This window comes from Diabrotica virgifera, chromosome 5 (genome assembly GCF_917563875.1).
Source record: "Diabrotica virgifera virgifera chromosome 5, PGI_DIABVI_V3a".
Classification (NCBI taxonomy): Eukaryota; Metazoa; Arthropoda; class Insecta; order Coleoptera; family Chrysomelidae; genus Diabrotica; species Diabrotica virgifera.
Genome location: NC_065447.1, coordinates 4516631 through 4660809, shown reverse-complemented (window position 1 = coordinate 4660809; position 144179 = coordinate 4516631). Strand labels below are relative to the sequence as shown.

Below are 144179 nucleotides of genomic sequence, written 5' to 3'. Positions count from 1 at the left end.
TTCTGAAGATTCCGTTTTCCCTCGCAGTTAACAGGTCCTAGTATCAGAGAAATGTAAACGATAGACTTGGCTAGGGATATGCCACTCAATGCATCGAGGTGTACCTAACGCCGACATAGGATTGAGTGGTCTAGTCATCTTTGTCAGTCACATGCGCGGGATCGTTTGAAAGAGATAGATAGACCACCGATCGACTGTTTCCATGCTGTTTCCGCGTTACGCTTTTTTGGTGAGTATGCCGAGTCTACGCTTAATATGTCAATGGCTAGTATTCTCCTCAGTACTTTCCTTTGGAATGTGTCTAGTTTGTTTTTGGACGTTTCTTTCAGGACCCATGCTTCACTGCCATAGCATGATATTGGTCGAATTAAGGTTTTATACATTCTCATATTTGTATTTCGGTGGATACTTTTAGACCGAAAAATAATATATATTATAACATATTATGGGAGAGGGCAAAATAAGTTCCGTATTTCTCCATTTTCTGATCCGTCTGCATATATTATTTTTCTACTCCCAGGTATGTAAACTTTCCAACCGGTTCAATGCCATCTTCATGTATAATGTTTTGTGAGACTATATTTCTTCTCGTCTGTATCATTATTTTTGTTTTTTCTATATTAATTTCTTATTCCTTTTCGTTTGCGTTTTTAACTCTGCGTATATTTCCTGTGCTCCTGTTGATGTTCTAGGTATTTAAATAATGAAAATGATTGGGATTTTTTAATTTTCTAGTATGTAAGTATTTTACCTTTCATTATAAGACTTTTCTATGCTGGAGTCACACAAAATAATAAGGTAAATACTTTTGAATGTCAGTGGCGGCTCGTGATTTTTACAATAGGGGAGGCTATACCTAACTGTAAAATATCTAGACAAATTTGCACTAGCAAAAAAATGCGCCAAAAAATGTAATTTAAGGCCCCATCTTTTGACCATTTTTATTTACATTTCATAATATCATCCTAGTTCATAATTTCATGATATCATCATTTTAAAAATAGTTAGTCTAATAGTAAAAGTTTAATACCAAAGTTTGTGTCGTTTATTTGTTAACAATTCCATCTATTTGTAAATAGATACCTATGCATATCAAAATAAATACAGATTTGAAGTTTTGCAGTCCATACATAATGAAGCTTCAAATTTTTTAAGATACTCAACTGAATTTTTTTAATTCTAAACGCGGCCTACTGCGAATTCAAAAACACGATAAATTACCGATATTTTGCTTCGAGTTAGAGATATCGGAAAAAGTTATTTGAGCAAGTTGTTCCAAATATTATTATAATCCCACATACCAAATTTCATAACAAAATTCGCACTTTTAGATTTTTCATTATTTTTAGTCAGGACCCTAAAATTCGTTGTCCCGAGACGCACCCAACCACCCAACGGAGCTGAGAAGGTACTCTGCCTCCCTTGGTATATCTCCGGGCAGCGTGTGATGGCGCCGTAGATGCCACTGTTAGGAGACCGGGTCTCCTTAAACGCCTGCTGCGCTGCACGGAGCATTAGCAACGGAGAATGCTGGGCTTCTCAGCTCCGTGCTCCGTTCGTGCATCTCGGGATAACCCAGGGTCCTGCCTACAATAATATGTAATAAAACTGAGACGCGATCATGCGTTCTAATGCTAATGCTCCGTACGTATGGATAATTAGTGATAATATGGAATTTACACGTTGTATAATAGTGAGAGTAATTGTTGTTTTCGCGATTCATGATAAACAAAACAGTATAGAGTGTGTAAAAAATTTATGGGGAGGCTGAGCCTCCCTTGCATCCTCTGACGAGCCGCCACTGTTGAATGTTCTATATAATTTCTTTATACAAAAACAATCAATGTCATCTTGTTCTTATGGTATTCACTATATATTACTATTTGGTAATAAAATTGGTTTTTTGGTAATAAATTAAAACACTTGTATTTATATTTAAGGTGTATTTATTTTACATTTTCATGTATTAAAATTATTATCATTAATTATCTACATATAATTACACTTACATCTTCTGAATTTGAATTAATTTTTAGTACACTATAAATCATCCAATTAACCTACAAAGATCAATAAAAGTACAGAATACTACAAAACAAAATAAAAATGGATAAAAATAACAAAATAAAAGAGGTAAACACACATTTAAAAACAAATGTGTCAGTTTTTTTATTGTGATAAATGTAAATAAATGGATCTATTTTCGAAAGTTGACAATCGAACTGTCAAGTGTCAAAAAATCGAAGATCTGTGACTCGTGATTGGTCCAAATTCTCCCATAACACAAGTCTGGAGAAACTGAAATCTCGCAGTTGGCTGTGCCACAGAATAAAGAACAAGCAGAAGGCCCACTCTCTTTGGCGGGAGAAGTACGCGCAACTCGTTTGCGTCTGAGGAATCGGCCATTTGTTGAGAGGAAGCAGTGCTGTTCAGTGGAATTTCACCTCGTGTGCATTAGAAAGTTCAGTGGTAGCGTGTATTGTGTATTCACTGTCATTAATTTGTGTTGTTATTGTGGAGTTGGAGTTATCGTGTGCTATACATAAATAAATATATTATATACATATATTATTAATAATATAATATAATTATTATTAATAATATTTATATTTTTAATAATAATTATAAATTGTTTATCTAATTTTAGGCAAAATGGGCAAGTCACATCTAGTATGTGCAGCAATAAATTACGACAGCAAAGCATATAATTGCAATTTGTCTTTTTTCGGTTTTCCGAAAGACAAGGAATACTGAATATAATGCACATGGCAATTTAAGTTGAATTATCAAATAATTATTATTAGATTGAAGTTTACTGCTGTAATTCTTAAATTTGTTTTAAATATATATTTCAACTTCGAAGATCTGAATACATAAATACTATACTAAAATCACAATAAAGATCCACTAGAAATAAACCAACCAAAATACATTGAATGTTACAAGGAGCACTCCCAAAACATGATTTACAATGTACATACATTGTAAATCCCAAATAATGATTCGGGAGTGCTCCTCGTAACATTCAACGTGTCTTGGTTTGTTTATTTCTAGTTCATTTTTATTGTGATTTTATTATAATTGTTAATTTTCTCGCCTTTCTGGATCCATAGGAAAAGTAAAAAACTTTCATTACATTTCAAACGGGTCTTTTTACAATTTTTAACAGCACATAATATGCGTCCACCGCTTTTTTCCACTTATATTCACTTTACTTCTAAAATAGTAAAAAACCTTGCAATATGGCTTTTCAACGATTCTCATTTGATTCGAGCTTCTGTCAAGTGTCGTATGCCCAATAAATGACCGTTTGGGAGTGCAATTTCCAGGGGCAACTCCGAATTGCATGAAAATTTGGATTTAGGTTCTACTTACCCTCCACTTCAAAGTTGAATTTGTACCGTTGGTTGCTATTACTTAGGGGGTGACATTTACCCCTTCTCGGGGAGTGAAAAACGCGTGTTTAAAATAAGTCCGGAAATGGATAAATTGACTTATTTTAAGCACATTTTGTTCTATAAAGTTTTTTTACGTAAGTCAATACTTTTCGAGTTATTCGTGATTTAAAATGTTGATTTTTCGACAAAAAAACTACGTTTTCAAACCGTTTTTCCCAAATAACTCAAAAAGTAAATATTATATCGAAAAAAATATTTTTAGCAAAAGTGTAGCCTATAAAAAAAAACGAAAAAAATGGTGTACCAGTAAAGTCTACAAATTGAGTAGAAGCAAAGTTATAGCTCATGAAAAATACGTTCTTATTCGTCTAATTCCAAATCGAATAATTCAACGCGAAATCACCGAAGAAAGAAGCGTTTTTCGGGAAAACCTTATTAACATTTTTTAAGTATCGAAAAAAGCTTATTATTTGTTTTTTATAAAAGTTTACAGCATCAAAAATAAACGAGTTACACTAAAAAAAAAAAGTTGGCCCCTTTTTTTTGTAAAAAAATCGTGAAAACCTCCCTCTATTTAGCACCCTAAATGAAATTAATCGTTTGGCTTTACCATATATTTTAACTGTGTGTATTGTTTATATGATCTGTAAGTTTGATTGGTTTGAAGTGCTTATTTTCGAAAACATTTGGTTTTATATTAAAAAAAATTCCTAAAAATTTTTGAAAAATTTCATTTTTTCAAAATAACTTAAAAAGTATTAGTGATAAGAAAAATCTTAAAGAGTAAAAAACTGTAGGTTTTGCTATTATAAATATGATAGTTTCATTTTGTTTCTCCGTAAGACAAAAATTGGTTAAGATATGGCTGTTCAAAATTTGCATACACTCGTGATTAGTGACCCATTCCAGCTTTCTCAATTATAACCCTTTCAAAAATAAACACTTTAAACCGGTGAGACGGACAGATCATATAAAAAATAGATAGGTAAGTAAATTGTTTGTAAAGCGGTAGCGAATAATTTCATTTGGGGAGCTAAACACGGCGAGATTTTTATGATTTTTTACAAAAAAAAAGAGGACCAACTTTATTTTGAGCGTAACTCGCTTATTTTTAATGCTAAAACTTTTGTTAACAATTAAAACAAAGCTTTTTATAAACATTTTTAAACAAGTTTAAATGGGGTTTTCCCGAAAAGTGCTAAATTTTTAGGTGATTTCACCTAGAAATATTCGATTTGGAATTAGACGAATAAGAACGTACTTTTCATGGGTTACAACTTTGTTTTTATTTTATTGATAGACTTTACTGATAAACCATTTTTTGGGTTTTTTATAAGCTACACTTTTGCTAAGGATATTTTTTTGATAAAATATTTACTTTTTGAGTTATTTGCGAAAAACCGTCTGAAAACGTAGATTTTTTTGTCGAAAAATCAACATTTTCAATGGCAAATAACTCGAAAAGTATTGACTTACGTAAAAAACTCTATAGAACAAAAGTTGCTTAAGATCAGTCAATGTATCCATTTCCTGTCTTGTCTTGAACATGTTTTTTTACCCCCTAGAAGGGGTGACTGTCACCCCCCAAGTTAAAGCAACCAACGGCACAATTTCAACTTTGAAGTAGAGAGAACCTAAATCCAAATTTTCATGCAATTCGGAGTTGCCCCTGAAAATTACACGGTATCGCCGAATTTCCCGTTCATTTAATGGGCTATTTGTATTTATTTATTACCTAATTATGTGAAAATTTAAAATTAAAATTAAAATAAACAATTTATGATGTCATTTGCCATTTTTATTTATACTAATTTTCCACTCAATAAATTCAATTATCAGTTGTTTATTAACGGGATAACAAAATGTTTTATTGTATTATTTATTATATTTTAATTCAGTACATTTCAATTATATGTTTATCCAGGAATAGAAAAATTAACCAAAATTGATTCAAATTAAATTTGTTTACGGCAACCATAGACATAATAATATACAATATTTCATGTCCTACTTTTACTTGAAGAATACACATGAAATTATTTCAAATTTACTAAATTAAGGTCTGAATATTTAAATTACGGTTCTGTCGTAGCTTGTCACAAATTTCTCAATCCGAACCTGTGCTTTTTCCTCAATACAAATGGCGGGCGCGTACTCGCAAACATCAAAGGCGGCATCCGAGAGTGGGCCTTCTGCTTGTTTTCTATTCTGTGGCTGTGCCTTCTGTCATGCGGTGCGCTTGCGCATCCGCCATTTTCAATTTGTGTCTTCTTGTGCATTCTTGTGTCTGTGTCTTGTAGTCTTCAGTCTTGTCGTCTTGTTTTTGTTCGAGGCTTTTCTGCCTTTGACTTGAGACCATGAGACACTTTGTTTTGGCTTTGGCTAAGATTGTTAAATTTTAAATTATTATTAGAATACATAAAATCAAGTGCAATCAAATGGAAGCAAATCAGGAAATGAACGAGGAAACTTGTAAAATAGAAATAGAGTATAATCACTTGGATGATGCTGTTTTGGATGGCTTTAAAAGTGAAATTCAAGAAGAGTCCAATGAGGAAAGTACTCGTGACGCATCTAATTCTTTAGATTTGAAGAAATGCCCCATAAATACTGAAATAGAACAACATGGAAATAAACTTGATCAATTTGAAGAAACCCAAAAAACTGAAAAAGGTTAGTAGCAAAATATTTAAGTCTTCTCATATTTAGAAGTAGTATAAAGAGAAATAACTTTTTTACTAGCTAATAATTTTCATGCCGAATTAAATTTAAGGGCATATAAGGAACAATTATAAATTAATTACTTATTAGTTAACACGTTACCCGCGGGACAAGGTCTATTTGGCCCCGTCAAAGTTCTTCTTTTCATCAATGGCGTTACAGCTCTTTATGAGCCAAAGCCTTCTTCAGAATCGCCCCATTATCTCTGGCAAGTCTTCTCCATGCTCTAATTCCAATAGATTTTAAATCATTTTCTAGGTTGTCTTGGTACCTAAGTCTCGATCTTGCTCGTTGTCGTATCGACCCTCCTCGGTCAAAAACTTTTTTGACTATGGCAACTTCCTCTCGTCTGGTTACATGACCTATCCATCTAAAGCGTGCTATCTTATTGAATTTTCCAACATCAGGTTCTCCAAAACATCTATGCAACTCAAAGTTGTAATGCCTGCAGCACAAACCTTGTGCTTTTATGCCTCCATATATTCGTCTTAAATTTTTCGCTCAAAACATTTGAGTAGGCCTTTCTTCAAGTTCTTCGTATATGGCAGAATTAATTGTGTAAAACTTCAAATATGGCAGTACGAGGTCTAACAGACCTCGTCAGAAACTTTCTCATCAGGCAAGTGAGCATAGTGAAAACAATAGTGGCAAAACACGAAAATCAACGTTTTTGAGTTAGGTCCATCAACCGACATCTAAATATGCCCTCTTTTATGTGCAATATCGGCGAACAATTATTTAATTTCCTTATTACAATAGGGCGCCTACATGTCTTTAGCAGTTTCACCAAAACTTCAAATAAGATTATCTCTAAATGTTCATTTTGGAGTTTCGCCACTATTGTTCTCACCAGGCGATATGACCCTGAAGAGGTTGTAATGTATTTTTGAAAATTGTTTTGTTATAATAAATGAAAACTGAATATTTTTTATAGAAATTCCTTGTAAAACTGTCAAACAATATTTCTTTTTGACAGTTCCTGCATAGTAATAAAGCAGACTTTTAATTGTTTTTGTATTAAGATTATTCAAATAAACCCGTAATATTTCATCACACAAAGAATCGGGTTCATTCCAAATTTGATTTTGTAAGCTGTATATTTCATTTTTGAATTTCAGTTTGTTTTTTTTTAGAATAGAATAATTTTTATTTGCATAAAATTTTTACATATTTGAGCAAATAATGTCAAGTAAAAGTAAAAAGAAAAGAGTTTGTATAAATCTAAAGTACATATTATCATAATTAAAATTAAAAATTATACATTACATGTTACAAAAACAACATATACTCCAGGTATTCCACCACAGTATATGGTTCTACAATGACCAGGTATTTAAATAACTCTCTTTTAAATCTTCCAAATTGAATCTCTTGTTTTAACGGTGATGGTAACTTGTTGTGGAATTTGATACAGGCATATAATGGACTCTGTTCTGTTAGAGTAAGTCTGCATCTAGGGATAGTTAGGTTTAGAGCTCTTGTGTGATGGTTATGATTGGAGATGTAATAGTTAAATAATGAAGGGTTGTTAAAAAGAAACTTTAAACATTCATAAATGTAGATGGGTGGAAAAGTAAGAATATTTAGTAGTTTAAATTTCCCCCTGCATGAGTCCTTGATTTTCATCCCAATAATAATCTGTATTACTTTTTTCTGAATGATAAGAAGCTCTGATGTTGCCACTGCATTTCCCCAGAACATGATTGCATAACGTAGTCAAGAATAAAAGTTAGCATAGTAAACAGTAAGAAGAGTATCCTGCTGTACAGAGTTCAGTTTTTTTACATAACTGCAATAGGTGTATATCTCACTGCAGATATTGGTCAATGTAGATACCCAGGAATTTGACATAGTTGGATGTTTATATGTGGTCGGATTGAATATTTACCATATTCGTGATCGGACCTCGAGACTGAATGATTCTAAAATAGATGAAGACAGTCTTATCACAGTTCAACAATAATTTATTCCCAGCAGACCATCTCTCAGCCCTCTCCAGATTTTCACCTGTTTTTAAGAGCAACTCTTCAACAGTTTTGGCCCAAATCATATAATTTGAGTCATCTGCGAAATTAATAAGGCTAGATGATTCATCTATTAGAGATTCAGCAAGATCATTGGTGTATACAAGAAATAAAAAAGGTCCAAGAACACTTCGCTGGGGTACCCCCAACTCGTGATTCAGTGCTTCTGAGAGTGTTCTCTCACCATTAGTTTCCAGACAAACTCTCTGTGACCTTCCTGTGATAAATGACTATCCAACGTAAAGCTGGGCCTCGTATTCCATACTTGTCAAGTTTGATCAGCAGTATTTGATGATCCAAACTGTCAAATGCTTTTGACATATCTAGAAAAGCTCCTAGTGTTTTGTTTTTTAGTTCCAAGTTTTCAAGTATTTTAGTATTAAGTTGCTACTGTATAATACTTGTCAGTGGTTATAAGCAGAGCACAAAATATCCATGATATTTATATAAATATCAAATTATCGGATATATATAATATACAGAGAGAGTCTGTAAAGTGGAATAAATTCAATATCTCAAATACTAATTGTTTTTTTGGAAAATGCTCAGACCCGTCGATTAGTATTTCAAATTGTCCTTTTTGACATTCAATAAAAATGTATACAGGGTGTCCCAATTTAGAGATATGACGTCATCGTCGATTTTCTTAAATGGCAACACTGTCATTTTGATAGCTAATTTGATAGGGTTTGTAAAGTTATACATAACTGCAAAATATCAAATTTTTATTCTCTACCATTTACAAGATAAGAGAAAATAACAAAGTTATATCTGTAATTTGGAATATATTCAATAATTAAAATACTAACTGTTTTTTTGAAAAATGCTCAGACCCGTCGATTAGTATATCAAATTGTCATTTTTGACATATAATAATAATGTATACAGGGTGTCCCAATTTAGAGATATGACGCCATCGTTGATTTTCTTAAATGGCAACACTATTATTTTGATAGCTATTTTGATAGCGTGTGTAAAGTTATACACATCTGAAAAATTTCAAATTTTTATTCCCTACCATTTACAAGATAATAAAAAATAACAAAGTTATGAAGAACAAAAAGTAATCAAATGATAATTGAATTTATTTATTTCAATTAAGCAAATGCTCATAACGTTGCCCATTGACAATTTGACAATAATTGAGGGCAACATTATGAGTTTTTGCTTAATTTATTGAAATAATTAAATTCAATTATTAGTTGATTACTTCTTTTTCATAACTTTGTTATTTTTTATTATCATCTAAATGGTAGAGAATACAAATTTGAAATTTTGCAGTTGTGTATAACTTTACACACCCTATCAAAATAGCTATCAAAATGACAGTGTTGCCATTTAAGAAAATCAACGATGATGTCATATCTCTAAATTGGGACACCCTGTATACATTATTATTATATGTCAAAAAGGACAATTTGATATACTAATCGACGGGTCTGAGCATTTTTCAAAAAAACAGTTAGTATTTTAATTATTGAATATATTCCAAATTACAGATATAACTTTGTTATTTTCTATTATCTTGTAAATGGTAGAGAATAAAAATTTGATATTTTGCAGTTATGTATAACTTTACAAACCCTATCAAATTAGCTATCAAAATGACAGTGTTGCCATTTAAGAAAATCGACGATGACGTCATATCTCTAAATTGGGACACCCTGTATACATTATTATTGAATGTCAAAAAGGACAATTTGAAATACTAATCGACGGGTCTGAGCATTTTCCAAAAAAACAATTAGTATTTGAGATATTGAATTTATTCCACTTTACAGACTCTCTCTGTATATCCGATATACAGGGTGTCCCGAAAAGATTGGTCATAAATCATACCACAGATACTGGGGTCAAAAATAGGTTGATTTAACCTAACTTACCTTAGTACAAATGTGCACATAAAAAAAGTTACAGCCCTTTGAAGTTACAAAATGAAAATCAATTTTTTCCCATATATCGAAAACTATTAGAGATTTTTTATTGAAAAGGGACATGTGGCATTATTATAGCAAGAAAATCTTAAAAAAAAATTATAGTGAAATTTGTGCACCCCATAAAAATTTTATGGGGGTTTTGTTCCCTTAAACCTCCCAAACTTTTGTGTACGTTCCAGTTAAATTATTATTGTGCTACCATTAGTTAAACATAATGTTTTAACTTTTTTGCCTCTTAGTACTTTCTCGAAAAGCCAGTGTTTATCGACATATTTTGAATATTTTTTGTCGAATCCACCACATATTTGTATATGGTTAAGCACGATTATAGAGACCTGTTAATAATCTGAAAAAGTATTTATAATTTACATTTTTTGGTATATTTTGAAAAAGAAGCTACGATAATCTCGATAATAGGTGACTTATGAAAAAAAGATTAAGAGGCAAAAGTTTTGAAAAAAACTGTGCTTAACTACTGTACCACAATAATATTTTAATTGGAACGTACACAAACATTTGGGGGGTTTAAAGGAACAAAACCCCCATAAATTTTTTACGTAAATATATTGAAAAAGAAGCTGCATCTCTATAAAAACTGGCTTATCGAAAAAATACTAGGAGGCAAAACAGTTTTAAAAACGTAGTGTTTAACTAATGGTACCACAATAATTAATTAATTGGAACGTACACAAAAGTTTGGGGGGTTTAAGGGAACAAAATCCCCATAAATTTTTTATGGGGTGGACAAATTTCACTATAATTTTGTTTTAAGATGTTCCTGCCATAAGAATGATACATGTCCATTTTCAATAAAAAATCTCTAATAGTTTTCGATATATTGAAAAAAATCGATTTTCATTTTGTAACTTCAAAGGGCTGTAACGTTTTTTATGAGCACATTTGTACTAAGGTAAGTTAGGTTCAATCGAACTATTTTTGACCCCAGAATGTGTGGTATAATTTATGACCAATCTTTTCGGGACACCCTGTATATCCAAAATGTGATATTTATATGATATTTATGATATTTTGGAAAAATTTCAATAGAGAAACTGACCAAAATAAGACTCTAAATGTAGAATGTAACAGTATAAAAGATATATTTTTACTTAAATAAAAAATACAAAAATATAAATGTATGTATGGTAGTATGTTACATAAACGGAAAACAAAATGATATGAGTATCCAAGTAACAACTAAATTAAGTAAAAATATTGAAAACATTAATTTAAACATATAGGTATTTCTATTTTTCCAAAATAACTTAAAATTCTGAACATTTAAAAAATAAAACCAAAATTTAGAAAATTAATTAAAATGATGGCTTAACATCAGAAGTGTCTGAATCAAAACCAGTAAACCACCCAAGACTTAATTCTGCCTCTTCATTTTCCCTTCTTTCAGTTTCTTGTTCAGGCCAAATCCATTCCAAATTGTCATATTTTTGGTATGAAGAACTGTCTAAATATTTAAACATGAATACAAGTTTAGCAGCCTTTTCGGTTCCTAAATTATTTCGTAATTTGGAATGCACAAGTCCAAAGCTTGAAAAGCACCTTTCAATGGCTGCCGTTGAGGCTACTGCTGTAAGTAATTGGTTAATTCATTCGATAAATATGTTTTTATTAGGCCAAGCAGATTCAGCGATTGTAACAGACTTCCGCCATAATAATGGAGATGTTTTTTTGAAATTTGGACCATACATGAAAGACGGAACAGGTTTAGATTTCGAAGTTAGAGCCATTACAAACGGAACAAAATCTGTGTTGGTTGAATTAAAATATTCATAAGCCTGTTCTTTTTGTTCGGCAGTAAGTCTTTCTCCCAAAAAGCGATGGTCCAGTAAGTTTGCCAAAAAATAAGGCAAACCTAGAGCCATATTCGTCCGTTTATAATAAAAGTTCTTAATTTGAATTGGTTGATCACTCAGATCTTTTTCCAAATTTCTACGGCGACAGTAATTGTCGTTGGTTTTAACCTTAAAAATTAGTACGAAATAAAGTAGATATATATATATATATATATATATATATATATATATATATATATTGTTATATTTCTATTTGATATGAAAATTAAAATTTGATAATTATAAACAAAATTCAATTTAATATAAAATATTTTCAATTTTTGGAATAAACAAAGTGAATGGCGCATACCATTATGGTTGTTCGCGGAAGGTTCGATCATTAGCCTATGCTAAATATGACTCAGTTGAAGTAGATAATAGGTCATTAAATTTTGTAAATAGTAGAAAGTAATTTTAGAATGGGAATTAACTATTTTTTTTTGAAATCCATTAAGCATATTTAGAAAGATTAAAAATTGGTTTTGAGGAATACTGCGAATGATAGTTGGTGGTGGAAGGTTGATTTGTGAATCTGGAAGGGATATTTAGAAAGTAGGGGAATGAATGAAAAATAGAGGGCGGAATGTTTTGAGCTGTCGAGAAGTGAAGTCCAGTAGTAGACGGTAGTGTACGGAGAGTGAGAAAGCCGGTGTAGTTCCGTGAGTGTGGAGTATCTATCGTGGAACGAGAGGTAGGCCAGGTTGAGAGTAAAAGAACCTCCTTGAGCAAAGAGTGTCCCGGTAGCTGACTGCAGTTTCGAAAAAGGTAGAATACAGCATCACGACAGAAGCAGGAACGATAGCTATAAGAGCTAGTTTTCAAAGGAGAACATTACTGAAAGCCAGGACGAGGTTTTGATCGCAGCCAAGGATAGCAGGAAACGGGTTTTGTGTGAAGACATTCTCAGTTCACCAGAAAAAGGTCAGTCTCATTTGTTTGGACATAAATGTATGGGTTTTTTCGTATTAAATACCACATTTAAAATTGAAGAACATAATCAATAATATCAGAAAAGCTTCATCAAACTTAAATAGAATTGTTGCTAATAAATCATAATAGTTAAATGTTAATAAAAACTTTCAATTGGAAACCAAAAGGAAATAAGATTCCCATGTGTAAATGTTATGTTTAAGAATAATAAGATATAGCAAATATTAAGCAGTGATTGCCATTTAAATAAAATAAACAATATTTTGATTATAATTGTAACCCATATGTGTGTATTATTTTACTCTTTTCTTTCCTATCCCGATTAGGAACCATTGAGAAATACTTAGAAGCCACGTAAGTAAGTAATTAATTTTATAAAAAGCCCTGAGATTGAAAACATATTGATATGTGATCTGGTAAATTAATTAGATTATTATTAATGCATTGATTAAATTAAATGACATATAAGAATATTATCTCATATCAATAATCAAGATCACATCAATATATATATATATATATATATATATATATATATATATATATATATATATATATATATATATATATATTAATTAAACGAAAAGATTTCTCTGGTATACAGAAGAAATCTTGTAAATGTAAATTTCAAAGTCTTCATAAAAGACGATGAACGACAAAAGACACCTCTTTGTGTCACAGATTTGTCTACAAAGCCACGTTATTCGCTACACATTCGTCAATAACGGAGAAGAACCGTGATATGAAAGGAAACGGCAATTGCATTTTATTTCACTTCGACCACCACCGATATTCTACACGACGTGTTTCGAGCTCATGTCAAGCTCTCGTCAGGAACGAACATCTAGGTGGATGGTCGAGGTGTAAGAAAATGCTTTTGGCCTTTCTGGTAATAATAAAATAACCAGACTTCAGTACACTTGGTACGACATCTATATTAATTAAACGAAAAGATTTCTCTGGTATACAGAAGAAATCTTTTCCGTAGCGGACGCGAAAATGTAAATTTCAAAGTCTTCATAAAAGACGATGAACGACAAAAGACACCTCTTTGTGTCACAGATTTGTCTACAAAGCCACGTTATTCGCTACACATTCGTCAATAACGGAGAAGAACCGTGATATGAAAGGAAACGGCAATTGCATTTTATTTCACTTCGACCACCACCGATATTCTACACGACGTGTTTCGAGCTCATGTCAAGCTCTCGTCAGGAACATCTAGGTGGATGGTCGAGGTGTAAGAAAATGCTTTTGGCCTTTCTGGTAATAATAAAATAACCAGACTTCAGTACACTTGGTACGACATCTATATTAATTAAACGAAAATGAGCTTGACATGAGCTCGAAACACGTCGTGTAGAATATCGGTGGTGGTCGAAGTGAAATAAAATGCAATTGCCGTTTCCTTTCATATCACGGTTCTTCTCCGTTATTGACGAATGTGTAGCGAATAACGTGGCTTTGTAGACAAATCTGTGACACAAAGAGGTGTCTTTTGTCGTTCATCGTCTTTTATGAAGACTTTGAAATTTACATTTTCGCGTCCGCTACGGAAAAGATTTCTTCTGTATACCAGAGAAATCTTTTCGTTTAATTAATATAGATGTCGTACCAAGTGTACTGAAGTCTGGTTATTTTATTATTACCAGAAAGGCCAAAAGCATTTTCTTACACCTCGACCATCCACCTAGATGTTCGTTCCTGACGAGAGCTTGACATGAGCTCGAAACACGTCGTGTAGAATATCGGTGGTGGTCGAAGTAAAATAAAATGCAATTGCCGTTTCCTTTCATATCACGGTTCTTCTCCGTTATTGACGAATGTGTAGCGAATAACGTGGCTTTGTAGACAAATCTGTGACACAAAGAGGTGTCTTTTGTCGTTCATCGTCTTTTATGAAGACTTTGAAATTTACATTTTCGCGTCCGCTACGGAAAAGATTTCTTCTGTATACCAGAGAAATCTTTTCGTTTAATTAATATAGATGTCGTACCAAGTGTACTGGAGTCTGGTTATTTTATTATTACCAGAAAGGCCAAAAGCATTTTCTTACACCTCGACCATCCACCTAGATGTTCGTTCCTGACGAGAGCTTGACATGAGCTCGAAACACGTCGTGTAGAATATCGGTGGTGGTCGAAGTGAAATAAAATGCAATTGCCGTTTCCTTTCATATCATGGTTCTTCTCCGTTATTGACGAATGTGTAGCGAATAACGTGGCTTTGTAGACAAATCTGTGACACAAATAGGTGTCTTTTGTCGTTCATCGTCTTTTATGAAGACTTTGAAATTTACATTTTCGCGTCCGCTACGGAAAAGATTTCTTCTGTATACCAGAGAAATCTTTTCGTTTAATTAATATAGATGTCGTACCAAGTGTACTGAAGTCTGGTTATTTTATTTTATTATTACCAGAAAGGCCAAAAGCATTTTCTTACACCTCGACCATCCACCTAGATGTTCCTGACGAGAGCTTGACATGAGCTCGAAACACGTCGTGTAGAATATCGGTGGTGGTCGAAGTGAAATAAAATGCAATTGCCTTTTCCTTTCATATATATATATATATATATATATATATATATATATATATATATATATATATATATATATATATATATATATATATATATATACAGGGTGTTTCATTGGGAAAGTAACATACGTTAACTGTAGAAAGAGGATACTTGGGCGGTCTCAAAAATACGACACTTAATGGGTTTTACTCCATTAATAACAAAGATACTGGGTGTTTTATCTATTTTGCCATTTTCTTAATTGGTTCATAACTTTTTGACCACACTGTATATTTATTTTATATTTGGCACGCAAATATCATTTAAGGCGGACAATAAATTAATTTATTTACAATTGTAAAAAATCCAGGTCCGGCTTAAAAAATATTGGAAAAATATTCCGACCCCAAAACAACACCCTGTACATTAAATTTTTTTAAAATGGATTTTTCAGTTGAAAAGAAAATAAAAGACTAAATTCAGTGGTATACTTTGAATTTTTGGCAAAATGATTTTTCTGGTGAAATTTGGAATTTGAATTCTGAAATTAAGTGAATTGCGAGAGCTCTAAGTAGAAAAAAATTGAAATACAGCTTACAACTTGTCAACCACTGTATATTGATTTTATATTTAACACGCGAATATTCTTTTAGGTGTCCAGTCATTTAATTTAATTACAATTATAAAAAATCCAGGTCCGGATTAAAAAATATTGTATAAATGTTCCAACCCAAAAAACACCTTGTATATTAAATTTTTTTAAAATGGATTTTGCATTTGAAAAGAAAACGGTAAAATATTGCAAAACCTCTAAATTTTAAAGAACCGCTGGGATTAACATGAAATTTGGCATACACATAGCTAATAAGTCAAAGAAAAAAAGTGATATTGTGCCGATGTGTGCTTTTGCCCTGGGGGTGACTTTCACCCCCTCTTGGGGGTGAAAAAATACATGTCCAAAACAACTCCGGAAATGGGTAAACTGACTAATTTTAAGTAACTTTTGTTCTATAGAGCTTTTTCGCCAAGTCAACACTTTTCGAGTTATTTGCGAGTGAATAAGTTCATTTTTCAACAAAATAACCACATTTTTAGACGATTTTTCGCAAATAACTCAAAAAGTAAGTATTTTGTCGAAAAAAACGTTCTTAGCAAAAATATTGAATATAAAAAAGTAAAAAAAATGGTGTACGCGTTAGGTCTCTGGATCTCGTAGAACCAGAGTTATGGCCAATGAAAAATAGATTCATATTCACCAAATTTTAAATAGAATATTTCGACGTGAAATATCCAAAAAATTAAGCACTTTTTGGGGAAAACCCAATATAACTTTTTTAAAGTGTTTATTTCTGTTTTTACAAAAAGTTTCTAGCATTAAATTTAAGCAAGTTACGCTCAAAATAAAGTTGGTCCCTTTTGTTTTTGCAAAAAAAAATCGGGAAGACCACCCCCTAATTAGCAATTTAAATGAAATTAATCGTTACCGCTCCACAAATTATTTTACTTATGTTGTCTTTATATGATCTGTAAGTTTCATCGATTCAAAGTGCTTATTTTTGAAAAAATTTGGTTTCAAAGTAAAATTTTTAAAAATTTAAATTTTGAAAAATATGCTTTTTTTTCAAAATAACTTAAAAATTGTTGGAGATACCAAAAATCTCGACAAAACAAAAAAAGTCAGATTTGCTTTTCTGAATATCATGTATTTTTTTGTTTTTCTGTTAGACAAAAATTGATTAAGATTTGCTGTTTCTAAATGTGCATACATTCGTTCTCAGTGACTCGTTCAACCCCTTTTAACTACAGCCCTTTCAATAATAAGGACTTTGAGCCGATGAGACTTACAGATCGTATAAACAATATATACACGAGTCAAGAAACTTGTGAAGTCGTAACGATTAAGTTCATTTAAGATACTAATTAGGGGGTGATTTTCTCGATTTTTTTACCAAAACCAAAAGGGACTAACTTTATTTTTAGCGTAACTTGTTTAATTTTGATGTTAGAAATTTTTTTTATAAAACAAAAATGAAGCTTTTTTAAACACTTTAAATAAGTTGTAATGAATTTTCCCCGAAATGTGCTTAATTTTTGGCTATTTCACGTTAAAGTATTCCATTTGGAATTTGACGAATATGAACCTATTTTTCATTAGCTATAACTCTGCTTCTACTAGGTGTAGAGACGTGATATATACACCATTTTTTTAAATTATTTACAGGCTATTTTTTCGCTACTAATGTTTTTTCGACAAAATACTTACTATTTGAGTTATTTGCGAAAAACCGTCTAAAAGCGTGGTTATTTTGTTGAAAAATGAACATATTCACTGCCAAATAACTCGAAAAGTATTGACTTAGTGAAAAAACTCTATAGAAGAAAAGTTACTTAAAATTAGCCAGTTTATCCATTTCCTGACTTTCTTTGGACGAATATTTTTTCACCCCCAAGAGGGGGTGAAAACCACCCCCAGGGCAAAGGCACAATATCACTTTTCTCTTTGACTTGTTAGCTATGTGTATGCCAAATTTCATGTCAATCCAAGCGGTTCTTTAAAATTTAGAGGTTTTGCAATATTTTACCGTTAAAGAATGGACTAATATTGATGTTTGTGGATTTTAGTATTAAAATGCCAAAATTGAAAAAAAATGGAGCTAGTGGATTTTCCCAGTACGCCTACGGTGTGTAGGTAGGCTCACTGTATTTAGATATAAATACAAAAAATAAGAAAAGTGGTGGGAGCAAGAAGATTAGACAAAAGAAGAAACGAAGATATAAGACATGAACTACAGGTAAAATCGCTCAACGAAAAAGTTAAAATGGACTGGACATATGATAAGAATGAGTGGTGGCAGACAAGTGAAAATGACATGGGAGGCCAAAGCAGTGGGTAAAAGCATGAGCGGCAGGCCAAGGAAAAGCTGGAACACTAGTGTAAACGAAATACTTAAGAAAAGAGGAACATTGTGGCAAGAAGCTTAAGTTTTAGCTTTAAATAGGAAGAAGTGGCGTAAATTTGCAGAGAGTATCAGAAAAGGAGGAATCCTCGACACCTAATGGTAAAAGAGGCAATCGATTACAGTCGGAAAAATGAAAGAATACCCATGAACGAACATATAAAACACGCTGTATTTTCCTGTCACCGTGTCACAAAATTGCCCAGCGCAAGTACATGTAATAATAATTATTACATGTACTTGTGCTGGCCAATTTTTTATGTGAAACGGTGACAGGAAAATACAGCGTGTTTTATATGTTCGTTCATGGGTATTCTTTCATTTTTCCTACTTAATGTACGTTTGTATGTACAAAAAATTACCAAGTTTTGTTTGCACTTTATTTTATAATCACTTTCTAAAATTGCGAAAATTCATATACAGTGAACTCTCCCTTGAACGGACAGTAGTCGTTCCGCATAAAGTGTCCGTTTAAAGGAGGTGTCCGTTGAAGAGAAAAAAATATGTTAACTTATTTTTTTTTTATATAAGTGCATGTATGTATCTATAAAAAGAGATACTAGTTTAATATTACATAACACAAGTTGTGGATGACCAAGCAGCATTGTATATGAACATTGATTATTGAACTTTTCGATTTTCTCTCTGCATTCTTCTGTCAAAATATCATATTGGTACAAAATAGAATTGTGATCCTATCTTTAGAAGCTTTGCCTCCAATGTACCTTTCTCCTTTTAGGGTATAATTTTCTTGGGTAATGCTCTAAACCAGAGGTCGGCAACGCGGCGCCCGCGGGCGCCACTGCGCCCTTCAATAAATTTTAATGCGCCCTACTATTGTTAATTTAAACAAGAAATTCAAAACCTCTTTACGTTAAGAACGTTGCCGACCTCTGCTCTAAACTATAAAAAATAATCCCGTCTCATCTGCGTTAATAATGTATCGCGGAGAGTGCCTACCTATACTGTCATTAAAATGAGCAGTTTTTCCTTCCAGTTAACTATTACTAATAAATCTACAGCAGCTGCTTCGCCACATACAGATTTGAAGGAAATATTGTGTCGCTTACAAAATTTCTTGAGCCATCCTCCAGAAGCTTTCATATCAACGCTTAGTCCCTTGCAACTTCTAATGCCTTTTCTTGAATAATTTTACCAGAAACAGGAATATTTTTAGACCGCACTTTACAAAAATTTTACATCGGTTTTCAAAAAATTTCTTGTCGCTTCCAGGTTTCCGTTCTCAGAAAACTGATTGATTAAATCACTTTTATGTTTCAAAATTTCACTGGCTTAAATTTTTAAATTGTAAGATTTTTAAATTCCAAATTTTTCAGCTAACTGTCTCACACTTTTCTCTCCATACTGAACCACGTACCACGTCGACTTTTCTTTCAAACTTAAAAAAATCTTAGACACAAAATTTATTGTGAAATTTAATCCGAAAGTATTTTTTTAAGAAAACACTCATAAAAATGCAACGACGTCTATTGCATATTATGCTTAATCAGACATTCCGGCTAAAAGGTCGGGAGTTCGAATCCTACCAGGGGCAGAAATTTTTCATTTATTATAATTTAATAGATGGAAAATAGTTTCTGTCCTTGTGGGATCGGTACTCACCGGAGGAACCGCAGACGTTCGGAAACAATTAGCGTCTCTTTTCAAAGACAATGACATCGACTTTGCAAAGTAACAAGACACTTACTCAACACACACACTACACATTACTCCCCTGACTTAGTGATAAGTTATACAATTACGTGGCTAAAGGTTCTAGTTCTAAACCAAAGCCAGAATCAGAGAAAAAAAAACATTCCGGCTAAAATTCTTAAATCCTTGTTCCAGTCAAAACACAATTAACAATTTCCTGGTGTCGCATTTCTTTCACCGACCAACAAAAACATTAAATTTTTATTACTTATGTAGTGTTGATAACGTGAACAGTATCAAATATCAGGTCGTAGACATCTGTATTGATTTGAAATAATAAATGTATTATATTGTAAAATATTTGGAAAAAAATGGTTAATTATTTTCATTTACTGTCCGCATTTCTTCTTTCTTCTTATGGTGCCTATCCGTTACGGATGTTGGACACTAACATGGCTATTCTGACTTTGTTGACTGCTGCCCTGAAAAGTCCGGTAGTGGTTAAGTTAAACCATTTTCGCTGGTTATGCAGCCAGGATATTCTTCTTCGTCCTGGACCTCTTTTCCCATGCACTTTACCTTGAAGTATGGTCCGAAGTAGGTCATATCGTTGTTCATTGCGCATTATATGGCCCAGGTATTCAAGTTTGCGACGTTTTATGGTTACGATTAGTTCGCGCTCTTTACCCATTCTATGTAGAACTTCTTCGTTGGTAACTCTGTCTATCCAGGAAATCCTTAACATGCGTCTATAGCACCACATCTCAAATGCTTCGAGTCTCTTCAGTGATGCTTCAGTTAAGGTCCATGACTCCACGCCATATAAAAGAACGGAGAATACGTAGCATTTTAGTAAACGAACTTTTATTTCCAATTTTATATCGTGGCTGTTAAAGATTTTTTTCATTTTGACGAAAGCTGATCTTGCCTTCTCGATCCTTATCTTAATTTCCGTATACAGAGTAGGCAATGGTTACATTTTCAAGAGGACAAACTTTTAACCCTGTTTTACAAAGCTGGAGCTAGCATAAAAGAGTTTAGTGAGCTATATCTATGAGACCCACTCGGGCTGCCAAAAACTCTGCCCTTCTACCAGATCTCTTGCCATAGGGCAGTCAATGAGGGTATGTGGCTCCGAATTTTATCCTACTATATCGATTTACGTGATATTTTCACAGTAAGTAGGGAATAGCCCAAGAAACAAAGTCTATTCTATGCCGATGTGTGCTTTTGTCTTTGGGGCGGTTCCCACCCCTTCTCGGGGGTGGAAATTTTTTTGCTTAAATAACTACGGAAGTTGCTAGAGAACTAGAAAACTGTTCTATATTTTTTTTTCGAAAACTCGATACTTTTTGGGTTATTCCTGGTTGAAAATTGGCCATTTTCATTGAAACAACACCTTTTCAAACGGTTTTTTGCGAATACCTTAAAAACTGTGCATCTAACTAAAACAACTATATAAAACGTTTTTGTAGCTTATAAAATAACAAAAAGATTCTTTCCTTTATGAATCTTGTAGTTATAACACAAAAAGAGATATGGTAAGTGAAAAAAACTTGTTTTCTTGGTGCATGCTCAAATCAGTGTATTTAACTTGAAATAACAGAGAAACGGTCGATTTTAGGTGTATCAAGGCCCCGTCTCACCATCAAATAATTGACAGTTATTTGATCAAACTTGACAGTTAGTGACACAAAGTGACAGTATGTATAGTTTGTGTCACTAGTCAAGTTTGATCAAATAACTGTCAATTATTTGATGGTGAGACGGGGCCTTAATGCTACCAATAACTTTTGTTGTGCTTGAAAAGACCTTTAAAATAAGCAATATTAAATGTCGATTGCATTCAAACTATGCGAGATAAACTGTAAAAAATTTGATGACTAACGTATTTTAAGAAAAAAATGAGAAGTATATTTAACCCCTCATCCACAAGAATTTAAATGCATCGTTTTCCTTCTACAATACATTTTACTATAGTGTTCTTTTTATGTTCAAAAAGTTGGGCGGGTTTAAAATGAATGGTTTTTGAAAAAAATAAGATCAAATCATTGAGCGCATTTTTAAATTTTCTTAAAACTCTTCCTTTTTCTCCATGTAACTCGAAAATAATAAGAGATGCCAAAAAAAGATGCCATACAAAAATGTAGGTTTCTTGTAGATTAACATTTTGATTTTATTTTTTATAACAGTATCTCTTATCATTTTCAAGTTACATGGAGAAAAAGAAGATTTTTAAGACAAGAATGTGTGTGTACTTTGTACGCACGTAAGAAGTTATACTTCTACTACATATTATGTGATTTTTAAGACTATACCAAAAATTTAAAAAAATAAAAGAATAAAACGCACACAAACACATTGAAAAATGCCACAAAGAAAAAATGATTTCTGGACGATAATAATTGGCAAAAATTTTAAATACGCATTTGCTGAAAAAAAAATTATATAACAAATATACTTACAATCATAATATACATAAAAAAATAAAAAAAAAAACTTGCATCGGGAATTGAACCCTTGAATTTCGTGCCGCTTTGACTCATAATCGAAGCGTAGACTCACTCGTCCAATCGCACATTATTTATCATGTGGAAAAATACGGTAACTGAACGTTTTACTGTTTGACAATTGTTTTGAAAATTATGTAGTTTAAATTTTGTGGAAGAAAATATACAAATATAACAAAACAGTAAGAAAACAATATATTAGATGAAGATTGGTAGAACTTTTGTTGGTAATCAAAGTAAGTATGTAAATCAAAGCATTACATACCTACTAGATAAATAAATCTACGCCAAAAAATCATAATTTAAAAATAAAAATCAAACCTAATTTGGGATTTCTCTCTAAAATCCGCATTCTTGAGAAAATAAATGTATGTATTTCAACCTAATCCAAATGTATAATTACAATATGATTATAATAAAAACTAGGTACTTACCAAATTAGAATGAGTTTTCCTTGTCCAAAATAGTCCAAAAGTCCAAAAATATAGGTATATGAAAACTATTTAAAATGGCAGTATAACTATTAACTAACTTTTATTTGTTGTTTCTTTTCACACAAATTTTAAAACGCAACAACCATAAATAATCTAACTACAGCTGTGCCACAGCCACCATATTGAATAATTTTTGACATGTCATTTGAACATCCAATCAGAACAAAGTTATAATGCGCATGCGCCCGGTCGCTAGGTTTTCCCATATAAAAATTTACCCTCTATCGCCGGTAAAGAAGTATAACTTCAAAAATTTAAATATGCGCTCTATAATTTGATCTTATTTTTTTCAAAAACCATTCATTTTAAACCCGCTCAACTTTTTTAACATAAAAATGACACTGTAGTAGGAAAACGATGCATTTAAATTCTTGTGGGTGAAGGGTTAAATATACCTACTTCTCAATTTTTTTCCTAAAATTCGTTAGTCATCAATTTTTTGCAGCATATCTCGCTTAGTTTGAAGTTAATCGACATTTAATATTGCTTATTTGAAAGGACTTCAAGCACAATAAAAGGTATTGGTAACATTATATACATAAAATCGACCGTTTCTCTGTTATTTCAAGTTGATTACACTGCTTTGAGCATGCACCAGTGGCGGCTCGTGATTTTTACAGTAGGGGAGGCTATACCTAACTGTAAAATATCTAGACAAATTTGCACTACCAAAAATTTGCGCCAAAAAATGTAATTTAATGCCCCATCTTTTGACCATTTTTTATTTACATTTCATAATATCATCCTAATTCATAATTTCATGATATCATCATTTTAAAAATAGTTAGTCTAATAGTAAAAGTTTAATACCAAAGTTTGTGTCGTTTATTTGTTAACAATTCCATCTATTTGTACCTAAATAGATACCTCGCATATCAAAATAAATACAGATTTGAAGTTTTGCAGTCCATACATAATGAAGCTTCAAATTTTTTAAGATACTCGACTGAATTTTTTTAATTCTAAACGCGGCCTACTGCGAATTCAAAAACACGATAAATTACCGATATTTTGCTTTGAGTTAGAGATATCGGAAAAAGTTATTTGAGCAAGTTGTTCCAAATATTATTATAACCCCACATACCAAATTTCATAACAAAATTCGCACTTTTAGATTTTTCATTATTTTTAGTCAGGACCCTTAAATTCGTTGTTCCGAGACGCACCCAACCACCCAACGGAGCTGAGAAGCTACACTGCCTCCCTTGGTATATCTCCGGGCAGCGTGTGATGGCGCCGTAGATGCCACTAGGAGACCGGGTCTCCTTAAACGCCTGCTGCGCTGCACGGAGCATTAGCAACGGATAATGCTGGGCTTCTCGGCTCCGTTCGTGCATCTCGGGATAACCCAGGGTCCTGCCTAAAATAATGTAATAAAACTGAGACGCGATCATGCGTTCTAATGCTAATGCTCCGTACGTATGGATAATTAGTGATAATATGGAATTTACACGTTGTATAATAGTGAGAGTAATTGTTGTTTTCGCGATTCATGATAAACAAAACAGTATAGAGTGTGTAAAAAATTTATGGGGAGGCTGAGCCTCCCTTGCCTCCTCTGACGAGCCGCCACTGGCATGCACCAAAAAAAAACTCTTACCTACCATATCTCTTTTTGTGTTATAACTAGAAGATTGAAGAAGGAACGAATCTCTTTATTTTTTTATGAGCTACAAAAATGTTTTATATAATTTTTTTAGTTAGTTGCATGGTTTTAAGGTATTCGCAAAAAACCGTTTGAAAAGGTGTTATTTTTCAATGAAAATGGCCAATTTTCAACCACGAATAACTCAAAAAGTATTGAGTTTTCGAAAAAAAATTATAGAACAATTTTTGCTTAGAATTGGGTTTTCTAGCAACTTCCGTAGTTATTTAACCAACAAATTTTCCACCCCCAAGAAGGGGTGGGAACCTCCTCCAAGACAAAAGCACACATCGGCATAGGGTAGACTTTGAATAAGGAGATATTTTCAGGCTATTCCTAAAATTTGATTAAAATCCATGCAGTAGGATAGAATTCGGGGGTAATAACCTGTTCCTGCTTTCATTGACTGCCCTACCAGTACAGATTGACCTTTTGTAAATTCACAAAAGGTCAATCTTCAACAGTTAGTCAACTATGTACCTCCAATTTACCATAAGTAGCAAATGATGATTTGGACCACCATTACGACACTGATGTCGATGAATCGGAAGTCACATTATGTATTAGTGTTATGGTGAAGAATAAATTTGTACAAAAACGTTATGTTCTTTTTACATATTTTACCTTTGTGTTGAATTTCTTAAAAGTAAAAGGATACAAGTGCTACTTAGCAACCTAAAAATAGCTCCAAAATGAGTAAAGTCAATAAAATTATGATTTTTTGTAACTAGTAATAATAATAATGCCTACAGTTACTAAATCGCAGAAGAACAACTAGCATTAAAAAATCATGGCAATTTCAGTGAAGGCTCAACTTTGAACGGCATTTACTTTTTGTCACTTATACCCCTTTACTTCTATAGTACGTCCCACCTTGACTTTACAGTATAGGGAACATAGGCAATGCAGTCCTTATGAGAGTTTTTAGCGCGGTGATACCGATTTTATCAAAAAGAATTTGTAATCGAACATTAGAGAGATTCAATTAAAACTGTTTTAGAAAGACAATCTACAATTTTAGGATTCGTATGCGTTTAAGTTTATTTGATATACTATAGTGATTACGCATATGAATCCTAAAATTGTAGATTGCCTTTCTAAAACAGTTTTAATTTAATCTCTCTAATGGTCGATTACAAATGCTTTTTGATAAAATCGGCATCACCATGCTAAAAACTCTCATAAGGACTGCATTGCCTATTCGCGGTGTGCAAGTACTTGGAAAACGGAAACGACCCTGCGCGAGTCGCGGAGAAATATTGCAACTATCTTAAATAATTCATATTGTCAATTGAAATTGTCAAATTGACGTATATTTCATACCTTCTGTCAATGAAGCAGAAAAATTATATATTGCTCCACAATATTGATATGATATGCAATTATTATATAAAGGTAAATTTAATTAATTGTATTTTGCTTGCAGTACTGCATTTTAATAACTAATTTTATTTACTACATACAATTGTTGATGTTTTCATAACATAACCTGAATCTTATTTTTTCTTCTTATTATTTTTTTGGACTATGGCCTTGACAATTATCCAGTAACCAGGACTAATATAATTGGCCAATATAATTAAAAGTGCGAATAATAGTACAGAGCGTAGAAATAGGGGTCGCTTTGCCGAACTTGCACGGTCCCAATAGGGTCCTCAATTGTAGGCTGTGCTTAATTTGATTATTGCATTCATTTTCCGTTTTACTCAAATGATGACAATATACTTGGTTTGTATTTTAGGATATCTCCAAGATGAAATCAGAATTGAAATTACGGAGAAGCTCACTGAAGATTCATCTTACGAAGGAAATGATATGAGTCAAGACACTGAAGGAACAACATTAAATAAAAATATGGAAGTTTTAACGGGAAAAAGACGTTATAAATGTGAAATTTGTTTTAAGCCATTTCGTCAAGCAAATAATTTGAAATCTCATTTGAAAGCGCACACTGGGGAAAAACCTCACAAGTGTGAAATTTGTTTTAAGCAATTTAGTCGATCGGGGAGGTTAAAAAATCATTTTAGAGTGCACACTGGAGAAAAACCTTACAAGTGTGAGATTTGTTTTAAGCAATTTAGTGAAGCATATAATTTGAAAAGACATTTGCAAGTGCACACTGGGGAAAAACCTCACAAGTGTGAGATTTGTTTTAAGCAATTTAGCATGTCAAGTAGTTTGAAAGTACATTTGAGAGTGCACACTGGGGAAAAACCTCACAAGTGTGATATTTGCTTTAAGCAGTTTATTACAGCAGGTGATTTGACAAAACATATTAAAGTGCATACTGGGGAAAAACCTCACAAGTGTGAAATATGTGATAAGCAGTTTAGTGAAGCACATATTTTAAGAAAACATTTGAGAGTGCATACTGGAGAAAAACCTCACAAGTGTGAGATTTGTTTTAAGCAATTTAGTGATGCCTATAATTTGAAATCACATTTGAAAGTGCACACTGGGGAAAAACCTTACAAGTGTGAGATTTGCTTTAAGCAATTTAGCATGTCAAGTAGTTTGAAAGTACATTTGAGAGTGCACACTGGGGAAAAACCTTACAAGTGTGAAATTTGTTTAGATCGGTTTGCTCATAAATTTCAATTAACTTTTCACATGACAGTTCACACTGAAGAAGGACCTCATAAGTGTGAAATTTGTTTTAAGCAATTTGGTAGAACAGATATTTTAGAAAGACATTTGGTAGGGCACACTGGGGAAAAACCTTACAAGTGTGAGATTTGTTTTAAGCAATTTAGTCATAAAAAATCCTTGAAAACACATTCGCAAGAGCATACTGGGGAAAAAGCTCACAAGTGTGAAATTTGTTTTACTCAGTTTAGACGCAAAGGTAGTTTAAAAGAACATTTGAGAGTGCACACTGGTGAAAAACCTTATCAGTGTGAGATTTGTTTAAATCGGTTTGCTCGAAAAGAACATTTAACTTGTCACATGACAGTTCACACCGGAAAAAAACCTTACAAGTGTGAGATTTGTTTTAAACAGTTTAGTGATACAAGTAATTTGAAAAAGCATTTGAGAGTGCACACCGGGGAAAAACCTTACAAGTGTGAGATTTGTTTTAAGCAATTTAGCCTGTCAAGTAGTTTGAAAGTACATTTGAGAGTGCACACTGGGGAAAAACCTCACAAGTGTGAGATTTGTTTTAAGCAGTTTATTACAGCAAGTAATTTGCAAACACATTTAAGACTGCACACTGGAGAAGTACCTCATAAGTGTGAAATTTGTTTTAAGCTATTTAGTGAAGCATATAATTTGAAAACACATTTGAAAGTGCACACTGGGGAAAAACCTTACAAGTGTGAGATTTGTTTTAAGCAATTTAGTCAAGCAGGTAATTTGAAAACACATTTAAGACTGCACATTGGGGAAAAACCTCACACTTGTGAGATTTGTTTTAAGCAGTTTATTACAGCAGGTAATTTGAAAACACATTTGAGACTGCACACTGGGGAAAAACCACACAAGTGTGAGATTTGTTTTAAGCAGTTTAGTCAAGCAGGTAATTTGAAAACACATTTAAGATTGCACACTGGGGAAAAACCTCACAAGTGTGAGATTTGTTTTAAGCAGTTTATTACAGCAGATAATTTGAAAACACATTTAAGACGGCACACTGGGGAAAAACCTTACAAGTGTGAGATTTGTTTTAAGCGATTCAGTGAAACAAGTACTTTGAAATATCATTTGAGAGTGCACACTGGAGAAACACGTTATAAGTGTGAAATTTGTTTTAAGCGTTTTTTTACAGTAAGTAAGTTGAAAGTACATCTAAGAGTGCATACTGGAGAAAAACCTCACAAGTGTGACATTTGTTTTAAACAGTTTAGTAAAGCATATAATTTGAAAACACATTTGAAAGTGCACACTGGAGAAAAACCTCACAAGTGTGAAATTTGTGATAAGCAGTTTAGTGAATCAGGTAATTTGAAAACACATTTAAGACTGCACACTGGGGAAAAACCTCACAAGTGTGAGATTTGTTTTAAGCAATTTAGTCAAGCAGGTAATTTGAAAACACATTTAAGACGGCACACTGGGGAAAAACCTCACAAGTGTGAAATTTGTTTTAAGCAGTTTTCTCAGAAAATTAATTTGAAAACACATTTGAGATTACACACATGAAAAATTTCTTTAACTTATTTGATGCAGTCTGTGATTTGAAACAAAATAAAAAAGACAAAAATTGGACTGTAAAGGAAACAGATTTTAACCCTTCGCTGCGTAAGGCGCACATGCGCGCTGATTTCCGTATGTATTTAAAGATGACAGTTTCAGGAGATCAAGAAAACTTTGTACGCATTTTCTTAAATGTAGCTTGTACTCATAGATGAAATTCATAAAATGTTGTGGAATATATTTCTTTAAAACATTTTTATTTTGTACAATAAATAATTTTCTCGTTTTGCCGCTTGTCAAGAACGTAGGCTTAAGTCAAAAAAGACGATTTTAGAGGAGAAGCATTTTAAAATGTTATAGATGTGATCATGGGCATAACTCCGAATAAGTTGTTACTTACCTATACAATTTTGTTAGAAATACATCTAAATACAAACTGTGATAACTAGATAAATTTATAAGGTGTTAAAATTATTAAATATTATCATTTTGTTACCCCAATTAGACTTGAGCCTTTTTTCCTGAGAAACATTTACTTCAAAAAGGGACCTAACTACAAAAAGGGTCCTTATTTTAGAGAGAATTTTCACAAAAACTAATTGCAAGTATATCAATCGTTCTTCACGAGAAGTAAACACAAATTGCTTGATATTCTTCGGCGTAACTAACTTGGGTCTGTATTCATACGAAAATGTTAAGTATTTAACTACTTTTGCCCCTAACAAATATAGACACTTGGTGCCATCTCTTAGCAACTATTAACATCAACATCATAGGTCTTTATTCACGCGATAGATATTTTTCTTTTTAGTAGATCTGCATTAATAAGTCAATTTCGTCAAATTTTGACTTAAGCCTACGTTCTTGCGAAGCGGCGATTTGTTACCAATACATTATAATGGTGTAAATAAATAATTATTGATTGGCGTAAGGTTTATGTTATTTATGTCTGTTTACTATTAATAATATTGGCTATGAGCAGATGTTAGTTGTGTAGTAATTTCTAGTCACGTCTAGCAACCTAACTTCCTAAAAAAATTATTAACATCACTAATTGTGTCTCAGATTGTCTAAAATTGTAACATTTTATAACAGAAAATTTAACAATTACTGTACTACGTCGGTATAAAATCGGAAGGTAAAAGGTATCAGAAAATGTATGTAACCCATTATCCCGCCTTTGGGAATAGGGTAGTCGAAAACATTTTCCATTTCTGGTTGTTTATGTCGTGTCATATTGACATCTGCTTAGGTATTTCTAATCCAAGTTTCCTTTGGCCGTCCTTGTTTTCTTCTTGTGGGTTCCAATGTAAGACTTTCTTTAAAATTTCGTTTTCGCTTTTTCTTAAAATATGTCGCAACATTTTGTTTTCAAATTTCTTCCTTTTCTACTCGGGCGCATAGCTCTCGGTTGCATATAACTTCGGGCCACCATATCTTAGGTATTCTTCTTAGACATCTATTTATAAAAACCTGGAGTTTATTTTCTATTGTTTTAGTAATTGTCCACGATTCTGCGCCATAGAGTAAGACTGGTTTATCCATTGATTTAAACACTTTTATTTTTGTATGGGTTGTCAGGGTGCTTGTACGCCATATCTTGTTTAGTCTTGCGAAAGTGCTCCTGGCCTGATTTTTTTTGTCGACGTCTCTGAGTACTCCATTTTTTTTTTCGACATAGTTCTTCCTAGATAGTTAAACTCGTCTATTTCTTCTATAATTCCTTCTCTTATTCTTAGTTGTATATTTTGTGTCGTATTCAAGTTCATCGATTTGGTCTTTCCTTTATTTATTTTTAAACCGACTTTGTTCGCCTCTGTTTCTAACTTCTATCTGTTCAAGATCTACATGAGCTATCAGTTTTAGACCTCACTCATAGGTACTGGAGAACTAAAAAATCTATACCTTTGGTAGAAAGTTATCTAAGTACGGTAAAGTACAGTGAAGTTATCTATAAAAGCCAAATTCCGCCTTACTACAGTGCAATGACAAAAACATTATTTTCTAACAAGGTTAAAACATGTTATTTAAACTCACATTTACCGCCAAATATGTTTGATATACTTATTAGAGAAAAATGGTTAAATTTTCAGTACATATTTACCGATGGGTCAAAAGACGCAAATGGAACGGGCTGTGCAGTATTCCACGAAAATAAAAATTACCATCATCAATATAGCCTACCTATTGAATGCTCAATATACACAGCAGAAATGATAGCAGTAATGTTTGCTGTTCAGTATGTACTACTGAATCCAACTAGCAATTATGTTATATTTACTGACAGTAAAAGCGTGGTGGACAGATTGAGTAACATTCAAACAGTCAAACACATAAACAACATTGAATTGAATATTCTTAAAACTCTGTTTGAAATTATACAATTAGGAGTAAATGTAACAATGGATTAAGGGTCATTCGGGAATAAAAGGCAATGAAATAGTTGACAATTTTGCTAAATCAGCTTATGTCATCGGAGAAAAAATAAACAAAAATTTAATTCCAGCTTCAGATATTGATACTTTTAGCAGACAAAAACTTAAAAATAATTGGCAATTGCATTACAGAGAATGTAATACTGGCTCAAATTTTGCTCATTGTAACCCTAGGATATTCTCAAAAAGATGGTTTTACACAGAATATAACCGACATTTTATAAAGACCATTAATCGGTTGTGAGCCAATCATGCTCTTACGCCATCTTACATGCATAGAATCGGCTTGGCAGATACTCCCAATTGTATTTGTGGCAAAATCGGAGATCTAACACATGTCATATTAGAATGTCATTTAAACATAAATAACATAAACGACCTTTATAAGGAATTAAAAGATTTAAAATGTTTTTTCCCAATAAACCTAAATACTTTAATATTTACAAATGATATGGAAATTCTTCATCTCATTTATAAACATGTTAAATTATGTATATACAAGTTGTAAACGTAATATGTAATAAATAGGCATAATTTGTTAATGTGGTTTGAAAAAATTTAAAAAAAATTATATTAAAAAAAACACAAAATAAAATAATAACAAAAAAAAAGAAAAAAATTAACAGAAATAAAAAAAGAAGTAAAAAAAAGTGTTTCGCACAAATAAAATATATATTAAAAAAAGTAAAATAATTAAAAAAAAAAGAAAATAAAAAAAAGCTACACAATGTATCTATAAAAATAAAATTGTAGAATGTACTTGTTATAAGTTATGACTTATGTAGAATGTTATAAGAAATTTATGACTATGAATCTGCAATCAATCAGAAACAAGTCTGGCTAATTGGCTCTGCCAAAGCCATTTTCAAAAAAAAAACTTCTATCTGTGCCTGTATATGTTGCCTGTTCTGCGACAGTAAGCATTATATCATCTGCAAAATCTAGATCTTCAAGATTTTCCGGTAATCCCCATTGTATTCCTCTCTTCTTCTTCTATCAGAAAATACAAAATACGTTGGATGTACACGGTATGTTTAAGGAATGCTACATAGTGTACTGTACTTTCATTTAACATGTCAGCTATTTCTTTGTCCGTCAAAATCTGGTATCCAGGATCGTTGCTATCAACAGCCAACTATTCCATGGTGTCATATTTTTGCATTGTTCAAATACCGGAAGTGTGCTACATATTTCTCCTATTTCATTCACAGCACCATCAATATCTCTTTCTTCCTCTTCATCATTTTTCCTTCTTCGTAAGGTCATAACTTTCTCCAGGCTCTTTGTAAATTCGTTTCTGTGAGACTTTCCCATGCATCGGCAAGCATGTAAATACAGTCTTTAAGGTTGACCTTCTTTATAAACTCCATGGCACTCTCCTCGTCCTTTTCGGTCAATAAAAGCCGACGGAGGAGTTGTTTTCTGTAACTTCGTTTCATCTTCTCGATCACTCCTTGGTCCATTGGCTGTAGAGTTGCAGTGACGTTTGGAGGGAGAAATTACACTTTAAAATTCTTGTCGATTTCATTTAATATCTCAACAGGTGGATGTGTAGGAGCATTGTCAAGGATCAACAGAAATTTACCAGCTTTATTTTACTCCTTTGGGAATGTTTTCAGACTAGGGATAAATTCTTCTTTAAACCAGATCAGCAAAATGGTTGAATCCATTCAACTTCATCCACTGTTTTGATTTTTGTAGGACAGAGGAAGGGTTTTCACATTATTGAAGGCACGTGGAATTTTTGCTCTTTCCAACACACAACAATCTTAGCTTGTGATTTCCACTAGCATTAGCATACCATAGCCGTTATTCTCTCACTTTAAAACCAGCTTCTACTCACTTCAAAACCAGGAGCAGATTTTTCATGTTTTGATGCCAGAGACTTTCGTGGAAGGGCTCTCCAGTTATCCATTTACCATCAGTGGGATCAGCGTTGTTAGTCCAAGTAATGAAGCTTAAAATAGGACAAAACCTCGCAATTTTTACAGAATGGATCGATTTGCTTGAAAATTTGAGAATAAGTAGTGGATAGTCCAAGGATCAAAATCTATATAAGGCCGAAAGGCGCTTTAACCGTGGGGGTGGTTGCCACCCCGTCTCGTGGGTGGAATATATTTTGACCAAAAAAGTTGTTAAAAACGTTTATTCTAAGCAAAAAACGTTCTATATATTTTTGTGATAAAATTAATAGTTTTCGATTTATTCGTTATCGAAAGTGTTAGTTTTATATCGAAAAAATCAATGTTTTTAATAAGTTTTCTGCTAATAACTCCAAAAGTTTTCGTTTTATCAAAACAACTTTACTTAACAAAACCGTTTTTTTTTATTTTCTTTAAGACCAATAATAATTGAGCTATACTTTATTATATGTTAGCTCTTCTTCGTCAAATGCTAAATATTGTAGTTTCAAAGTCAAAAGACGGGAAAACTGTGCATTTTCGAGGATAACTTGTTAAAACTAATTTAAAGTATTTTAAAATATCTATCTCCAGAAATAAGAAAAAAAGTTTTTAGCTAAAAAATTGTGTAACTTATAATGAAAAGAAGGTTAGTCTTTATTTTTTTCAGCGAAAAAGTGATTGGAAGCAACCGCCCTAATCACCACCCTAATTAAAATTGGTCATTGACCTTATTTGGTCTTCTTTATTTATGTATTATTAATAGGTTATAGAAGTTTAACCGGCCTAGAATGATTGGTTTTTAAAAAATGAAGTCAAAAGCGAATAACAAATTTTTGTAGTTTGGAAAAAATGGCTTTTTATTCAGAATAGAAAGATTAGCTTCAGAGATACGAAAAAATGTTTAATATTGGAATTGTAGCTTATTTAATTCTCAACAGTCTGGTTTGCAAAAATTTTTCTACGGCAAAAATTCAGTGAACTATTGACAATTAAAACTTGTATTAACATGTAAAAACCATCTTTACCAACTTTTTCAAAGTCACCGCTTTTTGCGACTGAGGATTTTTAAAATATTTAATAATAATATGCTTATAGATCTTATAAAAACCTACAAAATTCTTTTTTACCATACTTTCTAAGATAAAAAATAAAAAAGTTATTGTTAAAAATCGATATTTTTCTGAAAAAAAAAGGAGGAATCCAATTGAAAGCATATTAATATAAGTTAGCTGTGTTTTTAGTCATTGGCCTTATTCATTCTTCTTTATTTATGTATTATCAATAGATTTTAGAAGTTTGAGCGGCTTAAAATCAGTTTTTAAAAAACTAGAGTTAAAAGCGAATAGCGAATTTGAGTGAATCGTAAATGGGTACAATTGACAAAACATTGATTTTTTCGATATAAAACTAAAGGCCGCGTCTCACCATCAAATAACTTGATCAAACAGTTTGAGCAAACTTGACGTACTTGAGGAAGTAAAATTAGCCAGTTTATCCATTTCCTGACTTTCTTTGGACGAATATTTTTTCACCCCCAGGGCAAAAGCACATATCGGCACTATATCACTTTTTTTCTTTGACTTGTTAGCTATGTGTATGCCAAATTTCATGTCAATCCAAGCGGTTGTTTAAAATTTAGAGGTTTTGAAATATTTTACCGTTAAAAAACGGACTAGTTTGTAAACGCTTGTTTTTTGATAAAATAATACAAATTGTATGTAGGTAGGTAGAGTAGCAAAGCGTTGAGTAGTTATAGCAAAAGTAGCTACGCCATCTGAGACACGATAAGGATGAAATTAGTTTTATATTTTCTTTTCTCATGGAGCGTTTTTTTTAAATACGTAACAAAGCATGTTGTTTTGTTATCTCTATGTTGCAAATATGTTTTTTTTTAATTACAAAATATGTTGTTTTCAATACAAGTACCTAATTGTTGTTATTATTTACTGAGCATTTAGAATTTTGACTAACGCTCGATTTCATAATAAAGTTAAAGTGTGTGTACCTTAGAAAAATGCAATTGTTACAGTACTCAAATTTTCAAACACCTCACCTGACACAGTGTCTCAAGTACGATTGCGCGAAGTCGTGCAATTTACGAGACGCGCCCGGTCTGTAGATCTAAGTCAACAAAAACGGAAAATCGGAAAATGCCGAAGCCGGAAATGGATGATTGGAGGAGGATGCGCAGTGTGACCAACTGAAATTTGAAATGTCAAATGCATATTTTTAAAGACGGTTTTACATTAGGCCGGGTACACACATGCCTGCAAATGAGGAAAGTAGCCACTGGCGGATCTAAGGGGGCGATCGCCCCCTTGAGAAGTAAGTTATATATACATAAAGTTTATAAAAACATTCATTTATTCTTCATAGAAATTTAGCCAATAGGCCACCGCCTCTTGACGATGCTGGATCCGCCAGTGAAAGTAGCTGGCCTACGCCAGTAACTGGCGTGCACAAAACACATTTCCGAGTAATGGGCATGCCAGTAGCTTTTATGCCTTTACTTGTAAGAGGAAAAAGCAGGGTAGATTTTTACACATGCCAGTGCTGAAGTCGACTTTACACTACATGATTTATCATATGACGAGCCGCATGACAATGCTTAGGGGGCATTCAAGTATCACGTAACGCAATTTTTAAAGATTTTTGACCCCCTACCCCCAACCTGCGTTACGTAATACTTGAACGGCCCCTTAAGACCGCGTCTCACCATCAAATAATGTGATCAAACAGTTTGAGCCAACTGCGGAAGTACGTCAAAGTGACGTCACAATTGCAGTTTTTTTTGAAATTCTAAAAATCTGTGCTCTCACTATCAGTCTAGTTTGATCAAATTTTTTGTATTGAGTTGTCTAACTTGTTTGTACTTTATTTAAAATTAAAATTTTTCATTATTATCCACAATGAACACTCAGGATGTGACGTCACTAACTGTCACTTTCAGTTTGCTCAAACCAGTTTGATCAAATTATTTGATGGTGGGACGCGGTCTTAACACTTTCGATAGCGAATAAGTCGAAAACTATCAATTTTATCAAAATAATGTATAGGACATTTTTTGCTTAGAATGAACGTTTTTATCAACTTTTGCGACCTAAATATAATAAAAAATTTCCACCCACGAGACGGGGTGGCAACCACCCCCATGGTAAGAGCGCCTTTCGGCATCATATACATTTTGATCCTTGGACTATCTACTACTTATTCTCAAATTTTCAAGCAAACCGATTCATTCTGCAAAAATTGCGAGGTGAAAAGCTTCGGTTCCTGGACTATGTATATAGTCCAGAAAGCCACTGCGCATCCGCTAGGAAAAATATTCTAATTCGGATTTTTTGCACAATCTTACTCAAAAAGGACTCCTTTTAACAAATTTGCATGTTGCCAGGACCAAAAGGTGGTCAAAAATTTTTTAAACGTTTTTTTATTGTTTTTTTCCTAAAATTATTTTTTTTTGCATGGAACAAAGTTTTTTTTAGCTTTTTTGAATCATTCCAAACGGAAAAGGTCTTTAGTGGTTTTTCTCTAAAAATGATAGTTTTTGACATATAAGCGATTAAAAATTGAAAAATTGCGAAATCGGCCATTTTTAACCCCCAAAAACTATGTGAAAAACTGAAAATTTGAATGTTGCCAAGGTAGGTAGATATTCTTTAAACATCGATTGATGAAATCCCGAAGAGTTTTTGCAATATAATATTCAAAACTCCTTTGTTTTTAATTTCTAATCACGCGTGCGCGACACTATTTTCCACCGTTGCATGTGTATACAGTATGGTGCAAATGAAAGGAATAAATTCGTTACTTCGTAAACCGCCTACTTTAAGAAAAAAACCCGAAACAGGTCGATTTTTATTTTTAAGTTATGATATTGTGGCATGTATGGTATACTAGTTACGTCATCCGTCTGGGCATGATGACGTAATCGATTATTTTTTTTAAATCAGAATAGGGGTCGTGTGGTAGCTTATTTGAAAGGTTCTTCAATTCTCTATTTAGTAATGTAAACATTTACTTAATTGTTTATACAGGGTGTCCAAAAATTTTTATTAAATTAAATTATTTGACAAAAAAAGAAGTAGAAGGACACCCTGTATAAATAATTATATAAATGTTTATATTACTAAATAGAGAATTGCAGAACCTTTCAAATGAGCTAGCACACGACCCCTATTCTTATTAAAAAAATCATCGATTACGTCATCACGCCCAGATGGATGACGTCACTAATATACCATATATGCCATAATATCGTAATTTAAAAATACAAATCGATCTGTTTCGGGATTTTTCCTTAAAGTCGCCGGTTTACGAAATACCGAATTTATTCCTTTCATTTGCACCATACTGTCGGTGGAAAATAGTGTCGCGCACGCTAAATCAATTAAAAAACAAAGGAGTTTTGAATATTGTATATATTCGATAGAGGAGCAAATTCTAAGCAAAATTTATTACATAAAGTTATTAAAATAAATCAAAACTTTTTGAGTTATTAAGGATCAAAAACTCCTTACTAAAAAGACCTTTTAATGTTAACTAAAAGTGAGTTATAGGTAATTGAATGTATATTTTTTTTCGGCGACTACCCAAATCTAAGTATTCAAACGGGAAAATGATGCATTTTATAACATAACCTTATTAAACATTAATTTGTCAAAGTACTTAGAAATATCTATAAATGAGCCCCCGACCAAGTTGACCAAAAAAATTAAAATTATGCACCAAATATTTTTCAAAATTTATCTTTAAAGAATTTTTCCAAAAAAGTTTTTGTTTTTTTTTAAATAACTTCGTTAATTTTTACGATATCAGGTTTGCCTTAACACCATTTGAAAGTTAATTTTATTGGCTATTAAAACACGTTGAATTTAATCTTTTAAACTCCTTATTTTTTTTAAATAAAAGGTTAAATGGCCCCGGTTACATGGTTCTGGCAGCAAAATTTAAGCTTTAAACGTTTCTATCTCGGTTATTTTTTACCCTATAGTTATATACCCTATAGTTTTATATATTTATATAAAGTTAAAATATTTGATACAGAGAAAAATAAAATTTGGTTATACATATATCACTTGGTACGTATATTGAGTATTTTTGGAGTTATGTATTAACAAAAGAAAATGAAAATTACGATAACTTTAAAAATTCTGAATTTTTTAAATTAAATTTTTTTAATATGCATTCTAAACCCGTCAAAATTGTTGAAATCATTATGTATGCTAATATAAAGAAATTCTTCTAAGGATTACTATAAATTTTAATTTTTGTGGAAATGGCGTATGTTTTATTTTTCACTTTTTCCTGAAAAGTTCTAAAAGGTTCTCTTATTTTCATCATAACTTGCTTAATTGTGATAATATTGACTTCTACTGGAGCTCACTTGATAGGTACTCGGAAGTAGTTTGACAAGTGTTTAGTAGGTATATTTTATAAAATGCATCTTTTTCCCGTTATTTAAGCTTGAATAGATTTGAGTACCTACTCGTCGAAAAAAAAATATACATTCAATTAACCATAACTCACTTTGAATTAACATTAATTTTGTTCTATAAGCAAGGAGTGTATTCAGGTTTTTATTATCTTCAATTTTAATAATCTTTTTTGTAAAAGCTTATATATATTGATTTCTACGTGAAAACAGCTTTAAAATATGCATTTTTTTACGAAAAAAAAATAAAATAAAATCTTTGATCTTTAATAACTCAAAAAGTATTGATTTATATTAATAACTTTATATATCAAATTTTGCTTAGAATTTGTCTCTATCGATTTATGGAATTATTTAAAAAAATAATTTTCATCCTTGAGAAGAGGTGGCATTCACCACCACGGTAAAAGCGCAAGTTGGCATCATGTCACCTTTGTTCCTTGAGGTACTCTCTAACTACTCACCAATTTTCATGAAAATTATTTTCATGAAAATTGATGGAGGTTCAACGATATCGGAGGTGAAAACCTTCAGTGACTGCACTAAGTGGATTGAAAGATATTTCCCTATTTTGACATTGCTTTGCACATTTACTTGTGCATCCCAGGTGCCAACGTGTCCGCTGAAAGGTCATTTTCGAAAATGTCAAGAATTAAAAATAATTTCTCATCAAGTATGACGCAAAAACGTGCAATTTGTCGATTTTGTAAAGAAAAATTTTTTTTTGAAAAGAAGTATCTGATGTGATCGAACTGGAATGACAATTTTTTCTGTTATAGGTCGTACACATCGTAGTTTAAATCCATTTTTAGTGTTTTTGCAAATTTCTGCAATTTTTTTTGGCAAAAATGGTAAATTGTTGAAGAGCGGCTACTAGAGAATTGCCTAGGGCGTCAATTGACCTAAACGCGGCTCTGAATCAATGGGCCTGAAATTGGCTCTCTTAAGCTTCTCTTTTGAGTGAGCCAGATATACATTGCATCTTAAAAGGTTTTGTTGTTTGCTGGACGTGCAGTTTTTCTTTTAAGTGCACCCTCTTCAGAATCCAGTTTTGCTGCAAATTGTTCCAATTGAACTCTTTTTGTTTTAATATCACTTATAGTGTATGTTCCTACATTATAAATCTGAGCAAGAGTGACACCAGTGGCGGCTCGTGGCTTCAGGAACAAGGTCGGCAAGGCTTTGTCTCCTCAGATAGGTATGCCATCTAATTAAAAGGCTTCAATTTCATAGAAAATTTTTGGTTTTTGTTTTTTTTTATTTTTTTTTGTAAACCTGTTTATAAATTAACTCTAGTCTATGTTGTTTCGAAGTAGCAAAATGGGTTATAACATCATTGTAAAATTTGTTATTGTTTTGGAGAGGTTTTAAAAGTTTTTTTCTATTGACATTTGAGACAAGTTTGACATTCTCTCTTGTTTCATGGTGTTTCGACAATACGTTTTGACTCTGTTGAGACAAGAGAAATCCCGTTCATTTGAGGCAGAATTTATCCACATTTGAGCACAATAATTTATTAAATTCGGGAACAGTTTGTTATACCTAATGAATTGCAGTATATAAAATTAAACATATTTTGTAACTTATCCCACCTTCCAAAAATATTTATATCAGCATATAAAACTGTTAAGTAATCCATTTTCTTATTTTATTTGATTAAAGAATGATGAAAGAATTCTTTGGAAATAATAATTGAGTTATCCTTCCACTCAAAAAGGTCCGGAACATTGTTTAAATAATCAAAATGTCAAAAAATGAAGAAAAACTTCGATTTTTTTCTTCGTTTTTTGATTTTAACTTTCAAAGTATTCACTTCTGAGAAAAGTTACACTGACATAAAAGTTGGGTAATTAAATTTCCTACAATATATGATTGGTTAAAAATTTTAAAAAGTGTCATCCTTGTTGCAAAGCAGCAATAATTGCGAAAAAACAAAAAATAAGTATTCGCATTTTACGTTTTTCAACCATTTATGCTACATTTACGACCTTCATATTTTAACCAGAAAACCTTTATGATATAATAAAACAATACTGTAAATTTCATTAAGATCGATTCAATACATTTTGCAAAATAAATTTTGCAATCCAGCTTTTGCAAAAAACATTAATTTTTTCAAAATGTTGCAGTACTGACAATAAAGCAGATAGCAAGTTGAATTTTTTTACATATAGAAGAAAGGTACAGTATTCTTCTATACGTAAAAATAAATTCAACTTGCTGTCTGCTTTATTTTCAGTTCTGCAACATTTTGAAAAAATGAATTTTTTTGCGAAAGCTGGATTGCAAAATCTATTGAACCAATCTTAATGAAATTCACAGTATTGTTTTATTATATGATATAGTTTTTCTGGGTAAAATTATGAAGGTTCTAAGTGTAGCATAAACAGTTGAAAAACGTAAAATGCGAATACTTGTTTTGTATGATTTTTTCGCATTTATTGCTATTTTGCAACAAGGGTGACAATTTTTAAAATTTTTAGCTAATCCTATATTGTAGGAAATTTAATTACGCATCTTTTTGTAAGTGCAACTTTTCTCGAAAATGAATACTTTTAAAGTTATAATCAAAAAATGAAGAAAAAAATCGAATTTTTCCTTCATTTTTTGTCATTTTGGTTATTTAAACAATGTTCCGGACCTTTTTGAGTGGGAGGATAACTCAAATATTATTATATGAGTTATTTTCAAGCAATTTCTGCAAACAAATATGAGTCACCTCTCAACGTCCAAATTAATGTTACTAATATTTTTACAGATGCGCCCTGGTCATAAGTACGTGTCTTGTTGCCGTTTGCAGATCACCGCTGCTCTCGGCAGATTGTTTTTCTGCCGTACTTGTCATTCAAATAAATACGGGGAATGTATAATTGGTTGCCTATAAGCTAATATTCCATAGCGTCTTATTACAAGCAAATTGTCAATCTGGGTACGGCTTGCCGAAGCGAGCCTTGAATTCACACAATCGCAGTCGAGTGTATGGCTAACTAGGATCATTAATTTGAAAAGTCTCTTACGCACAGCGCACAGGGATCACTTAACGAATCGAATCGATCGAATTCTCTTAAAACCAATAAATAAAATTTAGTCTGTATTATCACAGATATTTTTTTTATTTCACAGAAACGAATATCATCAACTCTGATTAACTTAGGTATATATTTAAAACAAGCTGAAAATGCGAGCATTGTCATAACGAAAACTTTGTATATTTACGTATTGTAATTCATAATATGGAAAATTTCTATTATGAAAAGTAGTTTAGAATTAATAATTATGTTTTAATGTGCAATTATATCATTCTAATTTAAATGTTATGGTAGATTACTCTTGATCGAAATTCATATTTTTTATATACCTCGTATAAAATTAATAAAATTTTATACAAGGTGTCCCAAAAGTAGTGGAACGGTCGAATATTTCGCGAACTGAACATCGGATCGAAAAACTGAAAAATACGTGTTCAATCATTTTCAAAAATCTATCCAATGACACCAAACACCAACCTCCACTACACCCCCTGGAGGTATGGTGGGAGGTAACTTTAAAATCTCAAATGGAAACCCCTAGATTTTCTTGCAGATTTGGATTCGTTACGTAAAAGTAAGCAACTTTTATTCAAGACATTTTTTCGAACTGTGGATAGATGGCGCTATAATTGGGAAAAACGATTTATCCTGATACCATGGGTAAATTATAGAAACGGTCTAATATCTCGAGAAATACACTTCCAAATGAGAAACCAAACAAATTTTTTTAATACTTTTCGAAAACCTATCGAATAACACTAAACATGACCCTCCAACCCACCCCCTGGAGGTGGGGTGGGGGGTAACTTTAAAATATTAAATAGCAACCCCCACTTTTTATTACAGATTCGGATTTGTCATGAAAAACTAAGCAACATTTATTCGAAACATTTTTTAGAATTCTTGATATGTGGCACTTTAATTGGAAAAATACGATTTATTAGCGCCATCTATCAGCATTTTTAAAAAATGTTTCGAATAAATGTTGCTTAATTTTTCATGACGAATTCGAATCTGCAATAAAAAGTGGGGGTTGCTATTTAAGATTTTAAAGTTACCCCCCACTCCACCTCCAGGGGGTGGGTTGGAGGGTCATGTTTAGTGTTTATCGATAGGTTTTCGAAAAATATTAAAAACCTGTTTTTTGGTTTCTTATTTGGAAGTGTATTTCTCGAGATATTAGACCGTTTCTATAATTTACCTATGATATCAGGATAAATCGTTTTTCCCAATTATAGCGCCATCTATCCACAGTTCAAAAAAATGTCTTGCATAAAAGTTGCTTACTTTTACGTAACGAATGCAAATCTGCAAGAAAAACTAGGGGTTTTCATTTAAGATTTTAAAGTTACCCCCCACCCCACCTCCAGGGGGTGTAGTGGGAGTTGGTGTTTGGTGTCATTGGATAGATTTTTGAAAATGATTGAACAGGGCCCGGATTACGTACACTCGATACGCATCGTATCCGCCATGTTTTACTGTAGCGCCTTATGGGAAAACATGGCGGATACGATGCGTATCGAGTGTACGTAATCCGGGCCCTGGTATTTTTCAGTTTTTCCATCCGATATTTAGTTCGCGAAATATTCGACCGTTCCCCTACTTTTGGAACACGGTTGCATCATAAATCTTAGAACAAGAAGAGCTTTTTATGAAGAATAACTTTTATTTGTCAAATTAAAAATAAAAGAGTTATAAATGAAAATGTTCTTGGTATCCATAATTTGAGAAAAATCTTCAAATATTTTTTTCCATTAGAAGGATGTACACAGACACAATACTGGCTAGTGATTTTAGTCAATAATTTTGCCAATTCGACAAAAAAATAATTTCTAAATAGTTAATAATTATTACTAAATAATTAGTAATTTTGCCAATTTCGGCAAAATTCTCAAAAAACAAAAAAATTACCTTCTACAATCACTAGCCAGTTGTGTCGAGTTTAGGGAACGACTAGGTCATAGATGCTGTGAGCTCGTACGTAGAAGGGATATTTACAAATTCTCGAGCGCCAGTAGTGACAAGTCTGTAAACGATTACTGGAAATTTGACATAAATGTCAAAATGATTAATTTAAAATTAAAATTAAAAACATTAATTATAAAAAGTATTAGTTTGTCAAAGCTGTGTTATATATTTTTACCTTAAATATACAATACGTTTTAAATACTGAATTTAAGTTTTTTTAATGTTCCGTAATATCTAATTATAAATTAATATATTAATCTTACCGCCATCTATACGATAATTGTGAAAGTATCCGAAGTAAGAAATTCATATTTTATCAATAGAACGTCAAAATGATTAGCAAAATCTTAAAAAAATCGATTATAATTTAATTACTTTTTTGCGTTGTAAATATTAAGCGATAACAATTAAATAATAAATTTAAAAATTACCAGTGAAAGTTGATTAGTAATCCGCCAGGAGCGACACCATCGAAGCTCACAGCGTATTGGCTGTGAGTTTCGACGGTAGCGCTATCTCGCGGTTTGATACTTATACTTTTCTGATAAAATTTATGTATGTGAAATATACAAAACGAGAAAAATAGATACTTATCTAGAAAGACACAAATTATGAACTGAAATATTATTGTAACCTGATTACTAAACGAATACACAGAATTAATAGTAAAATTAATTATGTTTTTTTATTTTATTCATTATAATTTTAATATTTAATATATAAGTTCGTGAGACTGGATGACTGCTTACGCAAGAGACCATTGAGAAAAAGAATAAGTTTTATATGAATTATTTAACATTTTAAAGTTTACCTCCGTTTATTTTTGTGTGCTTACTGCTTTGCTTATGAAAAATAATGTATATTTTCGTATTTTCCAAAAAATTTCTCTCATAGCGGATGACTACTAACGGCCACGGCACCAAAATTTGTAATTTGTATGAATTGTAATTTGTTTGAATTCTATCAAAATGGATATTAAACATTATACTGGATTCAGTCTTATTTCCCATGATATCCAATTTCAATCAGCAACACCAAAAAAGGAAAGGATTTAGTTGATACAGGACATGTCCGCAATGTTTCCGAATATAATAACTGCATCCAGTACTGTTATATTCAATAGTTTTACATGAATCAATACAACAGCTGCAATATCTTGATTTCTTTTTTGAAAAATCCATATTACCCGCCATTTCAGTTTGTGAAGTTTATCAAATGCACAAAACAAAACTGCCACTAACACAGCGTTGCCACATTTTATTTAGAAAATCTACTGTAAAAGTTTAGCTTACTAAAATCTACTTATCAAAAACTAAAATATACTATAAAACTTTATTAATATATTTGTATATAATTTATGACTTTTTATAATAAAAATAACAGCTGACTAACTAGAATTTTTTTTTATTTAGTTAATGCCTCGACAACTAATGGGCATTGGCATGGTGATGGTACAGTGGATTTTACCAATTAGGTAACTAGTGTTAAGTCGACTTTACATGACATGATTTATCATGTGATTTGTTATATGATTTGGTTATGGAGTAAAATTTACATGTTTACACTGTGTGATTCGTCATATGATTTTGCCATAAGCATTGTGTTTTATCATAAGCATTGTCATGCGGCTCGTCATGGGCAAAATCATATGATAAATCACGTGATAAATCATGTAGTGTAAAGTCGACTTTATGTGTAGTGTGTGTGTTGAGTAAGTGTCTTGTTACTTTGCAAAGTCGATGTCATTGTCTTTGCAGAGACGCTAATTGTATCCGAACGTCTGCGGTCCCTCCGGTGGGTATCGATCCCACAAGGATAGAAATTATTTTCATTTATTAATTTATAATAAACGAAAAATTCTCTACCCTGGTGAGATTCAAACTCACGACCATTCGGACCTTTCGATATTTCGATCCAAAGGTAGGCGCTCTTACCACTGAGCCACAGAGGGAGTTTAACTAGAAATTAATATGACTGTTTGTAAACAAAAACCAAACTTTTTTATATTTTAACTGGGGAACAAAATGACCAACTATAATTAATTTTTATCAGTTTCATATTTAATATTTGTATATAATATTTTGTCATCCACTGATTTTAACATCTGCATATCTGGATCACATTCTTCAAACAATTATTTCGCATTTTACATTAGAAACACGCAAACACAACATTTGTTGTTTTGCAAAGTTACATATTTAGATATTTTAGTTTTCCATCGTTAGCTTCTAACAGGCTCACCGAATACCAGAACTCTCTAACACCTGAAATAGGTACTAATTGCACTGCTACTTGAAATCTGCAAGTTTGTTACACTAGAATCCAGTTTCATTTCTGTTTGATATTCATCATCTACGTCCTGGGGCTAGATTCCGTGCACTGTAGATATCTACACTTCGCTTTCTATCTATGTCAATTGTCGTGAAAATATTTGAATTTTTAGCTTTAATTGAATTATTTTCTAGTTTTGCTAGTTGATGCTGAAGTGACACTTGTAAAACAAGAAAATATTTGAATTAAAACTAAAAATTCAAATATATTGACATTGATAGAAAGCGGTCGGCGGTGTTAGCGATTGTACACAGAATCCCACCCCTGAATCTTATTTTCGGTAATGACATTGGGAAATTGTAACAAAATGTCTAAAAATTAATTTAGAAATGGGGCAAATACTATTAAAAAGTAAATTTTATTTTAGTCATAAGAAAATGTTGAAATATACCAAAAATCTACTAAAAAAATATTGCCTACTAGAATTTTTTAAAAAAATATCAAAAATCTACCAAAAAAGTAGAAATCTACTAAATGTGGCAACGCTGCACTAACAGCTGTGGCGAAAACCGTCAAATCCCCTCTCCTCTACCCATGGCGCGCCATTTAAATTTATCAGATAAATGCACAAAACTGCCACTAACAGCGCTGGCGAAAGCTGTCAAATCCCCTCTGCCCATCGGCTCATGGCCAATACATAATATTTAAATTTTATAGCAAATGGAACAGTCCATTTATCATAAAGGGGAGGCCGTATTTATACTGGTATAAACCTTTTTAAAACTGTTAATAAATTATTGCTTTTAAAATATTTATACTCATATTGTATTTTTGAACATTTTATTTATTTTATATAATAATTAAATTCACTATCAAATGTCATTGATGTTTTATTAATACTTAATTTAAAATTTAGTTTGACATTTACGAAGTGTCAAACTCAAATGTAAATAGCCTATGCTTGGCAAATCGGTGATTTTTAGTTTTTTGACCTGGCAACCTTGGACTTGAGTGAGACGTGAGACGAGACACTTGACACTTGGTCATAGAACATACTATATTATTAATCTATGGTCACAGGAGGAACAGTAAGCTCACTCGTCAAAAAATTTGTTCCATGCGCGAAGTTGACCAAAATTCGTTTCACCGTGCGCATCCGATAAAGCCGATCGGATACGTTTGCTACGATTGGTCGGGAGTCGGGATCGTGTCATTCGTCATCTGATTTTCTTTTGTGAATTTTTTGAGGTTGTGTTTGGGAATTGGATTGTTTTGGTTAATTTACTACTGCTAATATATAACTCTATGTATTAATAATATATATTACAATAATAATTATATTATTATAATTATTATAATAATTATATTATTATATGTACGTGTAAAATATTATGTGCTGTGAATGTGATATTATTTTCTTAAATCAATAAAATGGAAATAAAGCAAGCAGATAATAATTTTTACAAAGAAGAATGTAAAATTAAAATCGAAAATTCTGGACAACCTGTGTGATGCTGTAATAGTTCCTATTCTGTTAAAACTTTAAAACTGAGATAGAGTGGAGACTGTAGAGTCTTTAAAACTGATAAAAGTAGTTATTTCTATGGTGGAAATTTTTTGGACCAAATAAATAGTGAAGACATCAAATAAAAGGAGGATAGATAATTCATGTCGAAAATGGTAAGTTTTTCTGATTATGTTTCCATAGGTATCTGTAGTAAAATTAAATTAATTAAACATTAACACATTAATTAACTCATGCAAAGGCCAATTATTGTAGTGAACTACGATCAGAGTTTCCATTATTAACATGGAGTTTACACATGTAGTATGTACTCCTTCACTCCTTGTATGTACTTACATATTTCAAAAGCTAGGTACACACTTTCCAAAAAGATCAAGATCCAATTCACTGTAGAAAATACCTCATATATTTGTTGTTTTAAGATATTCAATTTTAATCAACATTATGATAGTTCACACAAAAAAATTCGTGTAAAATATTAATATATTTGGAAATAACCATATACCTAGTCGGTTTGCTAAACTCTGACACAACTGGCTAGTGATATTAGTCAGTATTTCTTTTGTTTTTGGCCAATTTTGAGAAAATTGGCAAAATTACTAACTATTTAGTAATTATTTTTTTTGCCAATTTTACTAAATTGGCAAAATTACTTACTAAAATCAGTAGCCAGTTGTGTCTGAGTTTAGCGAACCAACTATATCAATTAAACTAACAGGATTTCTTAAAATGCAGTATGTTAAAGATGTCAGTTTTTTCTAAATAACAACAATAAATACAGAGCATCTATATTCATTGATAATAACTTAATTTATTATTTACAACTATTCTTATTTTGACCTGATCTATGAATGATGTATAAGCAGACCTTATGATTCTAATGCCTGCATTACACGAGACTAGATTTTCAAGCTAGCGCTTTTAAACTAGCAGGTTAGTATTACTAGCTCCATGTATACAGAACTAGCTTCGCATGTAGGCTAGTATGCTAATGAGAAAGACAGTAAGTCAGTGTCTTAAGCTAGGATCGGCTAATAGCATGGAGTTCTATTTTGTTAAGCTCCCTCTCTATTGGTTTTATTATCTTGGCATGTGTACCACCCTCGTCTGGCCCGCAAAGCCAGTGTTTTTAAACGGCAAGTGCATAATGTCGACCTGTTTTATTTTTTTAAACAGATAACCACATACTTCTAAAACTCTTGCCTTGCTGGTAAAGCGTTTTTGTGTATTGGCACTGGTTTTCACAACCAACTGGCCAGTCAATTTCATAATGATTTTTTAGACTATAACTTATCACTAACTCAGGGGAGTAATATGTAGTGTGTATGTTGAGTAAGTGTCTTGTTACTTTGCAAAGTAGACGTCATTGTCTTTCTAAAGAGACGCTAATTGTATCCAAACATCTGCAGTCTCTCCGGTGAGTACCGATCCCACAAGGATAGAAACTACTTTCATTTATTAATTTAAAATAAATGAAAAACCCTGGTGAGTTTCGAACTCACCACAATTCGACCTTTCGATCCAAAGGTACGCACCCTGACCACTGAGCCACAGAGGGGGTTAGTATGCTGTCGTTGACAGTTGTTGATCTCGCAATAGTACAGTGACTGGCTGAAAATTTTCCAGCCACATGTAAACCGTTCGAGCATGCGCCAAGCCAGGACAGTAACTCAAGCTAGGATACCAGGATATCTAGCTTGCTATCCTAACTTGAATAACTAGCCTCATGTGATCCTGGCTTAAGGGTTCAAAGATAGAGGGAAGTTACTAGGAATTGACAACTTCTCTGGTAGCAGGCCCAGGTTGACACAGAATTGTCAAGCTAATTATGATAATGATGTTATTTATGAAGTTCATAAAAAATTATTAAAATATAATAAGTGATAATATGGTTTTTTTTCAAAAATAATGAAGGTGGATCAAAATCAGTATGGTGGACTATTATTTGGTTATGATTATGATTTTGTAGTTTGTTCACATAAGTGAAAATAAATAATTAGATTCTTTAAACTTAATTTTTGTTTTAGATTTTCTTCATAATAAATGAAGAACTGAAGTTATTGTAAAACCAGTGGCTGGACATTCTCCTGTCAAGAAGAACAACCCATTAGCAAGTGTGCAAAAGAAACAATGAAATTGTGAAATTTGTTTTAGGTTATTTACCTGTGTAGATTATTTGAAAAAACATTTAAAGGCCCCGTCTCACCATCAAATAATTGACAGTTATTTGATCAAACTTGACAGTTAGTGACACAAAGTGACAGTTAGTATGTATAGTTTGTGTCACTAACTGTCAAGTTTGATCAAATAACTGTCAATTATTTGATGGTGAGATGGGGCCTTAAGAGCACACACTGGAGAAAAACCTTATCAATGTGAAATCTGCGTTAAGCAATTTTCTCTAAATTCTCGTCTAAATCGACATAAATATATGATAGTTCATACTCGGGAAAAATCTCACAAATGTGAAATCGTTTACCACTGCGTGTCATATGAAAGCACATTTTAGAACCCACAGTGGTAAAAAACCTTATGTTTGTCTTCTTTGTTTTTATACCCTCAATCAGATTGTAAATAGTATTCTTTTAAATGTACTTTAGTTCATCCTCATTTTTTCATATTTTCATTTTTAATTTGTCACATGTACCGCATGTGATATTTTTCTTTATGTTTCTTCATACTGATAATCAGGCTGTAAAACATGTTTTCATATATTTTACAATTAATAAAATTATCTGGATACATCTTCTAAGCTTCATAAATATGTAACAGTGAGAGTGTAGAGTGAAGGTAAATATTTCCTTGATGACTGCCTTCTTTTCATATTTATTCATTTCAAAATTTGTTTTTTTACACATTCTTCAATTTTCAGTTATTATAATAAAATAATGTTATTAGTTAATTCAAACACACACTTTTATTTTGCAATAATAATCACAACGATGACACAACACTGTAGACTAATTTATAGGTTGTGTATGTTAAGTTGGTTGCTTATTACATTAAAATCTAACCATTAATAAGAGTACAAATCAAGTTGTCTCATTATTCACTAATAGATAAACTGATATAGGCTGTACCAAAAGGAATATGTTGACATATCCCTTTGTACACTAAACTTTCTATACTATTTTGTAAGTACCTCTTTTGGAACAATCAACCTAACATACAATTTTTAGCTACAATGGCTTGTCCCCTTTTACCAACTTGGAATGGCGGCTCATTTTCTTCTTCTGCCATAAGTTCGCTATAGTACTCATGCCATCTTCGTGTTTGCTCTTCTGTTGTTGTAAGCAGTTGTCCTTGTTTTTCTTTTAGTGGTGTGTCACTGTTGACATTCTTATTTGCAAGATGTTTAGTGGTTTTATATAGCTCTCTCTGATTATTTGTTTCGGCTACCTCTTCTGCTAAGCGTGCCATCTCTGTCCATTCTCTTTTGTAATTCCCAGCACTCTTTTACTTGTCGTAATTCTCCTAATTACTTTTACTTGTCCTAATTCTCATAATTCCTTTTATTTGTTTATTTATATCTGCATACTCTTGGGTTATTCTGATTTTATCTTCTAATTTTTGTATTCTATTTAGTTCGGCCTTTAAATCCTTTCTCTTTTTTATCAGTTGCCATGTGTTCCTAGCCACTCTGTTTTCTTTTCTCAGTTGTAGCCCAACACTTCTTGTGCGGTTTGGTGTACAGCCTCTTTGATCATCTCCCATTTGTTTGATATATTTGTCTGTATGTTGTTTACAGTTTCTGTGTTCAACTTTATTTTGTTACTCCACATTTTTTGGGTTTCACTGTCTTTCAGTTGTTGTATATTATCTTCGTTTGTTATATTGTTTACTCCCTCTTTTGGCCTTGATTTTTACTTTTATTTCCGCTATTAGTAGGTAATGATGACTTCCTACATCTGCTGATCTTTTATTTCGTACACCTAGAAGGATACTTCTCCATTTTTTATTAATTAAGATGTGGTCTATGTGATTTTGCGTTTTATTATTTGGTGAGATCCAGGTTATTTTGTGGCAGTCTTTGTGTGAGAAAAACGTTCCTCCAATGACAACATTGTTTTTAGGCTAAGTTCTATAAATTTCTCTCCATTGTTGTTTCTTTTCGCTAGTCCATATGTTCCCATGCATTTTGCCACTCCCTTATTGTCTTTGCCAACTTTCGTGTTCAGATCTCCCATGACTATGAGTATATCTCCTTTGGTCAGCTTTCCGATAGTATCTGTTAATTGTTGGTAGAAATTGTCTTTCTCATCTTCTGTAGGTGCGTAACATTGAATAATGGTTTAATAACAATAATAAATTTAATAATAATAAATAAATTGAGGAGAAATCTGTAAATTTATTAAGATTAGATAACAACAGAAGCTAAATATTTCATTACTTACAACTAATTAATATAAATTTTCTAAAAATATCTTGAACATTGACTTACTACATACCAATTGGATTTATTTTGACATATTTGGGAATTATAGTAACTGGAATAATTTTTATTTCAATAGAATTAACTATTTCAAATGGGAAATAAGCCACAATTTAACTAAAAAATGGTTTTAATAACGTTTTGACGTCCACATCGGATTTCGATGTCAAAAACAAAATATTAATGTTTAATTAATATTTTGTAATACCATTTAATATTTTGTATTTTGATAACGACGTCCGATGCGGATGTTGTAACGATAATAAAATCATTTTTTTATTAAAATTGGGGCTTATTTCCAATTTAGAATAGTTAATTACAAAAATGCCACAAGGAAATGGCGTGAGAACAACATTTTAATAAAACGTTATCTAACATTGATTTTTTTAGTGAACAGGTCAAAGTAAACAAGAGAAAGTATTTACAATTTTTTTTAAGGTGTAAAGGTACTATTAATACTAGAAAATAATAAAACAGATTTCTCCTGAAGAAGTTTCTCCAGATGTTGGTATTTTGGAGGTTACTCATCTCGTCAAAAGTAGTAGATATTCGTTGCTGCTTTTGAGAATAGGGCAGTTCTCACATCCTCACATGAAAATTCTTAGTGGGGAAAAACCTCACAAATGTGATTTTTTCTAAGCAGTATACTACTGCAACTCATTTGAAATTACTTTGAAAAAATAATGTGAATTTGATTTAATATTCTTACTAGTATGGTTTGAAGTGGTCTTAAAACCGTTTAAGAACACACTGAAGGAAAACCATATGAATGTGCGTGGAAGAAATGTGCTGTAAAATTTAAAGATAGTGACATGAAAGTTCTTGCTTAGATTTCCCAGATTTTTAATAAAGAATAAAAAAATTATAAACAGCTATTAATTTAGTGTTTTATTTAGTTTGCAATAGTTAGTTCCAGTAAAATTTTGCTTAATTTTGTTCAGACATTTTCCATAGCAGCCAATTAAAATATGTTTTTATTGTACATTTATGGTAAAATCTAACAAAATTTAGTATAAGGTTCTAGAAATAAAAATGGATAAAAGTCGTTTTGGATATATGCATGGCAGGTCCACAACAGCAATTTTTATTTTAAGACAGCTAATGGAAAACTTGAGTGAAAGAGAAAGACTTGCACATAGTTTTTATTAATCTTGAGAAGGCATGTGGCAAAGCTACCAGAGACGTACTGGTACTAAGTAGGAAAGGAGTGCCAGCTGAATATGTGGTGCAAGATATATAATATGAGATGGTAACAATTAGCATTACAGCAAATGCATGTGAAATTGGTAAATTTTGAGTGAAATTAAGGTTCCCTGCTAAATTTATTCTCATTCATCCTGGATCAGATAATAGCTGAACTTTAATGGGAGATCCTTGGTTGTTAATGTAAGAAGATATTTTGTTGGTAGAAAAATTAGAGAGAACTGTAGGAAAAGTAAAGCAGTTAAGATAGGATCTTGAAGAAAAAGGATTAAAATTAAGTAGGACAAAACAGTATATTTTTTTATAGTATTCCAAATCTGCATAGATTAGTTAGCTTAAATAGACAAGAAATCACACAAGATAATAGTTTTATGTATCTGGGATCGACATTACTGGACATATGGAAGTACATGGACATGAAGTTAATAGAAGTAGAGAATTAGATGAAGTGGAAAGTGGTACGCGGCGTAGTGTGTGATAGAAAGCTACCAAAAAAACTAAAAGGTAAGTTCTATAAGACTGGCTTAAGACCCACTATGTGAACTATGATGTATGGTACTGAATGTTGGGCAGAATACACTTCCGAATTTTATGTCTTGTTTTGATGTTTTTTCCTGTTAAAAAGTTGTGACCGGAAGTTTGACAAAAATGACTCAAAATTAGTGATATCCTATATCAGGGGTCACCAAATAGTTTCCCTGAGGGTCCGTTTTGACAACCTATGACACTTCTGAGGTCCGGATTTATGCTGCCTGTGTCTGACTGTTCTGATTCGGTTTCTTTGTGGATTATTGTTAAAAAATATCCCCTATAAACAAATCAGAAGTGCGACGGGCGAAATTTTTGGGCAGAAATTAACAAATTCAAAGCATCACTTTTTTTGCCGTGAAAATATGTTTTTAGCATTTTTGGGTCATCTTAAATAAAAAAGATCTGTCATTTTATTAAAACTTACGAGTTTTCAAACATTTAGTTTTCAGATTTTAAATCGCTTATAACTCGAAAACTATCAACTTTTCAGAAATATGACAAGATACCTTTATTGTTTATAATTACCCTAAAAATACATTTTTCGAGGCAAAAAAGTAATTTTGAATTTGTTTAAAAAATTGAGACTTTTCTGATTGGTTTAAAGGGGACATTTTTAAACAGGAATCCGCAAAGAAATTGAGTCAGAAACATTTTTCATACGAAAGTGGCCTCACACATTACATGGACTAATATGAAAAGGAAAACTAATAATATCTGATTGTTTTTGGTTACTGTATACTTTTCTGTAAGTTTTCCTGGTACAATAAATAAAATATAAATTCATTGTGTATTGTTTTGATGCTATTATCAGTATATTTTGAAAACAGCAGTATTGTAAATTGTTACCGAGAATATTTTAAAAATTAGGAATTTATATTTTGAATGCTAATGAAGTTTTTAGACATCTTCAATTTTGTAGAAAGGAAACTGAGGAATTTAAAATAAATAATCATAGTACAAAATGTTAATTAACATGTTATCTTTTCTACATTAGTTTCAATGCAAGGTGTTTGTTGCAAACTTATTAAGTCTGAAAATTATTTTAATTAAATGCACTTCTGAAAAGTACTCCTACTTTTTAACATATAGTAGAGAAAAAATTAATATAAAAAATGCACATGACAATTTTATATCACAGCTTACTTAATTTCAAAAATCAGAGAGAGAAATGACTTTTTTTATGTACAACCCGTCTGAAGCTTGGGAGTGAGTTTAGTGCAACTGAGTCTCATTGGAGAGTTGAGATATTCATCTGTTAAGTGAGATCTCTACCGATTTTTAACAAAGTTCATTCTTGATAAAGCGGCTTCGCACACATAAGTTGAGCCAAACTCAATTCGAATGTAGTAAAATAATAATACATTCGAATTATAAATTATATTTTGATTTGAGGATTTCAACTTTACAATACCAATTATAATAAAAACAGTATTTCAAAAGAATACAACTTAACAATATTTTTACAATCACAACTTACATAAATAAAATTATGAAATTAAAAAATGTAACATTTAATTTAAAATGGCCAGTGGCGGAACAGGAACAATCCGAAAGGAAACCTATAGAAAGAATGAAGAACTATCTGATAGTGGCGACGAATAATCTAAGAAGAAAAAATATAAAGAAGATAAATTATATTTTGAAAAGAGTAACCTGACGAGACGAACACCGAATAAAAGCAACGACACAAATGAAGAGATGATAAAAATGATGCGGGAAGTTATGTGGAAAAATGATGAAATGATGGCAGAAATAAGAACCATACGGAAAGACCAAAAAGAAACGATGGAATATATTAAGGAGCTGAAAGAAAAAAACGAAAAATTGGAAGAAGGTTTAAAAATGGCAAACAATAGAATAGAACAATTGGAAAAAGATAGACGGAGAAATAATATAGTATTAAAAGGCCTAACACTAGATGCTACCGACGGAAAGCCTGTAAAGGAGTCAGTAGAACACTTCATAGGAAGAAATCTGAAATTAGAGGTCAGACTGAGAGGAGCGGTGAAGATCGGCGACCAAATCTTTGTAGCAGAAATGGAAAACCTAACGGATAAGATGAGTGTACTAAAAAACAAAGGAAAACTGAAAAATCTACAGGGACAAAAGGTGTATATAGAATCAGATTTAACAAGAAAGGAAAGGGAAATACAAGCAAAAATTAGGAAAATGGCAAAAGAAGAAAAAGACAAAGGTAATACTACGAAGATAGGATATATGAAACTGGAGATTAATGGAAAGGAGTGGAAATGGGACCATAATAAAGAGAAACTTATACTAACTCACAGAAATATCGGGGAAGGGACTTCAAAAAACTAAAAGAAAATAATGAGACCGGACCCACAACAATGACAACCAAGGCAATGAATGGGAAAAGCGATAGGGAAAAAGATGATGCAAAGGTAAACAAGGATGAAAATAGGAAAAAGGGGAAAGCTAGATTGCAGAAAAAAGGAGAGATAAAAATGGGAACATGGAATGTGAGAAGCATCAATGGAAAAGAGGAAGAACTGGTAGAAGATATGATAAGACAAAAAATAGAAATACTAGGAATAACAGAAACGAAGATGAAAGGAAAAGGTCTTAAGAAAATACACAAAGGATATTGGTTACTTTGGGTAGGAGCGGATACAAAAGAGAGAGCAAAAGAAGGAGTCGGGATAATAATTGCACCGAATAGACTACAACACGTTATAGAAGAAACATATGTTAACCAGAGAATATTATCGGTGAAAATTAAACTGATGGACGAAGAAATATGGACAATAATAACAGCCTACGGAGTAAATGAAGATGCAAGAAAGGAAGAGAAAGATAAATTTTTCGAGGAGCTCCAAATGCAAATTGATAATGGGGAAGAAAACATAATTGTAATGGGAGATCTAAACGGTAGAGTCGGAAACAACAACAGCGGAATAGAGGAGTGCATGGGAAAAGAAGGAGAAGAAATGCTAAACAGAAATGGTGAAAGAATAATAGAAATATGTATGGAGAATAAACTAGTTATAACAAATACAAAATTTAAACATAAAGAAGTACACAAATACACGAGAGTACAAGACAGCAGAAACGAAAAATCAATCATAGATTACTTTTTGGTAAGCAGCAACAAATGGAAAAGAGTACAGGATACGAAAGTGAAAAGAGGCTCGGAGATTGGCAGTGACCACCATCTAGTAATAATGAGAATGAGAACAACAGAGGAAAAAGAAGAAAAGAGAAGAAAGGTAGTAAATGAAAAAATAAAAAGTTACAAATTAAAAGAGGAAATATATAAGAAGAAATTCCAAGAAAAATTAGATAATACTTTGAAAGGTAGGGCAAAAAATACAAATATAGAAAAAAAATGGGAATATCTAAAAACCAGCATAATCAAAGCAGCTGAGGAAACTTGCGGGAAAGCAAAAATAGCAAACACTAACATGAGGAGAACAGAATGGTGGACGGAAGAAATACGAGAGAAAATAAAGAACAAAAAAGACAAATGGAAAAGATACCTAAGCACAAAACACCCGGAAGATTACGAAGCATATAAAGAAAAAAGGAAAGAGGTTAAAATAGCGGTGAAAGCAGGAAAGGAAAGGTCATGGGAGATATTTGGACAAAAAATGACAAAAAATTATAGGGAAAACCAAAAACTCTTCTACGGCGCATTAAAACAACTCAGACAAAAGAAAGAGCACACGATGCCGAATATAAAAGACAAGAATGGAAACGTACTAACAGAAGAAAAACAAATAATGGAAAGATGGAGAGAACATTTCAAAGAGCTAACTCATGTAGACAAGGACAACATAGGGGAGATACAAGAAAGGAATGAAGAACAACAAGTGGAATCCATAACAAGAGAGGAATTAGGGAAAGCAATAGAAAGAGTAAAACTGGGCAAAGCACCAGGCAAGGATAATATCACCCCGGAAATGATAAAATTCATGGGGACAGAGGGAATGGATAGCATGAAAGAACTAATGAATGATATCATAAATAGAGCAGAATTACCAAAGGACTGGAAGAAAGACATTATATTACCAATACACAAAAAGGGAGACAAGAGAAACTGTAATAATTACCGAGGTATCACCATATCAAGTATCCCTGGGAAGGTATTAGCAAGAATACTAGAGACAAGAATAAAAACACAAATAGAAACAACTATGGAAGACACACAGTGTGGATTCAGGAAGGACAGAAGCACGCAAGACCTAATATTCACATTAAGACAAGTAAGTGAGAAGGTAATCAAGAAAAATAGAGAGATACATATGTGCTTCATTGACCTGGAAAAGGCGTTTGACAGAATCCGAAGAAAGGACGTTTGGAAGACACTAACAGAAAGGGGAGTCGACAGACACATAATAGAAGTAATAAAGGATATGTACAAAAATAATACAAATACAGTAAGAACCAATAACGAGGAATCCAGAGAATTTTCTACAAGTCAAGGCGTCAAACAGGGATGCGTGCTGAGTCCACTGCTATTCTCAGTGGTACTGGATGAAGCGATAAAGAAAGCCAAGAGAAGAATGAGAAAACTAACATTAGGATACTGGCAAATGAAACAGACTCAACTATCGGAGCTACTATTTGCAGACGACATGGTATTGATAGCAGAAAACAGAGAAGACTTACAGAACAATCTTGAAATCCTAGAAGAAGAACTATCAAACATAAATATGAAAATTAATACAGAGAAAACAAAAACAATGATAATTTCAAATACGAGGAAGACACACGCAATAGAATTAGACGGGAAACAACTAGAGCAAGTGGAATATTTTAAATACCTAGGAGTAATAATCGAATCAAATGGTAAACAAGACATGGAAATAAACGAGAGAATGGGACGAACAGGAAGCTTATTTAACACTATGAAAACAACATTTTTTGGGAAAAAAGGGATACCGGAAAAAGTAAAAACGGCAGTCGTTAAATCAGTAGTTAGACCAACAATCATGTATAGCAGCGAGACATGGACATTGACGGGGAGACAAAAATCCAGAGTCAATGCTATGGAAATGAGGTTCCTGAGGAAAATAGCAAACAGAAAAAGGACAGACAAAATACGAAACGAAACAATTAGACAAAACCTAAAACTAGAACCAATCAATGAAAAAATAGTAGAAGGACAACTTAGATGGTTCGGGCACGTGTGTAGAATGTCGAACGAGAGGCTAACAAAACGAGTGTTCGAAACGAGAGTGCAGGGGAAAAACAAAAGAGGGAGACCAAGAGTTATGTGGGTAGATGAAATCAGGAAAGAAGTCGAGAAGAAGGGATTGACATTGGAAAGTGCAAGAAACCTAGCGCAAGATCGGAAAGCATGGAGACTACAATGCCAAACTCAACTCCACCAGCCTTACACCTAAAGGTAGAAAGGCTTAGGACTAAGTAAGTAAGTAAGTAAATGCACTTCTGAAAAGTACTCCTACTTTTTAACATATAGTAGAGAAAAAATTAATATAAAAAATGCACATGACAATTTTATATCACAGCTTACTTAATTTCAAAAATCAGAGAGAGAAATGACTTTTTTTATGTACAACCCGTCTGAAGCACAAGAATCTACAGGTCGAGCAAGTCTCGTAAATTTCACGATTGCGAGCCACGCTTCACGCAACCGTGTTTGCGTACTTGTGTTTCAAGTTGCGTGGTCGTACGGAGTTATATTTACCAAATTTAAATATAATCGTTTTCAAAATTAAATCAATATGTCAATATGGCTACTGGGTGTAAAAGATAAATCTTATTCTATCTGTTCTTAATGAGTTTTAGATAATTTTAGTTGTATTTCTTTGTAATTTTGTGTTGTACAAAGATTAATTTAACATTTTCTCTGGAAGTATTAATTTAGAAAGATAATATGCTTCATTGGTGTTGTGTTTTGAAGTGTGAAATGTGATAAAGTCAAGATAAAGTTCACTTTTAAACTGAACTAAATAAGGTATCTGAGAGACAACAATGGTTAAATGCAATACAATGTACAGGTTTTACTAGCGAAATGAAAATTTTCCTGTCCTGTCTGCTGTAATCATTTTATATCTGGTAAGTTACAATTACAACAGTAACGATTTTTGAAGATGTTAACATTTTAATCTTGTAGGAAAACCAGCCGACTTAATAGATAATAACAATCTCCAGATTGGGTTCCTTCAATAAATATGGTCTATAAACACAATGAAATAAGTTCCCCAAAATCTAAAATGGAGTGGTATCAAAGGAGAATTAAAGGGAAAAATATTCATATTGAAATTATTTATAAGGCACTGGACTGTCTTAAATTCTACAATAATACTAGGTGGGTAAATGATTTTAGACATTTTTCATTAAGATTAAGTAGATTTTCATTCAGTAGATTTAAGACTTGTTTACACGGGTAGAGTAATGATGCAAGTACTTGATAGAGTAGAGTAACTCTACCTGTAAAAATGCTCAGCACAGTAGAATAGCTGGTAGAGTGTATAGTTGGAGTTAAAGTAGAGTGACTAGCAACCTATGGCAAAGTAACTATTCTATGACCACCACTACTGCCAAAATGTCTACTCGGCTGCACACTCTACCCATGGAACACGCTCAATTATGCAGAATAGAGTAGGTAGGAGAGTACATGGGGGCGCTGTCATTCTGGCTGGAATTGTGTTTTGTGTAAATAGTGAAAATGAAGTTCACCGAAGATGAAACTTTAAAACTTGTAGAGCTATAATACGGCGAATACCAGTGTTTATGGAATTTAGGTAGTGTATACTACAGAAATAAAAGTTTGCAGCAAGCTGCGGAGGATGAAATCGTCGAAAGAATGGCAAAGGGGGCTTTGGAGTAAACAAGCTTAAGCAAAAAATTAAGAATTTAAGGCGCACTTATAATCAAGAGTGTTTAAAAATACAAAAATCGGTTTCACTATACTAGCATCAGTACTATACTTGTACTCTCCTCACGTGAATGGTATCAAGCCATTTTTGGTAGAGTACTACCACTACTCTACTCTCCTCAAAACTCTACCCATGTAAACAAGTCTTTAGAAACAGTGGAAAATGAGGTAGCTAGTAGAGTAGTAGTAGAGTAAAATATACTGGTTTAGCAAATTGCAATGTTTTAAGGTAATACAGTAGCGATAAACAGGTAGCCAAAACGTGTTCCAAGATTGTCACTGTAATTTTGAATATTTTTTCGAGGCATTTGGCACACGTATTCGTAAAATAATAAAGAATGGCGGTACAGAGCCCAATTTGAAAAATATATTAATATGTGGAAATTACTCTGTAATTATACAATATTTAAAAAATGAGCCTGTACCGCCATTAAGAAGAACAAAAAAATACACTTTCTTCAAATAAACTTTTTTATCCGATGCCTAGATTTTGTGTAATTTTGGAACTACTAATGAAATAAAAAATTTTAGTAGTTCCAAAATAACACAAAATCGGATAAAAAAGTTGTATTTGAAAAAAGTGTATTTTTTTGTTCTTCTTAATGGCGGTACAAGCTCGTTTTTTTTATATTGTATTTAATTACAGAGTAATTTCCACATATTAATATATTTTTCAAATTGGGCTCTGTACCGCCATTCTTTATTATATTACGAATATGTGTGCCAAATATCTTGAAAAAATATTCAGAATTACAGCCGCAATCTTGGAACACATTTTCGCTACCTGTTGATCTATACTGTTTCCTCTTAAGATAGTTTTAATAGTTATTTATGATATAAGTATTAAATTTTAAGACGCGCATGTGAAAGTTAACTTGAAAAAATAATTTTATTAATGTTTTGACTTCCACATCAGATGTCATTGTCAAAATACAAAATATTCATTATTATTAGGTTTGTTCTAGCAAACGGTCAAACTAGTCAAAAACCATCAGCAAACAGTTGGTCAGTAAAAGAACATAATACAGTCACCAGTGCGATCCCCTCTACTCGCGCTGGTCCACTATTCGCTGATGGTTTCAAACTGATGCTAGAACAAACCTATTATTATTATACATATCATTATCTGTAAATAATATTTCTTCTGATTGTTAATTGTAAAGGATAGAAAAATTACCATTTATTTTATTTTTTTTAGAATCAGCTGAGAGAAGTGGTCTACAAAAAAACCAGGAAGGAAACGGAATATGTGGCTACGAAAGGCAAAAGAAAGGTTTACAAAGCAAATGTGACACATTTTTTTGAAATATTTAGGAATATCAGTAAATTGCATTAAAAAAATGTATGAAAAGATTTTGTTCAATAAAAATGTTTATATTTATCAAGGATGTATTATTTGGTATGGCCACATATCGTCAGTGATGTAATAATACATCCTATCTGTTTTTTCATGAGTTTTGTAAGAGAGACTAAAAACTTGTCTTAGGGTCACTTCCTGTTTTCATATGATATTTTTTGACTTGTTTTGTAGTAAATTAAACTATCTATGAACTACAAAACAAGTCAAAACTTACATATGAACACAGGAGGTGACCTTAAAACATGTTTTTCCATCTCTCATACAAAACTCATGAAAAAACAGATAGGAGGTATTGTCACATCAGCAAGGATGTACAGTGATGAGTGCCCTAATAACCGGCAAAATATTTAGTTGTGAGATAAAAAGAAATGAAACTAGTCGAGCTGGGAAATTTAGCGAAATTAACCTTTAAATTTACGTTATATTGATCCCACCTTTACACATATCGGAGGAGTATGTCAACTAAAACTGTCACTGTGACAGTGGTAGTTTCCAAACTCGTCTGATACGTCTGAAGGTGGTACACAATCAATACAATCTAAATGTATAAGTTAATATCGCTAAATTTCCCAGCTCGACTAGTTTCATGTCTTTTTATCTCACTACTTAATACATCTTTTGTGCTATTTTGCCGGTTATTAGAGCGCTCATCACTGTATTTCTGGTATATCCAGGGAATGTCTACAAAATATATTTTGAATGTCCAGAGAACATTCGTGGACATTCATGGAATGTTCCAATAAGACATTCAGGTAATGTTTAAAATGCTGACACAGGATTTTCCTGGGATGTTCTCAGGGAACATGTTTTCGGGGATATTCCAGGAATTTTTCAATGTCTGTGTACCTTCTATGGACCTATATGGAATATTTTGGTGTTATTACCGCCGCACTCCACTTGCGATTTGTAATCAGGAAGATTGAACACATTGTTTCAAATACAAGTCAATCCATTTGTGACTAAATAATCATGGATTGACTTCTATTTGAAAGAATGTGTTCAATCTTCACAACTACAAATCGCAAGTGGAGTCCGGCGCTTAGGGCTACTTCCTCTTCGGTATTATGTATTATACTACAGAAATCAGGAACTTTCCTTCTAAATATATGTATGCATCTTGGCCATCAAACATATTCTTCCAAACATTTTTTTAAGGGGTCTTGTGGGTAAAAAAAGTGACTTTTTAAAAAAATTATATCTCGAAAACTAAAATTTATTTTTATTTATAATTGGAACATGTAAAAGTATAGTACTTGGTAGTCTCAAAAAAAGTTTCAGCCAAAAATATTCATTTTTGTAGAGTTTAAGTTTTTTTGCGTTGGCAGCATAACTAAGTCCAGTCTCATCTGAAATCAAAAAGTTTCTTGTAGTTTATACCTCTGGCTAGAATATGAACGAAGGAATTAAAAAAAAATGAAATTTGAAGATTTTACATAAGTTTAAACACATTTTTGACCCCAATTTTTCTCATTTTTAAAGTAGTTTTTTTTATAAAACAAAAATGACCTCATCTAATAAAAAATCCTTTGTTGATTCACTAGCCAGAGGTATAAACTACAAGAAACTTTGATTTCAGATGAGACTGGACTTGTTATGCTGCTCACGGCAAAAAAGGGCTGTTGTCGAAAAATTGCAGTCAACTCTACAAAAATGAATATTTTTGGCTGAAATTTTTTTGAGAGTACTATACTTTTACATGTTTCAATTATAAATAAAAATAATTTTTAGTTTCCAAGATATAATTTTTTAAAAAGTCACTTTTTTTACCTGCAAGCATTGATTATAAATATTCCTCTGCAAGACAACAACTTAACAAATTGTTGATTTCAAATTGTAACAGTTGTTTTGCAAAGTATGCTGCCCTCTTGTATTTTCTGTGTTATCTTCATCATACAATTACTTCATCTAAAAACTTTTTGCGATATATTCGCAACAACAAAAACAAACAAAACAAAAAAAAATAAAACAAAAGTTTAACCACCTTCACACCACAGAATCAAGCAATCAAGTTACAAATTTTCAAACACCTCACCTGACACAGCGTCTCAAGTACGATTGCGCGAATTGGTAAATATAACTCTGCACGACCACGCAACTCGAAACACAAGTACGCAAACACGGTTGCGTGAAGCGTGGCTCGCAATCGTGAAATTTACGAGACTTGCTCGACCTGTAGATTCTTGTGTCTGAAGCTTGGGAGTGAGTTTAGTGCAACTGAGTCTCATTGGAGAGTTGAGATATTCATCTGTTAAGTGAGATCTCTACCGATTTTTAACAAAGTTCATTCTTGATAAAGCGGCTTCGCACACATAAGTTGAGCCAAACTCAATTCGAATGTAGTAAAATAATAATACATTCGAATTATAAATTATATTTTGATTTGAGGATTTCAACTTTACAATACCAATTATAATAAAAACAGTATTTCAAAAGAATACAACTTAACAATATTTTTACAATCACAACTTACATAAATAAAATTATGAAATTAAAAAATGTGACAAGTTCTAGTATTAAAAGGTACTCTTGCTTTAAGTCAGTAAAACACACCGTCCATACACTGGTTTCATAATAACGTCAGTTCTTCTTTTATTATGAAGAAAATCTAAAATAAAAATTAGGCAAGTTTAAAAAATATAATTATATATTTATGTGTACAAAATCATAATTACAGTAGAACCTCGATTATCCGTCAGGGCACCGGACCAAGGGTATGACGGATAATCAAAAAGACGGTTAACAGAACATTAAAAAAAAATTAAAAATTCATAGTACACTTCGCGTCATATAAAACTGGTACACTTTTTTTTCCCAATGTAAACCTGTGTTCAGACTGACAATTATTGTTAGTGAATCACTTCGCTGTTGCCATCACAGATAACGGAATTGCACTAAATCTAAATACAAAAAAATAACGTTTAAAATGTATATCTAATTGTAATACATATATTTAAATTCCATACTTGTTCACCGTAAAAGTTATTCATTTTGTATTAATTTCAAATTAAATTTTAAATTTTTCCAGTGTGTTTTATTTATTCTACACAACTTAATGCAGTTTTGTCCTACAATTTACGAGAAACCAATCACACCTCTCGATTTGACATTAAACATAATAATTTAAAGTCATGTCAAGATTTATATGTCATTATTTTTTAATTGAAATATTTTCATAAATTTTAATAAAACACGAATGAATGTATGGATACTTAATTGAGATGACGGAAAATTACCATTGTTTTAGTTTTTAGTATATTAAAAAATGCGGTCTGTCGCTCAGCCCCGTTTTTACCTAGTTTGATATAATATTTTAGTTGAACTGGCAACGTTGCCCTAGAAATTAGAATGACACTTGTGACAAGATCAACTTACACAACTTGAAAAACACGATTTTCGGTTATAAGAGTTGTACCAGTTTTTTTTTACGCGAAGTGTACAACAAACTCTCAAATTTCATTTGTATGGTTTGTTTGACAATATAAGAGGGATTTGTGTTCGTACAATCAAATCAATTTAAAATATTCTGAAATCTGTGTTTGTTTTACTGTTGCTTCACATTTTGCGACGGCTGAATTTCTTAATCGGCATAAGATCATGCAATCTACTTTATTGGCTTCTTCTTGTTGAGAATACCACTCGATGAATTATTGCATATGCGATGCAGCTTCTCTAGATTATTTATGCAAATCTTTGTTAGTTACAATAGGTCCATCAATATAGCTACAGTCAAATTCCAGGCCTGTGTCAGCTTCTGAATCTGTTTGGTCCGCCTTTGTTGCCATTTCAATGATTTCTTTATCTGTCAGCAATGGATAGCCGTTTGTGTCCTCACCACAAATCAAATTAGCTTTTTTTTATTTTTTTGCATTAAAATTATTGCTAATGTAGTCAATACAACTTTTGTATGTACCCTGACGGTTAACAGAGGTGACAGTTAATGGAGAGACAGTTAATCGAGGTTCCACTGTATAACCAAATGATAGTCCATCATACTGATTTTAATCTATCTTAATTATTTTTGAAAGGAAAAACCATACCACATTATATTTTAAGGTATATTTAAAAAATACATATATAAACATTTGCAAAAACTTCCTATTAATAGTTTTTTATGGCTTTCAATTCTTCGTTCAGAATTGTAAGGTCTGCATACATATTATTCCCAAGTAAGTATATTAATATTTTTCATGAATTTTTCAGTGTGGACTATCATAATGTTGATTTAAATTAAATCTCTTAAAACAATTTATACAAATATATAGTCGGTTCGCTAAACTCAGACGCAAATGGCTAATGATTTTAGTATGTAACTTTTTTGTTTTTTGCCAATTTTGACAAAATTTGCAAAATTACTAAATATTTAGTAATTATTAACTATTTAGTAATATTTTTTTTGGAAATTTTATCAAATTGGCAAAATTAGTAGCTTAAATCACTAGCCAGTTGAGTCTGAGTTTAGCGAACAGACTATATAAGGTTTTTTCTACAGTGAACTTTCATATCGATGGCTTAGTGTGAAAACCTCGTATCTCAATTCTTTTCGAAAATGGCATTTTGGTGATTTTAGTTTGAAAACCTTGTATCTTGCCATTTAAACTGTTAGAAAAAATCCAAATACACTCGACTATTTTCTACAGCCGAAAAAAGAAACCACATATATCAATCGCTCTCTTGATTTAGTGTGAATACCACCTATACATAACCAAGAATTTGGTATTTAATTTAAAGTGTTTGTTTGAGAGATTCTACTTGGAGAAGTGTTTTTTGTGAACAACAAAATGTACTCCGGCATATAGAAACATTTTATGAACCTTAAATCATAAGATTTGTATTGTATCAACCTAGTATTTGGAGGTGAGCAATAAGCTATGAAAAATGAAAACCTCATAAATAATAATAAACACAACCTCATTTGAGATAAAGACATGTATATCAAGACATACGAGGTTATCATAGTTACTGGGCAAAGGCTCTATATACTGCAAGGATATTTATGTGTTTATCATAGTTAATATTTGTATTTCCAATTTAATAGCGACATTTAACACTTTTAGCTCTGGGCCAATATCAGATATTTGTTTCAATGTGCTCGAATTAAAAATATGTAACGTAATTTTTGTTTTTAGGTTATATTATGCAGAAAATCAGTTTTTTGTTTTTTGCCTCTCCTGTAAAATTGTAATTTAATGAGACACGAGGTTTTCACACTAAGCCATCAATATGTTGAATTAAAGTACATTTTAGGCTACAGTGATGTACAATAATACAGATAAAATGTACTTTCACTAACACAAGTATATAATTTAAAACAAATTTAGTGATTAGAAGTCTAATGATCCAAAAATGCCAGTAGGTATCAGATCCATAGACATTGGATCTTTTTGGAAAGTGTGTACTTATCTTTTGAAATATGAAAGTACATATGTACATACAAGGAGTGAAGTACATATTTACATGTATAAACTCCATGTTAATAATGCAAACCCCGATCGTAGTTCACTACAATTGGCCTTTGCATGAGTTAATTAATGTGTTAATGTTTAATTAATTTAATTTTACTACAGATACCTATGGAAATATAATCAGAACAACTTACCATTTTTCACATAAATTATCCTCCTTTTATTTGATGTCTTCAATAATAACTTCTCTATTTATTTGGTCCAAAGAATTTCCATCGTAGAAATAACTATTTTTACAGTTTTAAAGACACTCTATCTCAGTTTTAACAGAATAGGAACATAATTATTACAGCATCACACAGGTTGTCCAGAACTTTCGATTTTAATTTTACATTGTTCCTTGTAAAAATTGTTTTCTGCTTGCTTCATTTCCATTTTATTGATTTAAGAAAATAATATCACATTCACAGTACATAATATACATAACTACCTATTATTAATATGAAAAATGTATGAAAATAAATTGGTAAATAACCAAAACAACAAACAATTCCCAAACACAACCTCACAAAATTCATGAAAATCAGATGGCGGTCACGACCAATCGGCAAACGTATCCGCTCTCATCGGGTGCGCACGGTGAAACGAATTTTGGACGACTTTGCGCAGATTCGCCAAATTGGAACATTGAAAACAATGCATTTTTCGGGGAGTGAGCTTACTGATTCCTCCTATACTGTGCTATGGTCATAGAAGAGTGCACCACGCACACTGTGTGCGTGTGCACTTGGTTTACTGTGCTTGGTTTTGGCTGAGATTGTTAAATTTTAAATTATTATTGGAATACATAAAATCAAGTGCAATCAAATGGAAGCAAAACAGGAAATGAACGAGGAAACTTGTAAAATAGAAATAGAGTATAATCACTTGGATGATGCTGTTTTGGATGGCTATAAAAGTGAAATTCAAGAAGAGTCCAATGAGGAAAGTACTGGTGATGCATCTAATTCTTTAGATTTGAAGAAATGCCCCATAAATGCTGAAATAGAACAACATGGAAATAAACTTGACCAATTTGAAGAAACCCAAAAAACTGAAAAAGGTTAGTAACAAAATATTTAAGTCTTCTCATATTTAGAAGTAGTATAAACAGAAATAACTTTTTTACCAGCTAATAATTTTCATCCCGAATTAAATTTAAGAGCATATAAGGAACAATTATAAATTAATTACTTATTAGTTAACACGTTACCCACGGGACAAAGTATATTTGGCCCCGTCAAAGTTCTTCGTATCATCAGTGGCGTTACAGCTCTTTATGGGCCAAAGCCTTCTTCAGAACAATCCTCCATTCGCCCCCTATCTCTGGCAACTCTTCTCCATGCTCTAATTCCAATAGATTTTAAATCATTTTCTAGGTTGTCTTTTGTACCTAAGTCTCGATCTTGCTCGTTGTCCTATCAACCCTCTCCGGTCAAAAACTTTTTGACTATGGCAACTTCCTCTCGTCTGGTTACATGACCTATCCATCTAAAGCGTGCTATGTTAATGAATTTTTCAACGTCAGGTTCTCCAAAACATCTATGCAACTCAAAGTTGTAATGCCTGCACCACAAACCTTGTGCTTTTATGCCTCCATATATTCGTCTTAAATGTTTCGCTCAAAACATTTGAGTAGGCCTTTCTTCAAGTTCTTCGTATATGGCAGAATTAATTGTGCAAAACTTCAAATATGGCGGAACGAGGTCTAACAGACCTCGTCAGAAACTTTCTCATCAGGCAAGTGAGCATAGTGAAAACAATAGTGGCAAAACACGAAAATCAACGTTTTTGAGTTAGGTCCATCAACCAACATCTAAATATGCCCTCTTTTATGTGCAATATCGGCGAACAATTATTTAATTTCCTTATTACAATAGGGCGCCTACATGTCTTTAGCAGTTTCACCAAAACTTCAAATAAGATTATCTCTAAATGTTCATTTTGGAGTTTCGCCACTATTGTTCTCACCAGGCGATATGACCCTGAAGAGGTTGTAATGTATTTTTGAAAATTGTTTTGTTATAATAAATGAAAACTGAATATTTTTTATAGAAATTCCTTGTAAAACTGTCAAACAATATTTCTTTTTGACAGTTCCTGCATAGTAATAAAGCAGACTTTTAATTGTTTTTGTATTAAGATTATTCAAATAAACCCGTAATATTTCATCACACAAAGAATCGGGTTCATTCCAAATTTGATTTTGTAAGCTGTATATTTCATTTTTGAATTTCAGTTTGTTTTTTTTTAGAATAGAATAATTTTTATTTGCATAAAATTTTTACATATTTGAGCAAATAATGTCAAGTAAAAGTAAAAAGAAAAGAGTTTGTATAAATCTAAAGTACATATTATCATAATTAAAATTAAAAATTAGACATTACATGTTACAAAAACAAAAACAACATATACTCCAGGTATTCCACCACAGTATATGGTTCTACAATGACCAGGTATTTAAATAACTCTCTTTTAAATCTTCCAAATTGAATCTCTTGTTTTAACGGTGATGGTAACTTGTTGTGGAATTTGATACAGGCATATAATGGACTCTGTTCTGTTAGAGTAAGTCTGCATCTAGGGATAGTTAGGTTTAGAGCTCTTGTGTGATGGGTATGATTGGAGATGTAATGGTTAAATAATGAAGGGTTGTTAAAAAGAAACTTTAAACATTCATAAATGTAGATGGGTGGAAAAGTAAGAATATTTAGTAGTTTAAATTTCCCCCTGCATGAGTCCTTGATTTTCATCCCAATAATAATCTGTATTACTTTTTTCTGAATGATAAGAAGCTCTGATGTTGCCACTGCATTTCCCCAGAACATGATTGCATAACGTAGTCGAGAATAAAAGTTAGCATAGTAAACAGTAAGAAGAGTATCCTGCTGTACAGAGTTCAGTTTTTTTACATAACTGCAATAGGTGTATATCCCACTGCAGATATTGGTCAATGTAGATACCCAGGAATTTGACATAGTTGGATGTTTATATGTGGTCGGATTGAATATTTACCATATTCGTGATCAGACCTTGAGACTGAATGATTCTAAAATAGATGAAGACAGTCTTATCACAGTTCAACAATAATTTATTCCCAGCAGACCATCTCTCAGCCCTCTCCAGATTTTCACCTGTTTTTAAGAGCAACTCTTCAACAGTTTTGGCCCAAATCATATAATTTGAGTCATCTGCGAAATTAATAAGGCTAGATGATTTATCTATTACAGATTCAGCAAGATCATTGGTGTATACAAGAAATAAAAAAGGTCCAAGAACACTTCGCTGGGGTAATCCCAACTCGAGATTCAGTGCTTCTGAGAGTGTTCTCTCACCATTAGTTTCCAGACAAACTCTCTGTGACCTTCCTGTGATAAATGACTATCCAACGTAAAGCTGGGCCTCGTATTCCATACTTGTCAAGTTTGATCAGCAGTATTTGATGATCCAAACTGTCAAATGCTTTTGACATATCTAGAAAAGCTCCTAGTGTTTTGTTTTTTAGTTCCAAGTTTTCAAGTATTTTAGTATTAAGTTGTTACTGTATAATACTTGTCAGTGGTTATAAACAGGGCACAAAATATCCATGATATTTATATAAATATCAAAATATCGGATATATATGATATATATCCGATATACAGGGTGTCCCGAAAAGATTGGTCATAAATCATACCACAGATACTGGGGTCAAAAATAGGTTGATTTAACCTAACTTACCTTAAAATGTGCACATAAAAAAAGTTACAGCCCTTTGAAGTTACAAAATGAAAATCAATTTTTTCCCATATATCGAAAACTATTAGAGATTTTTTATTGAAAAGGGACATGTGGCATTATTATAGCAAGAAAATCTTAAAAAAAAATTATAGTGAAATTTGTGCACCCCATAAAAATTTGATGGGGGTTTTGTTCCCTTAAACCTCCCAAACTTTTGTGTACGTTCCAGTTAAATTATTATTGTGCTACCATTAGTTAAACATAATGTTTTAACTTTTTTGCCTCTTAGTACTTTCTCGAAAAACCAGTGTTTATCGACATATTTTGAATATTTTTTGTCGAATCCACCACATATTTGTATATGGTTAAGCACGATTATAGAGACCTGTTAATAATCTGAAAAAGTATTTATAATTTACATTTTTTGGTATATTTTGAAAAAGAATCTCGATAATAGGTGACTTATGAAAAAAAGACTAAGAGGCAAAAGTTTTGAAAAAAACTGTGCTTAACTACTGTACCACAATAATATTTTAATTGGAACGTACACAAACATTTGGGGGGTTTAAAGGAACAAAACCCCCATAAATTTTTTACGTAAATATATTGAAAAAGAAGCCGCATCTCTATAAAAACTGGCTTATCGAAAAAATACTAGGAGGCAAAGCAGTTTTAAAAACGTAGTGTTTAACTAATAGTACCACAATAATTAATAAATTGGAACGTACACAAAAGTTTGGGGGGGTTTAAAGGAACAAAATCCCCATAAATTTTTTATGGGTTGGACAAATTTCACTATAATTTTGTTTTAAGATGTTCCTGCCATAAGAATGATACATGTCCATTTTCAATAAAAAATCTCTAATAGTTTTCGATATATTGAAAAAAATCGATTTTCATTTTGTAACTTCAAAGGGCTGTAACTTTTTTTACGAGCACATTTGTACTAAGGTAAGTTAGGTTCAATCGAACTATTTTTGACCCCAGAATGTGTGGTATAATTTATGACCAATCTTTTCAGGACACCCTGTATATACAAAATGTGATATTTATATGATATTTATGATATTTTGGAAAAATTTCAATAGAGAAACTAAATTGACCAAAATAAGACTCCAAGGGCCGGTTGTTCGAACGCTAATCAACAATGATCATTATCAAATAATTAATTACTGTCAATGTCAATTGTTAAAACATAATTAGTTACAATTCTGAGACTATAATCAATTAATATAACAATAATTATTAACATAATTAATAATAAATCTCATAATTGTAATTAATTATGTTTTAAGCAACCCAAACAAAGTTGACATTGACAGTTTTGGTGACAGTAATTAAATATTTAATAATGATCATTGTTGATTAGCGTTCGAACAACCGGCCCTAAATGTAGAATGTAACAGTATAAAAGATATATTTTTACTTAAATAAAAAATACAAAAATATAAACGTATGTATGGTAGTATGTTACATAAACGGAAAACAAAATGATATGAGTATCCAAGTAACAACTAAATTAAGTAAAAATATTGAAAACATTAATTTAAACATATAGGTATTTCTATTTTTCCAAAATAACTTAAAATTCTGAACATTTAAAAAATAAAACCAAAATTTAGAAAATTAATTAAAATGATGGCTTAACATCAGAACTGTCTGAATCAAAACCAGTAAACCACCCAAGACTTAATTCTGCCTCTTCATTTTCCCTTCTTTCAGTTTCTTGTTCAGGCCAAATCCATTCCAAATTGTCATATTTTTGGTATGAAGAACTGTCTAAATATTTAAACATGAATACAAGTTTAGCAGCCTTTTCGGTTCCTAAATTATTTCGTAATTTGGAATGCACAAGTCCAAAGCTTGAAAAGCACCTTTCAATGCCTGCCGTTGAGGCTACTGCTGTAAGTAATTGGTTAATTCATTCGATAAATATGTTTTTATTAGGCCAAGCAGATTCAGCGATTGTAACAGACTTCCGCCATAATAATGGAGATGTTTTTTTTAAATTTGGACCATACATGAAAGACGGAACAGGTTTAGACTTCGAAGTTAGGGCCATTACAAACGGAACAAAATCTGTGTTGGTTGAATTAAAATATTCATAAGCCTGTTCTTTTTGTTCGGCAGTAAGTCTTTCTCCCAAAAAGCGATGGTCCAGTAAGTTTGCCAAAAAATAAGGCAAACCTAGAGCCATATTCCTCCGTTTATAATAAAAGTTCTTAATTTGAATTGGTTGATCACTCAGATCTTTTTCCAGTTGAATCCAAATTTCTACGGCGACAGTAATTGTCGTTGGTTTTAACCTTAAAAATTAGTACGAAATAAAGTAGATATATATCACGATATATATATATATATATATATATATATATATATATATATATATATATATATTGATGTGATCTTGATTATTGATGTGAGATAATATTCTTATATGTCATTTAATTTAATCAATGCATTAATAATAATCTAATTAATTAACCAGATCACATATCAATATGTTTTCAATCTCAGGGCGAATTATAAAATTAATTACTTACTTACGTGGCTTCTAAGTATTTCTCAATGGTTCCTAATCGGGATAGGAAAGAAAAGAGTAAAATAATACACACATATGGGTTACAATTATAATCAAAATATTGTTTATTTTATTTAAATGGCAATCACTGCTTAATATTTGCTAGATCTTATTATTCTTAAACATAACATTTACAAATGGGAATCTTATTTCCTTTTGGTTTCCAATTGAAAGTTTTTATTAACATTTAACTATTAGGATTTATTAGCAACAATTCTATTTAAGTTTGATGAAGCTTTTCTGATATTATTGATTATGTTCTTCAATTTTTAATGTGGTATTTAATACGAAAAACCCATACATTCATGTCCAAACAAATGAGACTGACCTTTTTCTGGTGAACTGAGAATGTCTTCACACAAGACCCGTTTCCTGCTATCCTTGGCTGCGATCAAAACCTCGTCCTGGCTTTCAGTAATGTTCTCCTTTGAAAACTAGCTCGTATAGCTCTCGTTCCTGCTTCTGTCGTGATGCCGTGTTCTACCTTTTTCGAAACTTCAATCAGCTACCGGGACACTCTTGGCTCAAGGAGGTTCTTTACTCTCGACCTGGCCTACCTCTCGTTCCACGATAGATACTCCACACTCACGGAACTACACCGGCTTTCTCACTCTCCGTACACTACCGTCTACTACTGGACTTCACCTCTCGACAGCTCAAAACATTCTGATCTATCTTTTTCATTTATTCCCCTACTTTCTAAATATCCCTTCCAGATTCACAAATCAACCTTCCACCACCAACTTTCATTCGCAGTATTCCTCAAAACCAATTTTTAATCTTTCTAAATATGCTTAATGGATTTCAAAAAAAAAATAGTTAATTCCCATTCTAAAATTACTTTCTACTATTTACAAAATTTAATGACCTATTATCTATTTCAACTGAGTCTTATTTAGCATAGGCTAATGATCGAACCTTCCGCGAACAACGATAATGACCTATTATCTATTTCAACTGAGTCTTATTTAGCATAGGCTAATGATCGAACCTTCCGCGAACAACGATAATGGTACGCGCCATTCACTTTGTTTATTCTAGGCGCATTGTCCCGAGTTTCGTAAGCTTCTTCTAATCACTTCTTAAAATTAAATATAACAATTTGTTGTATACAGGTTGTTCTAAATTTATATGCCCGTGGTTGAGAAAATTGAAAATATTTTATATTAAATTGAATCCTGCTTATAATTATCAAAATTTAATTTTCATATCAAATATAAATATAACAAATCCCCGCCTTTGTATTCGATAAAATTTATCTGCATTTTTAAATAAATTTTCTCGAGGCAAACCAACTCCCTGTATATTTCCTTACTTTAATCTACGTCTTATATCCTAACTTACTATCTACTTCATGTAATTCTGTCTTTTATTCGTGATATTTGTATACATCGTGAATATTATAAATTCCTCGGATCTTTTCCGAGTTCCTGTGCCTCAACTCATAACTATTTATCCCATTTTCATTATTCACGATGTACGGGCCTTCGAAAACAGGCATCAAATTTGCGCAAATGCCCCCAGGAAGATTTGATACTCGTAATGCCCTCACGAGTACTTTTTCACCCTTTTGGAAAGTCACTGGTCTTCTTTTTCTATTGTGTTCCTGTCTTTGGATATTTTTTCGTTGCTTCGCCGTAATCTTCTCTGTACGGTTTCAATCACCTGTTGATATTCTTTTGGCTCTTGGTCTTCCCATGGCCTTATCGGCAGTACACCCTTCATGATGTATTCTGGGGTCTCTTTTGTTACTGTGCTCGGAATTGTATTTAGATACCTTTCTATTTCCGCCATTTTCCTGTCCCAGTGGCGATGTTGACCATCTGTTGCAATGCGAAGAAATTTCGTCACTTCCTGTATGAATCGTTCCGAAGGATTACTCTGTGGATGCCTGATGCTGACAAAATTTGTCTCTATTCCTCGTTCTCGAAGTTGTCCCTTGAAACGATCATTTCGGAAATACGTTGCATTGTCCAGTAGAATCTTTTTTGGTGTTCCTACTATGGCTATAAAATTGTCGATTTTTCTTAATATTTCTTCCCCCTTTGTGGTGCGGCAACTATATAATTTTACGTATTTTGAAAACACATCCACCATTACCAGAATATGTTTGTTCCTTTTAGTGGTCATAATTAGATCGCTTAACATATCCATTGCTACAATGTCTAGTTTGTTTCGGGCTTCAATATTTTTGGCAACATTTTAGTTTTTGAAATTCCGACTCTTATATTTTTGACATACATCGCACTTCTGGGTAATTTCCTTTGCAATGCGGTAATCCTGTCGGCTGATGTAATTTTCCCTAAAAACGAGCCAAACTTTTCTGCTACCGATATGCCCATTGTCCTCATGTAATTTCTTTATTATCTTTTCGGCCAATGTCTGTGTCACTAAATATAGTTCCTTTCCGTCTATTCTCTTAAAATATATGTTATTTTCTACTTCCGCTCTTCTTTTCTCTCTTTCCTCTAGGTCTTCCTGGTTTGTCCTTATCTCATTTAACGAATATATCCCTTCTTCTTGTATTAATCTATTTAGTCCCACCTGTAGAGTAATTGTTTCCTTTTTTCTGGTGTCCTCATCCCGTGTTAGAGCGTCGGCTATTATGTTGTCTTTTCCTTTTATATATCGGAACTCAAAATCATACTCCTGTAATAATAGAATGCCTCTATGTATTCTATTATTTACTAATCTATTCTTCATGATATGTACTAAAGCTGCATGGTCTGTTTCGATTGTGAATTTTGCTCCCAATAAGTAAAACCTCAATTTGTTTACGCAATATAGTACACTGGCAAACTCCAATTCTGTAACACTATATTTTCTCTCATGTGTTTTAGTCACTCGAGATATAAAACATATCGGCACTTCTTGGTCGTTTTGTATTTGAGACAGAACTCCTGCAAATTTTTGTATGGACGCATCAGTTCGGAGTATAAAAGGTAAATTGTAAATGGGGTGGTATATTTTCGTTCCTTTTGCGAATTCTCGTTTTAATGTTTCGAAAGCTTCCTCCTGTTCTTCTTTCCAATTCCATTTTATTCCTTTTTTAAGCAATTTTATCAGAGGGATTTCCTTTTGGCTCAAATCGGGAATCAGCTTTTTAAAATAATTAATCGTGCCAAGAAAACCTCTCAATGTTTTCAAATTCGTTGGTCTTGGGCATTCATCTATGAGCTTGACTCTGTCTTCGGCTAATCTTACTGTTTTGGTGTCCAATTGAAAACCCAAATAAATGACTTCTTTTTGAAAAAATTGACATTTTTCAATGTTTAATTTCAATCCCGCTGTGTCCAATTCTTCCAGAATTATTTCTATGTGTTCCAGATGACTCTGAGTATCTTGTGAAAAAATTAATAAATCATCGATATAATGAACTATGAAATCTTCATGGCGATTCAAAATGGTATGTAGAGCTCGGACGAGTGCAGCACAAGCACTCTGCAATCCAAATGGCACTACCTTAAACCGGTAGACAATACCATCAATAGAAAAAGCGGTGTAGTTTCTACACTTTTCAGCTAACGGTATCAACCAAAAACTGTGTTTTAAGTCAATTTTCGAAAATATGTGTGACCCGGTGATTCTTCCAAAAATGGCCTCGATGTTTAGAGGTGATTCATATTGTGATACAGTGTGCTGGTTGATATTCCTGGCATCTAAACATAATCTCAATTCTCCATTGCTTTTCTTTACTATCACAATCGGGTTAACATACGGTGAATCACATCTTTCGATGATTTGATCTTCCAACATTTTATTTATTTCTTCTTTCACCTCTTGTCGATACTTGTATGGAATCGGGTAAGTCTTTGATCGAAAATTTCCCAAGTTTTTCACCTCAAATGAATGTTCGTACTTTTTAGCCACTCTGTTTTCCTCATTGATCAAATTTTCGTAGTTTCTTAACATCAACCGCAATTCTTTTTCTTTCCCTTCTCCACATATCAATTTTCTGTCTTTTTTCTCAGATTCTTCACACATGTTTACCGTGCATTCTGCATCCTCGTTTGCATATACCTCCTCTTCAAATACCACTGTTTCAATCATATTCTTTTCACTTTCATTTTTTAGCTTTATTTCTTCTTCTCCTGAGCTCGTCTCTTCTTTTGAGGAATCCCAGGTTTCCTTTGTTTCTGATACTCTCAAATTTTCTTCTTCTGGGCTCAACTCTTCTTTTGAGGAGCCACAGGTTTCATTTTCTTTTATCTTTTTCTGACCTTTTCTCCTTTTTTTTCTTTGTCCTTGCTTCGCTGCCAAATTCATTTCCACTGTTTGTTCTTTACCTGATTCGTCCGTATTTTGTTTCTTATGTTCCTTGTCCTGTTCTTTTTCTTCTGTTAGTTTCATCGTATTATTTTTAAAATCTATCACTACATGTTTTTCTGCCAATTCGTCAACTCCTACTATCATGTCATGTGACATGTTTGGCATTATTACACATTGTAGTGCATACATATTCTTACCCAGTCGTACCATTACTCGTATGCCTTCATTTATAGTTGCCAATGTCCGTTTGTTTGCGCCCACTAAATTTACCCTAGGTATTTTGTAAATTAAATTTGTTAAGTTAACTTCTTCTATTAGTTTTCTGTTGACCAATGTTATTTCAGATCCAGTGTCTATCATAATTTTAATTGGTTTCTCGTTGATAAATCCATCCACAAATTTTAAATTAACTCCATTTTTCTTTTCGTTGTTTCCTGCCAATTTAATAAACTCCTTGGGGTGACAAAAGATTCCTGTTTGATTTTTGGTTTTTAGTGAGCGCCGTCGTGAAAAAACGCCGGTTGCTCATCGTTGTTTATATTTTCGTCATAATGTCTCTCTCCGTCATATTCATCTGTCTGGGTATTATTTACTTCTCTTCTATTTTCTCTTGGTCTGTCGGATCTGTTTCGGTTTTCTCGATATCCCTGTTCATTTTGTCTACCATTATTTCTGTTTTCTTGATTTGAGCGTGTGGTGTTTCTATTCTGGTATTCTCGATTTCTGTCCTCATTCCATTGCCTATTTCTTTGTTCATAATTTCCTCTTCCGTTGTCTCTATTTTCGTTTTCCCTTCTGGGATTAAAATCTCGTCTTGTATAATCCCTCCTATTTTGATTTCTATCTCTGTAATCTTGTGTTTCTTGTGTTCTTGATTTTCTTTCTCTTAGACGTGATTCTCTTATTTGTAGGAATTGGCATAAACTATCTATGTCTTTGTAATTTTGCAATGTGATATGGTCTTCCAGCGTTTCCTCGAAATGTCTTGCAATCAGTTCGACTAATTGTTCCGATGAGTAATTATATTGTAAATGTTTTGCATTATTGTAAATTTGCAAAGCATATGTCCTTTCTGATACACCCATCCTATCATTGTATTTCCCATTTTGCAATTCCTTGTTAATTTCCAATTGTTGGACCTTTCCCCAGAAATAATTCAAAAATTTTTGTTCAAATTGTTGCCAATTGCCGAATTCTTCTTCTTTGCTATCGAACCATAGGCTTGCTTCATATTTGAGATGGTTTCTGATAGTTTCTTTTGCTGTTTCGAAATTTCCGATGTGCTGTATTTTCTTTTTCAGGCTATTTATGAACGGCACTGGGTGTAATCTTCTTACATCCCCGCCAAACCTTATCTTCACGTCATCTGTGCTATGTATAACCATTTCTCTTCTTTCTCCGACATTTTGTTGATTATTGATTTCCGCAATCTTTCTTTCCATTTCTTCTCTGTCTGCTTGAATAGCGTTTTCAAACTTGTTTTCCAAATTTTCTATTTCCTTTTTCTGGCAATTCGTTATCTCCTTTATTTTGATTTTGATTTCTTTAATCTCTGTCTCTTGTTGTCCCATCTCGTTCTTGATCATTGTCAAACATCCTTTTACTTCCTTTTCATACTTTCCTATGCGTTCCTCCATTTTCTTGTTGTTCTCTTCTATTGCTTGTTTCATTTTTTGTTGTGTTTCATCCATTTTTTGATCCAATTTTTGTTGTGTTTCATCTATTTTTTGTTGTTTTTCATCCATTTTTTGTTGTGTTTCATCCATTTTCTTTGATGTTTCTTCCTGATTTTTATCAATTGCTTGTTTTGTTTCCTCCTGATTTTTATCCATTGTCCTTTTTGCTTCATCCAGTTTTTGTGACTGGAGTTGCATCAGTTGTAATAGTTTATCTATTCCTGATAATTCTTGCTGTTCTGATGCCATGATTGTCGTGTCTAAAATATCTTCTTGGTCTGAATGTTCTTTTTGTTTTTTGTTGTCTTTGCTTTGGCTTCTTGTCACAGACATTTGTTTTCAAGAAGTACTATCCCCGCCAAATATGAAATTTTACTAGTATGTTACCAAGACGACTTTTTCTCACCCAAATATTATAAATTGTCAATAAATATATCAAATGTAAATATCGTAAAAGTAAATTATAAAATCAGTTATGTAAAATTTGTACCTAAAGAGATCTAAAATTTTATGTTATCAAATGTAAGTATCTCACTTTTTACCACAGGCATATAAATCTTCAAATACCGGCTTTACTCTTTCTATCCTTCAAATTTGCCACTAGAAATACTTTTCAATGCTTTCCACGTTGGACGACAGTTGAGGTGATCTTGATTATTGATATGAGATAATATTCTTATATGTCATTTAATTTAATCAATGCATTAATAATAATCTAATTAATTAACCAGATCACATATCAATATGTTTTCAATCTCAGGGCGAATTATAAAATTAATTACTTACTTACGTGGCTTCTAAGTATTTCTCAATGGTTCCTAATCGGGATAGGAAAGAAAAGAGTAAAATAATACACACATATGGGTTACAATTATAATCAAAATATTGTTTATTTTATTTAAATGGCAATCACTGCTTAATATTTGCTAGATCTTATTATTCTTAAACATAACATTTACAAATGGGAATCTTATTTCCTTTTGGTTTCCAATTGAAAGTTTTTATTAACATTTAACTATTAGGATTTATTAGCAACAATTCTATTTAAGTTTGATGAAGCTTTTCTGATATTATTGATTATGTTCTTCAATTTTTAATGTGGTATTTAATACGAAAAACCCATACATTCATGTCCAAACAAATGAGACTAACCTTTTTCTGGTGAACTGAGAATGTCTTCACACAAGACCCGTTTCCTGCTATCCTTGGCTGCGATCAAAACCTCGTCCTGGCTTTCAGTAATGTTCTCCTTTGAAAACTAGCTCGTATAGCTCTCGTTCCTGCTTCTGTCGTGATGCCGTGTTCTACCTTTTTCGAAACTTCAATCAGCTACCGGGAGACTCTTGGCTCAAGGAGGTTCTTTACTCTCGACCTGGCCTACCTCTCGTTCCACGATAGATACTCCACACTCACGGAACTACACCGGCTTTCTCACTCTCCGTACACTACCGTCTACTACTGGACTTCACCTCTCGACAGCTCAAAACATTCTGATCTATCTTTTTCATTCATTCCCCTACTTTCTAAATATCCCTTCCAGATTCACAAATCAACCTTCCACCACCAACTCTCATTCGCAGTATTCCTCAAAACCAATTTTTAATCTTTCTAAATATGCTTAATGGATTTTAAAAAAAATAGTTAATTCCCATTCTAAAATTACTTTCTACTATTTACAAAATTTAATGACCTATTATCTATTTCAACTGAGTCTTATTTAGCATAGGCTAATGATCGAACCTTCCGCGAACAACGATAATGACCTATTATCTATTTCAACTGAGTCTTATTTAGCATAGGCTAATGATCGAACCTTCCGCGAACAACGATAATGGTACGCGCCATTCACTTTGTTTATTCTAGGCGCATTGTCCCGAGTTTCGTAAGCTTCTTCTAATCACTTCTTAAAATTAAATATAACAATTTGTTGTATACAGGTTGTTCTAAATTTATATGCCCGTGGTTGAGAAAATTGAAAATATTTTATATTAAATTGAATCCTGCTTATAATTATCAAAATTTAATTTTCATATCAAATAGAAATATAACAATATATATATATATAACAAGGAGAGGTTAACGCGAGTTTACAGATATCGGCATGGCTCGCAACAATGAAAATACAAAATATGCATAAGATGGAATGCAACCACAGACACGTGTTTCTGACTTATTAGTCGTCATCAGTATGGTATAGCCAAACAGGAGCAACGCAACCAATTTGTGGCTACAATATGTGGCTATATTTGGTAAATACGGGCAAGCCCAATTTGGTAATACATTAATAAGATATTGATAATTACAGTGTTGAATATATAAGAATAAAATGAGAGAGTACAAAACATTTAAAAAGACATGACAAAGTAAAATAATTACAAAACATTAATTACTAACAAATAACAAGGTTATGGCATTGCTAAATATTTAATTTGGTTAAATGGTTCTTAAAAACATCAACAGAGTTACCAAAAAGTAAAAGGTCACCTAGGAAGTTAGCAAGTCTTAGTGTTCTAGGAACAAACGTAAAATATGAGTAATTATATCTATGAAAAGAAATATGAAAGGTTTGAATTTGTCTTGTTGATCGTGGTGGAACAAACAACAATATTTTAGCAAGGAGTTCAGGGCAGTAGTATATGCCATTGATAATATTAAACAATACTGTAAGATCTTTACGCTTCCTACGGACATCCAGAGAAGAGATATTCAAAAATCGTTCCATATCTGTATAATTATAATTGATGTGTTTTTTGAACCCAATATATCTAAGAAAATTATGTTGAACACTATCAAGTTTGTTCTTGAGGTGTAAATAATGTGGGGACCAAACTGGAGAACAGTAGTCAAGGTGCGTCCTGACTAAAGAACAATAGAGCATTTTAATAGCGAACACGTTCGTGAAATCACGAGTTGTCCTTTTAACAAAGCCAAGCATTTTCATGGATCTTTGAGTAATATTGTTGATGTGATGGTTAAAGCTCAGAGAGGAATCAAGAACAACACCTAAATCTTTAATTGAGTCTACCGTATCCAATAATTGATCATTTACGGTATAATTAAATACTGATAAATGATGATTCCGACAAAACAGGATAATGTGACACTTGTTGACATTCAAATCCATCCCATTATCAAGACACCAGTTGGCTAAATTATCTAAATCTGATTGCAATGATATTGCATCATCTTGATTATTAATGATTTGATAACATTTAAGATCATCAGCGAATAAGAGAGCAGAATTGTTAGAGAAGCAGGTGACGATGTCGTTAATATACAGGTTAAACAAAAGTGGACCCAAATGAGAGCCCTGAGGTACACCAGAGGTTACTAGAAAAGTGTTGGAGTAATGATGATTAACCCTAACCTGCTGAGTTTTGTTTGTTAGGTAACTGCCCAACCACTTCAACACAGATATATATCAACACACTTTTTATTATATCACGATATATATCAGTGGATATATATCCTCGCGCCCTGGTTATAAATGATGTGTTTTTTACTTTTAATAGCTGCAGTTGATGATCATCCAAACCTTCATCTACTATATCGATGGCTTAAAACACACTTATTGTATGTCTGTGCATGTACTTTTTGAGAAATTGATTTTGAATGTTTAAGTTCTTGTAGCACAGCACAACATCGCACAGTTTGTCATTTATACCACATTTACATATGTCATTTATACCACACCAAACGCGTATTGACATGCAATGTCTCAGCAGGATGATAGACTGTAATGCTCGAAACACACTATAAGAATTTTGAACGTACGATGGTTGAAATTTACATAGTGGCTCGAGCAATCATATGAATTCTCCCTTCACCGAATGTTTCAATCGGTAAAGGGAGAAAGATTCTATATGATTGCTCGAGCCACTATGTAGATTTTAACCATCGCACTGACAACATTCTTACAATGTGAAACAAGCGTTAGGAGACCATCAAGGTACAGTGCATAACTTAATAATAGGAAAAAATGGACATACAATAAGTGTGCTTTAAGTCATCAATATAATATAACCTTGCATCAAAGTTTAAGGTGTTCATCATCACATAATCAATACAGGTAGCCAAATGATAGGTGATTCTGGTAGGGTTAGTTTTATTTAATATACTAAAACACAATTGTTTGACAAATTAATTTTTGTGGGATACTTTCTTGAATAAGGTGAGAAGTATAGTCAATTCATAGTCACCTAGTATCCAGACTGGAGTTTTTTTATTCACAAATATGTTTAGTGCTATATCCAGTGCGTCAAAAAGTTCATTGCAGTAGAAATGTTGAGGTCGATATACTCCACCCACTATAATACTTCTATCAATCTGTAAAAATAACATTGAACACTTTTTATTATATCTGTAGACTACTGAGTACTCATAACAGCCTTTAACAAATAACCCTACACCACCACCTTCTTTATGCTGGCCACTCACTTACGGATATCGAAGAGGCCGAGCAACTGACAGGCGGTTAATTGAAGCCAAAATCACCACATACACGCAGTTTTCGTAAAGGCGTTGACACGCTCGATCACAAACATGCACATGTGTGGCGTCTCAACTGCAGTTCATTAATTAACTACCCAAATAATGGCCTTCAGTCCTGGCCTGCATGCCATGGCCTCTTCGATATCCATAAGTGAGTGGCCAGCATTACTTCTACAAACAAAAACTGAACTACAGTAGACTCTCTCTATAACTAACACGGTTATTACAAGGTTTTGCTTATAACGAGGTACACTAGATGTACCATGAAATTCCTATTGAATTGTAACACCTCTATAACGAGGTATATTTTGTTATAACTAGGAAAAATAAAATCGTATAATATGTATCTTTACCTGTTTGTAGCGCTGTAATGGCTATAAATAATGCAGTTATCGAGGATGGTGCTGTAATAAAATCCACCGCCTATCATAAACTTCTTCCTCTTCTGTTTATCTATCGACTGATATTGAATATTGTAAGAAAATTTACAATTTATTGTTGAGGAAACAATATTTAGCGCTTATATTGCTCCAAATGGAGCACTAACTAATGGTTATCCCAATACAATGTTTTTAAATGATGAACGTAGTTCTGATGGTCAAACTGTTGTTAACCTTTTTGCTGAAAACTTTAGCACAGTATATTCAGGTAAATAAATAACATTACCAAGTACTACCTCTATGGATGTAATTGACTTGAACAGGGTGACTCTAAGTATTATTGAAGTGTTGGAAGGTATTAACCAATTAAAATACAAGTCTTCATTTTACCCAGATGGTGTCCCTGCTCTTTTAATTAAATGTTGCAAATTTACTTTAGCCTATCCCATTTTGTTTAACTTGTCTTTGGAAACAGAAAAGTTTCCTGATTTTTGGAAGGATAGTTTTATTACACCAATTTTTAAATCAGGTGATAGGGAAAATATTAAAAACTACAGGGGTATATGCATACAATCAACATTACCTAAACTTTTGGATATATTAGTGACTCATCACTTAAATTGGGCATGTCAAAATGTAATTATACCACAACAGCATGGTTTTCAATGAAGTAAATCTACTGTTACAAATTTACTTTGTTATCACAGTTTTATATTAGAGTCTATTGAAAAGGGATTACAAGTTGATTGTATTTACACAGACTTCTCTAAAGCCTTCGATAGAGTCAATCATGACCTACTTGTATATAAGTTGAAGAATCTTGGTTTAGGGAATGGCATTGTGACCTGGCTCAGTAGCTTTCTTTATGGTCGTCAACAACGTGTTAAAATTTGCAGTTACATATCTAATGAAATTCAGGTTCATTCAGGAGTACCACAAGGCTCACAGTGTGGACCATTATTATTTAACCTCTTTATCAATGATCTATCATCTGTAATTGAAAATGTTAACTTTCTACTCTTTGCTGATGACTTAAAATTATTTCACATTGTAGAGAACTTATTGGATAGTAAAATTCTGCAAAATGACTTGGATAAAGTATATGAATGGTCTATTTCAAACAATTTATTATTAAATATCGACAAATGTCATATTATTAGTTTCTCAAAAACTAACACTACAGATCTGTATGAATATAATATTGGTATAAATGTGTTGTCTAGAGTTGATGAGATGAGAGATCTAGGAGTAATTTTTGATAAACAATTAAATTTTAAATCTCACCTGCGTGTTCTATCATCTAATGCTAACAGATCTCTAGGTTTTGTAAAAAGGAATACAAAAGTTTTTTCTGTATCCGTTCTTCGAGTTTTATATTGTTCAATAGTTCGATCATCCCTAGAGTATGCTTCCATTATTTGGTTTCCTTATTATGAGCTTGACAACGTCTTAATTGAGAATATTCAAGTACGTTTTGCTCGATATGCTAGATTTAAATTGCAGATTCTCAATAATTTTAACAACAATGATGTCCTTCAGCATTTGAATTTGTCACTTCTTGTAAATAGACGAATTAAACTAGAAATGCTTTTTATCTATAAACTAATTAACGGCTTTGTTAACTGTCCTGAATTACTATCAGAAATCCGAATTAATACAACCAGTTACAACTTACGAAATCCTTCTTTATTCTTTATTGAGTATCACCGTACTAATTATGGTAGAAATGATCCGATGACTAGAGCTCTTAGGCACTTTAACACATATACTGTTGATCCATTTTTTAGTTCAATTTATTCTTTTAGGCAATTGAATGGTGGGCTGCTACAATGCTGTAAGCGACAGAATTGAGATTATGCAGGAGATGAAAAAAACATATTGACAAGCTATTTATGAACATACGGATACCAATATTGCGGTACAAAAAACTCAGGGAAGGCAAAATGATTTTAGCCAGATTGAAAGATGCTCGCATTGGTCTTTGGATATACAATAATATTGCATTAAAACCTCACTTTGACCCAATATGTCGCTTACAACATTGTTGCAGCCCACCATTCAATTGTTAAATTGTGTTGATCATGTTTAGTTTGTTTATGGTGTTACATCATATTTTTAACACGTTTTATATTGTTTTTTGTTGTATATGTTAGAATTTAACTATGTCAACTATTTTATAATTCATTGTATTACTTTTTTTAACAATGGTGAAACCGTTAATAAATAAATAAATAAATAAATGGTTTCACTATAGTACTATAGGAAGTTAATATTTTAGAAAACTATATATTCATATGTACGCACAATATTATTGTTGTCTGATATAACAAGGTAATTAGTCCGCCATTTCGGTTCTCGTTATAGAGGGAGTCTACTGTATAACCATTCACATTAAAATATGGTTCTTCACCTACTCTCAGCCAATGTTCAGCCACTACAATTAAATCTGGCATATTTAACTTAACAACTAACGTTTCAAAGTTCAATATGACCATTAGTGATGTAACGAATGTCATTTTTTGAACATTCACGAATGCGAATATCTACTACTAACATTCGCAAATGCGGATGCGAATGCGAATATTCAGTTTTTGTAACCCGGGTGTAGTCGCGCTCACTTCTGTAACGCCGATAGTCGCGTATGAGATTCTATCTCAAAATACGAATTTAAAACAAATTTTTATTTTGTACTATTTTTATCTACTTTTTATATTGAAAATATATATTTCTAACAATTTTATTAAAAAAACCTGTGTTAACGACCACCTGCCAACATCGGCCACCTGTCACCTGTATTAACGGCCACCTTTCCTAACGGCCGGTTTAAAAATTTCCCAAACCAATTACAGTGGAACCTCGATTATCCGTCAGGGCACCGGACCAAGGGTATGACGGATAATCGAAAAGACGGTTAACAGAACATTTAAAAAAATTCATAGTATTATGGTGACACACTGAATTATGGTGACACACATAATATATTGACTAATAATTGAATGGTGGGCTGCAACAATGTTGTAAGCGACATATTGGGTCAAAGTGAGGTTTTAATGCAATATTATTGTATATCCAAAGACCAATGCGAGCATCTTTCAATCTGGCTAAAAACATTTTGCCTTCCCTGAGTTTTTCGTACCGCAATGGTGGTATCCGTATGTTCATAAATAGCTTGTCAATATGTTTTTTTCATCTCCTGCATAATCTCAATTCTACAACATTGTTGCAGCCCACCATTCAATTATTGTGCTGTGCGTTTTTATTTTCGGCTTGCGAATTCAAAAAATAGAACTCTAAAAGCAGGGTATCATTTATCATTACCTATTTAAATTGAAATTTAATCCAAAGCCCTGGATAAGAACAAAAATTATTTATAAAAAAATGCGGTGGTGTCATATGTACATTTCAAAAACTGCACATGTACATTTCAACGAATTTCGTTTGGCTTATCGCAATGCTCAAACAAAATGAATTGAGACTAAATTTTTACTTATGTATACAATATAATTGATGTATGGACCCTGACGGTTAACAGAGGTGACGGTTAATAGAGAGACGGATAATCGACGTTCCACTGTATATGTAGACTACAAAAACTGGAAATAGAGGCCACCTTTCTATATCGGCCAATAGTTCTTTCATTTTTAGTGGCCGTTACTGACAGGTTTTACTGTATTACGAAAAAGGATGCATTGGCTCTCCCCAAAGCCATAAATTCCACAAAAAGAAGAAGAAGAAAAAAATTCCTACGCATTACTACACCCTTCCTCGAGGCACTTACGAAATTTTTTCAAAATTGCAAAATTTTTCATTAAGTTATCGCGAAAAAGGATAAAAATTGAGATTCTATCTCACCGCGCGACTACTCGCGGGTTAAATTTGTTTCTATTTTTGTCATGTTGTCTAAATTTATAATGAGCAGTTAATTTATATTTAGTGTAAATCAATCTGAATCTTAAGCTTTATTACATAATACCAAATAATAAAATAAAGTGACAGCTGATAATGTAAGTATACGAGGTTAAGTTACCTTTTCATAATAAAAAAAGATGAGAAGTATATAGATTTTGATTTTAATAACCTAATATTACCTTCAAATTATTTTTTTTCTGATGTTCATATTCGCAAAACATTCGCACAAATTTCGCGAATGCGAATATGCAAAAATATGCGAATATTCGCGAATGCGAATGTACGCGCCACTCACCCCCAATTTTAATTTGAGTCAGAGCGCATCGTGGATGCGTGCGATCACCCCGACTGAGGGGAGAGACCAGTACTCATTCGTCTTCAGGGTAGTACACTACATACAATTTTGTCACTATAGCAATAAATACATTAGCATTTATAGTGTTTTTCAATAGTTATACAGTAAATACAGAACACTTCAAGCGTCAGCTACAATTTTGGTCCTTCGTAATAAACCAGATCTACTACAGTTCAATTAATAATAATAAGATTAGTTCATTTAAAATAAAAGCATTGTGTTTAGTGGAAGTGACGCCAAGCCGAAAAAGCGCGCACTCTAGACGCAGTCATCCAACGATTCATCATTCAGGAGAGGAGCGCTGCATTGTAGGATTCTTCGATTCTTCAACTGGCCGATCGCAACGACCACATCGAGGCGAGAAGCAAGCAAGCAAGCAAGCAATTTGATTCAACCCGACCCATGAGACTTGTTCACCCCTGAGGAAGTACGTTCGGGTGTAACAATTCATTGGAGCGAGGTGTATTAACTCGAGTCTAAGACAGGAGTCACTCCACCGCGCTCCAATGCTCCGGGCCATCCCTTTCCCCCCTATAGCACGCTGATGCGCGATAGGGGCACAACTATCAGCCAAATGCTTTTCACGTGGGAATCCTGGGTAATAGAATACCAACGTGGTGCCCTAATCGATTTGCAAATCAGGCCAGCGTGAAGCGCTATATGCCTGTTATCTTCTTGTGACTTGTCCGCGGTACTAAAATTGCTTGCTTGGGCCCCAGGCCTCTGAACCGAGTTAAGCTCGGTTCAGAGACCTGGTAGATAGATAGATAGATTTATTTAACTACTTTACAAAAAAAAAAATTGTTTGTAGCAAGTCAAAATTACAAAGTCAAAATAAGGAATATAAAAATTACAAGGTATATAAAATCACAAGGTATATAAAACAGAAATATAAAACGCAACTTATAAATATGTATCACAAACAAGAATATAGATTAACAAAAAATATTTTGTGTCACGGTAAGCATTTCAGTAGATGTTCTGCAATGAGTCATATATTCTTCCGAGCAATAAAAGCAATGTTTCAACAGATACCTTTTTATTACTTTTTTGAAACTGTTACAGCTTAGCTGTTTAATATTTTTTGGTAAAATATTGTAGTAGTTATAATTAAGACAATTTTTATCTGAAAGACGCAATCTAGAGCGATTTGTTCGTAAATAGTGAGAGTATCGCGTATTGTGAACGTGAACATCAGACTGCTTTGTTAAATGGGACCTTTTTCTGTGAATTTCAGTCAGAACTTGATATATCAACAGAGTAGGTAGCGGCATAATTTTTAATTTGATGAAGAGAGGTCGGCAATGTTCCAGATAACTAACCCCTGCTAAAATCCGGATAGCTTTCTTTTGCATCCTGAAAATTTGAAGAGCATTTGTTGAATTGCCCCATAAGATTAATCCATAGCTTAGGTGTGAGTGAAATAAAGAAAAATATGTCACCTTCAATGTCTCAAAGCTGACAACCCTTGCTAGTTGACGAATAAGAAACAATGAACTAGACAGCTTCGCCTTTACTTGTGAAATATGAGCCGACCAGTTCAATCGATTGTCTATGGTTATTCCTAATAGTTTAGCAGTGTCTTTGTCATCTGGATCGCCATGTAAACCACTTGCAGATATAATCAAGTCCTGCGTTTTTTCAGTATTGAGTTTTAGTTTGTTCGCAGCAAACCATGTGCTAGATTTATCAGAGACTTCCTCGTAAGCCATTTTTAAATCCTCATTTTTATTACCTGATATTATGTATGTCGTATCATCCGCAAATTGTACTGATTTGTACGGAGATATGAAATGAGGCAAATCGTTGACATATATAATGAATAAAAGAGGTCCCAAGACCGAACCTTGTGGGACTCCATGTTTTACGGGTCGAAAATCGGAGAGATAACCTTTAGACACTACAGCCTGGTGTCTACCACATAGGTACGAAGAGATAAGCTTAAGAGGGATACCTCTGATTCCATAATAGTTTAATTTGTAGAGCAAAATGTCATGTGAAACGCAGTCAAAAGCCTTCGACAAATCGCAGAGAGAAATTGCTATGCGATTGCCACGTTCAAGCCCCTCAATCACCTCGCTCACAATATTATATACCGCGTTTGTAGTAGAACGAGCACTTCTGAATCCATATTGCGAGTTGCTAAAATAACTTTTAGACTCAAAATAAGAATATAATTGTTGTTTGATCACCTTTTCAATCACTTTCCCGAATGTAGAAACAATGCTTATGGGTCTGTAATTGTCAGCTTTCGAGGAATCACCTTTTTTATAGATAGGTAGTACCTTTGAGTACTTTAGTGCTTCTGGAAATACTCCAGTTGATAAAATTAAGTTAATAAGATGAGTGAAAGGTGTTAAAACTATTTGGTAAGTTTCTTTTAAAATTTTGCTATTTATTTCGTGAACGTCCTTACAATTGGAATTATTAAGAGATTTAATTATTTGAGAGATCTCATCTTCCACAACGGGTCGGAAACAAAAGGACTTACTCGGGGAAGGATAGTTTCTGTAACTGAAGAGGATATCGTTATTAATAGTGGGAAGGGATGTAATTATATTCTCTGCGATTGTAATAAAAAATTGATTTATTTCGTCTGGAGATAGATCTGGTTGTACCGAACTGGATCTTGTATTGCCTCTTTCGAAGTTTAATATTTTCCAGCAGTCTCTAGGTTTATTATTGGAGTTAGTAATAAAACCAGAGTAAGCCGACTTTTTAGCATTTTGTAACTGCCGATTATATTCATATTTTTGTTGTTTATATAGTTTGAAAATATCGGGATCCTTAGTGACATCTGCAATGTGTTTAATGAGAGAAAGATTAGATCTGTAAGACCTTAATTCGTCATTAAACCATTGCACGGGTGTTATTTTAGCAGTTTGTCGTACTTTTTTTAATGGAAAAAACTTTAATATTAAGTTGTTATAAGTTTCAGTTAAAAAGAACATCAAGACATCGGGATCGTTATTGGTGTCATAGAAAAAGTCCATCTTTGTACTAGCTAGTGCATATTTAAGCTTCTGCAAACCAGAAGAAGTAATAGACCGTTGAAATGATTGATTAGTGTCAACAACTTTAAGATCAGAATCAATAGATATAAATTGTGCTCGATGGTCAGAGAAACAAGGTTCAAATACGCCCACCCTGTAGATATTTTCAGAAAAGTTAGTCATAATGTTATCGATGCAACTACTGGATTGAGATGTGATTCTAGTATAATCGTTTATCGTTATTTCTAGACCAAAAGACATTAACAGATTTTGAATATCATAAGAAGATTCAGATTTAATTTTAAAATTTATATTAAAATCCCCAAGTATAATCAGTTTGTCTGCTTTGTTAAGTAAGAATGCTATAACATTCTCAAAATTCACCAAGAACAAGTCACAGTCACCATTACCTGATCTGTATACAGTTAAAATATTGGTTCTCATTGAAGGTATATAAATTGCACAAAACTCTGAAGTTTGCTCTACGTTATATTCATTTAGATTAAGAGAAGAATACATAAGATTTTCTTTTACATAAATTGCAACGCCACCTTGCTTCTTTTCAACCCTACAGAAAAAGTTAGCTAGTGAAAAGCCGGAGATGTTAATTAATTTTAGATTTTCTTCAGTTTGCCAGTGCTCTGAAAAACATATGACGTCATAGAACTTTTTATCCGCAAGAAAAGCATTGATCATATCGACTTTATTTGATATACACTGTAAATTGACATGAAACATGCTTACCGTGCCTTGTTGAATTAGGTTATTTTGAAAATTTGATGGAGGGTTAACGGTCGTTTCTTCATCCTTCATTTTATTTGAGTATGTGTTGGACGCTTCATAAAAAACCTGCTTACATAAGAGCCTACGGGCCATAGTTTTGGGTCCATCGCTAAACCAAAATGTTGTTCAAAAATTGAGACTTTAAAGGATGAATATATGTTGGGATGCTTAGCCGTTAAGGACGTACATATCACTTCTGGAAAGTGTTTTTCTAACATCTTCTTAAGATTATCTGCCGTTGTATGCTGGTTTACCCTAGTAACATGAAGATGACTAAATTTTGGGACACCACTGATTTCAGAGTTTTCATTATTGCCAATAACAATAGGTCCATTCCTTCTTTTATACCTAACAGTTTTCCATTCTTGCCCATTATTATTTGGAACTGGAACCGAATTTTTACTCTCAGTATTTATCAAATTCTCATCGTTTGTTAAATTAATGATATCTGAACATTTTGCCTCCGTTTGTATTCTTAAAATATCAGCTGATAATTGTTTATTATTTTCGATTAAGGAAACAACTTGTTTATTTTTATTGGTACTATTTTTAAATAGAGTTTTTGTTGGGGAACTCCTTTCTTTATCAACAACAAGACTTTCATTTACAGCAACATTTTTTGCGGGTGTAGTGTTTTCGTTTTTTGGATATATTTTACTGCTAGACTGTTTCGGTCGTTCAAAATTTGGGTCTCTGTTTGAATGGTTGATTGAATTCGTATTTTGTTTTGTAGATGGCGACTGATCAGCTATTTGCATATATTTAAATAAATCTAGTTGTTCCTTCAATAAATTTATCGTAATTTGTTGATTTGATATTATTGTTTCATTCTGATTAATAATTTTCTTTAAGTACCTTATTTCAGTTTGTCTCGGATCCTCATCGTCAGCCTCACTATCCAAGGTTTTGTTTGGTGGATCACTTAACCTCACACTCTCCTCACAGCATATAACTGTCTCATCATCGATATATTTGATCGATTTTAGTTGCTTCAGGCAGCCACTATGGGATAACGTTCCACAATTCGCACATAATAGACCACTTTGTGCAACTTTATAACACTTTTTACAACACTTAACTTCCGAGTCGTAAACACGACCGTTCTTCTGAGGCGCCATGTTTCTCTCTGCTCAAGGGTTGGGCCCTACTTGCCCGGGTTTTTGTGTTTTTTTTTTTTTTTTTTTTTTTTGTTAGAGATTTTTTTTTTTTTTGGCTTGCGCCGGTGTTAGTAATTTTTTTTTTTTTTTGGCCAAGGCCGATTATTTTGGGTTTTTTTTTTTATATTTTTTTTTGTAGGATGTCCTGAAAATAAAATCTTAATTAGTAAAAATTAGCGAGTATGGGGCCCACACTAATTGCCTTGTCGTTGTTGATGGAGCCACGTATTGTCCACTTTTATTTTATTTCTTATTTTATATCTTATTTACTGTCATTTTATTTATTTCTTTTTATTTTATCTCTAATGTTTATTTTCTTTAATCCACTATTTGTTGTTTTGGACGTTTGTGCTTACATCGGTGGAAGGCGTCGTATCGCATTATCTCTCGCAGTATGGGACTTGGATGATTTTCCAGCTCTGGGAATTTTGTCCTGGCTCTTTCCGTCATTATGTCGGTCACTCTGATTTGTTGGAGTTCTCTGAATAGGTGTCTTTCCGCCACGTATCTTGGGACGTTCGCTGCTTCCCTTAGGCTGCTGTTGTGTGCCGCTTGGATCTTCTTTTTTGTTGTTTTGCATACGTGTCCCCACGCGAGAGATGCATATGTCAAAATTGGTATTATTATGCTATTGATTAATCTTATCTTCGTTTTAGTTCTTAATTTACTTTTTCTACCTACGAGTCCTCTTAGTGATGCTTTGGCCATATTGGCTTTTTTAATTGTGGCTTCTACGTGTTTTTGAAATGTTAAGCCTTTGTCCATTATGACTCCTAGGTATTTCGCGTGATCTTTCCACTCTATGGGGTTGTTTTGCACCGTCAGTTGTTCTTCTGGGCTTTGTCTTCTCTTTTTGAATAGCACCGCTTGTGTTTTTTCTGAGTTTATGGCTATTTTCCATTTAATACACCATTCTTCAACGTCGTCTAGCGCTGTTTGTAGATTGTTCACTGCTACATCTATGTCTCGGTGTTTGGCCGCTATCGCTGTGTCATCGGCATAAAGGCTTAATAGTGTTCCAGGTGTTCTTGGAACGTCGGCGGTGTATATTGAGTACAGTAGTGGCGACAGGACCGCTCCTTGTGGTACTCCAGCTTCCGGAGTCCCGAGCCCAGACAGGACTTGTCCTATACGAACTTTAAAACTCCGGCCTCTTAAGTACGAAGAGATTAGTCTTGTCATTGCCACGCTGTATCCATAGCCTCTCATTTTGTATATTAGTCCTTTATGCCAGACTCTGTCGAAGGCTTTGCTTACATCCAGAAAGGCTGCGCTGGTATATTGTTTTTCATTAAATCCTGCTGCTACGTATTCTGTTAGTCTGAGTACTTGTAACTCACTGGAATGTTCTGCTCTAAAGCCAAACTGAGCTTCGGGGATTATTTCTAGTCTGTTTGTCTCGGCTTGTAGTCGGCTTAGAATGACTCTTTCTGCTATTTTGCTTATTGCTGGAAGTAAGCTTATCGGCCTGTAATTTTGCGGAAAAGTGCTATTTTTGCCGGGTTTTGGTATCATAATGACATGGGCCAATTTCCATCGATTCGGGAATTTTCTGAATCTTAGTATTCCATTTATTAGGTTGGTTAGGAAAACTATGGCTCTTGCCGGTAGGAATTTTAAGGCTCTGTTTGTTATCTGGTCTGGCCCTGGGGCTTTTTTGGGTGAGCTATTTTTGATAAGTTCGTTGATCTCTTCTGGTGATGTTGGAGGGATGTTCTCGTCTGGGTTTTCAGGCCTTTCTCTTTGTTCTTCGACTTCTTCTATGAAGTCTATGTCTTCGTCCGGATGATAGTTTAGTAAACTCTCTCTCTCTAGTGTGGACATCATCACTTCTGCCTTTTCCTCAACTGTGTGGACTATGCCATTCTCTCCGTGTAGAGGTGGGATGGGTTTTCTGTCGCTTCTGAGTATCCTTTGTTGTAGCTTCCAGATGTTCTGTATATTTGGACCTTGTTCTTCCATCTCTTGGACATGGTCGTTCCAGCTTTCACTACGGTGTTGTTGTAGTGCTGCTTTGACTTCTCTATTTAGTCGATTTACCCTGTTTTTGTCTGCCTGATTTCTTGTTCTTCTGGCTATCTGTTTCGCTCTGTTCTTTTCCCGAATCATGTCTTTTATCTCTTGTGTAATGTTTCTAAACCTACCCTTGTTTATTTCTACTTCCTCCTCTGTAGTGCTATTCCTGAGTGCTTCTTGCATAATGTTTTCTAACTCTAGGACTCTAACTTCTATTTCTTGTGCGTTGTTTATTACTGGGACGTTGTTTATCCCTTGACTTACTAATCTCTTAAAGTTGGACCATTTCGTCTTCTTCTTAGTCCGTTTTGTGGCGATTTCTTCTTCCCATGTTCCTAGTTCCAGTAGTATTGGATTGTGGTCCGTGGTTCCTTCGTTTAAGGTTTTTAATTCGGTTTGGAGTCCTAAGTTTTTAGCAACTACGATGTCTATGTGGGTTGGAAGTCCGTTACTTGGATAATGGGTTGGTTCTTCTGGGCCCAATGCCACTGTGTCTTCGTTGTTTTCTAAGTAGTGGTTAAGTAATCTTCCATTTCTATTCGTGGCTCTATCGTTCCAGTTGGGGGATCTTGCATTTAGGTCTCCTATGATGATTGATGGTTCGACTATGTTTAGGAACGCGTTCAGATCGTCCTCTATTAGTGGATCCTGTGGCCTTACATAAGCGGAGGTGATTCTGATTTCTCCTTGCCTCATTTGAATTCTCACTGTTGTGGCTTCCATGTTGTTTAGTTGTGGTGTTGTTATTTTGACGTGTCTGATGCCTTTTTTTATTAGGATTGCTGTGCCTCCTGATCTTGCTGTTTTGTCGTTCCTATATGTATCGTAGCCGGGAAACTTCAAGTTGTAGGTGTTCGTAAGTTTAGTTTCCTGGATAGCTACGACGTCCATTTCGTACCTGTTGACCAGTTCGTCCAAGATGTCTTGGTTGGTCCTAATTCCTCCTGGATTCCAGGAGCCTATCCTCAAGTATCCCCTTTCAATATAAGTTAGTTCAGTGCTAACTTAATATCACTGATCGCGCTGTGCACCATTTGAGTGACCAGTTCTCTAACTAGTCCTGCTAGTTCGTCTTGGTGTTGTTTTGAGATCAGGATTGTGTTTCTGGTCTCTGTTGGCTGTTGCAACGCTGTCTGTGCGTACGTGGGTCCTGCCGTACTTTGTTGTGGTGGTCGTCTCTGCTGTTGTTGTCTCTGGGGTCTCCCCCAGGTGGGGCATCGGGGGCAACCTCTGTAGTTGGCCGGATGTTGTCCGTTGCAGTTGACACATTTTGCCTTCTGCTCCCTGGGCATCTTACAGTCTCTGGTATGGTGGTCTTCGCCGCACTTTACGCACTTAGGTGACTTGAAACATGCTCTTTGTGCATGGTGGTAGCCTTGGCAATTAAAACATTGTGTGGGCCCTGTCGGTTTACGTAGGTGTTCTACAACGACGCGCATATTCATCAGACCGGTGATGCTCAGCGCCTTTTGGACGTCTTCTATTATTAAATATAATATTTATTATATTAAAAAAATAATTACACTATATCATTATATCGCATATTTATATAGTACAGTCATATTTAGTATTCGGTTTTATTTCAGTTAAATTCTATTTGCACTTTTAAATAAATCTTGTTTTTGTTTTGTTAATAAATAAAATGGAACATTTAAAAAAAATCACGTGTCAAGCGAAGTAGTTTAGAAGCGCGACTATCAAATTTTCAGATATACGTTGAAAAATGCATGACACAAATCGATTCAATAGACGATAGAGTCTTAAAAAACAGACTTTCGGATATTGAAAGCCTACTCGCGGAATTTTCGGAGCTTCAGGTAGGCATTGAATGCTCGGTGAAAGAAGAAGACTTACAAGGCGAGTATGACAAGCGCAAGGCATTTGAAAACGACTTTTATTCAATTATTTCAAAAGCGCAAGTTCTTGCCAAGGAAAATAGTACAGATAATGTAGGTTCAGCTTCGGTTTCCAATCCGGGAAATAGCAGATTCCCTAGCTCATCAGAAGTACGATTACCGGCCCTAAATCTGCCAATATATTCAGGAGAGGCAGGTGAATGGCTCCAGTTTCGCGATAGCTTTGATAGCTTGATAAATAGCAACCTTTCCATTAGTAATGTACAGAAATTTCACTATCTAAAGAGAGTTTTGAAGGGTGAAGCATTTGAAGTTATCGCCAATATCCAGGTCACACATGACAATTTTCCGATAGCTTGGGATTTATTGTGTGACCAATATACTGACAGGAGGGCATTGTTGCATGTACATACCAAGGCCTTATTCGATATTCATCCTGTAAAAAAGGAATCTTCAAAGAGTTTAAGCCACTTGGTAGATCATGTGAGGATGCACTTAAGGTCTTTAAAGTCATTAGGACAGCCTACAGAATCATGGGATACTTTAATTATACATTTGGTATTCACTAAACTTGATCCAGTGACGATTAGAGAATGGGAATCAAAGGATTTCATGAATGATACTCCTAAGTTGGAAGCTTTTCTCACATTTTTGAAACAAAAGGCAAAAATGCTCAAAAGAATGGAGGAAAAACCTACAGAGGCAAATTCAAGCCAAAACGTAAAGGGACAAACTTCTAAACCACCAGCAGAGTCTAGTAATAGATCTAATTCTCATGTTCAGAGAAGTTATCACATCTCAAATCGTACTTGTGCATCATGCGATGCTCCAAATCACAAAATTTATACATGTACAAAGTTTCTAAGGTTGTCTGTGCCTGAACGAACCGATTTAGTCAAAAAATCCAATTTGTGCGTTAACTGTCTAAATCGGGGGCATCAAGTAAACAATTGTAACTTTGGTCATTGCAAAAATTGTACTGTTAAGCATCATTCTCTGTTGCACGTTTCCGAACCTTCTACATCTAACACCAATACGCAACAGTCTCTATTTACATTTAATTTAAGTTCAAAACAGGTACTTCTATCCACTGTCTTGTTAGAGGTAGTTGATTCAAAGGGAAATCGTCATGATTGCAGAGCACTTTTAGATCCAGGGAGCCAGTCTAATTTCATTAGTTCACATTTATGCCATAAACTTGAAGTACCAAGAAAGCCTACAAATATTACGATTTCAGGGGCATTCAAGGTGGAATCCAAAATTCAGGCTGTTTGTCAAATTCAAATTGTGTCTAAAAACACTCCATTTACTGCTCCTTTAGTCTGTTTGGTAGCTCCAGAAATATGCGATGTTGTACCCGAAGCTCCTATTGATCCAGTATCTCTTTCGATACCTACATGTCATAAATTAGCAGATCCTGATTTTCACATTCCCAAACAAATTGATCTTCTCATAGGTGCTGAGTTGTTTTGGGAAGCATTATGCATAGGACAGATTCGTCTTAAACCTTCAGGTCCGTTTCTTCATAAAACTAAGTTCGGTTGGATAGTTAGTGGTCCACTTTCAAAGCCCCTCCTTTCAGACCGATCCAGTTCTTCTCCAAGTTATTCACAAAACTTAAACATACAAAGTCAGCTTGCTCGCTTTTGGGAAATAGAGAAGTGTTCTGACTTAATTCAGTCTCCAGAAGAGAAATCTTGTGAAGATATGTTTACTTCTACACACTACAGAGACAACGAAGGTCGATTCGTGGTCTCAATACCCTTGAAAGAACCTATTTCTAGACTAGGTGACTCAAGATCTATTGCACTTAAAAGGTTTCATGGTCTAGAACGTAAACTTCAGCGGAATGCACAGCTTCGAGAGTTATACACTTCATTCATGAGAGTATAAAGAGTTAGGGCACATGTCCAAGGTAGACCCGTCGAATAATACAACACAGTTCTTTTTGCCACATCATGGCGTATTAAAGGCAGATTCACTTACAACCAAATTACGGGTTGTATTCGATGGTTCTTGTTCTTCATCTTCAGGCTGGTCCTTAAATGATATACAAATGGTAGGACCAACCATTCAAAATGATCTCTTTCACATCTTACTTCGTTTCAGGCAACATACATATGTCGTTTCAGCTGATATATGCAAAATGTATCGGCAAGTTTCAATTCATCCTCCACAAAGAAATCTTCAACAAATTCTGTGGAGAGAAAAACCTTCAGATCCTCTTTTGGAATTTCAATTAAATACGGTTACGTATGGCACATCTTCAGCGTCATATCTAGCCATAAGATCCATTTTTCAATTGGCTTTAGAAAATATGAATTCATATCCAGTCCCTTCCAAGGTCATCCAAAACGACTTCTATGTAGACGATCTACTCACAGGCTCTGATTCATTAACAGACCTGTCCAATATTTGCAAAGATGTATCTTCAATCCTCAAACAAGGTTGTTTTGAATTACGGAAGTGGATATCTAACGAACCTCAAGCCCTTAAACATATTTCAGATTCCAATGTGCAATTACACACATTGAACTTAGGTTCCAAGGAAAATACAAAAACATTGGGCATATTTTGGTCATCTTCGTCAGATGTCCTAACCTACAATTCAGAGGTTTTATTAGGCAACTCTTCCAAAACCGTTACAAAACGCCTAATTTTATCCAGTGTCTCACAGATCTTTGATCCATTAGGTTTACTAAGTCCTTGTGTCATAATAGCAAAAATTCTTCCTCAAAAACTATGGACGGAACGGTTATCTTGGGATGAGTCCGTCCCAGCATATATCCACACAGTGTGGGTAAATCTTCGTGATGAGCTCAATCATATTAATACCTTTACGATTCCTAGACATATAAGATGTAACAACCCTGTTGTAACTGAACTCCACACTTTTTGCGATGCAAGTGAGAAGGCTTATGGTGCCTGCGCATACATTCGCACAATTGACATTCAAGGCAATGTTCATGTTCATCTACTTTGTGCCAAATCCAAGGTGAGTCCAATCAAGGCTCTTACAATTCCTCGATTGGAATTGTGCGGTGCTCTTGTAGCCGCCAAATTGTCCCATCATATTCAGAGGGCGCTCACCATATCTTTCAGTGGCATATTTCATTGGACGGATTCTACAATAGTCTTGGGCTGGATAAACATATCCTCTTCTTCACTAAAAACATTTGTTGCAAACAGGATATCTGAAATTCAGAGCAAAACTTCATGTGAAAATTGGTATCACGTCAATTCATCTTCGAACCCTGCAGATCTATTGTCACGAGGTGTCACTCCAACTTCATTATTTGCATCTTCTTTATGGTGGCATGGTCCAGACTGGCTTTCTCTTCCCTCAGTGAATTGGCCCATTGCTTCCGTTTTCAAGGAAACAGAACTTCCTGAAATAAAAACCCCTCAAGTGCTACAAACTACAATAAGAGGTACTGCAATAATAGATATTGAACGATTTTCAAATTTCTCAAGACTTCATCGCTCTATGGCATTTTGTTTACGTTTTATTCATAACCTCAAACCAGGTAACGATAAGTGCCATGGGCCATTGAGCAGTGAAGAACTGTCAAATGCGTTGAACATTCTTTCAGAGATAATTCAAGCTGAATATTTCAGTTCAGAAATAAAATTGTTGAGAGAATCATGCCCAATAAAAAAGGGTACTCTTAAGTTTCTTTCGCCGTTTTTGGACGACATGGGTATTTTGCGAGTTGGAGGTAGACTCAAGCATGCCTCATGGTCATTCGAAAAACGCCATCCTATTCTACTTCCCAAAGATTCGCATTTTACAAAATTACTTTTCATTGATGAACATAAAAGGCTTCTTCATTCAGGTCCCAACCATTTACTTTCTTCTGTTAGGGACAGGTTTTGGCCCATTTCCGGCCGCAACATTGCTCGCAAAACAGTGCATAGTTGCATAACATGTTTCAGGGCAAAACCCTCTTTTCAAACCCCTATAATGGGTGATCTTCCCAAGGAGCGGGTTACTCAAACGTTTCCCTTCCATTCAACTGGCGTGGATTACGCTGGGCCCTTTCTCCTAAAGGATAGGAAGGGTCGGGGGTGCAAGACGTTTAAGGCTTGGGTTTGCCTCTTTATATGCCTTACAACCAAGGCTATTCATCTGGAGATAGCCACAAGTCTTACTTCCGAAGCATTCATTGCCTGCCTCAAGCGCTTTATAGCTAGAAGAGGCCGGCCCTTGCAATTATTTTCGGATAATGACACTAATTTCACAGGAGCCAAGAGTGAGTTGGATGCAATTTCAAATTTTTTACTCAATAATGAGGCTGAGCTAGCTTCATTCTGCGCTAACGATCAAATAGTTTGGAAATTCATTCCGGCAAATTCTCCACATTTCGGGGGAATTTGGGAGGCGGGCGTAAAATCAATGAAAGTGCATTTACGCCGAACAATGAAAAACAACATACTCACTTTTGAGGAATGAAAGTGCATTTACGCCGAACAATGAAAAACAACATACTCACTTTTGAGGAATTTCAAACACTTTTAATTCAAGTAGAGTCAGTATTAAATTCCCGACCACTCTCACCTCTTAGCTCCAATCCCAATGATTTAAATCCCATTACACCAGCTCATTTTATCATCGGCAGACCATTCACTGCATTGCCTGAACCAGACCTGACGGACGTATCTACAAACCGATTGTCTCGTTATCAACATCTTCAGATGATGCACCAGCACCTATGGCATCGCTGGTCCAAAGAATACATGGGAGAGTTGCAGCAACGTCAGAAATGGTTTTCTGACCCTTCACCTAACATACAAATGGGACAATTAGTTTTAATCAAGGACATGCGGTTTCCACCTCTGTGTTGGCCATTAGGCCGTGTGACTGCCATTCATCCAGGACAAGATGGTGTGATTCGCGTAGTGTCAGTGAAAACAGCTCGCGGCGAATACAAACGCGCGGTTAAGAACATTTCACCACTACCGAACATTTAAGCTTACTTATATTGAAGACTTTCGTTATTTTCACTACCGAACATTTAAGTTTTCACTTATATTGAACACTTTGCTTTATTCTCATAACCATTTTTTTTATCTCATTTATGTATTTTATCTTATTTATATGTATTTCCTTCATTCATGTTGTATATGTACTTGCATAATTCGTGTTGACATATTTGAAATATATTTCAAGGCGGGGGGCATGTACGCGCCACTCACCCCCAATTTTAATTTGAGTCAGAGCGCATCGTGGATGCGTGCGATCACCCCGACTGAGGGGAGAGACCAGTACTCATTCGTCTTCAGGGTAGTACACTACATACAATTTTGTCACTATAGCAATAAATACATTAGTATTTATAGTGTTTTTCAATAGTTATACAGTAAATACAGAACACTTCAAGCGTCAGCTACAGCGAATACGAATATTCATTACATCACTAATCACTATTATCACACTGTACTTTATCCAGTTTAAAGGCGGGATAAGATGGTCAAAAATGCCCCCGCACCGATCAGCCCCGCTACTTATGTTTTCGATAAAGGATATAAAATTATGCCCTCATGCAAATTTTCAGCTTCCCAGAGGTCCTAAAACGTCTTAAATCGTGAAAAGAAGAATTTTTAGGTTTTATTTTTTTGTGAGCGCAATTTTACTTTAAAAAATCTGAAAAAATTCAAGAGGTTGTATCTTTTGAATACAAAACAACCTGATTTTTTTCAAATTTTTGTAATAAAAAATGTGCCCAGCAAAATTTTTGAAATTTTCAAAAAAATTTTAGGTTATGATAGTATGATTTGGCCAACTTTCAAATAGTATTTTTTTGTGTACTTTTTACCGTTCTTTGGAATGACAGAGGCAGAATTTTTAATATATGAGCGGAAAGACGAAAAAATCGAAAAAACCGTTTTTGGCTGTCACGAGATGCATCTCGGGACAGCCAGTTTTAGGATTTAGGATCCTTACTACAACAACTGAAAAAATACTAAAAGTGTGAATTTTGTCATAAAATTTGGTATGTGGGGTTATAATAATATTTGAAACAACTTTTCCAAATAACTTTTTTTTTCGATATCTCTAAAGACCGCTTTACAGCTTGCAAGAAAACTTGCTGCAATTTCTTGCATGCAAGACTTTCATGCAAGTCTTTTGCATGGTCTTTTACAGCTTGCAACCCGGCTTGCATGCAATTAATGTTTTACCCTTAACCTAACCTATAAACTTTTGTTTTTTTTTTAATTACTTTATTGATGTTTATTTAACTTGGTAAATTTCGAAATGCCAAGACTATCAGAAATAGCCAAATATAAAAGGAAAAAGCCGGTAGCAGCAACTTTAAGTATTATTATTGCTGCAGCCAGCCTTTTAGTCACTGATTTAGCACGCCGAGATCGGAGATGGTGGGTAAGACCTTAATAGTTGAACAAGAAGAGGGATAATAATGTATCTCTAACAGAAAAATTTATCCAAGTAGATGATGAAAATGACTCTAACTTTCTAGGAATGAATGTACATTTTATTAAACTCTTGGGAAAAATTGAACAAGTAATCACAAAGAAATCTATATATCGAGATACTATTTCTGCGAAACACAAATTAATTATTATCCTAAGGTACTTATCTAGAGGAGAGAGCTTCCGTAGCTTAATATACAATTTACAATAATTATAGAATCTTAGAAAGTGCCATTTCATTATTCATTCTTTTCCATCGTTGATATATTTCACAGACAGAAAACAGCTGATCGGTATGTATTCCTGAATCCGCATCAATGACATTTGATATTGTGGAAAAATCAAATTCCCCTAGACTTGCATGAAAACTTGCAGAGAAAATGGCACCAAACCGATTATCGCGCAATTGCAAGAAGTTGCATGCAATAATCAACTGACGACATACTGCGCATGCCTTTAGGCAACTTTCTTGCGTCTTGCAGGTAGAATTGCAAGCTGTAAAGCGCCCTTAACGCGAAGCAAATCGAATCACATATCGAAAATTCACCCTGTTTGTGGATTCGCAGTAGGCGGCGTTTAAAATTTAAAGTTCAGTTGACTATTTTAAAAATTGTGAACCATCAACCTCTATGACTGCAAAATCTCAAATCTGTATATATTTTGATAGCCGAAACATAGGGGTGTCTTCATCTTAAATGCGACACACCGTATCTTATCCATTCGATAATTTATTGCAACTAATATAGCCGTATTTTTTACAAATTCAAAATATAGGTACAATGAAAATACTGACTAATTCACTAATTTTATCATGAAAAGTTCAAATTGATTGCATTGAAATATTGAACCAATTAATGCGTATAATATTATATAATATTATATAATGCGTATAATATAATGCCTATAATATTATTATAATTATTATAATAATACAGTGAGTTTTATGTATAGAAACCCTGAAGTATCTCGGAAACGACTTGCACGTTTTTCATAGGTTTTGGTGGGTAGGGGTTTTCTAATGCAGCCAATATTACAGTGATAATTACATTGTTGTCAGATTTTCCGTTTTTCTGGAAATCTAATGAACTTTCTTATTTCAATTGGAGCACCCTGTATATATTTTGCGTTTCGAAGTCCTTAAGATATACTGATTATTTTGTATGTTATATTCCCTATACCTAAATGCCATAGTTTCGGAGTTATTGCTACATTGATTTAAAAAAAATTAAAGAAATTATAAATATCAATTTTTTAGGCCCGTGTAGGCTTTATTTTATGTTCTTTGGATCATTGGGAACAAAAAAGGTCTTTTGTAATTTTTCTCTAAAGTTAATCGTTTTCGAGTTATAAACAATCTAAAACTGAAAAAATCGAATAATGACGATTTTCAAGGTTCAAAAACAAAAATAAAAAATATTATTTTTGAAACTGCGGTGTACCCAAATTCAAGCTAAAACCTTCTTCCAGGAGCTCGATATAAAATTTTTTGGTACGTTTTATTCTAAAGCATTGACAACTAAAAAACAATATTTTAGAATGAAACAAGCTCAAATTACTTATTGTTAAATGATAAAATAAGGCTTTAGCTTGAATTTCTATACTTCGCAGTTTCAAAAATAATATTTTTGATTTGTGTTTTTTACCTTGAAAATTGTCATTATTCGATTTCTTTTCAGTTTTAAATTATTTATAACTCGAAAACGATTAACTTTAGAGAAAAATTACAAAAGAACTTTTTTGTTCCCAATGGTCCAAAGAACCTAAAATAATGTACGCAGGCCGAAAAAATTGATTTTTATAATTTAAAAAGTTTTTTTAAATAAATGTAGCAATAACTCCGAAATTATGGCCTTTAGGTATAGGGAATATAACATGGAAAATAATCAGTATTTCTTAAGGACTTCAAAACGCAAAAAATATACAGGGTGTTCCATTTGAAATAAGAAAGTTAATTAGATATTCAGAAAAACGGAAGATCTGACAACAATGTAAGTATTACTATAATACCGGCCACATTAGAAAACCCCTACCCACCACAATATATAAAAATCGTGCAAGCTATTTCCGAGATAATTGAGGGTTTCCATACATGAAACTCACTCTGTATATTATATTGTATTATTACGCATTAATTGGTTCAATACTTCAATGCAATAAATTTGAATTTTTTATGATAAAATTAGTGAATTAGTCAGTATGTATTTTGATTTTATATTTTTAATCAATAAAAAATACGACTATATTAGTTGCAATAAATTATCAAATTGATAAGATACTGTGTGTCGCATTTAATATGAAGACACCCCTATGTTTCGGCTATCAAAATATATATACAGATTTGAAATTTTGCACAGTCATACAGGGTGATGGTTCACAATTTTTAAAATAGTCAACTAAACTTGTTTTAAACGCGGCCTATTACAAACAGGGTGAATTTTCGATATGCGATTCGATTTGCTTCGCGTTAGAGATATCGAGTAAAGTTATTTGGAAAAGTTGTTCCAAATATTATTAAAACCCCACATACCAAATTTTATGACAAAATTCACACTTTTAGTATGTTTTCAGTTGTTGTAGTCAGGATCCTAAATTCTAAAATTGGCTGTCCCGAGATGCATCTCGTGACAGCCAAAAACGGTTTTTTCGATTTTTTCGTTCTTTCCGCTCAGATATTAAAAATTCTGCCTCTGCCATTCGAAAGAACGGCAAAATGTACACAAAAAAATACTATTTAAAAGTTGGCCAAATCATATTATCATAACCTAAAATTTTTTTGAAAATTTCAAAATTTTTTCCTGGGCTCATTTTTTATTACAAAAATCTGAAAAAAATCAGGTTGTTTTGTATCCAAAAGATAAAACCTCTTAAATTTTTTCAGATTTTTTAAAGTAAAATTGCGCTCACAAAAAAATAAAACCTAAGAATTCTTCTTTTCTCGATTTAAAATGTTTTAGGACCTCTGGGAAGCTAAAAATTTGCATAAGGGCATAATTTTATATCCTTTATCGAAAACACAAGTAGCGGGGCTGATCGGTGCGGGGGCATTTTTGACCATCTTATCCCGCTATGGCCTTTTATTTGCAACTAGCTATAATACCCGGCTTCGCCCGGGAGTTGATATGAGATTACGCGGTAGTTGCAATAAAAAAATAAACTATGACGTAATAGTAAAAAAATTTATTGAAAACATTCGCTCATTTTTTACACTATTTGCTTATAAACAACGTTTTTCATTTTATTGTCTGGAGTATATATATATATATATATATATATATATATATATATATATATATATATATATATATATATATATATATATATATATATATATATTGTATTTGCGTCCCTCGTGGCTTCTGTATAGTTTTGACTCTTCGTGACTTCCGATCAATATACAGCGTGTATATTAACAAGAATAATTTCATACAGTTAGCGCTCGCTTTGGCATCCGTTATACTGGCAACAACGTACTTATAATATCAAGTAAAATATTTAACCTTGGTCGTCTTTAAGTGCAAATTTAGTTGTAGAACCCAGACAAATTCTATTTATAACTTTTGCCAATTAGGTGGTTTTGCTCGGATATACGATAAGGATTTGCTGTAAATTGTTTGTTTTCGTTTTTTTATACTCTTAAATCAGGTTAGAAAAACTTATTTCTTGTGTGTAGTTATGAATGATGTATTTTCTAAACTTTTAGATTTTCTATTTTATTTCGATGGAAGAAGATTATGGATTTCGGAAGATTTCGATGGAATAAGTTATATTGTAATATACTTAACAATACCACTATATACCCTTGACAAATTTTTATTTTTTAAAGTTAATAATTGTTTGATGAGCCTTTCGATAAGTTAGGTTAGGTATATTATTAAATTTTATTTTGATAATAATCGGTACTGTTTCTCTCTCTCTCTCTCTCTCTCTCTCTCTCTCTCTCTCTCTCTCTCTCTCTCTCTCTCTCTCTCTCTCTCTCTCTTCCTGTAATCCCTTCCCAGCGCATCCTTATCTGTTTTATTCTTTCGAAATTTGCTATACAAGTATTTTCCATTGCTCTCTGTTTCTCGCTCTCTGTTTGACTTCTCTCCATCTCAGGCCAATTCTTTCATGATCTCTTATTACAGTTCTTCTCCAGCTATTATCAGGTCTTCCTCTTCTTCTTCTTTCGTCTGGTTGGTATTCGAGTGCTTGTTTGGTTATATTATTTCGATCCTTCCTCAGAGTCCGTGTAATTCATTTCCATTTCCTATTTTTAATCGTGACTGTTATTTTCTCTTGTTTTGTTCTTCTCCGTAGATCTATGTTTTTTATTTTATCTGGCCAGTATATTTTTAGGATTTTCCTCAACGATTTATTTATAAAGGTTTTTAATGTTTTGCTAGTTGTTTCTTCCTGTCTCTTCCTGTAAATATTTTGATTTTGGTTAATTCTGATATATCGCGTGTGTTCAAGATTTTCCTTAATGCATTATGAATATATAATGAGTGCATATTGTGCCTTTACTATCCTTTTTTCTACATCTGATCTACTAGCGCCTTTTTTTCCATGGTTGATCCCAGATAATATGTAAAGTTATCTACCTCCTGTATTTGTCTTCCTTGTATTTTAATTTTAGTTTCTTGGTTGCTGTTTTTTAAGTTTTGTTTTTTTTGTCTTTATCTTCAGGCCCATTACCCTGGAGTATTTTGCAAGCTTCTTTTGCTTATGGCTGCTATGTTCGGTTAGGGGAAAAATGTCATCTGGGAACTACAAATCCTCCAACTAGTCATGCAATTTCAATCTAATACCTGTTTTATTATTGCTTACTTTCTGCATGATCCAGTCCGTTATTATTAGAAATAATGTCGGGGATAGCACACATCCTTGCTTAACTCCGCTTTGTATAACTACATCTACTAACATTTTTCCCGCATGTTCTAGTCTGGCTGTATATTTCTTGTCAAATAGTCTGATTAAGTTGATGTATTTTATCGGTAGTCTATATAGTTTTAGAATCTTCCACATTTGTTCTCTGTTTATACTATCGAATGCCTTTTCAAAGTCAAAGTCAAAGTAAACATTATGTTTATATTTTTTTTGTCATTCACTAGCTTGTTCCAAGATAATTATAGAGTACAGGAGATACAGCGGTACAGGTACAAGATACAGAGGTGCTGATAGAGTAGAAATGTGGTCGATAGTGGAGCGTTTTGCGCGAAAGCCTTCTTGGTTGCTTCTTAGTCTTAGTTTCTTGTCTATTTCTGGCTTCAGTCTATCCAATATGATATTTGACATTATTTTGAATGTGGCACTTAGCAGTGTTATTGCTCGCCAATTCTCGCATTTATTTAAATCGCCCTTTTTTGGTGTCTTAATGGTTACACCCTCGTTCCATTTCTGTGGGAGCTCCTGGTCGGCCCATATCTTGAGTTTGTGCAACATTTCTACTAATTTGTTTGCGCCCGCCTTTATTAAATTTATCGGTAGGTTGTCGCTTTCAGCGGCTTTGCCATTTTTTTAGTTGATTCAGTGTGTTTTGTATTTCTTCTTTCGTAATTTCAATTGTTCTAATGTTTATTTCCTGTATTACGTTATCTTCGTCTATATCTGAATTATATTTCCTTGTTTATCTTTGATTTGTTTATTACTGTTTAGTGTTTTCCCTGTCAAATTTCGGATGATATTGTACTGTATCTTCAGGTCGTTTTCTTGCGCAGCTTTTTCTGACATTTTTACCATATCATATACATAGTATCTTTTGTCTTTCCTGGCTTGCTTTTTAACCGCTATATTTTTTCTTTGTATTTCCTTTCTACTGCTTTTTCCTTCTTCGGTTGCTTCTTTTTGTAACATTTTTTTTAAGTTTCTTTCTTTCTTCTCTTAGTTGCAATAGTCCAGAAAAATAAGGTTTTTGTCGGGACACTTGACCAGCCAGGTTGCAAATGGGTTTTTTGGAGTTATACCTATTACATTATAAATACAACAATGCCCGTCACAGTTCGGACGAGAATTTTAGTAATTAACAAATAAGGGTCAAATATGACAGTTTTTCGTTTAAATCGCTACAGGTAAAAATAAGGTAATTAAATATCTTATTTAGATTATTCACCTTTTAGTAGATAAGCAAAGGTTTAAAATTTTTTAAATGTTGATCCGATTATTTGTTACTTCGGAAATTGCAAAATAAAACTAAATTTCGAAAATAAAAAAATTGTTATAACTTATAAAAAAATTGTTATAAAAATGAAATTAAGACTTTGATATTGCATGAAATGTTGAGTCAAACAGTCCATAATGCACAATAAATTTGAAGACGATTTGTCAATTAGTTTAAATTTTATTCGATTTGTTTATCACAAAGAGCTTTTTTGCAATGTTATTGTTCAGAAAATTATAATAATACAGCAATTCTGTGGAAACCACAGGAAAGAAGAATACTTATATTTTTAACTTATTTAAAAAATAAGGGTCCATTTTTAGCATTCTGAAAACATTTTACGAAAGTAGAATCATTTTTGGCTTCTAAACAATTTTAATAACCATATTAACATATTGACTAAATCTGCGTTGGGATTTGAAAAGCTGATATTTTTACACGAATTTTCAAAAAAAAATTTTCGCCTAGGTTAATTACGAGCAAAGTTAGCCACTTTTATTACTTATTTAATTCACAGTTACTTCTATGTACATAAAATTCTCCTGTAACAGTGTTAGTTATCATATTCCTCCGAAACGGCTTGACCGATTTTTATGAAATTTTACACGTATATTCTGTAGGACTGAAAATAGGTGGTAATCTATTATTTACACCCATACGTTATAAGGGGGGTTGCCCCCTGCCACTTTTTTATTGTTTTGGAGAAAATTGTCTACCTTCATTTTATATTATGTACCATTAAAAATATATACAACCCTTAATTTTCACCTTTCTACCACCAACCCCTATTTTTTAATAGTTATCTATTTATTTACATCTATAAAATTCTCCTGTCGTAATGTTAGTTGCCATAATCCTCCGATACCGCTTGAACGATTTTTATGAAATTATATATATATACATATACTTGTATATGTATACATAACATTTTGTATTGTTAGGTGGGTATATGTGTACATAACATACTCTACAAAACTACAGGTATATATAAATTAAAAAAATAATGATCAAAGTCCATCAACAAACTCCGGAGATATTAAGCGCAACATATCTTTGAAAAGTTAATTTCATTTTTTGAGTGCACGGATTTTAATAATTCCGCTCCACAGAGCACGAGTCGATTTCGTTAGGACGTCATTTTTAAAGATATATTAACAACTCTGTTCAAGTTTACTCAAACTTTTACACATAAACTATATACATACCTTGAACTTTAAAATAGCGCTAGTTAGGTTTCTTAATTGTTATAAAGAAACTAGCTGTAAATTAAATAAAAAAAGTGCCTAACTTTGACCGTAATTAATCAAGGTAAAAGTTTTTTGTTAACATTTATGTAAAAGTACACATCGAAAACAATGTGATAATTACAGGGGCAATTTGTGTTACTAAAAGATAAATTTTTCATATCTACAGTATTTTTTGATAAAATGCATATTTTTCGAGGTATTCTCAAAAAACCCTCTAAAAAAGTCGATTTTTTCGTCGAAAAACTGTTACTTTCAAGCGCGAATAACTCGAAAAATATTAGTTTTACGAAGAAAATGTAAAAAACATTTCTTTCTTAGAATTACTTTTTACATCGATTTACATGGTTAAAATGCAATAAAAATTTCCCGTCCCCGAGATGGGGTGGCAACCACCCCAAGCTTTTAGCGTACAGCGGCATGATATAGAAAATGATCCTTGGCCTATTCCCTACGCCCTACCTTCTGTGAAAATTTCAAGTAAATCCATGCTGGACGAAAAAATTGCGAGTCAAAATGCTTCATTTCCTCGACTATAGAAGGAGGAGAAACAATCAGTAAATGTAACGAATATAAATACCTGGGTATGAATATGAAAATCACGAATGATGGAACACTAGACGGAGCCGTTAAAGAACGAAACACTCAGGGCAGGAAAGCAATTAGGCTCCTAAACTCAGTACTCTGGGACAAGCAGGTAAACAACCAAAACAAGAAAAAGATCTAAAACGCCGTAGTGAAAAGCGTTATAACATACAGCTGCGAAGTATGGCATATGAAGGAAAAATCAAAACGAGTGTTAGAGGTCACCGAAATGGATTTCTGGAGAAGGGCTGCAGGAAGATCAAGAAGAGAACATGTCACCAATGAACGGATACGAGAAATAATGAAGGTCACACATACAATAAATGACGAAACCAACGAAATACAACTACGATGGTTTGGTCACGTATAAAGAATGCATGAAGACATAATCCCAAAACAAGGGCAAAAATGGAAACTGCAAGATAGAAGAAGATGAGGTAGACCGAGGAAAAGTTGGCAGGCAGGAATAAACAAAGCCATGGATGAAAGAGGTCTGCAAGTAGATCAATGTACGGACAGAGAGGAATGGCGAACGGGTATCGGAAGACGAAGAACGTTATAAACCGATAATATAATAATAATGTAAAAGTACCAGCTTTTTAAATCCTAAATCTAGGGATGGCGCTTGTTGAACAAAAAACCGGTTTTTGGTTATACCGGTTTTTTTAACTTACGGTTTAACCTGGCGGTTATAACCGGTCAAAAAATCGGTTGTTCCAAAAACAGGTTTTCGTTTTTTTTTAATCAAAAGCAAATACTCAATAAGTTATAATGTTACATTTATATTGCACTTTAGTTTGCTCAATTTTCCTCCCGAAAAATGCCCCAACCAATTCAACCTATAAAAATTTTCCCAGGCGCTTTCAAGTTACCCTAAAAATGGGCCAGAGTACCCCAATCTCTGATTCGTCGCTCGTTGTAGACGGCGTCGGCGTATATTGCGTTGTCAATAATTGGGATATTCCCAAAAGTGATGATCCTATCGATCTATCAAAATGTCCCTTGGATCTATCAAGTTTTAAAAAATGTCCAAATGACTTATAGGTATTTTACAAAATAAATTCGATAAACCAATTCAGTATTTACTTCTCTATTGCCATCAAAAAATTTCAGTAGGTAATATTTTTTAATACGTTTGTATAATACCTACCATTTATTTCGTAAGAATTATTTATTGTTTAAAAATTACATAATGGAGATTCCTAATCGTATTTCGGTATTCACATTATACAAGAGTCTCAAGTACTCAAGTATAAACAATTTTTTAGCTGATGATGGTTGGAATATCGATTTCAAGCAGATCACATACTTTAGTAAATATTATCATCACATGCACCATTTCACCAGTCTTCGAAATATTTATTAATCTAAATAACTATTCTCAAAATTGTTTCATAAAAGCTGATGTGACACTTTCGTCCAGTTCTCTATTAGTAAATAAAAGTTGAATTATGGTTGTTTGGGTTAATTACTTCGCATTTATTATTTATAATATTATATGATTAAGATCGAAAATATATAGAGATTTCTTCATTTTTCTCTAAATTAATTTTTTTCCACAGGCAACTTATTTGGTTTTTCAATGGTTATTACTTTAAAAAGAAAAAAACCGGTTATAACCGGGACAAAAAAACAACCGGTAAAACCGGTTGTTTCGAATTAAAAAAACTGGGTTTAGGTTATAACCGGTAGGTTTTTTCCATCCCTTAGTCGATTAATTTAGTTTGCAGTCAATACTAACAAAGTTATTCAAATTGTTTATAAGCCAAAAATGACTCTACTTTACTAAAATATTTTCGGAATGATAAAAATGAGTTTTTATTATTTTTTTAAAAACTTTGAAAACATAAGTATTCTTCTTTCATGTAGTTTCCACAAAATTGCTGTATCAGTATTATTTTATGAAGAAAAGCATGCTTTATCATTGCAAAGAAAAGGATTTTTTATTAAACAAATTGAATAAAATGTAAACTAATTGTATATCTGGACTGAACATGGACTGTTTGACCCAATGTTTCATGTAATATCAGTCTTAAGTTTAGTTTTGCAAAAGTTTATTTTTGCAACTTCCGAAGCAACAAATAATCGTACCAAAATTCAAAAACTGCCATTTTAAACCTTTGTTCATCTACTAAAAATGAATACTCTATCTGATATAAGATATTTAATTACTTATTTTTACCTGTAGCGACTTAAAGACTGTAATTTTCAGGGCCGTGCCGTTCTATGATGCGGTGAGGCAGCCGCATCAGGCGGCATCACAAGGGGGCGGCATAATAAGTAAAATCTAATATCTTCTTCTTCTTCAAGTGCCGTCTCCTAATCGGAGGTTGGATATCATCATCACTCTCTTTAATCTATCCACCTCTGCTCTAAAGAGTTCTATAGAACTGCATCTAAACCAGTCCCTTAAATTATTTAACCGTGACATTCTCCTTCTTCCAATGGACACGCGCCAACTCGTAACTCTTAATGACAAACTTTTTCAAATCAAAATGTACACCGGCCAATTCGTAACTTTTTTACTACCTGACCCTCCCAACTTGCAACTTATACAGGTGAATTCTAAACCATTGTTTAATTCCAATTCTATTTACACATAAACATTACATCTACTGGTAATGCAGCAGAGTTATGCTCCACGTAACGTAGAGCCACACCCAGAGCTTTAGTGGCATCTGCGTGTGACACTCAATATGACAGGGAAACTTCTTCCTCGCTTTCTTCATCTTCATTAGTCATTAGGGTTGCCTTGAGGTTGAACCAAGTCTACAATGTATTCATCCGTAAATTCTTCGCTCCCTTTATCGTCAGCTTCAATCCATTCTGTAATTACACTTTCTTCTTAGTTTTCTGATCCATCTTGTATAGGGGAACGGGGAAAATGGAGCTTATTCAAATTAGAAATCAAGTCATGGAGTTAACGACTAAGCACAAATGATGACACTGGCTCTGCATCAGTGACATCAATCTGAGATGGGTGGAAGAGGGAGAGAGACAGGCACAGCGACTCAAAATCAACGACAAAGTAAACTTTCAATTATTAGTTAGGCTAACTTTCGGATAATCCGACCTTTTCGGAATCCGAACAGGCTGTCCCCCCAATTAGTTAGGATTTGCGGGGTTTTACTGTATATAGGTACCTACTATAATATCTGCGTTCCAATCGGCTGGTAGTCTGTTTTGTTCATATTTTTTGTTGTATTAGCTGGTTTATTTCCTTATGTAATTCTCTTCCTCTGTATTTTTTTCCACTGTTATTTCATTTTCTTCTGCTGCTTTTCCGTTTTCTATGTTTTTAATATTTGTTTTTGTACGTTTTCTTCTGTGAAAATTTCTACTTCGTTGTTATCTTGTTCTTCTTCATCTGTTTCCTTCATACCGAATAGCATTTTTTCGTAATATTCTTCTCATATTCTGCTGATCTGTTTGTCTTTAAACAGGGTTTCTCTTTTTTTTTTGTTTTTTAGTACTCTTGTTTTAATGCTGGACGTATTTTTTTATCTGACTTTTTTGTAAAATTGTTATATTTGATGGTTTTCTGTCTTTTTTAATGTCCTCCAGCGAAACCCGTCATTTTTCTTCTTTTTATTTGTTGAGTTTGCTGTGTTTCTCGCTATTTTTTATTCTTCCCTGTTTTGTTTTGACGGATTGGTTGTTTATCCACGTCATTCTAGCGTAGTTTTTTAGTTTTTTAGTTTTCTGCATTTCGCAGTCTTGATCGTACGTAAATTACACATTTAAAATTGAAAAGGATTTATAGGTTCCAAATTAGCTAAAAGACGGTGTTTCAATCCCTGTTTGTGTATTATCGCTCCAAACCCCTCTTGGCAGTAGCGCACCCAGGGGGGGGGTTTGGGAGTTAAACCCCCTTTCCCCCAGGGCATATGAAAAATATATAAATAATAGCAGGAAAATGTAACTTGTCTTTCACAAAATATAGAAAAAAATTTCAACGCCCAAGCCAACCCCCTTCCCCCCAGAGAAAAATTATAGGTGCGCTACTGCTGCTTGGATGTGTCCCGTTTTTTTCAAATTTATGACATGGTCACCCTACAGTAGAAACGCTTCTTAATTCACGAGAGTATTCTACACACTTGTTCTTAATCCAGGATACAGTTTTTGTGTCAAATTAGAATTTCATAATGGTAGATAAGTTTATTTTAATTTTCTAATCTATTTCAACAGTAGGGCCCCCGCATACTGCAGACTTTTTACCTGCCGATAGTTTAGTCGGGTTGGGCAAAATTAAAGATTTTTCTTTTTAAAATATGTAAGAATGTAGTTCGTTTGGTATGGCATGAGTGCTTTAATTTTTTTTAAGTATGTATTCTATTTGTTTTTAATTTTGTAGACTAGCAGACTTAACTACTTTATGTAATGTGAAATTTAAGACTTACTACTATATTTTAAATATTTTTCAAAATATTATTTTCTATATCCTTACATAAAAAAATACATTGAGTGTATGAAATAAGTAAGCAATGTTTTAAACATTTTTATTATTTTCCAGACACCTTTGCACCTATTAGTTGAACAAATTATATTATTAAAAATTTTGTACTTACTTTACTTAAGCCGTCCTCTTGTACCCTACGCTGTCGAGGTAAAAGTTTTGTAATAAAAAATTAAGAATTCAATTTTAACACTTCTATAATATGTTACAATTGAGCAATTAGACCAGCAGATTTGGCAACTGGTTATGATAAATTCATCAATTTTAATGAACATACTTTTTAATTTTTTATTTTTGCAGTGAAAAAAAAATACATTGTTAATTATACAAAAAAATATCATTAATATATCACAACAATATTTTTTTCAACATACTACAATAATCAATTATAAAAATATCCGAAGTCTAAATTCCAACATTTGAGGTGACAACAGCGCAGTGGAAGCCATGAGGACATAAACTCAAATATACGGAGACCACTACAACCGCAAACTGAATAAATATATATTTGGATGCCATCAAAACCGTTAAAGTGATTTTAGATATACAGCAAGCGAACATGGCGCGCCTGACGGCAATTGCTCCAAGTAATGTGTATATTATTATACAGATAACGTGACTGAGGACGTCCGGCCAATATTTTGTGTAAGCATTGTAGGAAGTGGTACCTTTCATTTGCGATACATTTTAGGGAAAGTCCTCGTGGCAACCGTATATTGGAGTTCACGAAGACCTGGAAGCCACGAGAGACTACGGTTTAACATGGGGGGACGTCATAAGATGCTAAAAATAAATATATATATATATATATATATATATATATATATATATATATATATATATAGATTTTTCGGATTTCCTACCCTTGAGCAAGCTACATATAGCTGACCGTGAGAGAAGCAGGGTTCTTTGAGGTTAATGCCACAATATTTTAAAGTTTGTCCTTGCGCTTTGTTAATTGTAAAACTAAAAGCTAATTTAATTGGAAATTGCAATCTTTTAAATTGAAATGGCAATTCAGAAGAGATCAGTGGTATTCTAGGTATAAATACTGTTTGTCCTTTGTTCTTTCCAGAAATAAGTTCAGCTTCAATAATATTATTCGATAGCTGTTTTACGATCATCCTCGTTCCATTACATAGTTTTGGAGAGCTGAGATTTCTCAGTAGTATGATTGGAGATCCAATTTTCAGACGAAGGCAGTGTAATGGCATTCCTGGTACTTGTAAAAAGTTCAGAAATTCTGTGGGGAAGTTGACACTTTCCTCGCTGGATACCATCGTGTCCATCGATTTATATATTCTCTCTTCACCAGGTATTTTCTTTAGAATATTAAAATTGATATCGTCAACAACATTATTTTTAGTAGCCAAAATTACTCTTTGAAATAACCACTCTACGTTGGTATAGTTCTGAACAAAATTTGGATAAATTTTGTCGAATTGGAATTTCAAATTTCGCGTCATTGCTACACATGCTGTAATTGCCCGCAGCGCCATTCGAAACGCAACTCAAATAATCGTTGTTCTGAATGGAGTTCAACTACTCGACAACAGATGGCGCCACTACTTCACTTAATTTTCAAGTTGAGGAATTGGAGAAGCCCTTATATCTTTAAAAATACGCCCTTTAAGTTAAAACGGGAACTTACTTGTTCGAGGGGGGATAAAGGGCTACGATAAAGTCCCTTTATCGTATCGGGAATCCTTTTTAAGTTTTATCGGCACACACATTTTATCAACTTAGTTTTATTATATATAATAATGATAATAATGTTAATACCGGAATATTTAAAAGTTTGGCGAAGGGGCGAAATTGGGAATATTTAAAAATTTGGTGGAGGAGCCAGGTCTAGGGCTAGCCAAGCTTGCTAGGAAAAGCCCTTATATCTTTAAAAATACGCCCTTTAAGTTAAAACGGGAACTTACTTGTTCGAGGGGGGATAAAGGGCTATTGCACTATATAAGTCCCTTTATCGTATCGGGAATCCTTTTTAAGTTTTATCGGCACACACATTTTATCAACTTAGTTTTATTATATATAATGATTTACAATCATTATCCATTTTACTAACATATTTTCCATTTTACTGTAATGTTCGCACAATAATATTAGAGATTTTTGAAAATATCCTCATTGTGGATGTAAATTGGCCCAGAATCATCAGTTTTTCCTACATATACCCTACCATTTTTTTTTTGTCTCAACAGTATTTGTATTTCCTTTCCTTTTTTGCCAAGTTAAATAAGTTTCTGTTTGTAAAGGTGAGCTGCTCGTTTATATAGATCTTTGAAGTAGTGTTTTTGTTGCAACTCTGCATATTATTCCATTTTGCGACTTTTTAATGCTTTGATAAACATAGTTTTTATATCACGTGATCTCATCTTTGCAACAATTATTACTCCATTCTTGGTTTCTTGTTTGAAGAAGTCTGACACATCTTTACTATTAAAATTACACAATAAAAGATCATCAGCAATTTCCATTAGAACTTCTTTAGGATCTTCATTTTTGTTTTGAGTTCCGTGAATCTGTAGGTTATTTATTTATTTATTAATTAATTTATTTATTTACGGGCCTTACCCATTATTACAAAGTAATTTAAGAGCTAAAATGTACATTAAATCTCAAAATAAATTATAAAAATATGTAAACTCACTTAATTAAAATCACAAAATGGTAACATATCACAGACAATGATAACATATCATCAATTATTTGGACACTTACACTAAATCACCTAGCTCCCTATAAATATACTTATAAATTTATAAATTAGTGTTCTACCCTAAGCGCCAAATCCTTAATAAAGCACATAAAAGCGTCTTTGACTTACATTGAAGTCAATGTTCGGAGATAAGTTATTGGCTGTCCTTACAGACTTTGAACTAGAACTATTATGTTTTACATTAGGGGCCGGTATTTCCAACCGCACTTAAGCCAAAGCTTACTTTAAGCCTGAGCTTAAACTTAGATGCCTGTATTTCCACTTCAATTTGAGGCTTAAGCATATGCTTAAACCAAATAATTTTAAGCTCGCGCGGAGTTGGTTTAAGCCTTTGCTTAAAATTTGTTTTCTGTTTTTTGAGGTTATTTCTATAGATTAATAATTCTAGAGTTATTTTGAAAACCAACTTTTGCGTAATAACGTTATTATTGCATTATTAACGATTATTAATTATATTCTTACTTCATTTGGAAGGTATATTTATTTCTACAGTGATTGGCAGGGTGGGACAAAATCTGATTTTTATTAAAAAAAATCAAAAACCATTGATTTTTTTAAAAAAATCACGATTTATTTGATTTTTTAAATTTGAATATAAAATTTGAACATTTTGATTCTTTGAAATTATTGTTAATTATTTTAATGTATGTCTAAAAATTATAATACAATTTGCGGCTCAAAAACTTGTGACAACGCATTTGTCGCGCTTCTTGCGAGAAAATTCTTGTCGCGATTTGTTTTCCTTCTGTCCTATACACTCGCTATACAGTGCCGAGTGAGGCGAGGCACGAACACGAACGCGTTTGTTGTGCTTTTTGCAAGAATATTCCTGTCCAGGCTTGTTTTCCTTCTCAACCTATAAATTGACGTTGCCCAACAATTTCACGCATTTCGCTAGTTAGTTAAGTTAAGTGAAGTGAAAACATATAAATAAAAATAAAGTAAAATGAGTGGAAGAAAAGAGGACCCAATATGGCAGTTCTATATTAAGACAACAAATCCAAATAAATTGGGGTGTAGGGCTATTTGTAGAAAGTGCAGGAAAGATATTCAAGGGTTAGTCCAAAGACTTAAAGCACACCACGATGTTTGTAATTATCAAGAGAGGAATACAGGTAAATAAATTAATATTAATTATCATAGTATATACAGGGTGAGTCAAAATAATTGCAAAAAATTTAAGGACGTGATTCGTTGTTAATAATTAATAAGTATTTTCTTAATAAACATCATTCTATATCAGTTGCTCTTGATACTGTGCAGAGGAAAAATGCTACTATCGCAGATGCTGTAGAGCAGTGGAAACATGTACAATATATCTTTGATGAATCTGTGGAATTACCATTACAAAAAACACAACAATTTAATAATCGATATAAGCAAGCACTAACGCCATATCATTTTATAGCGTATATGTTGAATCCACAAAAAACAAAATACCAGTTAACACCAGAAGAAAAGAATATAGCTTTAGAAACAATTAACGAGTTATATGAAAACACTGGACTGTTACCTTTAGTAATAAAGTTAAATGCCCGCAGTGCTCCATTTAAGCAAGTTATGTTTTCGGACGAAGTAATAAAAAATGTAAACGGACTACAATGGTGGTTATCACAAAAAGATGAGCCGGAAATCTTGAAACAGTTGCCAATAATAAAACAGTTCTTGTGTGCAACTGCTTCTTCAGCTTCAGTAGAACGCGTATTTAGCTCTTTTGGTCTTGTACACTCGGATATTAGAAACAGATTAGGCATAGAAAAAGGAGGAAAACTCGTGTTTTTGTTTAAATTGTATAACGAAAATGAATAGACTGAAAATATACAGTAATAAAATTTAGGTGTTACGTTTAGTTTAAGAATTTGGAATTATGTACTTCTTTTTTGTTGTTTTTGCTAAAAGCAGATACTTCTTTTGATCTTTGAGAAAACTTTTATATTATGTTGTTATCTGGTTCTGAATAAAAAAGAAAAAAATTGATTTAAATCATGATTTTAATTTTAAAAATCAAGCGATTTAAATCATGATTTTAATCGTGATATTAATCACTTGATTTTAATCAGCCCAACCCTGGTGATTGGTATATTTATTTTACAAAAGTAAACTTAAATTCCAATTTGACGTTTTAAGGAATATATCCAATAAACAAAATTACAAAGACGGATCTTCTATTGCTTATGCAAAATAACAATAAAACATAATTATAACCAGAGAAAATATAGACAATATACTAACAACACATGTTTATATGTACACAAAATTACATAAGTGAAGTAAAAATGAATGAGACAGATACAGATGGCAAAATAAAATAAAATAACAACAATAGTGGTTTTTACCTCAGAACAGTTCTGGCATTTTGATGTATTCAGAGGTACCAAACCAATTTACTTGACAGTTGAGGACCAGTTTAGTTAAGGAAATGATGGAAATACGGCACCCAGCTTAAGCTTCTCCTTAACTTTTGACACAGGCTAAGCAAAAGCTTAAGTAGCTGTTAAAATACCGGCCCTAGGTCTACATAAAGGTTGTTGAAACATGAGGTGAAATCTAGTATTCCTTGACGGCACTGCCAAACCAATAGAGTGCAGTAGATCTGGGCAATCAGCAATACCATTAAAAATTTTGTAAAGATTCTGTAAGTCCCTACATTGCCTGCGAATCTGAAGAGGAGGGAGAGAAAATCTCGTGTGAAGTGAATCATAGTTGTAATGGTAGTTATCAGGGGGATCCACTCCAGCCTTAAAGGCCAAATACCGCAAAAATCTTCTTTGCACTTTTTCTAATTTGTGTACATGGCATGTATAGAGGGGATTACAGACTGAAGAAGCATATTCCAATAGGGGTCTGACCAATGAACAATACAATAGGCGGATTGCTGAGAGATTTGTGAAATCTCTTGTACATCTCTGGACAAAGCCAACCATTTTAAGGGCTCTAGAAACAATATCTGCGATATGAAATCTGAAGGATGGCGCATTGTCAAATAAGACCCCAAGATCCTTATTAGCTGACATATTGACAGTGCAGTGTTAGAAATTGCTTAGGAAAAAGCCAAGGGGAACGCCTCTTAGAGAAATACATAGTGAGGCATTTGTTTGGGTTTAAATCCATTCAATTTATTTCACACCAGTCTACAAGTCTGGACAAATCTGACTGCAAGTTGATACAATCAGTGGTAGAATTAAGCATTTTAGGTCATCAGCACAACATAGAAATTCGCAATATTGAAAGCAACTATGGATGTCATTTATACAGATGTTAAATAACAAGGGTCCCAAATGAGACCCCTAAGGTAATCGACATTTAATATTGCTTATTTGAAAGGACTTCAAGCACAATAAAAGGTATTGGTAGCATTATATACATAAAATCGACCGTTTCTCTGTTATTTTAAGTTGATTACACTGCTTTGAGCATGCACCAAAAAAACAAACTCTTTTACCTACCATATCTCTTTTTGTGTTATAACTAGAAGATTGAAGAAGGAACGAATCTCTTTATTTTTTTATGAGCTACAAAAATGTTTTATATAATTTTTTTAGTTAGATGCATTGTTTTTAAGGTATTCGCAAAAAACCGTTTGAAAAACCATTCATTTTTCAATGAAAATGGCCAATTTTCAACCACGAATAACTCAAAAAGTATTGAGTTTTCGAAAAAAAATTATAGAACAATTTTTGCTTAGAATTGGGTTTTCTAGCAACTTCCGTAGTTATTTAACCAACAAATTTTCCACCCCCAAGAAGGGGTGGGAACCTCCCCAAGACAAAAGCACACATCGGCATAGGGTAGACTTTGAATAAGGAGATATTTTCAGGCTGTACAATAAATATATTGTACACGGCTCACTAAAATAATTAGTTACGCCCCTGTACTACTGATTACTTAAAATTCAAGTAGTATTTATGTAACCTTTCTGGAAACTCCAGGTTATTGTTGAGACTCGCATTTGAACCCCTCGCCGGGGCAGATCGTCAAAAGCTTCCTAACGAGAATCATCTCTAATCTATCGACGCTCCCGCTATTCGTAAAAAGGCCGCATTTTACCGGCTTTTTTTGCTATCGTTTTATACCGCTCAGATAATTCAATCTGCTCAGTATTATCGACGATGATTTATTTAGCGTATTAGTGAGTGCCTTACAAATGAACCAAATGGATTATGGAATTCAATCAGAGCTCTGATGTGACACGTCATCAAGGAATAAAACTGTAAGTACTCTACATGTATGTGAACATAACTTATTAGTCGTGATACTGTATGCATTTTGAACCATATACCTCTCGTAGCAAATATTCTTTGTGCCATTTATGCAGATAATACTTTAAATTACATATGAAAAATCGTTATCTACTCTTAACCAGCTTACCTATGGGAATATACTCTATAACCGTACAATAAGTATAGGTTACTATTGTTAAGGATACTTTACGTATTGCCTAAACATTTCTGTTCCATCGAGCCGTATCATATTAATTATTTATTAATTAAATCCTCAAGGTCCTTCGTATTTGCATATTTTGATAATCTCTATTCTGAGAATAACGGTTTTTCATTTATAGTGTCTTTCTGTTGCATTTGGAAATTTCCAAGCCACGCCGCCCCGGCACAAAAATAAAATATTCCTCTCTTTCTGCACTCAAATTCTCAGTATTTAACCCAGCACGTCTCTACAATAGCTGGTAGGTTGTTAAGCCCGGTCTACACGTGCAATTTCAGAAACTACTTGCTTTGTTCAAATAAAGGAGTCGTTTTGTTTGTATGAAAAAATATTTGCATATATTACATTATTTTATTTTCGTAAATATATTTTTCTGTTTATAGTATACAAAAAGTGTACTCATTTCTTGGCTGATAGTACGGGTGTTATAATTTTAACATTGTTTGTTCAACCTTTTGATTTAAATTAAATTTATAATTTTGAATCCGATTAAGCCTGGTTCACAGGTTACAAAAATTATTAAAAATAATTTTGTTTTCTTGCATAAATTGTAAGTTTTTGCTACATTTAGCTTCGCTTAAGCTCATTTTACACTTCTAGAAAACTATAGAAAATAAATAATTGTTTTTTCCTTCAATTTAATTAATTTAAATACTTGTTAAGGGTGTCTCACACTTGCTGAAAAATACCCATTTTGGAAAATTGCATATATTTTGAAATTTTATAGTTTTGCATTTCATATACTAATCTGCGCTCATACAGGGTGATACTATTAAGCCAATCTCACACTATTAAACGTGTAATATATAATATATTGTACATATTCTCTCATTTTCGCATCGATTTATAGGTTTAGACATTTGCAAATAATCTATCTAATCTCACATTCTCGCAACATGGCTGACCGATCAAAATATAACCGACAGAGGCTCACCGCAAAACTTGATATAACCAAGTTGGCTGATTCGGTTCCCACAACTCTTAATTCTCTAAACAAATATAAAATTCGTGAAATAATTTCACAACTCAAACATTCTTACGGACTTTTCCGCGATGCTCAAAATGTGCTGGAGACGATCCCCGAGGAACCTACCCCCTCTACTGATTCCTCTGTGGTTTTTGATAAATATTTGGATACAATTTCTCTATTGGAAGAAAGGTTAGAGGTCATTGAAAGTTCTAATGTGACTGCTACCCCCTCCCTCCAATTTGACCCTAATTCTTCTCTAACCTCACAGTCTATGGCTAGGCAACGAACAGTAAACCTCCCTCGTATTCAGTTAAAACCATTTAGTGGCTTAGTTACTGAATACAATTCATTCATTGAGACCTTTGATACAATAATAGGATCTGATACTACATTAAGTGATCTGGAAAAACTCATTTACCTCAAAAGTTTTCTAACTTCCGAGCCTTTGACGCTTCTCGAGCATATCCCACTCACAGGTGACAATTACAAAATAGCCCGGGATAACCTGACACAAAGGTACGCCAACTCTAAATCGCTTATCAAAACTCTCATCTCTCAAATTCTTGATGCGCCTCCTATTTCTGGAAACGCAAATCACTCACAATTAAGAAATTTTCATACGGTCATGTCAAATAATTTCAAGGCCCTATTGAACTTGAATAGGCCCCCTTCAGATCTCTTGCATTTACTTCTCATACATATCGCTACTCAGAAACTCGACGCACCTACCATTAGGGCTCTTGAGTTCCAATCCGGTGGTAGCCAAGCTACCCCTGATTTTGTCCATTTTCTAGGGGAAATCGAGACACGCGTTGTTCATCTTGAGAATATTCACTCTCAATCAAAACCAAAATCGACTACTACTTCCAGACACTCTTTACACCTAGCCTCAGACACTTCTACCAGTAACCTTTCGCCTCGCTTAGGTCCTAAGAAATGTTCCTATTGCAACGACTCTCACTCGATCTACTCTTGTCCTCAGTTCAAGCAGTTGAATTCTAAAGAACGTTTTAGTTTTGTCAAACAAAATAAATTTTGTATTAATTGTCTTGGGTCTCACATGCTCGATCAGTGTAAATCCAAATTCTCTTGCATAGTTTGTAAATCTCGTCATCACACGTTGCTCCATTTCGACAAAACGGGTCATAGTAACCCTTCCGCGGCTGTTGGCCAACACAACTCAAATAATCATAATAAAACCGCTATCTCAAATAACTCCCATACACAGGGTAATTCACAACAGGGGCCCTCACATGTTAGAGCTCCTGAAACGGAAGTTAATCTTCAAAATTCGACTCCACATTCAATGGCTCTATCTGCAGCCTCGCTTGATAATCATTTGGTGTTATTAAGCACACTCCAGGTCTATCTTGTCGCTCCTAGCGGCAAGAGGGTCTTCGCAAAGGCACTCTTAGACTCGGCCTCACAGGTTTCATTTATTAGTGCTGACCTCGTAAAGGAACTGTCACTCACCACTAGAGATGGAAAATTACGGATCAATGGAATTAACTCCACCTCATCCTCGTCTCAATCTATTGTAGATACAACAATTTTCGCTGTCGCTAACGACGTTCCTTTTGACATCTCGTGCTCTGTACTCCCAAAGATAACAAATCCGCTTCCTCAAATTTCTATTTCGGCGAGCAAACTAAACATACCCTCAGAGATACCATTAGGTGATCCGATGTTCCATGTAACATCCCCAATTGGTATCCTGCTCGGTGCAGACCTGTATAACGATATCATTCAACCTGAAATAATTCGTTTGGGAAAAGGTCTTCCCGTTCTTCAACGCACTCTACTCGGGTACACGATATCAGGGTCAGTTCCAGACTTTGCTCTTAAGTCGAAAAATACTAAAAAGGCTTTGGAATTTTATTCAAACTCTCTCGTTACTTGTTGTTCTCATAACACTCCTTCCGCCGTAAATGAGCCGGTAGTGTCCAACGAGGAACTATCCGATCATTTACAAAAATTCTGGGAGCTGGAAGAAGCCGCTCCTCAGAACACCGATCTCATTAATGATCACCCCGCTGAAATTAATTTTGTAAAACATGTTAATGTTCTCCCCAATGGACGATATGAGTCCACACTCAATCTCAAACTCCCTATCGAAGATATAGACATGGGAAATTCGTTTCTCTCGGCAAAAAGACGTTTTCTCAGTCTCGAGAAACGTTTTCAACTCAACCCTGATTTATTGGAAAAATATCAGGACATTATATCGGAATATCTCAATAACGGACAAATAATTCAAGTGCCGTTAAAAATGCTAAATGACTCAGGTAAACCTAATTACTTTCTCCCTCACTTTCCCGTTTTCAAATCCAACTCTACTACTTCCACTCGTATAGTTTTCGATCCAAACAATAAATCGTCTACGGGAATCTCCCTCAGTGACGTCATAGACAAAGGTTATGTCGTCCAACATGAACTTTTTGACATTCTCGCTAAGTTTCGTCAGTTTAAATTCGCACTAGTAGGCGACATCAAGGCTATGTTCCTACAAATCGCCATTTGTCCCACTGAAACATTTCTGTTAAATTTTCTCTTTAGGGACAATATTCAGCAGCCTTTACGGTGCTATCAATTTCAAAGATTACCCTTCGGGCTCCCAAGTAGCCCATTTATCGCTCAAAGAGTTATCAAGCACATCGCTGACAACAACAAACATACCCACGAACTTGCTACTAGTGTTCTGCAAGAATCTATCTATATGGATGACCTGATCAGCGGTGCTGACAGTCTTCATGAATTAAGTTGTCTTTTCGAACAATTAACTTCTTTGCTAGAAACCCATGGTTTCCTCCTCCACAAGTGGAACTGCAGTTCTTCAGAATTTCTGTCTCAACACAATTTAAATCCCGTCTCTGAAGTCAGTCTTAACTTCACGGGATCTGATAAAGTCTTAGGCATATTCTGGGATTCAGAACGCGACCACTTTTCGTTTAAAACTCCTATCTTCAAATTGGCTAATGTTGTTACTAAACGTACTATTCTCTCCTACATTGCTACTTTGTATGACCCGCTAGGATGGTTATCCCCTGTCCTTGTGAACGCTAAGCTCTTGATACAGGAAATATGGTCCCAGAAATTGGACTGGGATCAACCCATTGACTCACCCATCATTATGAAAAATTGGCAAAACCTCTTATCGACATTCAAAACTATAGAAGAGGTCAAGGTACCTCGATGCTTACTTTTACAAAAGAAAGTTGTTGATGTTCAATTAATTATTTTCACCGACGCATCGGAAAAAATATACAGCACTTGTGTGTATCTCAAAGCGACATACTCAGACTTTTCTGTATCGTCGCGGCTTATCGCTTCTAAAAACAAAATTTCTCCGCTAAAAAATAAACTCACCATCCCCAAATTGGAACTTTGTGGAATAGTGTTGGGAGTCACTCTGGCTCATAGACTTTTTCACATCTTCAAGAAAAATTTGAGTATATCTTCATCTCATCTCTTTGCTGACTCTACAATTGCCTTGTCTTGGATACTTTCTAAAAAACACATTTGGAACATTTTTGTACAAAACAGAATTCAAAAGGTCAATTCCTTGTTGGAAACTTTTCCTTGTGATTTCCATTTCGTCAGAAGTCACGAAAACATCGCTGACCCCGCTTCCAGAGGGATAAATGTCTTTGATAATCCCCAGACCACCGAAGACTGGTTATGCGGACCTAGCTTTATTAGAGACAATCCCATCGATTTTTCTCTTCATCAAATTCCTCATTTTCAGGATGATCTTCCTGAATTAAGGAAGTTAGTTGTCTCAAACATAGCAACAAATCACGAACTCAACGACACCTTTGAAAATCTATTCGCTAAATCTTCTTCTTTTCGTAAAATTCAAAGAATTGTCGCTTATCTTTTTAGATTCATCAGTAATATTAAAAAGAAAATAAATAACTCTCCACGAGATACGGATATATTGACGCCACCCGAAATGGAGATCGCTGATCACGCGATCATCAGGTATATCCAAAGTATCTACTTTAAAAAAGAGATTCTTGAATTGAAAAATGCTAAACTCGTGACCAATAAAGCCATTCGTAAACTCAACCCCTTCCTACAACATAATGATGGGCTGATTCGTGTGGGAGGACGTCTCCGACACGCCCCCATATCGTATAATCAAAAACACCCCATTCTACTTCCTTCTAAATGTCGAGTTGTAGAACTAATCTTGACTCAAGCTCATCATAAGTTATTACATTCAGGCGCGCAAACAGTACTTTCGTATGTCAAAATGAAGTACTGGCCAATTGACGGATTAAGACAGATTAAACGCTTAATTCGTAAGTGTGTAAACTGTTTCCGATTCATGACACCCAATTCTGTTCAACAGATGGCAGATATGCATCCCGATCGTGTACTCCCCACTAGACCCTTCCAAGTCGTCTCAGTGGACTATGGGGGGTTCTTCTTAATTAAGTCCTCACATTTGAGGAAGGCACCGCTTTACAAAGCATACGTAGCCTATTTCATTTGCATGAGCACTAAATGTGTTCATATCGAACTCGTCACAGGATTAAGCGCAGAAGCCTATATTCTTACTCTGAAAAGGTTTATTGCCAGAAGATCCACGCCCAGTATTATTTGGAGCGACAATGCCACAAATTTCCATGGGGCAAAAAATGAAATGCGCGAATTCTATGATTTTTTCTTAAATCAAAATAATTCGGAACAGATTAAGGAATTCTGTACTCAAAACTCCATAACTTTCAAGATGGGTGTTCCCCGCAACCCCCATCAATTCGGCCTCCATGAGGTAGGAATAAAGAGTGTGAAGTATCACCTCTATCGAATTATAGGAAATTCCCACTTCACCTTTGAAGTGTTTAACACAGTATTATGCCAAATCGAGGCTATTCTAAATTCGAGACCCATCACTAGGATGTCGTCTGACGCCAATGACTTCGCTTTCCTATCTCCAGCTCACTTCTTAGTTCAAAGAAGTTTAACCGCGCCCCCTGAACCAAGTGTTTCAGAGATACCTGAAAATAGGTTGAATCTTTTTCAGCGTATTAGTAAAATTCAACAGCAATTTTGGAAATTGTGGAAAAAAGACTATCTTTGCCTCCTGCAGCAAAGAAATAAATGGACCGACCCTACTGACCCTGTCAAGATCGGGGATTTGGTTCTGTTGAAGGAGGATGGTACTCCTCCACTCTTATGGCCAACTGCCAGGGTAATAGATGTATTGCCTGGTAAGGATGGTCTAGTTCGTACTGTCAAGATTCACACTACTCACGGTGATTTTCTTCGTGGTATTACGAAAATCGCTGTGATTCCCCTGGAAGATTAAAATCTATCCCTAGGGGGAAAACTTATCGTTTTCCTCCATTTTATCGTTGTTACCCCTTGTGTATATAAACTCTAATTTCTTCAAACATTTCTTATCGTTGTGCACATCTTTGCCAATCCCCTCTCTTCGAGGTGATATAGGCCATCTCTCTCGCCTGTCGCCCCCGGCAATATGTACAATAAATATATTGTACACGGCTCACTAAAATAATTAGTTACGCCCCTGTACTACTGATTACTTAAAATTCAAGTAGTATTTATGTAACCTTTCTGGAAACTCCAGGTTATTGTTGAGACTCGCATTTGAACCCCTCGCCGGGGCAGATCGTCAAAAGCTTCCTAACGAGAATCATCTCTAATCTATCGACGCTCCCGCTATTCGTAAAAAGGCCGCATTTTACCGGCTTTTTTTGCTATCGTTTTATACCGCTCAGATAATTCAATCTGCTCAGTATTATCGACGATGATTTATTTAGCGTATTAGTGAGTGCCTTACAAATGAACCAAATGGATTATGGAATTCAATCAGAGCTCTGATGTGACACGTCATCAAGGAATAAAACTGTAAGTACTCTACATGTATGTGAACATAACTTATTAGTCGTGATACTGTATGCATTTTGAACCATATACCTCTCGTAGCAAATATTCTTTGTGCCATTTATGCAGATAATACTTTAAATTACATATGAAAAATCGTTATCTACTCTTAACCAGCTTACCTATGGGAATATACTCTATAACCGTACAATAAGTATAGGTTACTATTGTTAAGGATACTTTACGTATTGCCTAAACACAGGCTATTCCTAAAATTTGATTAAAATCCATGCAGTAGGATAGAATTCGGGGGTAATAACCTGTTCTTGCTTTCATTGACTGCCCTACCAGTACAGATTGACCTTTTGTAAATTCACAAAAGGTCAATCTTCAACAGTTAGTCAACTATGTACCTCCAATTTACCATAAGTAGCAAATGATGATTTGGACCACCATTACGACACTGATGTCGATGAATCGGAAGTCACATTATGTATTAGTGTTATGGTGAAGAATAAATTTGTTCAAAAACGTTATGTTCTTTTTACATATTTTACCTTTGTGTTGAATTTCTTAAAACTAAAAGGATACAAGTGCTACTTAGCAACCTAAAAATAGCTCCAAAATGAGTAAAGTCAATAAAATTATGATTTTTTATATTATGACTTTTATATTATGATTTTGATTATGACTAGTAATAATAATAATGCCTACAGTTACTAAATCGCAGAAGAACAACTAGCATTAAAAAATCATGACAATTTCAGTGAAGGCTCAACTTTGAACGGCATTTACTTTTTGTCACTTATACCCCTTTACTTCTATAGTACGTCCCACCTTGACTTTACAGTATAGGGAACATAGGCAATGCAGTCCTTATGAGAGTTTTTAACGCGGTGATTACGATTTTATCAAAAAGAATTTGTAATCGAACATTAGAGAGATTAAAAATTAAAACTGTTTTAGAAAGACAATCTACAATTTTAGGATTCGTATGCGTTTAAGTTTATTTGATATACTATAGTGATTACGCACATGAATCCTAAAATTGTAGATTGCCTTTCTAAAACAGTTTTAATTTAATCTCTCTAATGTTCGAATACATACAAATTCTTTTTGATAAAATCGGCATCACCATGATAAAAACTCTCATAAGGACTGCATTGCCTCAATGTAGGGTTCTCAATTGTAGGCTGTGCTTAATAGTGATGTTGATTATAGTTACTTTCGAGTAATCGTTACAAATCGTTACCTACTTTTGTATAAAGTAATCATTGAAAGTATTCGTTACTTCGATTACTTTGATTACTTTTGTTACTTTTGTAGCGCCTGTGTGCAAAACATTTAATGGCGCCCAAAAAATAGGTATAACCGGGGGGGATTGGAGGTTATAACCACCCCATTTGGATGTACTTTGAGCTCTACACCATTACTATTCCATACCCCCCAGAGACCATCAAGTCAGTAGTTGTAACTCCCCCTCCCCCTTAGCATCATCCTGGTTACACCTTTGCCCAAAAAATACACAATATTTTAAAAAATCGTCCCGTTAAATAAAACAATGAGACTAAAAATGAACAATTATTTATTATAACCAAACAAAAACAATTAAAAATTCTCACACATGCAACAGGAGAATAAAGTTAAAATAAAAAAAATAAATCTTTGGAGTAACAACATAAAAATCTAAAGATATGGTACAGTTGATCACAAACCCTTTTTTCAGTTCGTCATTAATTTTTACGTCATATAAGATTTTAAGAATGTCGCGAATCACTGCATGACATTTTAGTTAAATCTGACAGTTGTCAGAATATTAATATTTAAAATATACCAATGACATAAAATATTTATATTTACGTCGTTCACAAATTTCTAACCTAGAATTACAATTGTCATTTTATCCGTTAAGATTGTAAAAATACTGTCACGATAGATTACTTTTGTGTCAAATTATCATTATTCACATCACGGATTGGTTATTTATTTAGACTATTGTAATTCCCAACTAATTAAACACATTAAGTAAACACAGTAAGTCGCTTTAATAGGACTTTTCATTCACAGTCATTTGTTTCGAGCTTCTGTCATAAGTCGTATAATCCGTGTATATTAATATTATACACAGATTATACAACATATGACAGAAGCTCGAAACAAATGACAATCGATGAAAAGCCCTATATGCAAATATCCTTCAACGAATACATAATTTTCGAAATCCTATATACAGGGTGTTTGGTAAAGAATGGGCCATAGCTTAACCTCAGGTTCCTGAGGTTAAAATAGGCCGATTTAAGCTAACTTACCTTAGTACAAAGTTTACAATAACCGAGATACAGGGTGTCAAAGTTAAACTTTTTTTTATGTATTATTGAATATTTCCTGACAGGCATGAGATATCAAGACGAAATTTGGTATGTGGGAGTTTTTTGGGACGAGAAAACTAAATTCCCTACCAAAAATTACTCAGAGGGCGCCACATACGCCTTTCAGCACTCATTTAATACGTTCAATTTTTTTTATTCGTCACTCCGTATAATTTTGACATTAAAATTTTTATTCCTCTATTAGTTTTACTTAAAAAAGGCATACCTCTTTCATCTCCCTAAACTCAACCGTTTTCGAGATAAACGCATTTTAAATCTGCAGTACAACATAATTTTTAGCATAATATCATTGTAGTTACACAAGAAAAATAACTTAAAACCATAAAATTATCTAAAAATGTATCGCAAATTTCTTCAAATGGAATTTGCGATGCAATGACATAAATTTGAGATTAGATTGAATGAAGAGTTTCACTTAAAACAACTAACCACTAACCGGATTAGTACATTCAAGATATAAAGGACTTTTACGAAACGGGAGTCTTACAACTTGTAACAGGAAAAAATAAATCAACACTAATATTCCTTGTGAATTTCGAATAGTAATAAAGCACGTCCAAATTCTCGGTATCTTAGGGTTCCAATAATAAAAAATGAACTTTGGTTTATCATAGAAAGAACAGTTCAAATAAAAACCTTTTGACTTTTTATGATTTTCTTTTAAAAAGCCGCATATCTAGGCCCTGGTCAATAAACAACACATGGTGTCAGTCTGTCACTTCCCTCAAAAACATAATACAAAAGTATATTTCTGAAAGGTTACGCTCGGTAAAGGTTTTTTCCATTGTTAATCATTTTCATATACTGTAACTACGGCCTACCCACTGACGAATACTTTACATAAAAAAGAAAAGTTTTAAAAATAATTGAGTAATACTATCATAGGATTATTGATTTTGTCTATAATTTAAATTTTTTTCTAATACAGGCAACAAAAGTTATGTTTGCGTTTAAATTTTAAATAAATTACATATGCGTAAGTTTTTCGAAGTATCCTACTATACTATAGCGGGTTTATTGAGTTTTATTTGTCTGTCTGTGGTTTAAATATATCTAATATCAGCTAATTAATTTGTATGTGTATTGAAATTTACCAAAACATTTTTTTTGATCTTTGTTGGTGGGAATTTTCCCTATTCCTCCCTAGATCCGTACACCATGCTTTTGTTACACCCTGTATCATGTCTACTTTTGTAATTTAATTAACTTACCTTATTTTATATGATGTACTTACTATATACGTATCGCGAGTATATAAATACATACCACTATAGTTTTCATTTGCACTATTATTGTCACAGGATTATTGGCAGGGTCGGCGATAACAGGATAATGCACTGCAGGTGGGCGCCCCTCTTTAGGGGGCGCCAAAATGAGCTTTTTTTGCTGGCGTGGTACAAAATACTAATTTAAAAAACCGAAGGCCGCCAATCTTTGCTAGTTTTGCGGTAGTGCGCCTTATACCGTAGCGCCGGTACCGGCTGATTATTTTATTTGAGATTTACTTATGCATGCAGGGATCCGAAAACTGACAAGTTAAAACAAAAAATAATACAGTAATGCTGTCCCGACTTAGCGAAGCCAGAATAACAATTTTCAAATCTTGTCGATTCGTTATTTGTGGCACGTTCGGTAAATGGGTAAATTTGGCTCGTGTAAAAGCTTTGTAACTACTCTAGTGGCGCCCCTTAATTGCTGGCGCCTGTGTGCTCCGCACACATTGCACACGTGGACGGCGCGGCCCTGTATTTGAGTACCGGTAATCATATCGAAAATCGTATTTCTCGGTAGATAGGTATTTTGTATAGGTATTAGGATATAACAAGTAATAATTTTTACAGTATTCGTTACTTTGATTACTATGATTACTTTTGTATTTGAGTACCGGTAATCATATCGAGAAACGTATTTCTCAGTAGGTATTATAGTCTTATTTTGTATAGGTATTCCGATATAACAAGTAATCATTTACAGTATTCGTTACTTTGATTACTATGATTACTTTTGTACATATTTGAGTACCGGTAATCATATCGAGAATCGTATTTCTCAGTAGGTAGGTATTTTGTATATAGGTATGTATTCCGATATAACAATGACTTTCACTGATCTGTTTAATCAATAAAAATGATTTGATATGTAAAATAGGAGATGATTGAATGTTCGAATATTTGAAATTTATGGAAATAAAAGGCAGATATCACCTAGTTGCTCGATATTTGCCATTTATTTACATAAATTTGATATGTAATTTAGGATTTTAAAAATTACAAATAACAAGGGGCGCCTGATATAATTTTGACCAGATAAATTAGTTATCTAATAATTAAAAAATGACTTTGTTTAAAAATTCTAATTAGCTTCTTTCGGCCCGTGTAGGTATCTATTAGGATTTTAGATTTTTGAATCATTCGAACCAAAAAACGTATTTTGTAATTTTTCTCTTAAGTTAATCATTTTCGAGTTATAATCAAATTAAAACCAAAAAAAAAAAGAAAAATGACAATTTTTAAGGCTAAAAAACATAGTTAAAAAATAACATTTTTGAAATTACGAAATACCTAACCCCCTTCTTTCTATCCAGAGAGAAAGTTAAACCCTTATTATCCTTTTGTCCATTGAATTTCGATGGTCAAAAAGCACACATATGGTTCCCATATTATGGGAACCTCATTCCTTGCAACTTATCTCTAAATTCGAATAATACACAATTGACAAGACAAGACAAGATAAATTAATTTATCACACTCACACTACACTATTCAAAAAGTACTTCACTTCCTTCGTAAAAAGATAAGGGCACAACTAGACCTGTCGCTCAGTTGTAAGTCCATATGTTGTAAAAGAAGTTTATAGTGGCTTTTGAGTTTTCAAAAACCCATGCCTTTTGTTAATGCGTAAGAATTGCCATTAAAAGTAGACATAAATATAAGGCCGCTATTAGGCAACTGGTGACGCCACCAAGTTGCTCCACCAGTGACTCATGACGTCACGGGGCATTTAAGTAAATGAGACCTATTAGACTACGGCAACTGGTTGCGCCACCAGAAATTGTTGTCGATCTGGTGGCCGAACCTGTCCACCAGCCGGGTAACCGGGTCTGGTGGCGCCACCAAGCCGGGGTATTATGTTATATGGACCCTATTAGACTGAGCAACTGGTGTCGGCCACCACCAGTTCATTTGTATTGTAATCGAGTGCTTCGTATTTCTTTTCTATTAATTTCTATATTTTCTATTAACAAGCGCATATTTTTCTAAAACCTTTTTTGTTGATTTATAAATATGCTATATTAAAAAGTTCTTCTAGCAGATTTAGCCGTTAATTGTTTATTCATTGTTTAAACAATAAAAACTCTTTTTATATTTTAGAAATATCTGTGAATTCATCACTTTACCTTGATCAAAAATGTTTCTTATTTGTTTTTGATTATTCTGAATCCGAATGTGACGTTAATTAGAAAATTTAAAAAAATTGAGCTTTTATATATATGTACAGTATGCCTGCCTAACTTGGAACCATATGGGAAACTTTTTTCTTATCAATTTTACGAAAAAAAAAAATATAAAATGCTCTGCATAGTCTATGTTATAAGAGGTATGTCAAAAAAATTGTATGTAAAGTACCTTTAGATTTCACAACATCGAAAATTGTTATTATGAAAAGTTGTTAAAAATTAAAAAACTATGTTTTGGGACGCATTAATTTTACTACATCATTCTAATTGAAAAAAAATGCAATGTTTTTTAAATCACGGACACCCAACATCATTTTATTACAAATATCTATAAGTATTTTATTATTAATTTTACGAAAAAAGTTATTTTTTACAAAAAGCTTTATATGGTCTAAAATCTAAGATGCAATCATAATAAATATAAACTTTTATCAATTCTATACGAGGTATGTTAAAAAATATGAATTTCGTCCAAGAGTAAAGTACCTTTACAGTTCACAATATTTTAATTAGAAGAATGTAATTGCATATTCAAACATAGCTTTTAATTCCGAACAACTTTTTATAAAACATTTTTCGATATTGTTTAATATAAGGATACTTTACTCTTGAGCGAAATTCATCTTTTTTGACATACCTCGTATAAAATTCACAAAATTTGAATCTGATGGTTGCATCTTATATTTTATACTATTAAGAGCATTTTATGAAGAATAACTTTTTTTCGTAAAATTGATAACAAACAAGTTTCCAATTGCATTTGATTATTTTTCCAATTCCAATTCATTTTATTATTTTTGTTGGTGGCTATTCTCGGCCACCAGTTGCCCGTGCTCACAATTTGGTGGGCCCACTAGTTGCGCCACCAGTTACCTAGACTAATAGAACCCTAAGGCCATTATTAGACTAGGTAACTGGTGGCGCAACTAGTGGGGCAACTGGTGGCGCAACTAGTGGCTCCACCAAATTAAAGCACACAAAATATTATGGGCAACTGGTGGCCGATATGAGCAACTGGTGGCGCAACCAGTTACCGTAGTCTAATAGGTCTCATTTACTTAAATGCCCCGTGACGTAATGAGTCACTGGTGGAGCAACTTGGTGGCGTCACCAGTTGCCTAATATAATACTGGCCTAACTCAACACAAGAACGTGTCAAGGAAATGAACGAAAGCGGTTCGTGGAACTTAATGGATCGCAATTTCGCGGAACCAAACTATTTTAACACGTTATCTGCCGATCTATTCTGGCTAGACTTTGATTCATAGACGTTTATTTATTAATTTTTGGAGAAGTTAGAATAAGGTAAATATTTTTAAATTAAACGTACATAGAGGTATAGAAGAAGGGTTGGTGGTGAATATAGACAAGGCGAAAACGGCGGGTTCGTTGGAAAAATATTCCCATGAATTTTTTTTGCATAATCACATTCGTGAGACACCCCAGAATAAGGTACAAGAAGTCGCCCACGCGAAAAGTGGTCCAATTTTTTTTAACAATTCTTTTTTAATCAAATTGCAAAAATCAATATTATCGGCCGGACATTTTTTTTAGATTTTTCAGGCCATTCCGGACAAAAAAGGTTTCTTGTAATTTTTCTCTAAAGTTGATCGTGTTCGAGTTATAAGCAATTTAAAATTTGAAAAACGCGAAAATGGCTATTTTTAAGACTCGACTAATTCTCGACTTTGCTTTATGGAATGGAAGCTTGGACCTTGAATGCTGCATACAATAGTCGTTACTTCCTCTGATACGATTGGTCCGAAGTAATCAGAGTAATCAAAGTAGATACAATAGTCGTTACTCGCTCTGATACGATTGGTACGAAGTAATCAGAGTAATCAAAGTAATCAGAGTAATTAAAGTAATCAGAGTAATCAAAGTAATCAACGACTGGTACGAAGTAACGAAGTAATCAGAATAATCAAAGTAACGATTTGTCTCTCTGAATAGTAATCGTTACTTTGGGTATTCGCAAGTAACGAGTACTTTGTAACGAATAGTTACTTTTTTAACATCACTAGTGCTTAATTTGATTATTGCATTCATTTTACGTTTTACTCAAATGATGACATTATACTTGGTTTGTATTTTAGGATATCTCCAAGATGAAATCAAAATCGAAATTACGGAGAAGCTCACTGAAGATTCATCTTACGAAGGAAATGATATGAGTCAAGACACTGAAGGAACAACATTAAATAAAAATATGGAAGTTTTGACGGGAAAAAGACGTTATAAATGTGAAATTTGTTTTAAGCCATTTCGTCAAGCAAGTAATTTGAAATCTCATTTGAGAGTGCACACTGGGGAAAAACCTTACAAGTGTGAGATTTGTTTTAAGCAATTTAGTGAAGCATATACTTTGAAAAGACATTTGAAAGTGCACACTGGGGAAAAACCTCACAAGTGTGAGATTTGTTTTAAGCAATTTAGTCGATCGGGGAGGTTAAAAAATCATTTGAGAGTGCACACTGGAGAAAAACCTTACAAGTGTGAGATTTGTTTTAAGCAATTTAGTGAAGCATATAATTTGAAAAGACATTTGAAAGTGCACACTGGGGAAAAACCTCACAAGTGTGAGATTTGTTTTAAGCAATTTAGCATGTCAAGTAGTTTAAAAGTACATTTGAGAGTGCACACTGGGGAAAAACTTCACAAGTGTGATATTTGTTTTAAGCAGTTTGTTACAGCAGGTGATTTGACAAAACATATTAAAGTGCATACTGGGGAAAAACCTCACAAGTGTGAAATATGTGATAAGCAGTTTAGAGAAGCACATATTTTAAGAAAACATTTGAGAGTGCATACTGGAGAAAAACCTCACAAGTGTGAGATTTGTTTTAAGCCATTTAGTGATGCATATAATTTGAAATCACATTTGAAAGTGCACACTGGGGAAAAACCTTACAAGTGTGAGATTTGTTTTAAGCAATTTAGCATGTCAAATAGTTTAAAAGTACATTTGAGAGTGCACACTGGGGAAAAACCTTACAAGTGTGAAATTTGTTTAGATCGGTTTGCTCATAAATTTCAATTAACTTTTCACATGACAGTTCACACTGAAGGACCTCATAAGTGTGAAATATGTTTTAAGCAATTTGGTAGAGCAGATATTTTAGAAAGACATTTGATAGGGCACACTGGGGAAAAACCTTACAAGTGTGAGATTTGTTTTAAGCAATTTAGTCATAAAAATTCCTTGAAAACACATTCGCAAGAGCATACTGGGGAAAAAGCTCACAAGTGTGAAATATGTTTTACGCAGTTTAGACGCAAAGGTAGTTTAAAAAAACATTTGAGAGTGCACACTGGTGAAAAACCTTACCAGTGTGAGATTTGTTTAAATCGGTTTGCTCGAAAAGAATATTTAACTTGTCACATGACAGTTCACACCGGAAAAAAACCTTACAAGTGTGAGATTTGTTTTAAACAGTTTAGTGATACAAGTAATTTGAAAAAGCATTCGAGAGTGCACACCGGGGAAAAACCTTACAAGTGTGAGATTTGTTTTAAGCAATTTAGCATGTCAAGTAGTTTAAAAGTACATTTGAGAGTGCACACTGGGGAAAAACTTCACAAGTGTGATATTTGTTTTAAGCAGTTTGTTACAGCAGGTGATTTGACAAAACATATTAAAGTGCATACTGGGGAAAAACCTCACAAGTGTGAAATATGTGATAAGCAGTTTAGAGAAGCACATATTTTAAGAAAACATTTGAGAGTGCATACTGGAGAAAAACCTCACAAGTGTGAGATTTGTTTTAAGCCATTTAGTGATGCATATAATTTGAAATCACATTTGAAAGTGCACACTGGGGAAAAACCTTACAAGTGTGAGATTTGTTTTAAGCAATTTAGCATGTCAAATAGTTTAAAAGTACATTTGAGAGTGCACACTGGGGAAAAACCTTACAAGTGTGAAATTTGTTTAGATCGGTTTGCTCATAAATTTCAATTAACTTTTCACATGACAGTTCACACTGAAGGACCTCATAAGTGTGAAATATGTTTTAAGCAATTTGGTAGAGCAGATATTTTAGAAAGACATTTGATAGGGCACACTGGGGAAAAACCTTACAAGTGTGAGATTTGTTTTAAGCAATTTAGTCATAAAAATTCCTTGAAAACACATTCGCAAGAGCATACTGGGGAAAAAGCTCACAAGTGTGAAATATGTTTTACGCAGTTTAGACGCAAAGGTAGTTTAAAAAAACATTTGAGAGTGCACACTGGTGAAAAACCTTACCAGTGTGAGATTTGTTTAAATCGGTTTGCTCGAAAAGAATATTTAACTTGTCACATGACAGTTCACACCGGAAAAAAACCTTACAAGTGTGAGATTTGTTTTAAACAGTTTAGTGATACAAGTAATTTGAAAAAGCATTCGAGAGTGCACACCGGGGAAAAACCTTACAAGTGTGAGATTTGTTTTAAGCAATTTAGCATGTCAAGTAGTTTGAAAGTACATTTGAGAGTGCACACTGGGGAAAAACCTCACAAGTGTGAGATTTGTTTTAAGCAGTTTATTACAGCAGGTAATTTGCAAACACATTTAAGACTGCACACTGGAGAAGTACCTCATAAGTGTGAAATTTGTTTTAAGCTATTTAGTGAAGCATATAATTTGAAAACACATTTGAAAGTGCACACTGGGGAAAAACCTTACAAGTGTGAGATTTGTTTTAAGCAATTTAATCAAGCAGGTAATTTGAAAACACATTTAAGACTGCACATTGGGGAAAAACCTCACAAGTGAGATTTGTTTTAAGCAGTTTAGTCAAGCAGGTAATTTGAAAACACATTTGAGAGTGCACACTGGAGAAGAACCTCATAAGTGTGAAATTTGTTTTAAGCAATTTGGTAGAGCAGATAGTTTGGAAAGACATTTGATAGTGCACACTGGGGAAAAACCTCACAAGTGTGAAATTTGTGATAAGCAATTTAGCGAAGTAAGTACTTTAAAACAACATTTAAGAGTGCACACTGGAGAAAAAACTCACAAGTGTAAAATTTGTTTTAAGCAATTTAGTATAGCAAATAATTTGAAAATACATTTGAGAGTGCATACTAGGGAAAAACCTTACAAGTGTGAGATTTGTTTTAAGCAGTTTATTACATCAGGTAATTTAAAAACACATATAAGACGCCACACTGGGGAAAAACCGCACAAGTGTAAAATTTGTTTTAAGCAGTTTTCTCAGAAAATTAATTTGAAAACACATTTGAGATTACACACATGAAAAATTTCTTTAACTCATTTGATGCAGTCTGTGATTTGAAACAAAATAAAAAAAAGTCAAAAATTGGACTGTAAAGGAAACAGATTTTAACCCTTTCGCTGCGTAAGGCGCACATGCGCGCTGATTTCCGTATGCATTTAAAGATGATAGTTTCAGGAGATCAAGAAAACTTTGTACGCATTTTCTTAAATGTAACTTCTCCTCATAGATGAAACTCATAAAATTTTGTGTAATATGTTTCTTTAAAATATTTTTATTTATACAATAAATAATTTTCTCGTTTCGCCGCTTCGCAAGAACGTAGGCTTAAGTCAAAAAAGACGATTTTAGAGGAGAAGCATTTTAAAATTTTATAGATATGATCATGGGCATAACTCGGAATAAGTTGTTACTTACTTATACAATTTTGTTAGAAATACATCTAAATACAAACTGTGATAACTAGATAAATTTATAAGGTGTTAAAATGGTTAAATATTATCATTTTGTTACCCCTATTAGAGTTGAGCCTTTTTTCCTGAGAAACATTTACTTCAACTTTGTTAAAACGCTGACCTAACTACAAAAGGGTCCTTATTTTAGAGAGAATTTTCACAAAAACTAATCGCAAGTATAACAATCATTCTTGACGAGAAATAAACACAAATTGCTCGATATTCTTCGGCGTAACTAACTTGGGTCTGTATTCATACGAAAATGTTAAGTATTTAACTACTTTTGCGCCAAACAAATATAGACACTTGGTGCCATCATTAACATCATAGGTCTTTATTCATGCGATAGATATTTTTATTTTTAGTAGATCTGCATTAATAAGTCAATTTCGTCAAATTTTGACTTAAGCCTACGTTCTTGCGAAGCGGCGATTTGTTATCAATGCATTATAATGGTGTAAATAAATAATTATTTATTGGTGTAAGGTTTATGTCTGTTTACTATTAATAATATTGGCTATGAGCAGATGTTAGTTGTGTAGTAATTTCTAGTAACGTCTAGCAACCTAACTTCCTAAAAAAATTACCAACATCACTAATTGTGTCTCAGATTGTCTAAAATTGTAACATTTGGGCGGCTGAAAGGCAAAGTGGTCTAAGTCACTTTTTTTGTCATTTTGAGTTATGGTCATATTTGGATTGCCAGCAGCTGATTTCATTTTATGGCAAAGAGACCCAAGTCGTAGTTCGCCTAAAAATCCGCTAGAGCGCAGAAGCTTACTGTGCCTGACTGATGTCAGCTGTATATTCGGCCGGCAGAGTGGTCTAAGTCAGACTTAGACCAGTTTGCCTGAAATCGATTTGTTCATTCACTTGTCATACCAGCTGAGGCTTGAAACATCGATGTAATTGATTTGAAATACATGGTAAGTGGCCATTCATTTTTACCAAATGACACGGACTTTGCTTCAATCGAGTCCTATGCGCAGAAAAAGCTACAGGTAATTTATTCCCCAAATGAGTGGAATGAGGCCATCCTGAAATGCCGAAGTAAGAATCCGTTTCACTTAACAAAAATGGACAGAGAGGACTTCTATTCCACCACGGAGTTAGTTGATGCTGTAACTAAACGGTCAGTGAACGTTGATAAAGGAAACTTCAACTGGCTGAAAACCCAGTGGATCAGATTTATCAGAGAAGATCCTTTTGTCCTTTTCTACAAGGAAACTCTACAGAAAGATGTACAGTTTGAATCAGTCTCTCTCGCTTGGTCGAAACAAAAGACAAAGAAAAATCGAAACAATGACCAAATACCTGTTGGGTTGATTGAACAAAGTCACTTGTACAATGCTCCCCGTCCTGTGACTAAAGAGAAGAAAAGGGATATGTTAGACCTTTTGGACTATATTCCACCCGTTCTTCATGAGTTCTACCGTAACTTGATCACAGGTGATGATGTTGAGGACATTGGACTTCTGGAAGAGGTGGCTGAACCAGAGCAAGACGAAAACATTGATTAAAAAAAACATTTATCTGATGTAGGCCTATCATGTCTTTTTATACAAGTTGAACTGTAATAAAGTAAGCTACTTTTTATTATTACCAGTTTTTTTATTTTTCATTTTCCCAGATAGCTAAAAGTATCAACTAATGTAAGCCAAAGTGATCTAAGTCACGTTTTACGGTAAAGTGGTCTAAGTCCTGACTTAGACCACTTTTACCCATCTAATTAATTAAAATTGGTATTAAAACTTACTTAAGGTAAAGTGGTCTAAGTCAGTTTTTTGGCTATAGCGTTAAGGAAAAACACGCTAAAAAAACGTTATATGCTTTAAAAAATAAAAGATTATTGTACAAAAGTAACTAAAAAATAATTGTTTAACTAAAGTCAGTCATTACAAAATTATTGCAAAAAATCAAAAACATCAATTATCTCAGAAACAGGTTTGTATGACTTAGACCACTTTGCATTTCAGCCGCCCATTTTATAACAGGAAATTTAACAATTACTGTACTACGTCGGTATAAAATCAGCAGGTAAAAGGTATCAGAAAATGTATGTAACCCATTATCCCTCTTTTGGGAATAGGGTAGTCGAAAAATTTTTCCATTTCTGATTGTTTATGTCATGTCATATTGACATCTGCTTAGGTATTTCTAATCCAAGTTTCCTTTGGCCGTCCTTGTTTTCTTCTTGTGGGTTCCAATGTAAGACTTTCTTTAAAATTTCGTTTTCGCTTTTTCTTAAAGTATGTCCCACAATTTTGTTTTCAAATTTCCTCCTTTTCTACTCGGGCGCATAGCTCTCGGTTGCATATAACTTCGGGCCACCATATCTTAAGTATTCTTCTTAGACATCTATTTATGAAAACCTTGAGTTTATTTTATATTGTTTTAGTAATTGTCCTCGATTCTGCGCCATAGAGTAAGACTGGTTTATCCATTGATTTAAAC

The 144179-nt window shown here is 33.3% G+C and overlaps 2 protein-coding genes and 1 long non-coding RNA gene across 6 annotated transcripts; all 3 read left to right on the top strand.

Annotated features, from left to right (window-relative positions):
* The first annotated feature begins 5680 nt into the window (after positions 1-5680).
* LOC126884916 (zinc finger protein 271-like) lies at positions 5681-29699 on the top strand. Of its 2 annotated transcripts, XM_050651254.1 has the most exons (3): positions 5681-6071; positions 26381-27988; positions 28577-29699. In XM_050651254.1, exons 1-3 carry the CDS (start codon positions 5837-5839, stop codon positions 28777-28779), a joined length of 2046 nt encoding a protein of 681 aa, XP_050507211.1. In that variant the 5' UTR covers positions 5681-5836; the 3' UTR covers positions 28780-29699. The 2 variants fall into 2 exon arrangements, with proteins under 2 accessions (XP_050507211.1, XP_050507210.1); XM_050651253.1 differs by having other exon boundaries at positions 26381-29699.
* Positions 29700-47090: 17391 nt separating this feature from the next.
* Positions 47091-52650, top strand: LOC126884918 (uncharacterized). The gene is made up of 2 exons (XR_007698188.1): positions 47091-47494; positions 49367-52650. It is a non-coding gene; the product is annotated as an uncharacterized LOC126884918 (long non-coding RNA).
* Positions 52651-63784: 11134 nt separating this feature from the next.
* On the top strand, positions 63785-143327 carry LOC126884913 (zinc finger protein 91-like). 3 transcript variants are annotated; one of them, XM_050651247.1, is made up of 3 exons: positions 63785-63914; positions 67846-68234; positions 138145-143327. In XM_050651247.1, the coding sequence occupies exons 2-3, from the start codon at positions 68000-68002 to the stop codon at positions 140805-140807; spliced, it is 2898 nt and encodes a 965-aa protein (XP_050507204.1). In that variant the 5' UTR covers positions 63785-63914; positions 67846-67999; the 3' UTR covers positions 140808-143327. The 3 variants fall into 3 exon arrangements, with proteins under 3 accessions (XP_050507204.1, XP_050507205.1, XP_050507206.1); XM_050651248.1 differs by lacking the exon at positions 63785-63914 and having other exon boundaries at positions 67821-68234; XM_050651249.1 differs by lacking the exons at positions 63785-63914; positions 67846-68234 and adding an exon at positions 119616-120053.
* The last annotated feature ends 852 nt before the right edge of the window (positions 143328-144179 follow it).

Coding starts and splice junctions, on each gene's coding strand:
- LOC126884913 (XM_050651247.1), top strand. CDS start 68,000: ATGGAAGCAAAACAGGAAATGAACGAGGAAACTTGTAAAATAGAAATA. Junction 68,235..138,144: donor AACCCAAAAAACTGAAAAAG/GTTAGTAACAAA, acceptor TTTGTATTTTAG/GATATCTCCAAGATGAAATC.
- LOC126884916 (XM_050651253.1), top strand. CDS start 5,837: ATGGAAGCAAATCAGGAAATGAACGAGGAAACTTGTAAAATAGAAATA. Junction 6,072..26,380: donor AACCCAAAAAACTGAAAAAG/GTTAGTAGCAAA, acceptor TTTGTATTTTAG/GATATCTCCAAGATGAAATC.